Below are 142,067 nucleotides of genomic sequence, written 5' to 3'. Positions count from 1 at the left end.
TCACCCCACTGGCCTTTCCCTTGGGGTGCCTTTTTCCCAGAGTGGGTGAGGCAGCTTCTCCTGCATGGGGCACAGTGGCCAAGGTCGCCACCACCTACCATCTGCCAGCACTGCTGAGCAGCGCCACAGCCCATGCTCTAAGCACATTTCACGCTGAGCAAAGACACGAAATCATCTCTGAACAGAGCATGATGAGCCATACAGTGCAACTATGTGCCAAGCAGAGCACTCACAAGCATGCAGGGACCTTTATGTGATTTCAGCTCTTTGAATACAACTTGCTCAAGGACCACTGAAAAACTGTACAACACACCAACCTCCATCTTCAGGCAACTATGCATCTTTGAATCATCAGTCCTGAACAGCAAAAAAGCTGTTAATTTATCAAGTGCATTTATTACTACTTTTGCTTAATAAATCAGGTTTAAATACACATCAACCCTGACAAAGTTTTAAGGCAGCCTAAACACTCATAAAATATTTGTTTTAACTAATAAAATCAGTTCTGCAATACTGTTGTTCGCAAAGCTAACTTCAACTTTCACACAAATGCAGGAAGAAATAAATCCACACACAAAACTCCACAATTATTAGTAAAGAAGATTAACCATTCTCTAAAAATAAAAAAACAACAATAACAAGAAAAATAAGCATTTGACTAAGGCAAGCACATTTGCTGTTGAAAATACACAGATTAGTAAAAAGAATAGTTGTATTTCATAGAAAAGCTAGACTGGATCAAAAGTCAAGTGATTTTAATACTCCATAAGAATTAAAGTACAAAAGCAAGATGAGATCAATCATTTGAAAGAACACTTCCAACTTACTGATGTAAGTTCTTTCTGCCTAACTAAAATGAACAAATAGAAAAGTGAGGAAGTGTAATTGGTTATCACAGTGAAGATATTATGAATGCTTCACAGATAACAATAACATTTTTAGATCATGATTTCTCTAAATAAACTGTTAACAGATACTCATAGAATTGTAATTTATGTCCCGCATATCAGTCCTCTGAAGTATAAAAGCGTATGTGCCCATCTAGTTTCAAATTTCTTCTCAGAGAAAGGTGGTTTATCCCATCACTAAATACATCATTCCTAGCAAATTCTATACTGCACGTTTTTATAATCTAGTTTTTCAAATTCTTACTTACATTTAAAAGACATCATCAAAGCTGATGATGGATTAACATTCTCTTTTTCCTCTCTTCTTTGGCCATGTGGAAAATTGTCATGCTTTCGTTTTCTGAACCCACCTGATCCTAGTAATAAAAGAAAATAAAGAAAGAAAGCACACACAAAAAAAGTATACGTAAAATCTAACCAATTTCGGCACAGCATGAGCAGCATTGCAAGGCTCTCTTCAGAGCATTTCCAATTCTATCCATATTTTACAGGGTACAATAAGATAACTGCATGAACTTAACTGTAAAGGTTACTGTATGAGACATCACTAACTGACATCATCTTGTCATTAGCAAGGCACCTGCTCCACCACTTTTCCAGTGAAAGTTAGAAAAACCGCTACTGATCTCAATAGATGAGTATGGTAGGACCCCATGCCCTTTTTTTTAAGGCCTTCATGACCCATTAAGTTTCCTGTCTGTAAGGGAATGGTTGCATCCCACTCGGATGGCAAAGCAAGGGGACTTGCAGTTAAGGCCTAATCATGGAACTTCTTGTGCGAGCAAGGGCCTACAGGATTAGTCCATGGCTTTTCTTAGAAATTATTTTAAATGTTCAGCATGACAGGAGTCATATTAATGTAAAAGTACTGAAAGCATTTCATTACTGTGATTATTTATGTTATGGGGCTTCAGTAATCAGAAAAGAACTGAAGGGATAATTTAAGTAGACTATCATTAAAAACTATTCAAGGTAATCTTCGGCGGTTTGGCATCTCTAGGTCCTTACACTCTGCCCATTCATCAGTTTCTTCTCTTCTCACTTTGACAAAGCTGTTCTCTACAACTGGGCTTATATGTTTCTTCCTTAGTCTCCATTTTCAAACCCTTATTAAAAAAAAAAAGAATCTCTTTTGGATTGTGTTTTACTACTGACTTATACTTTGTGCAGTTTCTTCCTTTTGTCCTTCCTTCATCTAAGACTGACTCATTCAGTCATTCATATCTCAACTGTTCCTCCCTCTCACTACCTCCCTTTTGTGACAGCTTTAAGTTCTGTGCTCCTGGCAGTGGCCAAAATTTACCAAAACCTTACCTACAAGCATACCTTTTTGGTATGCATGGAGTTCTATTAATTTCCTTAGAAGAAAAAGGAAAGGAAGCCACTTAGAAATTACAGAAGAACACTAGATTTTAAGATGTTTCCATTTAATTGTTTATTATTATCAAACCAAAACCAGAAGTGGGTGTAGTTACATTCTAAAAGAGGAAAGTGAAAATCATTTTTTCCTTCTCTTCTGTAAAGACACAAGTTCAAGGTTTTGTTTTTCCTGTAGCAGTTGAAAACATTACAAACACAACCTTCAAAATGCTACAGAGAATTAAACTCTCTGCAGTTTTCCAAATATTGGATACATCATAATGAGCTACAGGAAAAAAAAAAAAAACAGGCCTGCTGGGGGTGGAAGAAGGGAGAAAAAGGGAGAAAGATGGAGGAACAGAGAGAGAGAAAAAAGAGGTTCTACTACACAACCAACAACCTGACTATCAGAAAACCACAGACTGCATTAATAGCAACTTAATTTTTAAAAAAAAGTTTCCTAGCCAAAGAGCCTGTTTCCTGGCTAAAAGGGAGGTCTGTGAGATTTCCTGGACCAATACATCACACAGGCAGCAAAGCGAGTATGGTTAGCTACTGCTACAAGCCCTTTAAAGGCCTAATAATTCATTTTTTTGCTATAACAACTGTTTTTTATCTGCAAAGATGAAGATTTCTACACTATATCCATAGATACACCTGTAACACCCAAACACAGAGACAACAATACCTGCAAAAAAAGTACAAGACTACAATTTGACAACACAGTTGAAGGGGCCAAGTAGTTCACTGCGGAGGGTCCCACCTCCGCCCCGCTTCGGGCGGCTCCAGCCCCTCACTCCTTTCCTCATGGAACTCGTTTCCTGCCGGCTCAGGGAGCTGCACCGGCCCCGCGCAACGCCAGCGCTGGCCAAGGGGCGGCGGCGGCGGCGAGACCCTGCCGCGCCGCGCCGCACCGCACCGGCCAGCCCCGGCGCCAGGCGCCGCCCGCACCCGTGCGCGCCACAGCGGCTCCCCGCTCCGCCGCCACGGCCGGGCCCAGGAGCACAGCGAGGGAGGCGCGGGCCGCCGCCGCCGGTACCTTCTTTGCTGCTCATGTCGGTGCCGCCGCCGAGCCAGGCCGCGTGTCCCCGGCAACCCGCTTCCGCTCCGCGCGCCGCCAGGCCCCCGCCGTGCCGCCCGCCCCCCTGCTGCTGCCCCGCCCCTACAGCGCCACGGACGGGCGCCCCGCACGGGTGCCTGACAGAAAGGCGCCACCTCGGCGACGCCCGCCGGCACTGCGACCACGGCGAGGGCGGCGCGGTGCAGAGCTGTGGCGGCGCGGAGGGTGATATCTGCCCTTGCTCCCCGCGAAATCGGAGTAGCGCCCGGAGCTGGGCCGCGCTTTCGAGCAGGCGCCTCTTGGGGCAGCTACGCTGAGGCTCCGCCGTGGGGCCTCGCGCGCCTGTGGCATGCTGGGAAATGTAGTCCTTCGGGCTGGGCTGCCACGTGAGAGCGGGGGGGAGCGGCCCTGCCCTCCTTTCCCGGGTCCCGCGCGGCAGCGTTAGGGGGCGGCAGGCGGGGCTGACGGGATTCCGCCGCCCAGTAAACCAGCAAAGACGGCAAACCCCAAATCTAGGAGGTTTTGCGTCACACTGTCAGCGACTTCAACCCGCCGTGGCCACGGCGCCTTGCCCCGAGCGGCGTTGCTGCTTTGCCTGGGGGGCTTCCAGGAGACAAGGGTGTTACACGGCACCTCCCTTTCACTGCCCGAATATCGCACTGCTGCTGCGCTTGGGAGCACGCGGTTGAAGAAAGCGCTGAGAGTGCCTGCCCCGCAGCAGGTCGGGGCCCCTCCGGGCCCACCGCCCCGCAGACCAGTCTCCAGGCCCCCGCGCCTGAGCAGCTCCCTCCCAGACCCCCGCCCGGAGGAGGAAGGGTCGTGTTGGGCTGGGCACTTCCCGTGGCAAAAGTCCCAGGAAACACAGGAGCGTGGCGCAAAACGAGACTCGAGCTAGCTGATGACCCCCGAGGAAACCAGGGAGGTAGCACCCACCCCTGGGACGCTGGGAACCAAGGCAGGGCTGTGGGGAGACCCAAGAGCTGAGCCCCTTCTCCCAGGAGGAAGTACCCTCGCTGGATGTGGGCGTTGGTCTTCCACACCCCGCGTCTGAGCTGCTCCCTTCCTTCTCAGGCCCTCTCCCCGCCTCTCTCTCGCCTCCCCTCTCCTTGCTGCCTTGGCATCCCGCAGCCATGCTAAGGAGCTGCCTCCCCGCCAGGTGAGCTGGACTGAAGCATGGAGCACTGCATTGCTCCTCTTAACGCCCAGCTGGGAGAGGCTACGCAGCTTCCAGCAAGAGGGGTAGATCAGGTAAAGGAGGCCAGAGAGGAGGGCGACTGACAGTGAGACAGGAGCTGGAAACTGGAGACCTTCACTGTACAGCAAAAGATCTGATAGCACAGCCACCTGAGATGTGGGAAAGAAATCTGATATGCAGCACATGTAGCTGTTGACACAGGGGAAAGCAATGGCCACAGCAGAATAGAGATCCAGGACTTGAAGGCCAGGAGAAGACGGTGTGGGGGGACTGTGAAACTGTTGCCTGTATCTCATGATCACTGAACTGTCCCTAAGGGGTGACACTGAAATTGTTGTTCTGATCTTACTTGGTACAAGTCCCTGTGCCTGGGTTATTTGCAGCCTATATTTTGCCAGACTCAGTAAAAACAGTGTTTTCTCTGCTAGGGAACTAGTGTTCATGGGAGACATATGGGATTGAGCCTATGGCACGGGATGCGCATGGTAAATGCCCCCCTGCACAGAGGGTACTAGATGACACTTCAGTTCCTACAGTGATAGGCTACAGAGAGTCTGCTTGCACCACTGAATTATTCCTGTCTGGGTTTCCTACACATGCATCCTGATGCATCCCATACCAAGTTTAAAGAAGGGATGCGTGTTGCAAATCCCCAAACTAAAAGGTTAAATTAGTGTGCTGCTTGCAAGTCATCAGCCTTGTTGCTTTTTCAGTTAGATTTCGTTTCTTGCTCACAGCGGTTGCCTGTTTTAGTATCTGGATTCCCAAGGAAACGAAGCCCATATGAGCACAAAGGTGGAGTGCTCACTGCCTTTGTGTGTGGGTGTGCGGGTGTGTGTCTGTCCTTCCTCCCCACCCTTAATAATTTTTTAATCTGTTGGTCAATTGGTCAATCTGATTTGACAGAGGGAAAGAGCCTCTAGGAGTGATTATAAACATCCTGACTATGGGAAAAGTTTTGGGTGGAACTTGCACCTTATTAGAAACCAGAGAATCCCAGCCACGAGATGCAAATGCTGCAGAGTCCAACCTTCAGCAGAGCTCAACTTTCAGGATCTCTCACAAAGTAGGGAAACCAACCCTGGCTCAGGCCTTTATGTTTAACAAATAAAAAATGTAGCTATTAGCAAACTTGAATACCAGGAGAATCTGTCAACAGATTCAGCAGGACGACACATTACAAAATTAGAAGGACAGTAAATTACCTAATTCAGATAGTACAAGAGAAAGCTTTGACATCACACTTTAAACAGTCTTTAGGCAGCAAAGCAGGACCTGCCAAAACCTAATGTTTCCAAGTATCTAGAACAAATGATTCTGTCATGCAGTGTTCAAAAGTATTCAGAAACATAGTATAAAACTCTCTCCAATTTCCTAATCTAAGAAAACAGATGTTAATCACATTTAAAAAACAGAGTACAAAGAGGATCCCAGCAGAACTTCCTCAGGCCTGATCTGCATATTGAGTTATGCAACAGTTTTGATTGCTGCGCTACCAGCTGCAGAGGAGCTCTCTGCATTCTACATAGCAACAATGAGAATGTGAAATAATTTGTGTCCGTGTTATCGCTGCACTCATTTAAGCACAACCTTTTGTTTTGGAAGATATACAAAGTTGCTTCTGGAAACAAATACTTTCTCTCCCTTTTTTTTTGTTTTTTACTGTGATATTTCCCTGTTCTCTGCAGCTATTCAGACAGAAAACAGAATAGTTTTGGTTATGTTGACGTTGCAGGAGAGTGAAAGAAAGCCAGCGTTCAAATGTTGCTCAACAGTGGAGAATTTTCAGCCGGACATGAGCAGTGGAGGTTTGATCTTCCACTGATCTCTGTTAGACTCAGTGACACTCTATATGTGCCCAGAGATACCTGACAGCTTGCTTGACATCACTGAGATGTTTTCATGAATAAGAAATGCTTTTCTGAGACAATACCTTTAAATGTTGTAGTGTTACACCACTTTGGCAACAGGTTTATTTTTGCAATATCTTCTCCTTTCTTCTATCTGATATTTTTACCTTTCCCCCTCCCTTTCTAGTTCTGTTTCCTTTATGCCTGAAGAGAATGACATCTACACATACCACTATATGTGAAGGAAGAATAGCAACATTTGGGGGGAATAAATGGTAACAGAAAGGAGGTGTTTAGGGTCGGGCAAAAAAAACAAACAAACAAACCAACAACAAACAAACAGGGTTTTCTCAGAGACTTAAGGTCACCTTGAGATACTGCATATGGGTTGCATATGGCTGTGCTCCAGAACCTAGGACAAGGTCAGTAACTCAGCTTTCATACGGAAAAGAATGTTTTTTAAGGCTCATGGTTGTGAGAAAGGAGCATGAGTAGGTGGACCAAATATCATCTGTGCCTTTCTGAGTGGGCAAACCAACTGAAAACAACAGCTGTAGGAGGCAGGAACTTCTTCATTCATTTTATTTCCGAGTTCTGCTGCTCTGGCCAAGGACCTCCATTAATAACACTCCCATATGATGTCCATAAGTGAGGCCTTTGCTCTGATGCGGTAGTGTCAGCAGAGACCACCTTGAAATGATGCTCAGGGAAGTGGAGAATGAATCTTTCCTTCTCTGGAAAAGCCTGAATCTGATAGCAACTCAGCTAGATACTGTGTAAGAGCAGACACAGCCAAATAGGAGTGGTGACAGGTCCAACGCAAGGACCACACTCATGAAGCTATTTCAACACCTACAGCTTCAAGTAAGGGAGCTGTACAGAGGTAGGGCCTAAGTGCTTTGGCAGAGCTATGAAACCACCCTGTCTTTATGTACTCAGTCTTTTTAATGTAGCTCTTTGGAAGGTGTTTAAAATCCAGCGTTCCAAGTTTACCTGCAGAGGTCACGATCCTCTCTTTATGGACACTGAATGGCTCTATAGCTTTAGTAAGAAATGCTATCTTTGTGATGCCCTCCTGTGTTTAAACAACCAGCCTGGGAATGTCTGTTAAAGTCACTGTGAAAGCAGTAACCCTACAGATAATTAGAGATGGAAGTATCTCTGCGTATCCCTTTGTTTTCTTTTTATCTTATGGCACTGCGTACTCTTAGAGCAAGGTTGTGAGGTTGCCTTGGAGATGGAGGGCTTAAGCATAAGGCTATCTCTCATACTGAAATGTTCACATTAAGCAGTATAACTGTGAATGCTTTCAACAAACGACTGAGTGAAGTGACAAAAAGCTTACGAAACTGTCACAGGGGAGTTGCATAAACTGGGGTCAGATGTTCAATTTGAGACTGTTACATGACCGAGGAGTTTTGCAGCTGGTTGACGAAAGGAAATGGGAGATCAGCTGGTCTCTACTTGTTATAACAACAACCTGTTATGTTTCTCAGGCAACAAGATGCCCATAGTCTTTTGGCAGTCATGAATCAAGAGGATAATTTCCTCTTTTCCTGGAATAAGGTTTGAAAACTACAAATGTTTTTCAGTCCATTGAATCTGGGACTTCTCTTAGAAGTGGCAAGATCCTGTCAAGTGTTATTACACTATGGTGCAGCCTTTGAGTGGGTTGGCACAGAGATTTTGGGAATGCACCGTAGATTTAGCTGACCTGTAAATGAGTAAGTGTGAAAGAGAAGGACAGAAGGAACCTACCAGTTTGCTGCAACATCCAGCTGAAGGAAAAACAAAACCCCACAACTGTGCATTGCCTTTTTTCCTAATGTTTAGTTTATATCTTCCAAGGGAAAACTGGCAAGTGACAGGCTATGAATAATGTACCCATGGGGAAAGTTTGTTTCTGAACATGAACAGTTAGTGCCTGGCTTACGTCTGGGTGGGTGTGCTGGCTATTTCATAAAGATTTCATTTTACTGAGGCAACCACATGAAAGAATTGCTGTGGAGGAATTCAAGGTGAGAATATCTTTATTCTGCATCCACATCAACACCAACACCCTTCATGTAGTAAAACTGAAGTGCAGAGACTAACCTTTCTCCTCCATCTCTACCATGCCCCTCTCTGTGCCTGGATCCCCATGCAAATTATATCTAATATGATACCATCCTTTACATTTCTTGCTGCCTCAGTTAGGCAGGGGAACTGTCAACTTGATGAAACTCTGGGCTTTTCTATCATCGTGGCAGAACACAGAGAAGGTACAGGCTTGAGCTAAGGTTTGGTGTAATTTAGGAAAAGGTGCTGATGGCATAAGAGCTGCAAACACAAACAAAAAAGAAAAATACTTGCCTTTAGCTATGGGAGTCACAAAACTGAGGTGACTTAAGCCAGGGAGCCTGAAGGTGCAGTCCTCTTCAGAAACAGGTCAATCAAATCGCATAACAGCATAATTTGCATAATTTTTAAACATATTGAGGTCTCTGATCTGAACCTTAGCAATCTTGATGAGTTTCAGACACTCTTCAGTACCTATGGTCTTCAGTACCCCCTGGTTAAGCAGTGCCAGATACATATTCTCCTTCATCCTCTTAGTCCTTCTTAATGCCACAGGTTTGGGGGAATGACTGTTAGCAAAAGAGTTAATCTGAAGCATCTGCAGTTAACCGTCTGTATAAAGGAGTCTCAGAATGATGTTGGTATCTACATCTGAGAGAGGCAGAATACTACATTATATATGGAAAATACTCATTCGTGCCAATGTAAATCAGGAATAATTCTGTTTAAATTGGATACGATTGAGATGACTATCAAGTCTTGAGAATTCCTGGTGTACAGAATATTTTATGCTGCGGTATAGGTAGGGCCAAAAAAACACAGCAAGACTCAGATAGTTATAACACAGAAACGCTTTCCTAACAATTCCCACCAAAAAGTTCTGTTAAAAAGCAGTTAAGGTTGCTTCAGGGCAAAACACACCCACACAAGAAATGACAGGTTAGGGGAACCTTCTTCCCATAAGTTATCATGCACACCTCATATTAACCACTCCCAATGACAGACTCCAAACCCCAACAAGGAGCTTCCCTTGTTCTGCAGGATAAAGAAACAAACTAAATACCCATCCCTCCTACACACTTCAGTGCAAAACCCTCTGGCTTCTGCAACACTAACATTAGCGGCTGATGTATGCATAGTGGCTATGTTTGTGATTATGGGGAAAAAAATGGAGATTAACAAGTGTCCCCTGAGCTTGCACTCTGCTGGTACTGCAGGTTTCAAGAGCGCTCTTTGACTTGTCAGACTGTGTTTCTCTCTGTAGGTGATTCACCACTCCACTTGGTAGACCCCTTCCCCAGCGCAGAGCTGAAGAGCCACCTATTGCTTTTTATTAGATTGGGGGATCAGCTATGTGAGCTATTTACACTACAGTAAATCTGGTTGCCTTGGTATAAAGATAGTTACATTTGCACCAGCTATTTGTACTGGACTTCTTCTACATGATTTATTCCCATTGAGGCCAGGAGAAATTTTACAGGAAAGGAGTTTGTGTTGAAGAAGTCTTTGTGTGCATGCTTCTCCGCTCCCAAGTGTATTGGTGGTCTTCCAGCTACCATCCCATACAGCTTTACACCTTCCCACATCTACGTGCTACTTTCACCCAGGTTTCTTCTGCTCCACCTCCTTGTTTAAATGCCAATGCAGAGTTAGTTCTGCCTTTTTGTACCCAAATGCTCTAGGAAGCCTAGGAACAGAGAGTGAACTCTGTTCACTCTAAGAACAATGTCTTGGTATCGCACCAACATATTTTACCCACTACCCCTGTGCCATAGTGGGCTCATGAGCCTTCTCATTCTCTGGAGAAAGGCAAAGATGTGTTGGATCCAGGCACAAAACCCAGGACATTTATGTTCGGCCTCATGGAAGGATGAATTCTCTTCCCATACAGAGCTGCATCAAGACAAAGAATTTGAAGAAAAGTAGATGATGGACACTAGCTTTCCAGACCCTGTCCATTGACAATGAGCTGGAGAGGACTCTGTCAAGAGATACTAGTCTAAGAATGTCATTTCATGTCACGTGTTATGACCTTGAAGATGCTGAGGACAGTAAGATGGAAAACCTCTGTGCTGAAGCTACATGCCAATGCTGTGACCTGGTCATAGTCTGTTACTTCACCATGTGTCTCCAGAATTTTGGCCCTGCTCTCCCTGTCTGCTGCACTGTGTGGCCAGCTCCAGCCTGAAAAACTGAAATCATTATGAAACTATGTTCATTACTGATTGAACATTTTATAGTTCTGTCATAGTGCCCAGGAGAGCAAACTAATAAAGGTTTGATATGTGCATTTGCAACCCCATCTTTAAATGTCAGCATGAAGTTTTTATTTCTCTGTCCTCCAGTAAAATCTATTTATATCAACAAATCCTAGAGAATCAATATTTGTTTAGAAAACTGTAATAACCAGACATTAATCTTAATGCCTTTTTAATGTTAAAGCCTTTATTAATGGTTTCTAATTTTCCTGTGGGCTATGTAATGGTAATAACACAACACAGAATGAGCTTGAAGCAGGGGGCTTTTCATAATACCTATATATGACATACACATCTCTATTCACTGATCTAATGATATGAGATCAAAATGGGTGGAATCTTTCCTCTGTTTCCATGACAGGAATATATCCCATATGGAAGTCATCAGCATCAATACTAAGCTTCTCTGTAAGCTCTTTTGAGCCATCCTTATTAAAAATACATTACACTTACACCTGTACAAGTTGAAGTCTTGGAAGAACATGCCTATCCCCCTGAAGCCAAAGTGCTTTCAGTGTGGATGCCTGCAGGGGACAGTGGTCATAAAGCAGTCAGAGAACATAAGGAATGCTTAGATTTCAGCGCCCGCGTGACTACCCACAGCTGTACAAACAGTACAGTGAAGAAGACGAATTGACCTTGGCCATGTTTTGAGAGTGCCAGATAACTAGGTCCTTAAACAAGCCCTGTTTCAGCATGAAGAAGAAAGAAGAGACACTGACCCCGAGGTATGCTAGGAAACACAATAATGAGTTAAGAAGCAACATCACAAGTCAGCAACTGGAATACCTGAAAGGGACTGGCCTGGGATAGAAGTGGTTGGTGATGACAGATATCTGCCTTATGTACCTGGCAGCAGGAGAAGTGGATTAGACTGGGTATATGACAGTAGTATGCCAAGTACAAGTAGGCAGCACTCTTCAAAACATGAATTATTGTGCCTTAGTAGTCCCATAAACAGCCGCTGTAGTGAAATTTTAGCCTGTTTGCAGGAATTTGAAATGGAGTTTAAGAGGCACAAAGTGTTTTAGTATATTTCTGAATCCATAGGGCCGTGGCTATCTTTTCCTAGCTTCCCAAATTAGTGTCTATATTTGTCTGTAGAGAACACTGGGAGACTCCATTCTAGCAAATAATTGCAATCCTCATCTTGCTGACCTCCCTTTCACCTTTGCAAATAGGTATTTTCTTTGCTGTCTCCTCACATGACTGGGGAACACACCCTCCAACACTAGGATGGGTTGCAAAAGTGCAAACACAATCACTAGGCTGGGCTTATCAGCATCCCCTCTAACTCTTATCTTGGGCCATGCCTCACAATGGTTGTTAAGTATTTAACCTGAAGGAATCTCTCCCTCCATGGTGGATGAAATACAGTGGATCAACTAACCTGTAGAGATACCACCAGATGTTAGATCCATGAACCAGGGAGACTTAATGCAGTATGAAAGCTAGAAATGAACTTATCTCCCCAGTCTCCTAAAGAGAGCAGGCAGTGGAAACAATCCTCAAAATGGCTGTGGCAAACAGCTTGAGGATTGAAAGAAACTTTTTCTTTGCTATGCTGGAAAACGGAGCATTACACAATTACTTGTTGTTTTTCTCACCTTATGGATTCTGCCCTTACAATGTGCAAATCCTCAGGGATACGTGTTCACTGCCATCCAGCATCTCACTAACTAGAGAATAAAGAAGAGATGTTTGGAGAGCTCGTGGAGATCACTGTGAAGAGCATTACTGTAGTTCGAAATGACAAGAGTTCCTGAAATAAGAAAATAAATGGCAGAAAGGAGATGGAAAAGAACCAGGAGGTCACTAGTCTGTCACTCATTTGCTGGTGAAAAAGGGGGTCATTTTGATGTAAGAACTGGGGGAATAAGGCAATGAGCAGAATCTGGGTCAGCTGAAAAGGGCAATAAAGATACATGCAGAGATTCAGTGGCAGCCTGTGGATATTATGAACAAGTCAAAAAACGCTGTTATTGCTATTAGAGAATATGCTCCAAAGTGGCTGCTTATCTTCTTCTTTCTCTCCAGGCTCCTCCACAGCCTGCCCAGCATCCTCAGCCTTCCCCATCTAGCGCAGGGGCTGCTGAAAATCCACCATAGGCAGAGCTTCACTGTTGAGGCTTCACCCACAGCTACGGCCAGCTTGGCAGGGAGAGTATCTCTCTGAGGAAAAAAAATTCCTGTTTTCCCCTGGTACTGAGTTGCTACTGCAGCACTGCAGCTGTCAAAGAACCTGAGCGACTCCAAGCAGAAATATTCTATTTACTCTGTCTGTTTTGCTCTTCCCTTTCAAACACTACTTTTATATTCTACAGTCAGCCAAGCAACTCTTTGTAAATTTTACAGCCCATTCCCCCCAGAGCCTGAAGGCATAAAGCATTCACACAGAGCACACTGTGAGAGTTAAACTTATAAAAGATATGAAAACACATAAAAGTTGTACGGTAGGTCCTGAATAAGGTCAGGGAATCTGCCTACACCTTCAGGGGCAAGCACTCACCTAACTGATAAATTAAGAGTTAAAAACAGACCACGTTAAAAACTGATGAAAGCACAAGTAGGCATTGTGTATTATTTAGATCTGTCACACAAAAATCTCAGATCTGATTTACCTAAAGAAAGCATGAAAGTGCATGGAACATGTCCTCACCAGATAGCAACCAACTGCATATTGAAACCTTTGGAACAAATTTAGGGGAATGAATAATTCCAAATTACATATAATAAGTAGGTAGAAAATAGGAGAGATGCAAAATGGGTCTTTCAAAACCGGGTCGTGCTAAACTAAGCAATTACCTTTCTTAGATGTGATAACCCAATCTCTTTGGCAAAGGAAACATGGTAGATCTCACCTATTGGACTTCAGTAGAGCATTTGATTTAGTGCCACTTAGGTAATTAAAAGGCAAACTGGAGAGGATGGAAATTAGTAGGCAAATTGTAAAGGGGTAAAGAACTGCCTGAATGGAGAAGACAAATAATGTTAGAAAGGTATCGTGCTGAAATGAGGGGGGTCCACAAAGACCAGTCTTAGCACTTTTAATATTTTTGACTGAGAGCTTAAACACAAAAAACAGGAGTGTTGTGAAATCTGACTGATTTGTGATGAAATCCATCATTAGCAGAAAGCTGGAGGGTGTGGCCAGTACTCAAGAAGTTATGGATATCATAAGGAGAGATCCCTGAGTGCTGAAGTTATACAAATAGAGTGAAATGCAGTAGTACAAAAGCATACATTTGGGAACTAATAACAAGAATTTCTGCAGCAAGCAGGGTTTGAAATGACTGAGAAGATGAATCTGAATCTGGAAGATAACCACAGGATGATTGTGAGACCCCAGTGTAATGCAACTACAGAAAAGACAATCCAGTCTTGGGACATACAGTTAAGATATTTCCAAAAAGAGACAGAAATGCTGCTAATGACTTTGTAAAAAAGGCGCTGGAGAAACTTTGTCTGGAGTATTGTATACAATTCAAGTTAGTTATCTTAAAAAAAGAAAAACTCAGACTGAAACAGGTGCTGAGAAGAGATGCTGGGATAATTATAGGGAATGGACAGCCTATCCTATAAAATACTGGCAGTATTTCAACAAAGCAAAGGGTGAGATGGCCTATAATTTCTTTCCATAAATACCTGGGGGAAACATGAGGGAAAAAGATTAACTGTTCAACTTGAAGGACAGTTTGACACAAAAATATGTGAGTGCAAACTGGCCATCAACAGACCGTGACCTGACAGTAGAAAGAAGTTCCTAGCCACCAGAGGTGTGAAGAACAGTCTTCCCACTGATGGAGACAGAGGCAAACAAATGTTAATGACCTTCAGTATGAATCATAATTAGTTTCTAAAGAGCCTGTATGATGCGGCTGCCTACAGCGACCAAGGACCAGACTCAGTGATCCAAGGAATCCTTCCCATCTCTCTCATCTTCCTGTTCCCAGAGCAGCTGCTGGTGGTGTCCCAGAAATGTGCTCCTGGAGTTTGATCTTTCACAAGCAGGTGTCTCACTGGTTGCACAGACTATGAGGCAAGTCTTTGAACCTCTGTCTCCCAGCCCTCGAGGAAGGTTGCTCCCTTTTCTCACAGTGCTGTGCAAAACAAAATACTCTTCTGCTTCTCCAACTGCCCCAGGCATTACTTAATACTTTCCAGTATTCCAAAGGCACTCTCCATTTTGATCTTAGGTGGTAGTTAAATGGTTCATTTCTCCAGTCCTGTTGCTTCCTCTGCCAAGGTAACAGGGAATAACCAAGCTCTGCAAGAGGGAGGTTTGTGCTGAGCCTCCATGTGGTATTTCTGCCCCTGCCACCTCACTGCTGTTTGTGCCTGCCCCCAGGGCTGCAGCATGTGGTGCTTTCAACTGTGGTGGCACAAGCATTTGTGGGGACTTACCAGACCAAGCACCAGGCCTGGCCGAACTACACAAGTCAGTGCAGTTACCAGGAGAGTGCACATGGACTCACATAGTGAGGGAGAAGCGGAGGAGGCATGCAGCTACTGCTAACTATCCATGTTACGGCTACACGTCCATGGTGGGCCAGCCACCTTTTTCACAGTGGGAAAGAAATGTATATTGTGAAAAATTTAACATCATCATTTTTTCCAGACCTGACTGTTTTAAAAACAATGCATTGACTATGGTGGCTGGCCAGAGGGTAAAGCAGATTACAGAAGCATGACTTCCTATTTATGAACTCCAAAGCCTGGTGCTTGGAAGAAGAAGCAGGGGCGAGCGCAGGTCATATAATAGGACTGTGAGTGCTGCCAGTCAAGTCAACACAGCTGGAGAACCTCAGACCTCCAAAGCCACTGAAAATCTCCCGAGGACTGGCTTTGTGTATGTGTTTGTAGCGATGCACATTTCTACCTCTGCTGCTTTGACATGCTGCTGGCCCACACCACAAGCTCGAGGCTGATGGCCAGGAAAATGCCCTTTGTCACTCTGGCACGGCTGGCCGTTCCAGGTTTACTGCACCAGCCACCTCTTTTCTTGAACATGGAACTGGCCTTGCAATAACTGGAGCTTTTCCAGGTCCTCTCTGAAGCCGGTCCCCCTTCCCTCTCCCTCCGTGTTGGCTGCTGCTTTCTGTGGTCAGCGAATGAGTATGCACCTCCAGGGTATTCCCCCAGTGCCAGTGAAAGCAGGGATTGCTGGGAAGTAAAAGCTGGCTTTTCCTTTGGGCATGTCTGCATCAAGAAGCTGCACTGAACTTTACATCTGTGCAGCTCACCTGGATTAAGCTCAACTAGTGTAGAGGAGTCCTTGTGCTGGCGTCACTCTACGGCCTTTGAGAAGGGAACCTGGCCAGTCTTCACAGAAAGCTTTAATAGGGGACAGATTCAGAACAAACTCTTTAGAGGCAAGGAACATGGGACAGGACCATATTTTAAATTCTCTGTTAGCACAGTGGAGTGCTGGCCTTAGCCTGGGGCTCCTGAAAACTATCTGATACCAATACTAATGGCAACAGCATTCAGACATAAACCTGTTCCTGGGCAGTGGGGACAGTTGTCCCAAGAAATAGTTCAAAAGTCCATTTTTAGAGCAGAAGTCCAGCACGCAGGGAGAAAAGTTGCTATGCCTCCTATTCCTTTAGAGGTTCCCAATCTCCTAATCTGGCTGACCTTTCACTAGCGTAAAACCTCCAAGAGCTATTTTGATCCTAGCGTAAATCACAGTAGCTTCAGGGCTGACGTCACAGGAGGTTCTTATCTCATGGGGACTGTCCCAGTACGACCTGGCACCTTCCTCCCAGAGCACACCTCTGGGCTGGAGCTAACAGGATCTCCTGTGTATGCCGCTTTCTGCTGGCTCTGCAAGTCCCCCCTCACCAGGAGAATCCTGAGCTAAAAATTTAGGGTTTCTCCTTCCCCTCCTTAAGAGTGGCCCCAAACAACTAGCAATATCTCCCCTGTCCTCCCATCTCCCCGACTGCAGCTGGACTCGTGCCAGGTGAAGAGCGACCTAGTCTTCCTCTGTTGAGAGACAGGGAGGTGCCCACAGAAAATGATCTATCCTTCCTAAAATCGAAACTGTGTGTCTGTCTGAGAGAGCACCCAGGACAATTGTGCTCCTGCTACAGATACTTCATTTAGACACCTAAAATGAGGTGGGGGTAAATCCAGGCCCTTCTGCTTCTCAGGCAGTATGTTTCCCATACAGAAGCAGTGTAAATTCTCCGCCTGCGTGCTGTTCTCAGTCGTTACGTGTTAGGTAGGATGTTAGATATTGTACATCCTCCCACGTTCTGGCAGAGCTCTTTCCCCCAAGTGGCATAAATGATCACTTTCGTCTTGCTACACTAGATATTCAAGATCATGTACTGTAAAGGATGCATATTTACATATCTGGCTGTGATCAGTAAACAGTTCCTAATAATTATAACAAATGTCTGCAACATCTAGGGCTTAAATTTTGTTATGTAATGATTGTTTAAATGCGTATGTTTTGTAATCAATAGCCTAAATGTCTTTCTCAGGAAGATTTGCATTACACGATCAATAGCAACATTAGTCCAAGCCAACTTAATGGAAAGGACAGTTAATCCCAAAGAGCCAAGTAACTGGAATGTGTCCTGCTCTGTGGAGGGATCACTCAGCTACACGCGTACAGCTGGGTATAGCTGGTGTAGCTGAAGCTGGTAGTTAGCCAGAGGTTTGTTTGTTTTTTGTTTTTGTTTTTACTAAGAAAACATCCACAGTTGTTCCACAGAAAAAGAACAAGTAATCTACCCACATGGAATAAATGCAGTTGTCCTTATTTCCTCCTCGCTTGCTTTCACCTTCTGCTAATGTTACTTGGGTGACAAGATTTTTCCAAATGCCAGATTAGGAGGAACCACAGCTCTGTGCAACAGATAAAGAAGGGGACTACCCAGCAGGTTTATAACAGATAGGTAATATGTCCATATGGCAGATCCTGCCATGGATAAACCATGCAGTATTTTACAAAAGCAGGCAAGGAAAGTTAACCCATCCACACAGGTAGAGTCCCATAGGTGTAGGGTCTCTGTGCTTCACTTCCCGCTTTCCCCTTCCCCTGGAGGCTGCTCCGCTGAGATGGGACAGCTGAACTGCACGTGAAGCAGCTCCTGTACCACCGAAGTCTACACCCTGACACGTTAAAACAAAGCTGCAGTAGTTCAGGACCTGCTTCACGCAGAGCTCAGCTGTGGGGGTTGATGATTTCCAGAGGAGAGGCGGCAGGCTGGGTGGTTGTTCAGTTCTCCCACTTATGTCTGCCTGTGCCTGCGAGTCTGCACCCTCAGCGGGCAAGGGTAACCCTGGTCCAGGCAGGGGAGTGCAAAGAAGTCCAAGGCATGTTTCTCCACTGAGGTAAACCACCTCAGGCGACACAGTCACTCATATCAGAGCAGGGTCACTTGTAAATATGAATGGCGGTGGTTTGCACCCAGTTTGCACAGATGCACATAGCTACCGGGCACCCAGTGTGGTGAGGGACACAGAGAGTCTGGGCCATGTGCAGTGCAGAGTCAGGTCCCAGCTGCCAGAAGGCAACCTGTGAGGGGGCTCACCTTGCCCTTGATCCTGTGGAGCTGCACACATCCTGGCAACAGAACAACATCTCTCCAAAGTGCCCCAAACCTAAGAGGAAACAATCAAAGCTAGCGCCATGTGGAACAGCCTAGGTAGGAAGTACTGCCTGTGCTGCCTGAGCATCCCTCAGCTGCGTGCAGAGCATCTGATAGACAAGTGCAAAGGCCAGAATTGAATGTATTTGTATATGTTACCATCCTTTCAGTTGAGATCTAGTCACTGATTGCATGCGCTCTCCCCGGCTGCTGCAATATGAAATAAAACGAGTTAGCATTAGCTGCAAGTGAAGAAAGCTTACCAAAACATGCTAACTCTGGGCCTTGTGCTTGTCAGAGCACACCCAGGAAATGCTGCACTTCAGGATGCATGGTTGGGTCTGTCAGGGCAAAGCTGTTTTGCTGGGATTCTCAGCTGAGCCAGCAAAGCTGACTTTGCCACTTCAAGCATAAAAGGTCAAGATTAGGACTGGCTCACATCAGTCGTGCGAAGATGGAAATGGTTGAGCTGGAACAGGGAGCTGGAAGAAGATCTGCCCCTAATGCTGTCAGAGGAGGGGGGACAGAGTAGAGATGGGAGCACGGGCAGTAGTTTTTAACCCTCACATCCCAGCCTCTCTCTCTTGCAGCAGAGATAGCCAGTCTGGCTTCCCAAGCTCTGGTGTAGATAAAGTAGCAGGGCCATCACCATTTTTCAGCTGCATACATTGCCTATGGTGAGAGCCAGATTTGAGTCATGTCAGCCTTCCCTGTGTCAGGGTATTTCAGTGCCCAGAAGAAGCTCCATTTTTCTGACTGAAATGAAGATGGTGTTTTTATTTCTTCATCAGGCTACACTACATAGCAGAGCAGATACAATGATTACTGAGATAAGACCCACAAAGGTGGAGTAGCCCAGGCCGAGAATCAAGTGCCGTGCCAGTTGTCCAGCATGTCATCAACCCGTCCATTTGCAGGTTGTCTAGCACGCCCCTCGCCACGCTACCTGAGCGCTTGTGCAAACCAGAGCTCGGTGCTGGGAACTTGTGTGGCTGCGAGGGATTACAGCTGCCTCACCTCGCTGTGCTGTATGTGCTGTAAGTTTCCACTGCTTACGTGCTGGAGGGAGTGAGTTCCTCCTGCTGAGCACGTGACTGCTTAAGTCCCGAGCTGCTCGCTGCCTAGCCCACACCTCAGCCCCATCAGGATTCACACACGCTGTGCAATACCTTCACAGCAGATATATTTATCAAGCTAAAAAAAGTTCTGTTGAGCTGGGTTTTTTGACTCTGAGGCCAAGCTGTGCTATCTAGGAGGAAAAAAAGAGGCCACCTACAACTGCAAAATCTCAAGAGCCTGCAAAATAGTGAGGGTGGCATACTCGCAGGAGGCTGGATATTTACTAGAGTGGCAAAATTCCTACAGCAATACCTAAATGACTCCTTTTCACCCACCAGTCCCTCCCCCAATCATTAAAAAAAATTACTTTTTACATATTTCCTGGCATATGTGATTTTACTAGAAGTGTGCTTACCCCGTTGTTACGAAAGGGAATCCAGTCTAGTGGGACAAAGTCATTCTTGGAATAACTTTCAATGAAATCAAGACTAACAACTGGACTGACTTTGGTGTAACAAGTCCTCAGGATATTGGTGGCTGCTAGAGTCATGTTTTTGTAGGCAGTCTGGATCTACTAGTTTTCCTAGTATAATAATTGCAGTAAGGGCTGTGATGTTTTGTAACCAAACTAGTTTATGCTGGCAAAAGCCCTGCTTTGGATGATAGAGAGGTGACTTGTACTGTTAAATTTCCTTCAGTTACTATAGGGGAATTGCTATTCTAGTATAAAATCACTTTGTTCTGTCTGCACAACAGGTGGGGGTGATTACTTCTGCATCATTATAACAATATCATTTTATATCACAGACAAGCTAAAATGACTAAATATTTGTTATATTTTGTTAAATACTAACATTAGAACATGGTTTTGGAAAGGAAAAACTACTATCTTATAAAAAATAAAGTAGATTGATGCCCCAGGAAATTAATCTGCAATGCAAATTCTATCTGATGTAAAACAATAGAAGTCACAAAGAAATCTAGAATGCTTCCATTTTTTTATCAGCCTTGGGATCTTTACATCCCAAGCTCCATGCACAACCAGCTGCATGAACCCAGAACCTATGTATTTCTATTTTAATTTTTGAATTCTCAGTTAATCTGTTTGTGGCATGCAAAGAAATTGAGTGATATTCTATATGTGATACTACTTAGTAGCATATCCATTTAGAAATACACTACCGCTGTGGTATCACTATTGCACTTGTCAGCGCCTGGCCAGCCAAAGAGGCGGGGGGTACCAGCAGCCTTGGCATTATCAGTTTCGCTGCAGACAGCTCTAAGAAGGTTTTAGAAAGAGGATGTTCACTGCCAGCATCTCCTGAAAGACAGCGTGACAGAGAGCACAAAGTTGCAGGCATAAAATCTAAGAAGTACGAGGTAGGGGGTGAGATCATTGCCTCCTTGGAGGTGGGATTTCACCATGTATTTGTCAGTGAAGGAACAGGGATAGGCTTGGCTCGAAGGGCTTTGAAAGCGAAGACAAGCAGCTGTGTTTGATAGTATAAAACCAGGGGATACTCCATCTATGCTTGTTGAGAGCAGCTTTACAGTATTTCCATATGTATAGCAGATGAGTTAGAACAGCTCCGTGCTGTACTGCTCCTTAAAATAAGTCCCCAGATAATGTGTACAATGTCAGAGCAGAGACAGGAGAGCTGGTGAAGGAGGAGGAGTCTGTGTAGGATCCTAGCAGGGAAGCTACTAGGGAGGAAGGGGCTCTGGGCCACCTGAACATGCAATTTGCTTCTGAGTGGCCAATTCATGTATTATACAAGTGAGAATCAGGTCGTTTGGCCTAGAGCCTTCTGTTGGTGACCTGTTTCCCGAGGCAGCTGGAAGCTTACAGCAATTAGGCTTCAGGCTGGAGGAATTTGTTCCAGTGGTGGCAGCCTGTTCTGGCACCCCGCAGCCACCTTTCCCCAGGGCTCCCTGCGCTCCCAGCCATCCTGGGAGTGGTGCATATCCTTGATGTGACAGTGATGGGGCCCGTGGGACACCAGGAAAGGCGGTGTTGGAAACGAACAGCCACTGTCAGCAATTCAACGGCCTGCAGCTCCCTCCCATTGAGCCCCTAGGGGTGTGCTGCACTCAACAGCGCACTAGCAGCAGGGCACCTCCAGCCATGCTCTTTCCTACAGTAACCTGGAGTGTAGCAAAATCACCTGACCTACTCTGCATGTGCAAACAGTCATACCTGCACGTATAGAGTAGGACATTCAGCCAGAAGACATACAGATTTGTGCAGCCAGGCAGGCTGAGTGCTTCTCTTACGGAGATAAGGATGTCAGTGGAATGATACACAGCAAGGGGTGACAAAGTGGCAAGCAAAGAAAACAATCTTTGCAGCAGCACTGTGAATAAATATCAGCAAGGCAAAGGTGTATGTGTCTCACAGCCAGAGAAAAGGATGTTGCAGCAAGCAAAACAAGAAGAGTCTGGCACAGCTTTGGCTGTAAAGCGGGATAACAAAGACCATATCTTGGAGATATTATCAAAAAATAATCTGCAAGGCTAAAAATAGGATGGATGTCAAGATTTAAAAAGAGGTCAGAATTGAAGCTGAAGATTTAGAAAGTCATATGAGATACAGAAAATCAACATGAACTTCACAGCTCATAAAAGACAGAGAAACTAAAAGTAGATCATATTAAATGATACTACCTAGTCACAATCTCTAGTCACCTGAGCCAAAATGAGCAGACAGTTTTCTTTACTGTTTTTTTTTTCATTTTTCCTGGTATGTACACACTGAAGGAGCTGTATGCCAGACCTCCTGTGCTTCTCATGTAAGGAACATGTTTCCTGCTTGCACAGGCCTCTTTCCTGCTGGCACCTCAAGCATGTGCTTTCACAGATACCTTAAAAACTGCCTGGTGGGCTGAAAAGGGGAGAAGCAAATGATTAGCTCTGTCTGGAGGAGAAAGCTGTGTGTGAAATCCCACTGCTTTTGGCAAGTCAGACACCTGCCTCAGGTTTGCAGTGTTTTGCACTCCGTAAACTAGGAATCTGCACTGCTGAATCTTCCCTAGAAGCTAGCTAGCTTTCAAAAAACTGAGAGCAGCTCACTTGCTTCTTCTAAAAGATGTCTGGTGTTTCTCTCATTCTACAGACTCACTCCAAAAAAAAAACAAAACAACACCAACTCCTTTACAAGCCTGAGAAGGTTTAAACTCGCATGTCCCTCGTGAATACTCTGATAACAAGACTTGATGCTACCACTAGGCCCCTGTAGAATACACCACCACTATATTAGAAGAAAATAGCTGCAAATTATTTTGTGTGGCACTTGCTCCTGTCGAGGTATTAGGATGCCTACCAAATGAGGCTTGAAATGAGAGAATAGCTAGTGCCCTGATGTTGAAGACGTAGACACCAGGCTGCCCCTCCAAAAGCAGCTCCGGCTGGGAACTGATGACTCGCATGGGGAGAAGTTAGTGAGTATGAGCACCACCAGCAGTGCAGCCAGCTGACAGGGGCATTGGGGACTTCAGTTTTAGACTCAGACATCTTAGTTCAGCATAAATCTTGCTCTGGTACTCTAATCTTTCATCTGATTTAACCCTCCATCCCTGCTCAGGAGTGTTAAGGGTTTAATTCAGCATTTGTAAAGGGCCCAGATAGAGCTTAAGGTGAAAGGACAAGGTGAATAGAGGGGCTGCAATGGGGGCTGACCCTCACCCCTTTGAGGGGAAGGCAGAGAGCCATGTCATTTGTGCTGTGCATCGTTGCCAGCACCGGGCACAAGCTGGCTCAGAAGGGTTTGGCTCAGCCCTATGTAAGGACACAGTGCTTGCCCTGGGCGATGCCACGAGGACACGGGGCAGCAGCAGGGGAGCAGGCAAGCTGCCAGGGCAGCTGTAGCACCTCCTGGGCTGCATGGGGAAAGGAGGAGAGGGAACAGCCCTTCTCAAAGCCCTGTTTGGGCAGTTGTATCCTGTGCCCAGCCACATGGCCACAACCAGGCTGGAGACCCAAGTCTTCTTCCCGCTCTAGCTGAAGGAGTTAATGCCGCCCATTTACCCCATGCTGCTCATTGCCGTTCTCCTGCTCACTGGAACTGCTCTCCTAAGTCTGTTAGCCAAACTGCCTGTGTGTGCTTCCCTCAGATTTCTGGAGTTAAAATGAGCCAAGTTAGCTTGAACAGTCGAAATACAAGGTCTGCCTGAATCTAGTTCGTTGTTAGTAAATGGGTCAAGGAGAGCTGGTGGCAGTGGGGGGAGGGATGTGACTGCTTGGCAGGATGGTAATCTGTTCAGGTGACAAAGCTGGAGCTGAAAGATTGGCCCATGCACCTCTTTGGTGGCTTGCCCCATGCATAAAGTAGCTACAGCAAATGACTCTTGTTTTTGATTGCTCATCATTTTTGGTGTATGCTACACTGAGAGGGAGAGTATGGTCAGGTGGATTCCAGATGTGCACAACTCGCTCTCATCCCTATGCACTCTTGGACTGTCTCTTCCCTGCCTTGGCAGGGAATGCCTTGGCTAAATGGTGCAGTTAGCATGTAGATTCCCTGCGGGGGCCAGCAAAGCCACACCACCCTGTGGAAGTTTCCAAGGGCAGAGCCCTTCTCTGCTGGAGCAAGGTGTGAAAGCACTGGAGTGTGGATGGTCCTGGCAACACACAGCATGCACCCCTCTGCCTCTGCAAGGGCAAGGAGAGTAGGGCCACAGATCCGCCTTCTTGCACCGAAAAATTTCATACACCTAGTTTCTTGCACCTATGAAGGAGTTGTTTCCATGCTGCTTTAAACTCTGGGATTTTGACTGCTGGGCCCTGGCAATAAAAGGGAGTGAAAAATGCTCTCCTCACATGTGTAATAAATGTCCTGGCATATAGGCACGTTTGGGTTTGAGCTTATGAGAACATATACCCGCATTTGCACGTTCTCATCTCTTTCTTCCTTCTCAAGCACTCTCATGCTGATACACTGCACCGTCAAAACAAAGAGTTTCCTTGTGAGTGCTCATATTCAGAGTTTTATGTGATTCAGAACCACAAAATCACTTTCTCTGGGTACCTTCATGAGCATCAGTGTGAGATGCTCTGACAAGGGGTCTGAGGAGATCTGGTGTGCACTTCTTTGGACAAGCAAGATCCTTATTCTCTCCAAATAAGATGATTATCAAGGGGATGTTTGTGCCCATTCTTGTTTTTGGGGACTCTCTGTTCCCGTTGCTGCCATGACTCATGAAACTCATTAAACCAGAGCATGCCTGGCAGGAGATTTAATTATATAGGAGTAGCAGGATAGTGATGGAATTTATGCTTGACAGGCTGACAGCAAGATGGCTTTATCTACAAAGCTGTTCAGATGTCAGTAGAGCCAGTTCCCTCTGTAAGGCTGGGCAAGCTGTACCAGGCACTGAACCAGCAAGCAAGAAGGTAGGAATCTGTGCCAGGAGCAGGCTCGAGACGCCAGTGGTTCACATAAGCAACCTGCAAGTGTGCCTGGCATCACCGTCTCTGGGTCAACGTGAGGAAACATCTGGTAAACCAACAGCCTCACACTGCACCATGACCTACATAGGAAATACGATGCAAGGAGGGAGAACATGAGACTGTGCATTGTTGTAATGCATGTATCAGGTTATTTGCTTTTATCTGGATATAAGAGTCTAATGCTCACTAAACCATTTGGAAACAAGCTCTGGCCTCTCCCTTCCTTCTCAGGCACACTCACACCAACACAGTGTGCAGCCAGACCAACTTATGAACAACATATTTCAGTACTTAGCAAAATAGTAACAAAATATTCTGAAAAGCACTGTACACATCTCAGCTACGTGTGCACCACTTAAAAAGTACAGCCTTAAGGTTTCTGTGAAGCTGCTCGGAGGGATTACACTAACATTAGAGTGACTGCTCTTCATGTGCGTGTAAACAAGGTTGTTTACACAATAAAAACTCTTTCCACTCTTGCATTTGAGATTGCAGTAGACAAGGAGTCCACACATTTAAGAAACTGAGAAAACTAGGACTTGAAAGTTGTATTCTAGAACTCCTCCTTATACAGGACTTTCTTGACACACGCAAATGTGGGCTCTCCTGAATCCCTCAGTACACATCATCATGCAAACAAACCATAATCCAGACTTTTGGTAAGATGTAGCCCTTCAGAAGGGCTAAGTGTTTCCGGAAAGGTCCATTTTTTTTCAGGTAAAACAGGCAAGGGTAATTTTGTTCACTGGAAACAACATGCAAAAGGAAATGTTTGGGAGTTAATGCCTACTACTGCAGGAAATACCTCTCCATTTTTTTTCATGTTTTATTATGATGTACTTTTACTTAAGAATCATACATATGACCAAGTAATTTGTCATCATTTTTTTTAAATGTACCTTTTAATTAGCACATTGTATCATACACTCTAGTACATGTAAGATCAGATTGTTCTAATTTTAAGATTAACATAAAATTGTAGCACACTGAAAGAAATGAGTAATGTTCTGACACTGAAATTTAGTCTCCCTTACCTTTAAAGAAGTTGTATCTGGCCAACACTTTGAGGAAGGCAGGGATATGACTATCCTATGGGGCAATGGCTTAATGTTCCTATATTATCATTTCCATATTATTTTTATATCAACAAAATAAAATTTTCTTTTAATTCTGAAACTCTACTGTCAGGAAGGAAAATGTTGAAGATTGCATATCAAAGGTTTTTGAGATCAAATGATAACTTATCTATAGTTCAATTTGTTCAATATGCAGTCTGTGGGCAGGAAAATTATTTGTTTTCATTTTTCATTCTTCTGCAGACAGACTGTTGTCTCCAAAAATTACCATCACTGTCTCCAAATTATGGCGATTTGTCAAAATCCAGCGTCCTCTCATATTTTCAGATTTCCCTATTGAAGTTACCAGAAAATAATCAAGCAAATAATGGACTATTCTTCTTTCAAATGTGTAGCAACAGAAATTTTGATATTTCTACGATTCTGAAGTATCAGAAGTCGCAGAGTGAGATTTTCCTTTTTCAATCAAATTTTTAGTTATTTCTTTTGAAAGTAATAGGCAAAGTTTGACCCCATCATAATTTTTGTCCCACATTTAAACTAAATTTTGGAAGACAACACTTTTTAATCTGCTGTCACAATCAAGGGATCCATCTTAATGAAAATGGGTAGTATTAGGACATACTTTTCTAGCTTCTGTAGCAGCCAGCTGTTTCTCTCCTATATTTACCTACTTCTTAGAAACAAAGGTTCAAGTATTTTACTCTTGGAACTTACTCTGGAGTTATATTTGTGACTGGTATATTATCTCACACATGACAGTGCATGTGAGCAATTAAAAAAATTCTTCTCTGTAAAGTGCAGTAATTCATATGGCATTTATTGCTGTTTTCATTGATAAAAGTGAAATAATGACTCCATTCATTCCGGAAAGTGAAAGATCTCTTTTCCTCTTCAGCAATGTTTCTTGACTGATTGAGGGAATATTAATACTGTAATCAGGGCTGTGATCCATCCAGGAGAATAGCAACAGCTAGCTCCGAGCTGGGTATATTGGGTAATTAGACAACTCATACTGTGCCCCATGCAGCCAGAATCTGCCCATGGTATAAATTATCTTTGATACTGAGAAGATACACGTATGGGGAAACCATTGGTGCAGCTATTTTAAGTTGCTGTTCTGGGAATGTATTCCAAACTCACCTTTTTGTATTTCCATGACAGTCACTCCTTCTGTTTTAAGTGTTCAGCCTAAACATGAACTGTTATTTTGTGAGAAATGAAACAGCTTTCAGGAAGATTGTCTTACAAGCAATCATCTTTCTCAGATATTTTTCTCAGTCATTTGCAACTGAAGCTCACTGTGGCTGGATTTTTCAGTCTACAGCAGCAGTTTCAGTGCAGGATCTAAGGGAATTTCTCCCTTCACACACATGCACATTTTTGGGAAAAGCCTTCCACATTAATTCTCCTCTGAATCTGTCAGCAGATCTTGCCTTAAATTCAAAGAGAGCCTGTTTTCCTTCCCGCCTCCACCACATGGGTCTGTGACTCGCCTTCCATGGCCTCCCAAGGAGCTCAGAGCTCGTCTGCACAACGGCATTGCAAAACATCCTAGGAGATGAAGACCTCCTCTATTTATAGACTGCTGAGGCTGGATGAAAATTTCCAGGGAGCGTTCTGGAAGAGCTCCCATCTAGCTGCACTGAAGGCTTACAAAGGCAAACCAGTTTGCTATCACGCTTCAAAGCTTTCCCTTGCACCTAGCATTCACTAAATCTTTGCAGTAAAATATATAGTGCACACATGAAGCAAGCAGTTGATGTTTACCTTGCCATTAATGAACCTTTGAAAAAAATTTCTTCCTTATGTGCCTCTTCCTTATCTGGATTACAAATGCAAAATCAGAGGTTTGGGGCAAATCCTCAAATGTGAACCCAGATTCTCAATTTTTATTCTAGGTGTGCAACTCTGTGCGATCTTAAGATAATACAGAGGGAGAACTGTTTTTAGCTTTGTGCTGTAGTTTTTTCTTAAAAGACTCAGTCTCTTGCGGCTGATATTTTTAAACCAAAAACAAGGTTCAATTAACAGCTGCATTGCTGAGTGTTGCTCTACAAAGATATGATTCAGCATTTTTTTTACTCATGTGACAAATGAAATAAGGAATATTTCTTAAAATAGGGGAGAAATGGTCACCCTAGCTAAAATAAGGTGATGGCAGGCTGGGTGTGCAGAGTAGGCATATCCACAGACACTCAAGCTGTTGTGTGCTTATGAGCTAGCCATGCTTGGCCTCTCACATTGATAAGTTGTTGTTTATTTTTTTTTTTAAATGAAAGCCCTTACCTACTTTTGCTCACACCACATGACTTTTATTGGAAGATATGTTTGCACAAGGGAGGAGCTTTGCCTCCCACCCAAATTTCAGCAACGCTTACAATTTGGTAAACAGGCAAGGACAGAGTCTCTATCTATTCTCTGCCTATTCCCTCCAGTTCAACTCTAATCTACATCACACAGTGAGGAAACTGTATTCTGAGGAACCCTTCTAGGAATCTATTTTAATGAAAAATCTTGAACATAGTCCTAGCATTAAACACAGTCTGAAGTTATTAAAAAAAAAAAATAGTGCCAGGGAGAAAATGTAAGTCTGTTGGAACAGTAAGGAAAAAAGTGAAATCTGCCTCTTGAAAAGATAAGCATTATCATCTTCTATTGCACTGTGGGTGGATGAAGAATGTGTAAATTGCTTGCTGACCTGTTTTTTTGCTTCTGTGTAAAAATGAAAGGCCATTTCTTCTACTACCAGTAAATGCCATCTTATCTCTAGGTCACTAATTAGCTAGCTGGGTGAGGAAGGAACAGGTTCAGGGGTAATAATTCTAACAGTGACAAACTGATGTGGCGTGATAGGAAGACTCAGACACAACCCAGCCCTAATTACAGTTCTGTAACATGTACTATTGCTCCAAGAACAAACCAAAGTTGTTAATAATTTATATTCAGCTATGGGTTTGCAAGAGCTCCTGCTAAGTCTAATTTTTCCAAGATCTACTATTTAAGCACCGTTCTGTAAAAACTCTCCAGTGTACAATTCCAGAATTCTGTTTTACCTGAAGCATTAACAGCATTGTGCCATCTGAATGTCCATTGAAAGAGCTGAAATGAACAGTGTGAATTTAGATTTTTCATAGTAATATATTAATTTAAATTACTATAAACCTCATACTGATATTCCTGCTTTAGTATATATCTGTCCTTGGTATAAGTTATGTTGCTTAAGAAGTGCTTTAAAATATGCTGAAATATCCTATTTTGGTAAGTGTAGAGTAAGTGTATTTGCACAGAGGGTTGTGCTTGTTAGCATAGGGAGCAAGGAGACATAGAAGCGCCATCGTAATGAGTGTTTATCGATATCACAGTTTTTAATACCAAATTTGTTCAGTTCCAAAATCTCAAGAACTATTTTAATCAACAGACAGAGCCTTACCAACTGCTAAAAACTGCAAAAACTGTAAAATTTTAGTCTCTGGCCTGCTGTTCTCAGAGCCAATAACCTAAAACACCTCTCCCCACATCCTTAGAAAGAAGAATCAGCTGACGCCAGCCATTATCACATCCTGGTACATAACAATATCCTGCACTTTGGATCTGCTGATTCTCTCAACATGGTTTTAAAAGGTCACTTGGACAGACTTCTCTCTCAGTTAAGGAAAAAGTAGAAATGGGTCAAATTACATAATATGAAGTAAATAAGGGTGAAGTTACATGACATGACTGAGTCAGCTTACTGTTCTGACTTGGGTGGTCCTGCTTTTCCATCCCTGACTCCTGGCCCTGCTGGTCCACACCCTCTCTTGCACCACATCAAACCACACGGTAAGCCGATTCAACTTGTTAATCCAACAGAAAACTATTCTCTTAAACTGACTCACCAAAGGGCTAGACGAGGGTGGCATGGCTGGCGCTATGGTAAGGAAGGATGAATGAGCGTGCTGCTGGAGGGAGCAGGACCACCTTTTTTGGTGGGCAGCCACTCAACAGAGTGACGCAGATGTGTCATCAAACCACAACCTACAAAATGGTACAGAAGGACACGAGAAGTATACTGAGGGCAAACAGAGTGGTGCAGAATAAAAACCTGCATCCTCGGGAAGGATGGAAATGGGAACACCTAGCCCCCGCCCTGGTAGAGGAGGAAATAGGGAGTGCAGGGGAACAAAGTGCCGAGCGGTGCTGAATACATCTAGCCTGGGATGGCTGTCCAGGGGTCAGACCCACAGTGCTTACATACGTGTGCGTGAACGTAGCCAGCCCTGGCAAAGGGGAGCTCTTCAGGACAGATGTGCTATCTTGATAGTTTACGAAAACATGAACTACAATATTGTATTCTCATTGTTCAAGACAAGGGCGGGGGGAGCCATTGTTCACCTAGGAAACAAATAAAAATGAAGTTTACCTGCCGCATTCTTTTCTAGAAATCGCCTCATCAAAAAAAAAAAAAATCAAACTCCTAAGTCTATTGAGGAATAACACCTGGTTGGTGTTATCAGTTCAAAAACTCCCTCACTATTGTCTCTTCCTTCCTCTTTTAAATTACTGAGACATGTTTCTCCTTCTGTAGCAGCAAATGGTTTAAGCTTTCTCTTTTCTCGAGTCTCTCTTCCTAGTAGAAGACAACTGCCTTCATCAGAAAAAGAATTTAGAGATATTAAAAATACTGCTAGCCAACTGGAGAATGAGAAAAGAAGCTGCATCTTCATCCCAAGATAAAATGTCCAGTCCTTTAACAAATACAATTTCATGACTTCCGTAACAGTTCTTGATTCTCTTGTGAGCTCTGGCTAATAGTTTCTAGGGAGTTGGAACAAAAAACTGAGACCATAACCCGTTAAATAATAAGATATGTTGTAATACATGAGCTGAGGCTCCATCAAGCTTTCCAAACCAAGGGTCACAAAGCAAACTGTTCTTCTCGCCGACATCCCAGGGATGCCTGTTCTCTTTTCCCTTCCTAACACGAAGGAAGGCACTGGCAACAGAGTGAGCTACGTGCCTGGCAGCTGGAAGAAGAGGAAAGAGAAAGTATGATGTGCTATAAATCAGGTACACGCAAAATAATCATGGCAGGTCACATCATCCTAACACTGCTCTGCATTGTTTCCACCTTGATGATCTTTCAGCATGTCACGATGCTGAATCATGATGACACAGGGCAGGAAGCACATATCAGATGCAAAGTAAAAAGGTCATGTTATGACTGTGGCCCTCTGCAACCCTGTGAAGTGCTCAAGAGAGTTTCCTTAAATTTGAGTCCCTTGTTCTAATGCTAGAAGACTTGTCTGCATCAAAATTGAGAAAAACTTCTGGAGCAGTTCAGATAGATTTGACCTACACACAGATAAAAGAGAAATTCTTTTTCAGAACTGCTTATCGCTGTATCAGTGCATGGATTTCAAACAGTGTTTAAAAAATGTTCTTTAAAAGTATCTTTCTGTCCATAACTGGACTTTAAGCACCCTGAGGGCCTGCTGGTCTGCTTAAGTTACAGGCCAAAAATGTACATAATTGTCAATCTTTAGCAAGACGGGGAGTTCTTTTCTAACCAAAGCCAGAAATACTCCCTCTGGAGAAACCTCACAAACAATGTGGAAAAAGCTTTTGAACTTTTCATGGTACAAAGTTGAAAATGAGGACAAAACTAGAATGAGTCAGTCTTGAGCTTTTTCTAAGCTCTGCTGCATTTTCATCGTTTTACAGATACAGATGTCCGGTAGCAGTATTTTCTGAAAAAAAAAGAACACTGTCCTGTAGTATTCAATAGTGTAATTCATTTTTCATTAGAAATGAACAGAATTATTAAAGCAGCCGAATATTTAAATCTGCATAAATCTCTCTGGCTCAACTCTAACCATATTTTTGGTATAACAGGCTATATTACCAGAGAAGCAAATGCATATCATTTCAGACAGACTCAGGGACAGCAAAAACAATTTAAGCTGAAAAACCTGGAGGAGTCCTGCAATATTAAGCACTAACCTACACAAGTTTATACAAAATAATTGAGAATACTTCTCCTTATAATTTAGCCCAACCCTTATGAGATTATAATGAAAGGTTTTTCCTTTAAACATTACAACATTATGATATTCAGTGATAAATAACCAAATTATTCTGTTACTTTAATTTCAGCAAAAACTTTCAGGGAAACTCTACATTGGTATAAACAAAAGAATAAGCAGGGTGGAATGTGGTCCAGAGTATTGTGGATTATTTTCAAGGCCCTGAGCCCAATTCTCTGTTGACCCCATGGCTGAGTTGCAGTCTGGACCCATGCAAGATGGTGTGATACAGAGCTGCTTCGTACTCCACTCGCATGGGTCTGTAACCAACGATAGCAGGGTATCAAGCTCTTTGTGTATCAGAGAGCTGTAGTCTGGATCTTACAAATTGCTGAGATCCCTCAATTTGTGTTGGCCACAAAGACTTGAAGTATCTCAGCAGTCACAGAATGAGATCCAGTGTGCTTTTCTGTGCCAGTCACCGCCAGCACAGCTAAGCAATAACCCTACATGTTCCTCACCCACTCCAGTGGATGAACCTTTCCTAGTTTTGCAGAAATATGCGGGGGGAAGGTAGTTGGGAGATGAATAAACTATGTTAACCCTTTGACTATCTCAGGAAAAGAGTGTGCATTCAACAAAGGAGCACTTGCATAGCCTTGTGGATGTACTTGGTACAGTTTGTCCTGATTAGAAAGGAAGCGAGCTTAACAGAATCCAACTCAAACAGTTCTCTAGCTTTATTTGGAAAAGCTGCAAACCTGTTACAGTTCACTTGCTAGTATGAAAAGCTTGAAAAATGCCCCTGTTGAGATCAATGAATAATGGCTTAAGTGGAGTAAGACCAGTCAGGCTGAAGAACACGACAGAGTGGTCTGAGGGAAAACAGCAAATGCTATGAACCCAAATGTCCTGAATTTTAATCATGACTTTGTCATGGACACACACCTGTCTGCCTGAGTCCTTACGCTATCATCAATCACAGCAGTATCTGTGTAGCTTCCAAGTGGTTTTCTGACAGTAGTAAAAAGCTTAGGCTTCCTTGAGTCCCACAGACTTCTTCCTGTTCACAGTAAAACTATCTGAAGATGTGATAAAAAAAAAAAAAATTATTTCCAAGTTTATTTTGTTCTGAGAATTAAGCTTTTCTAGTCTTACTATTCTGCACTTCTCCCCTCTCCTTGGGCTTCAAAGATTCTTTTTGGTTGCTTATATAACCTTACCACTGCAGTACCCTGGAGTATGTTATATATATAAAGTATGGTGTAAATGCACCTATTATTACTGCTTAATGAAAGCAGAAAAGTTACCCATTGACCAACCTACCTGTTTTTAGTCATTTCTAATAAACATATCAGATCCATATCTAGTTGATGATAAAAAATTATGACCTTGCATTAAGTCTACCCCATAAGATCCTCCTCATGACTGGTATTACTTTATGAATTTTTATTTGCATTCTCTGCAAACCAATATATCTCATTGTTACCTAGTCATCACTCAAGTTCTTTTACAATATCCACTGACATATACAGGAAATAAGCTATCTTGGAAATGTCAGGTCAGGGAGCAGTGAAGAGTAACCTGCAGAAAAGAAAGAGGAGGGAGTCCCTCCCCCCTCACTTTTGGCAACCATCACGTTGGTCATTTTGCTTTGTATACTGTATGTTCCTTTTCTTCATGTTTTGCCCTTATGCTGTCTTTTAAGGAACAAGCTCTTTGGCAATGAATAGAGCCTTTATATGCTTGGAAAACATTTCTAGCATGTTGTAGCCACTATTGCAACATAAATACACATTGTTTTACAGAATTCCCCCCCCGCACACACATTCTTTTCTTCAGTTTTGTTACTGGACAAGAACCTTTACTAATTTGCTTTGTGCCTCTGCTGAAGTGCCATGATCATAAAATACGGCAAATGCTTTATGTATCTGAAGATGGATTTTGTTAACTTTAGTATTTCTGTTGACCACACTGGGGAACAATTTGTTGAGGCAACTTCAAGTATTTCAGCACATTAGCAAATGTAAAAACTAAGACCAAGACCAATTGCACCCCCCCCAAACCTGTGGAAAAGACAGGCAAAGAACAAAAGACTCTTGAAGCCAAATTAGCCCATAAATTAATGACTAGAAGTAGGTTTTAGCCAGACACCATGTTTGTATCTTGGCCCTTTTTTTATTTGTTTCATACTTGGACTACCAAGTTTTGAGTCTGTGACTGCCATTTCCAGTACGTTTGCTTGAAGCAGTAAGTAACAAATGCAAAAGGTCTTTAACTCTTCAGTTTCTCTCTGGCAGAATGTCATTGTTCTACTGCATTTCTCAAGGATTTGAAAAGAACAAGCTTGACTCTCTTCTCATTTAGCCTGGTTTAACAATGCTCCAAGTCCAAGGAATTCAGCTGAACTACTCTCATTTTTAAAGCAAGCAAGAGGAATGCCTAGCCTAGTATTTCTGACATAGCTCATATTCCTGTAGTTAATGAACAGCTCTTATTAAACCTAGATTAAAAATCTGTCCACTTTATGCTGTGGTCTTAAACTTGTTTTTAACCCACTTCCTTCTGCCTCTACCAATATATCTTCCTTCATTTAAGGGCAATGAACAAAGAAATCACCAATCTGCAACTCTTTCTGCTTCTTTTCCCAGCTTTTCAAGTTAATTCAGCTCTTTTTATCAGCTTTGGAACGCGCTGATCACATTCACCTTGAAATCTGGTCCTTTGGGCTTTCACAACCTTGTCCTCTCAGTTTTCCTTTTGCCTTTCTAATAATTCACACTGTTTTTCCTTCTCATTTTCTGTGCATGTACCACAGGCATCTGTAGCCTTGGCACACTTTGTTTCTCCTTTTACATCCTTCACATAGTACATGCAGTGCCTAACATTCCTCTAAGTCCTATTGCAATGTTAGTTAATTTTAAATCTAGTTCTGTAGAGAGATGATAGGAACCAGGCCATTTTAATTACATACATAAAGCCAGCTTACTGGCTGTACGTGTAAGTGTATTACAATCTTAAGCATTGCAGGAGCTTGTGAGGTGTGAAAATATCACTATTCCTATTCTATCATGGCAAAGAACAACTGATTTATCCCAAGTCACATGAAAACCTGTGGTAGAGTAGGGGTAGAAAGCCTGTATCACTCATCTCTGGTTTCCTACTGGAGAATTCTTTTTACTTTTCTATCTCCAAATCCGTATATTGGCTCATTTCTTTGACACTTCTTGGATTTCCTAACTTAAAGCTGATACATACCAACTGAGGGCTGCTGCCTCTCCCAAGCCAGCCAGCCCATGGAGCAAATGCTTTTGGTCTGCTCACCAATTGTTTCCTAGAGGGGGTGGGCACGGCCACCAGGGACAGTTATTCCAGCTGACCACGAGGCCCTGAAGCCTGGAGCGAGACGCCGTGTCACCCACCGCTGGACTTCCCTGCAGGGAGTTAGGGAATGCGCTACCTTAACACCCACTGCAAGGAAGCAAAGCTATGCTTAAGCTGCACCGGTCGGCGCTTACATGTCGCCTCAGAGGAACCCAGGTCCTCGGGTTACTTCTGAGAGCCGGCGCTGCCGCGTCCGCGCCGTCTTTCCTCGGCTGGCCCCTGTGCTCCCCTCCCCTCCGGCCCTCTCCCCGCCAGAGCGGCTTCCTTCTTCCTGTCAGGGCCTTTGTCGCGCTCGCCGCGGAGCTGGCCCTGCCTCCTGGTTTTAGTGGTCCCATCACCTGCTCCTTCCTCCTTCGCGCATTTTTTTTTACTGCCTGGCTCTTTTTTGACCGCCTGCCCCGCCGGGTTACGGTGGGGCCCGCAGAGGCAACAAAACCTGACCCGCGGCGCGCCCGAGCGCCGCCGCCGCTCCCGCCCCGGCCGCGCTGCCCCGAGCGCGCCGGCGCGGCCGGAGGGGCACCGCGCGGCCCGGCCCGGCCCGGCCGCCGGCAGGGCGAGGGCGGCGGGTCGGGCCGCGGCGGGGGGCTGCGCCGCGGCCCAAGGCCCGCGCGGGCCCGGCGCTGCGCGGCGCGTCCCGCCTCCCGGCGCGGCCCCGCCCGCCTGACGCGCCGGCGGCGCTGGCGGGCTGGAAGTGGCGTACGTGCAAAGCGGGCCGCGAGAGTGGCGCCTCCTCCTCGCGCCGGCACAGGCGGCGGCCGCGCGGCGCGGCACAGCGCAGCGCAGCGGGAGGAGAGCCGAGGCGAGGCGAGGCTGGCGGCGGGGCCCCCGCACGGCACCACCGGGCTCCCCGCGGCCGCCGCTCTGCCCCCGGGCCGCGCCGCCGCGCGCGGGGCGGCGATGAGGCGGCGCTAGCGGCGGCGGCGCAGGGAGGGCGGCGCGGCCGCCGCGGCAGCCCCGCGCCCGGCCGCCCCCGAGGAGGCCGCGGCGGGCGGCCATGATGCAGTGAGCGCTCCCCTCCCAGCGCGGCCGGGCGGGGGCCGCCTCAGCGCCGCTCCCGCCCGCCTCCTTACATAACCCCTCGGCGGCGGCGGCGGCGGCGGGGCCGCGGCGGCACCAGCAGCGCCATGGCGAATGACAGCGGCGGCGGCGGCCAGGGCGGCGGCGGCGGCAGCAGCGGGAGCGGCGGCGGCGGCAGCAGCAGCAGCAACAGCAGCAGCGAGCGGGACCGGCAGTATTGCGAGCTCTGCGGGAAGATGGAGAACCTTCTGCGGTGCGGGCGCTGCCGCAGCTCCTTCTACTGCAGCAAGGAGCACCAGCGCCAGGACTGGAAGAAGCACAAGCTCATCTGCCGCGGCGGCGGCACCGGCGGCGCGGCGGCGGCACCGGCGGCGGCGGCAGGGGGCGCTGCCGAGCCCCGCGGCGCCGGGGCCGCGGCGGGGGGCGGCGGCCGCGCGGGGGGAGCCGCGGCCGGGGCCGCGGCGGGGGCCGGGGCCGGGGCGGGCGAGGCGGCGCCGGCGGAGGCCCCCGCCGCGGCGGCCGCGCTGACTAACAACCACGTCGCGGCGGCCGCCAGCGGGCCGGCCGAGGCGGAGGCGGCGGCGGCCGGGGAGGCGGCGCTGCTGTACCGGGACAAGTCCGACCTGTACCCGGGCGGCGGGCAGGCGGGGCCCGGCGGCGCCGCGCTGCGCCCCAACGGGCAGACCAAGTCGCTGGTGCCGCAGCGGCTGGCGCTGGAGTACATCGTGCCCTGCATGAACAAGCACGGCATCTGCGTGGTGGACGACTTCCTCGGCAAGGAGCTGGGCGGGCTCGTCGCGCAGGAGGTGCGCGCCCTGCACCACACCGGCCGCTTCACCGACGGGCAGCTCGTCAGCCAGAAGAGCGACTCCTCCAAGGACATCCGTGGCGACAAGATCACCTGGGTGGAGGGCAAGGAGCCCGGCTGCCAGACCATCCGGCTCCTCATGAACAGCATGGACGATCTCATCCGTCACTGCAACGGCAAGCTGGGCAACTACAAGATCAACGGCAGGACGAAAGTGAGTGCCAGACCCCCCCCATGCCCGTTTCCCCCCGTCCCCTGCCCCGGGGGGCAGCGGCGTGCGCGCTTGTGTGTGTCCGTCCGTCCGTCTGTCCGGCCGGCCCGCTGGCGGCCGCAGCCCGGGTTGAGGGCAGGGTGCCCCGCCGCCTGGCTGCGGTGGCCCTCGTCAGGGTGTCGTGCTTGGCGAAGGGGCCCCGGCGTGGCTCCTCTCCTCCCCTCTGGGAAACCCCCTCTCATTTGGATCCTTTAGGTAGCTAAAAGCATGGTCTAGAAGCCTCTGCCCTAGCTGGCGCGTATTGAAATGCGAGCTCTCCCTTAGTCTCCCCAAAAGGCTGGAAATAATATACTTATCGGCCTCTGAAAACGTGGGATAGCGTGCGCTAGTCGCTGAATGTGAAGCGCTCTCAGCGCATACATTGCCCTGAGCACTGCGTTGCTGAGTAATGCAAGAAGCGCTGGGTAGGTGCGTGATGTCCACGTGCGCGAATTTGCTGGGGTCTGGTGCAAACGTGGCTCAGAAAGCAGGCTGTGAAGTGCTGGGCTTAAAATGCACCACACACACGCGACTTATATAAAAGACCTGCATCGCTGGGTGAGTAGCACCGTGATGACACCTTGAATAAGTTACTTGTTGGTCTGCAGTGGAATCCTTTGGCAGTTCTGTTTTACCGTGTGCAGCAAAATGAGATCACTGAGGAGCAGTGAAGCTGTTGGGAAAGACTTTTTTTTTTTTGATTATCATTGTCTTGTTTGTTTATTTGTTTGTTTGTTTCTGTAAAAGTCTTATTTTTCTCCTTAGCTGCATTTTGGGATCAAAGGACGGAGTCAAAATTTCCCATTGTATTAGCCTAATTTGCAATTCTCTTCAAGTCCTTAAAATAAAGCTCACACCCTTAGTAGAGGACTCGTAATGAATATTCATTAGTATCTTTTCAGATTTAAAAAGGCGGGGGGGGAAAGCCCCTTCACAATTTGCTACCTCTATTAAAATATAAGGAAGCTAGTGAATTACTGAGAGCCATCCCATCATATAGTTGTACTGTCTGTCACAGATAGACTGTTGTTGCTGCAGCTGCAGAATCTCAGCTGGTAGGAAGCTGTGAGAAGGAGGAGGGGAGAAACTGGAAGGCAAAAAACAGCCCTGGATTTGTTTCGGGCACAGTAAATTTAAACTCCTGTGATGAAGAAAAGTGAGTGAGAATTTTTATTTTTTTTGAACTGTGGTCTCTGTGTACCTTTAGCTGGACAAATACCGTGTCAAAAGTTTAGCTGGAACATAGTCTGGATTTCTCCTGTATCCCTGTTAGCTTGGATTTTTCTAAGCCAATTTATCTTTCAAACAGATTTAAATCTCTTTAAGGTCCTAGTTCTTTAAACTTGCACTCTAAAAACATCTGTGGCTTTGCTGGATTTCAATTTTTTGCAGTAAAGGGGAATACTGCTTCTGACTTGATGTGTGATGATGGACTTCCGTCAGTAATAAGCACCCAGGCTTTAGAAAAGAACTTCTGGAATTGTAACTGTGATTCCTGGACTATTGTACCTTATAAGTAGTAACTCTTACTTTGCTAATTTTGAAAGAATGTGTGCGGATAGAGGAGAATCCCTTTGTACAGCTAGCTGTGCCTTTCTGTGGAGTGATAGTGAAGCGATGAAGGTTTTCGAGCCCTACTGGGTTTCAGTCACTGCGGAAATACCTGTGTATTTCAGGTATGGGAATAGGTGCACTCCTTTATTCCTCAGTGGTACAGAAATGCATGGCTTTCTGTCTTCTCATTTTCTCCTGCTCATCTCCCAGCAGAAGTCCATGCTGGAAGCATTGCAGTAAAGCTCAGTTTTCTAAACAGCTTCAGCAAGAGCAGAATGAAAGCTGTCAGTAACTTTCACTGGCTCACCCATGAGTTGAGTAAAGGAAAACAACTGGTGAGAAGAGCACAGCAAGTCCGTAGAAGAGACTGAGCTGTTGAAGTGTCTGGCTCAGTGCTTTTTTGAGGATGCTTATTATTAAAGTCAGCAGGGATAGGAGTGATGTAATGACTTTCACCTTCTCTCTTCTTTTGCATCCATGGAGAATTGTACGTTTTCTTCTGCTGTTAATATCACGGTAAACAGCATACAAAGGCTGTGGCTGGGGAAGCGGTCCAGCAGCAGATGCTTTTTACACAGGTCCCTTCTGAGCTCCTGGCAATTTGGCAGGAGGACTGGGGGGAAGAGAAGATTTAAAATGTACGTAGAAGATGTAAAATGTACATGGAGGCATCTCTTGGTTATCTGAAGTCATTTCTTCTTCACTTCTTGCGCCTGCTTTTTCTGGATCTAGATATGTTTGCATTTTGGTAGGAGTCCCAGCATCTCTTTCATTCTTGGCTGTATAGAGGGGTAGGCAGTGGAGATACCGCAATATCCACAGTAGGTGTTACTCTGCAGCTTTTCTGTTAGTGCAGTTTACATGGTGACAGCTGCTTGATTCACTTAATTGGTCAAATACAATCCATTTTCAGATCTTTGAGTACGTTGGTTCTGCAATTCACAGCAAAAACTTGTTATTTTTAAAAAGGAACAGTCTGTGCGTAATACCTGTTCGTTCTTACTGGCTTCATTTCAAGTAACAGAACAAAAATACATGACAATGCAGCTCATATTTTCACCTGACAAACTAACCTCTTACCAAATAATTTTACTACTCCTGTATGTTTATGTTGCAGTATTGTGGTCTGCAGAGTTTGTGTGTGGAGGGCTTAGTGTATTATTTTACTGAAGGTGCTAAATAAACCAATTTGCAGTGTCACAGATGGGATTTGTAATTCCCAACCATCTGAACCAACAAAACAATTCCAGCCCTTGGGGATCCCCCTACCCTGTCTAGAAGACTACCAGTATTAGTCGCACAGGGTAATGGGTTATCGTCTGTATCAAACTGTACCAAACCTCTGCAGCTTGGTGCGCTACCTCATGTAGAAGGTAACCTGTTAAAATTGGGCTGCCTATTTAAATGAGGGATACATAACTGTGTCGGTGAGATATGGGGCAGTGCAGTGTAGGAGTACATGCATCCTCACAAAGACATTTACTGAGAATTCAAACGTTTGTATTTTAAGGTGCAGTGCTGTAGCTTTTAGGAGGAGAAGGTGATTTTACATTAATGGTTCTAAAGGATTTTTGGGGGTCTAATTTTTGTTTTTCACTAGATTTGCGAAGACTTAGTATAGAAAGAGGGTAGGAATTAGAGCACACAGTGGAGTGGATTTATTTATGATTCATTCCCTCTAATAGGATATGCTTGTTTACAGAGCTTGAACTAGATCTCATAAAGGTTAAAGATTCAATAAAAGCTCCTGTAACTTCTATGACAAAATGCCAACCCTTGCACAACATTCAAAAACAAAGCCAGTTTTCTAAGAACACACTACAGCGAACCCAACAAAAATATTTTAAAAACCTCTACTGTAATCAGACTGTGTAAGTGGTTTGGGTTTCTTGTTTGTTTTACATGTCTTACATCTTAAAAATCTCTGCGAGGGTGTCTAGACTGACTGGGCTACCTAAAATTGATCTACCTAACCTGATGTGACTTTGTTTAGGCCTCATCATCAGTAGATTACTCTCCAGCCTGAAAAGTATCTATATAGCAATGGGTATAAACTAGCCGACTGCCTTTTATGTGAGCTTACAGCAGCACTGTAGGCAGTACAACGCAATGGCTGGCTATTTACTCACCTTAAAAGTCTTGACTTACTACATTCCTTGCTTTTGTTCTGTTAGTCTCTCTCTTTCCAGGCTGTGCTTCCTTTTTTGCTAGCAGATCGTGGCACATACTTGTATACGTGAGCTCCAGTGTCTTTCTCCTACTTCCTGTTATTTTCTAGATTTTTCTTCTTCCATCTCCTCCCAAACTATTAATTCTCTCTTTCCTTTCTCTTATCTGTTCTCACATTTGTACGTGTGCATATCTCTGTTTCCTGCCTGCCCTGTCTTAGAGGGCTAGCAGAGGTATAAATCTGCTCATCAAAGCTGGGGAATGAAATATGCCAGAATCTCATCCAGGTGAAAAGGTTTTTCTCCCTCCTTCCCCACTCAGAGACTGGGAGTGGAGGGGGGCAGTACAGTGCTGCTGTTTTTTTTTTTTTTTTTTTTCCTTTGGCTAGGTTTCTCTTTCCTCTGTTGTGGACTGCTGTTCATCTGAAACTTCAAGTGTTTCATAAATATGAAGCTTGCATTCTTTACTGGTATTGTGATAACACTGGGAAACCCCAGTCATGAACGGCGTTTCCCTACTAATCACCATATAAACCAGGGTCTGATCTATTGGCTGTTCCTGCTTCCACCCCCCCCATCTCCTAACACTACCCCAGCCCCTTCATTGATTGCAGATTGAATGGGCAGTTCCTATCACATTTCTTTAGTTTTTGTTTCATTCCCACTCCTTTGTACATCCGACATAAGGGCTACAACTCAAATTGTTCAATTTTAATGCTTTTCTGCCTCTACCAGTATGCCAGTGGCAGCCGCTGCTGCTCAGCCACCAGTGGCTTAAATTGCTTTATAGGCTGTGTGTTGTGCAAGCCTGGTCTTGCGCTTTTTCTTGAAATTGTTGAATTACTTAATTGTGCATCTCTTACTCCTTGTCCCACCCTCCCACCTCCAAATAGAGATATTGACCTGGTTCTAAATACTTTCACTGCTGCTTATGATTTCCTGGGTACCAGTCAATTTTCAGTATCATGCTGCTGCATAGCAGAGTGTCTGGGAGTCTTCTTGAAGACCTAGTGTGCTCTGGATCCAGACTAGCCCGACTGTATCGTCTTAAACTAGGTTCTTTCACAGTTAGTAATATTCCTTTAGAAAATACTCTTCTTACAGTGAGTGAATTTCTCATACCCTGCTGTCAGCTTTTCTAGAAACTGGAAAGAAGAAATTCTCTGCTCTAGCCATTTATTTGTATAGCAGTTGTCATATAAACATGTTGGATTAATGTTACCAAGGAAAGACAAACATAACTAACAAGCAGCAATCAGCTGATACAAGTGAAGCTGTCAACAGCTAGTGTGGCACCAAAATGGCTCCACAGAGAACATGAGAATACACAAGTCTGAGTTTTGCAGATATTGTTTAAAATAGTGTGCAGGAAGTCTGAGCGAGATTTCTAAATGTCCTTTCCACTAGATCTTATTCTGCAAAATATAATTATGTGTGCAATAATAAAACAACAGATGAAAATAAAGGTGGCAACTGACTGACTTGAGTGAATGACAACAACCAAACAGGTATTGAAAGGTGATGACACGGTGCTGGTAGAGGGAAAGTGAGCACAGAAGTTCATAATGGTTCATAATAGCTGACTGTGGGTTTGAATTTGCCATTGATTTGTGGGAAAGAGTGGCCAGGTCTTTCTCAATCTGTATTTACTTGAATTGCTTGAATTTGATTGAATGTTACAGATGCCTGTGCTTATTGATTCCTTTCCTAATGGTGGTGGTTCTGGTGGAGATGGCGTTTTGGTCTAGATGAGTATGTGGTTCAGTGATTCATGGGTATTCAGAATGGTCCACAGTTTGGGTCGTTTTTGTTTTGTTTTGTTTTTAAATCTTTTTCCTGTTGAGGTAGAGCTCTGAAATTTGATGAGTATAGTTTCATTCATTGTTCCTTGTGTACAAGTGTCTTGGGTCCCAAACAGAACAAATGATCAGAAGCCTGTCTGTTGTTCCTGAATGTAAGTGATCTTTTGATCGAGAAGCACAAAGTCTGGAAAGGAAACTTATTTAGGGCCACTGAAAATTAAAACTTGGATCTTTCTCGGAGGTCCTGGTGAGATCTCACACTAAAAGAATTGCAAAAATTTATTATCAGCTTCTGAGAGGCAACTGTGTTAGTGGGATCATTCAGAAGACCTCAGTTTTAGTCCCTGTTAATTGATAATAACACAGACACTGATATCAAGATCAGGTATATCACTAGTATCAGTTTTGCTGAGGTTTGGATTGGTCTCCAGGAATAGCTGTGTATGTGAGCACACTTGCCGTACATGTATACTATGAGGGTTTGTAATCCTGAAGTTAATTTCGTACTTTGACTTAAAAAAAGCCAAAAACAACAAAAAGTCCTCTGCACATTGTAGTGTGTTGATTGTAACTTTGAGGTGTGGTATGAGTATAATGTGCTGAGGTTGGGGAGGACTGTCTGTGACTGCTGTTAACTTCTCCGTATCCCTGTGTCTTAGGCTGTAGTTCAATGATCGCTTTAGGCTGACACTGCCGAAGAAGTAGTCGCTCTTCTTTGCCAGCACAAGTATTTACATGGCCATCCTGTGAACTGGATTGGGGAACTGATCCATCTGAAAAATAAACTGGCAAAAGTAGTGCTCCTGCTTCTCTGTTGGATGTTTGTGCTGGCACAAGGGGCTGGCAGATGATGAGACTTTCTTTCAGCAGCAGCGCAAATTTATGCCAGCTTAAAGTGTTTGCCAAAATACAGCCTTAACTTAACACTTAGGGACAGGTTATCCCAAAACTTGCCCATGAAAATTTGAGTACAGTTTAAGAAATCTTTGCTTGCTATTTAATTTTTTTTCTTCTTAAGCTTTCTTTTCTCTGCTCATCCGTGTTTAGCATGAGACTTGATTTTTGCCATCAAAAATGTATTGTTCTGTCCTCCGAAGCTCTTCCTTGTGACTGTTTTCTATGAAAGTTGTCCTGGTCTACACACATGTAGCATACACAAGGCAAAAAGTATTTTTTTCCATATGAAAAATTTTTTTTTTTTTCTCGCATCTCTGCCCTACCAAAAAAATACCCTCAAACCCTCAAAACAAATGAGCCTGTTAGCTAGATTTCTTATGCTTAATGCAGAGCCCTATCAGTTAGTTTAGAGTTTCCATTAGTGCCAAAAAAATCTGTTGTTTCTCTATTTCAAGATAGAGCTGGCCTGGCGTCCTTCCACAAGCAGCGTTTTGCTGCAGTTTGTTTCAGTTCGTTGCTGACTGCCGTCGGTAAGGACGGTCCCGGCTCAGCCGCGGCCCCTTGCGCCAGGTCCAGCTCCTGCTTCCGCTTCCAAGGCTTGCTCTGAAGTGGACAATTTCTGTACTATTTCATTTTCTTGTCCTGTTTCCTCTCTGTTCCCTGGTGCATTAGGATAGCTGTATGAAGTGCTGGTTTTCTCTTGCTTGCTTTTCTTCCAGTCATTTTTTGACTGTGCAACTGCAGTTAATTTTTGAGTTGTTGCCGTTCCAGAGAAACTTTTTGTCTTGTGGTTCATGCACATCAGTGATTTCAGTACGCTGTGGGTCGTTAATCTCATTATTTCCTGTTGGTGGTATCAGTGCTTTCTGACAGCGTTGTTGACGTGCTGTGCTGTCTGTCCTGGGCACAACAGGCTCTATTAAACATTGCCCACAAACCAAGCGGGACACTGCTCATCATAGTTTTACAGCTTGAGAGGAAGAGCCGCCTTCCCTTGTCTGTGGCCTCCTAGACAGAAAGTCTTTGAAAATGGTGTCCCGCCAAGTCACAGGACTGTCTGAACAGCACTTCTCCTCTCATTCCTAAGTTAGTTGTATCAGGAGTCTTGGTGGGGCTTGGAGATATTTTCCCTTTTCCTAGATCACATGTAACTTCTGAATAGTTTGCCAACTGTTTCCAGCAAAGAAATCCATAGCATATTATTCTCTTTATGAATACAGGTAAATATCATGAATGTTTGTAATAAGTCCTGGTGTTTAGACTATGTCCTGGTTAATCTGGACAGTTTTTGGCTTCATACAGGTGAGATTGCTATTGGGATTTTGCAAAACATTGTCTTTCTAGCTGCTACCATGTTGCCCTTTACTGAGCGCTAGTATGTCCGACCTTGTAGCTTAACTGAATGCTTTCTGCTGTAACAGAAAGGAAAGATGTTTTATAAAGGAAAACAAATACTCTCTATAGAACAAATAGTTTCTTTTTGCTCATCCAAAAACTAGCCCAATGGATTTTCCTTAGACTACTTGAAGAGCTCTTGTACTAAGTCAGAATTTTGGTTTCAATTCAAAATAGTTCATTTTTGGACTGTTGTGAGTGGATTGGTTAGTTAATCCTTTAGTGTGATGCTCCTTGGGCTTCCTGTCTCTTGCGCTTATTATTTTGTTATCATACCTTAAGCGAGTGACTCGCCACTTCCAAGGACTGTGCAAATGTTTTTCGGAGACAACTTTACTCCAAAGATGTCAATCTAAGTTTCTTGATCATTGGTATGATTTTTCATAACTACGCTAATGAAATAACATAGTAAAAGTAGTATTTTCAGTGAACAGGGCAGTAAAGTTATTTGTTTTTTCAGCTACCACTAAATGGAGTAATCATTATTTATGATATCCTTAGTGTCTTTCACATTTGTGACTTACTACTTACACCATTCAAAAGGAGAACTAATACTGATCTTTGTGGCCATTTGAAGAAGTCCTCTGGTGCTCATTAAGTCCTGCTAAACTACCTTCCAGTTTGAGGGTTACTGGTTAATGATAGTTGATGGAGCATATTTTCAGTGCTAGCTTGTGCCAGAATTAGTTGGTACGTTGCAGTCACAAGCTTTGGGTTGAAAGCTAATTCACTCGCTGTTCCAGGACAGTGTCTGTCAAAAATAGAGCAATGCTTTTATGCACATAACAGCTGCTTACAGTTGAAGACTTACTTGCTCTTTGGTATTTAACTTAAAATTACCCAGGAGTATTAGCGTGTAATGCTATAAATAGGAATCGTGTAGAAAAGTGTGTGTCTGTATGTCTGTATGGGCATTGTGTGTGAATGTAGGCAGTTATGAAGATCATACCTGTAGGCTAGTTAATGGAGCCTAACAAAAAAGACTGTTTTACACCTGACGATTAATTTCATGCATTGATTTAGGGTCTGGTCAACTTGGAGCACACAGTTTGACCCTAAAGACTTCCTGGTCTCTACAAATTGCTTGAATTTTGAGGAAATTTTGTGTGGCCCTAGTAGGCTGTCTGTGAGGGCAGGGTCTGCAACTGCCTTGCCTCGTTTCAGCAAAGACGGGCGTTATACTGAAAAAGGATATGAAGGTGAACGCAGTGAGTGATTCCAGGAAGCTGTTCTGTTTCCCTCATAACAAGGTAGAGGAATCGGTGAGTTGAACATCAAATCACTGTGTAAGAAGTTTATTAAAATGCAGTAAACTAGCTGAAAGCTTGAGGGTTTTTTTGTGCATTTGTTTGATTTTTATAAAGGTATTTTAAATTTATTTAGAGGAGGAGCTTGCACTGTCAATTCGCACCACTTAGTTCTGTTTGTAGCTCAAAATTCTTGGTGAAGCAGCAGAGGATGGAGGCTTCTCTCCTGGGCACACACTTCCTGGGACTTGTTGACTTTTTAGTGAATCAGCATCTGTTATCTTCATGCTTACATAGTTCAGAAAGCTGCAGAAAACATAGCTAGATCAGCCTTGAAGTTACTGGTTAAATTAAACTGTAAATTTTCAGGAATAGAATAACCTGACTGATGTGACAATGTGGAATTTAAATTGCTATAGATCAAAACCTTGGTGCAAACTCATTTTGGGTCAGAAATCCTCACATACTAAAGTTCTCATGTAACAATGTGCTCTGAAAAAGCCCAGGGATGTAGCACATGAAAGAAAGATATATAGATATATAGAGATATATATATATTTTTTTTTTCAAAGCAGTTTACAGTTGGTTAATAAGGTATTTTTCTCCTTGCTGCTCAGTGTCCTGTTCAAACATCTGTTCAGCTAACGTTCACCGTGGAAGTCGGGCTCTGCAAACAGCCTCTGCTGTATATGAACAGCACTAGGCGCTTCTCGTTTCAGTTCGTTGTTCCATTGTTGTTACAGCAGCTGGCATGCAGCCTTGCCGCTGTGAGAAAGGAAACTGCGGGCAGTTGATAAGGGCATCTTGAACTCGCTCAGTTTCAACTGGCGTATTATATGATGCCCAGTGAAATCGATGCTGGGTAATCATACTTCTGTGTGGCTTAACATTATTTTTTCTCCTTTAGCCTGCATATGATAAAGTGTCAGCCAGTCAGAAGCACTCTTCTTCGTAAAAGCAGATTCACTTTTTCAAGTCATACAAGGAAACGCTGCGTGGGCTTGGGATTTTTTAGCCTCGAGAAGAGAAGCCCGGAGGGGGGATCTGATTGATATGTAGAAATACCTGATAGAGGGAGTAAAAAAAAGACGGTGAGGGAGAGAGCGCTCTTCTCAGTGGTACCCAGTGGCAGGACAAGAGGCAATGGGCCCAAACTGAAACACAGGAAATTCCACTTGAATGTAAGCAAAAACTTTTTTACTGTGAGGGTGGCAGACACTGGAACAAGTTGCCTGGAGAGGTTGTGGAGTCTCCATGAACTCGATGGGACACGGTTGTGGGCAACCTGCTGTAGCTGACCCCGCCTGAGCAGGGGGGTTGGACCAGAGGATCTCCAGAGGTGCCTTCCCACCTCAACCATTCTGCGCTTTTGTGAAAAACAAATACTGCCATTTGGAGTGGCAGAGATTTAAAATGAGTCAGTTTTTGAAGTCAGTGGGAATAGTTTTTTTCCAGCAGTGGCACAGTCAGTAACTCCTGCTTACTCCATCTCTGCTAGAGTGAAGTGACCAGAAGTCTGTCTTCCTACTAGCAGTCATTTGCTTCTTAAAGGAATGCTGTTGTTAGATAAATAATTAACACATCAGTCTAAAATATTGCTGTCTTGGATCCCTATTTAGTTACGTAGGTTGTCACTTGTACTATAGTCTGTGCTGCTACCTCTTCACTGTTTTCTCCCACGTTACCTATTTTACAGTTAATCTGTGTATATGTGCCCATTGTGCAGTCCTAGGATAGCTTCAGATTTAAAGTATTTGTACACTCTGCAAGACTGATTTAACCAAATGTTTAAGGAAGTTAAAATCGATCCTTTATCTATAGGAGGGGCTCATACTGTCAGTGTAAAAGTACCCTGATGCTTAGATATGCTTTTGGGACCTTTTCTATAGTGAGAGGACATGCTGCACCAGGGATAGCCATACTTTTTCAGCCAGGGAGCCAGAAAAATGAAATGTGCTGTTTCAAAACCACAAGCTATCAAAAAGTGCTTTACTGTAATGTTTCCCATATTTTTGCTTCATGCTATGCAGTAATCTTGTAACAAACATCTAGACAAATTTATTTTCAGTATATTTTAGTTCTAAGAAAAATGCCACGAACTTAACATTGAGAGTAGTTACCCTTTCACAGAAATGTAATGAAGGCTCCAGTAAGAGTCAGGCTCGTGTAGTCTGTCAGGCAGTTCTATAAATCAAAGAATTGCTGCTCTCAGGTTACAGTCCTTGCCCACCTTTTAACTTCTAGCCGTTTCTTTTCTTTCCTCTGTATTCCCCATATAAACTTGTCAGCTCCTCTTGCTTGCTTTCCTCCTGCCTGGGATCCCCTGCTGATCTTGGTGCGCAGTGGTGGAGCCTTTATCTATTGACTACACGGAGAAGGAGCAGAAGCTGTGAGAGGCAGGCAGCCCTGCCAGTCAGCGCTCACTGGCCCTGCAATGGTTACAAACAGCTAGTTTTTCCTCTGTTATTTCTTGCCATCAGGTATTCAGCAGCAGCAGGCACCCTATCAATAGGCTATCCTCTGCAAGGACTGCCTTTGAAAGATAAGAGCTGCATGTGCCTCGTGAGATGCCAGTTGACCATCCATGCCCTGTATCTAGTCATAAATTGAAGCCAGATGGAGTTGTGCTCATCTGAGGTGACCTTCTGTATAAACTAGATGGTAGAATGTGAATTGTAGGTCAAAGCTATGTCTTTTAGAAGAATATTCAATCCTACTGTTTAAAAAAAAAAAAAATCCAGTGAAACAAAGTATAAAACAGCCCATCATTAAATTGTTCAAATGATAATGATCCTTTCTGCTCAAAATTTGTATGGTTTTTGCAGTCTGAATAATCTAGTTTCAGATTCTTGTGATTTGATTTCCCCCCCCCCCCCATGTGTTTGCTGGATTAGAATACTCACTTATCAGTCATCTCACCCTCATATAGGTATTTATCATCTGTGATTATACCACTTTGTTGTAAATAATAATCGGTGTGTATATGAGGTTTTGAAATGTATGTAAAATGATGCTCCTGTATGCCTTCCAGCTTCTAGCAATTCAGAAACTTTCTGAGCCAGAGGTTGTATCCTGGCCACAGTTCTTAATAGCCATGGATGGACATATTTGCCATTAATTTATGTAATCTTGTTTTAAAAGCCATTTGTACTTTTGGCCTCCGCAGCATCCTGTTACAATGGGTCCCGCAGTTTGATTAGGTAGAAAAAGAACTTCCTTTTGTTTAAAACCTACGGCCTGATGATTTTAATACTGTCTAGATTTTGGGTTGTGAAAACTCTTTTCCAATAGTTTCACCTTTTATGTTTTTAAAAATCTGCCATTTTCTTCCTTACATTTTTCAACTGGTGCCTTTTCTCTCCTAAACTGAGGAGTCCTAGTCTTTCTGGTCTTTGTTCAGATGGGTACTGCTCCACGCTTCTTGTCATTCCTGTTGCTCTTTTATGCATTTCTTTTCTGGTTTTGCCCCTTCAAGGTAAGGCAACCAGAACTGTGGTATTAATATACAGGTACATCATGGATTTGTATACTGGCATAATGGTGTATTTTGTCCATGTTTCCTCTCCTTGTCTAACGATTTCTGACGCTCTTTGCCTCTGCTGCTGTGCTGAGGTGCTGTTCTAAGAGAACTGCCTGCATTTAATACAGAGTTTGTTCTAAAGTGATGGTAGCCAGTTTAGAGCCCATCACTGTATATTTATAAGGAGAATGATATATATACACTTTTTTTTTCCAGGGCATTCGTTTGCACTTACTGAATTTTGCCTACCTTTTTCTTGTCCAGGTACTTTGGTATCGTTTTACCCTCTGTGCACTTTTCTGCAGTCAGTGGTAGAACGGATTATGCAAAATATTTTTGTATTGTATGTAAGCACTGTCACTTTACTGCTCACTCCCTTTTCCCTGATTGTATATATGGTTATTTTGAAAATTACCAGTCCTGTGGGGCAGTAGCTGTCATTTTTCACTGAAAGGAGGTTAGTTCCCTGTAACGAAATTGCTGTTTAATTTACCATTCTATTGCTATTTCCTTTGTCTGCTCCAGTGCTTGGGAATGCCTTGAGAGTAAGATCTTATAGAAACACCATGCTTAAAGTGCTCTGTGCGTCAACATTTCTAATTTTTGTATTAGAATTAATGTGTAGAATAAGTTTGTATTAAATCCCCATTATAGCTGGGAGAAAATGACATGTCGTAGCTCCCTTAGACCTCCTAACACCTGGCACAGGCTCAAGAACAACACTGGAGTTCCTAGACTGGAGTCCTGACTTTGTCATTTTCCTTAGAGAAAATAGAAAACAGGAGTGGTAACTTACAGTATAATTTTGGTGCAGCCTTTGGCTTGTGATAAGTTATATAGGAATTAGTAAGATAAATGTATACTTATTTTTATCCATAGAGCCCTATAACTCTTTATACAGAGCAAACATGAAAAATAAGTCTCCTGCAGGAGAAGAAATGTAAATGAAAATGCTATCAACAAGCCTTATTTTCAGTTTAATCTTCTCATATGGCAACATGAATATTGCAGAGGTGGTGTTTTTGGAGTTTACTTTTTACTGTCCCTATTGCTTTTTCTGTACATATATCCTGCTACTTCAAAGCTGTACTCATTAAAAGGCAAAGCCGGTAACAAATGACCCTTCTTCACTACTGAGGCTTCAGGTTCTACAGTTCAACTAATAATAGCTCCATAGTAAAACTCCTGAGAAAAATTCCCTCTGAATGAGAGTGAATATTCCAAAAACACTCCCCCCCCCCCCCCCCCCCCCCAGTTTGGGTACAGCTTTCAAGAGGAAGTAATGGAATTCTCCAGGGACTCAGTGGGGAACAGACTTTCCCTGTGATAGGAAGATACAGTCCTTTTGAGATTTTTTCCTTTGACAAATCTCTCTCTCTCTCTCTCTCTCTCTCTCTCTTTTTTTTTTTTTTTAAATCCTTATTTTGTAAGGATGGGTTATCTTGGCTTTGAAGCCCTCGACTGAAGCTGCCTTTACAGATGGAAGAAAATTCTTGTTTTCTGGAACAACCTTCAGCAGTCTTGCCAATAATTGCATAGAATTGTTTGTATTAATTCTGGGAATAAAATACAATATGTTCTTTTTACTGGCAGTTTAGGGCTCTTGCGTGTGCCAGCCTGGGAGGACCAGTCGCTGTGCTTGAGCTTGAGTGCAGGGCTGCAGTTCAGAGGGACCTAGACAGGACTAAGAGAAATGTTGTGAAGGTCAGCAAGAATGAAAGCAAGGTCCTGCACCTAGGAAGGAGGAACCGCATGCAACAGTGCTGCCTGGGCACCCCCTGGTTGGGGGTCAGCAAGTGCTGGGGGTGGGGATCATCACGTCCCCCAGTCTACAGGCTGTGCTCCTGGGACGCTGCTGGCTGCCTCTGCTGCCAGGGCACACTGCTGGATCGTGTCCCCCTGGCCTGGGCTGTTTTCGTATTCAGGAATTTAGCTGTAAAATGTTTTCAAGTAACCAGTTAATATTATCATGTGTTCCTGCCTACCAGCTTGATGCCCATTTTTCTCATTTGAATAAATGATATAAAAACAGTGCCTACTCTGAGGAATTATTAATGAAGTATAAGCTAAATCCTCAGCTCTAATAATTCTGTGTTTTTCTCTGCTAGCAAAAACCAACTAATTATTTAAAATGATAAATGAATCCATTCCAGCTATAACTAATGGAAGAATTTTGTGTGGAATGCTGCAGTTATCTACTGTTACAGTACCTGTTGTTTGAATTGATTGTTTTTTTGTTTTGTTTTTTTTTTCTTTCTAGTTAGCTTTTTGCCACTCTGTGTGAACTTTTTATCTGGGAGACAAATCATGTGAGTAGCCTTCTGAATGCAGTGGGTGGATATGAGTACAGTAGTACCTGTGCTATACATCTAGTAGTAGCTTTTTACTTATTTTTAGTTGCAATTCAGTGTGCTGGTAGTAACCTCCTATATTTGAGAGGTTTTGCAGTGCAGTTGATAAAGGGACTGAAGGACACAGAAAAGAAAGCAATTACAGTTGAGGCCTTGCGGGGTATCTCAGTTGTTAGTGCTGGCAACTTGATTTCATGGGGTTAGTAGCAGGGCAGTTGCAATTAAAAACTGTGCTTTGGAACTTGCTCCCTTTCATTATCAAAGCGCATGTTTGGCAAGCGTTGAAGCATTCCACAAGTTTTTACCCGCTCCTACTTTTCCACCCTCCTTTTCCTTTCGGTCTTTCACTTGTTTCAGGTTTTTTTTTTTTTCCCCCTCTTCTTTGGTTTTGCATATCTCATATCAAGTGCGGACTTGCAGTGGATGCAAAGTGAGCCCTGGGAGCTGTATTATCTTTACAATAAAGATAAAGGGCCATCTACTGCGAGTAATATAAGTTAGTAAATCAGTTACCTGTCTGCAGGTAACTTTCTGAAATGTTATCTCCTATTAAGAAATTATTATTCACTGGTAGTGTAAAATAATAAATCTATATTTTAGAAGATCTGTTGTTTATTTTCAGTAATTATATAGAAATTGCATTTTAAATTATGGTCCATGGCTGAAAAATACACTGCATTCAACCCTGAAATCTATCATGATTGCCTGTTGGTTTGAATTGGTAGTTTGTTTCTTGTCTAGAAATGTGTAATGTAGTATTTTGTGTATTTGATTATTGTTTCACTTGTTTATTAGTTTTCATGGTACTCAGCATTACTTTCCCCCTTTTGGTAATACTTTCTTCTGGCAGTGCTGCTGCTACTTCTGGTATCTGTTTCTTCTCAGTCTTCCTTTTGCTTCATTGTACATCCTTTTTGCTTTTTGTTCTTTCAGTAATTTCCACTGCTGTTGCTTAAGACAGTGATGACGGGGAGTTCATATCCTTGAGTTGTTTCCGGATGTTTGCAGACGAAGGCAAATAATGTTTCATCAGTTATGTTTTTAGGTATACTCTGGATTTTTATTTTTATTTTTTTGTCACAAGTGTAAAGCTAGAAACTGTCTTTGAAAAATGTAAACTTTTATTCTGCAAATCTTCCATGTAGGTTGTATAAATCTGTCTTATGGCTTGGATCTCATGAGCTGGCAAGACACCTCTGATCTGGCCTATTACTGCTAGTCCCTGTAGTCTTTCTCCAGTGAGTACAGTATACCGTAAAGCCTAATTGTCCTTCAGTTTACTAAAAAAGGTATTGCTGTTTGGATTTTTGGTGACGTGTTAAAAGCTCTCCGCAAAACGAGGTTGGTTGAGAGGATGGGCTGTGTCTGTCCTGCCTCCAAATCCGTCGTTCCGGGATGGAATCTGGAACAAAGTGTTTCCCTTCTTACCAAACGCAGTGCTTTTAAAAAGGTTTAAGAGTAACTGTTGGTTACACGCTACCTCAGCCAGGGGTTAGCATTTCCAATTTTCTGCCCGAGAGCTTTAGGAGGGGCGTCCTGGTTCTTGTGGATGTCTCGGGAGAGGACAGAAACTTCAGCAGTAAGTTGTGTTTCAGAGAGGTTTTTGCTCTTGTTCCTGTCGAGGCCGATTTCTGTTTGCTGTAGCTTTTCTTTTGTGTCATCGCTTCATGTACAGTTTCAGTTCCGCTCCCTTCTGATTTTTAGAGGGGGAAATATGTAGTTTGAGATTAGCACCCTGCTTGTAACTGTGATATTTGTCCAGTCATGGCCATGGCAATGCCGACTGATGGGAATCTTGACAGGTAGAATCAGCAGGTTTTTTTAGTGGTTGTTTGCAGAAAAGGACTAATCTGTCTGGAAAAGCCTACTTGCCTTCTAGGAAGGGTGAATAATTCATTTTCATGAATGTATAAAGTATTCCTTTTGTTATCAAAATAATGGTAAGGAGGAGAGTAACTGATTTCTGTGACTGGATTGCCTATTTCCATAGCGCTTCCATAATGCTCCGTATAAATGGACTTGGAGCAAACCAGATGGGTTCCTCGTAATCTACTGGTATTTAGTAACACAATAGATTTTATTTTCCCTGAGCTTAAGTTTGCTATAGATTCAGCTGAATTTTAGAAAAAGGTGGGGGGGTTTGTATCGTCTAGGCCAGGATGGGCAGTTTCCTCAAGTTTTTCTCGCTGCCTGCAGTCAGTGTTCAGTACATTCGGATCTTTCTCGTGTTCACATGCCCACATACTCCTAAAGCAAATAAATAACATTCCTGAGGCGGTCTTGCCCTGGAATTGCATTGTGCCTCTGTTACTTTCCCGTCACAGCACACGTTAGCGTGAACTTGCTGATAGGCAGGCAAGCGCAGGCAGTAGATGAGGCTGGGGACTGACAGGCTTGGCGCTGCCGGCTCAAATGGGGCAAACGGGCTCAGTGCCGTTTTGCTCTGCATTTGCAGCTGGCAAAGAAAAGCAAGTTGTCTGTCCCAGCGGCCGTGGCCGTGTGGTTCTACAAGTGTTTTCATTTCTCGAGAGGAAATATCTTCGATTTAGTGCAGGCTGAGTTTAGTACTGCAGAATGCTGCTTTAAGCTGAAGTAGTGTATCTCAGTCCGTTTGAGCATTATGTGAGAGGGATATTTTCAGAGACACTTTGTTGACTTGGTTGTCAACATTAAAACATGCCCACCGCATTTGTGATCAGCCTTTAATTAGTTTGGCCTTACCTGCTGTTTCTCGTGACTCTGCTCGAGCACCGGTGGGAATTTAATACCGAAGGAATGCCAGCAGTGCTTGTATAATGCTACCTGCGCTTGATCCGGGTACGTGTGGGTGATCCGGCTAAACTATACCATGTGTGAGAGAGGCCCTATTACAGTGTCATGGTGGGATAGTAAAGAAAAGCTTGGGTAAAGTCAGCTCGTGTGTGAAAAAGCAGTATGGACGGAGTCAGCATTGCTTGGATTTAAATTGTAGGTGGTTTTAAAACATATTACCAGCTGTTTGTAGCTATTTGACTATAAATCTCAGTAAGACTTTTGTGCAAGGTTAGTATTATTTACAGCACTACTTTGTCTGTTATCATTCCGCTGCATAGTTATTTTTTTAATTTATAAATATTTTAAAGGAATTATCTGAACCCAAATAGTAGGAGTAAATGATACATAGTGTATCGTGTCGAGTTTGGAATACTATGGGCACTGCTGAATACTGTATGTCCCCTTGCAAATATCCTTAAAAATTATTTTTAAAATAACTTTTCATCAACACACCGTTTATGGTAGTAAATCTTTCTATAGATTAAGACCTACATGTGGTAGCTGAGACCTTGACTTAAACATTTTAAAGTGTGTTCATATGGATAGTGTAAATCTAAGATACTTACTGTACAAATACCTTCCTATGTGGCTAGCTTTACTACTAAAAGTACAATCCTATTATCGTGCCCTTGCACAACATTCATATTTTATCAAGGAATCTTTCCTGTAAGCTAAATTTCAGTTTTATAGTTATTTTGCTCCTTAAGGTGGGAATAGAATGATAGTTTTAAATAAGAAATGGAATTATTAAAATCAGTCATTACTTTTTTAATTTATGATATATCTCCTAGTACTTAGCAAAATTATCATGTAAAGTTTCTTATCTTTGATAGGGAAAAAGTTCTAAGCTTCTCAGTATTTACGGTTTGGTGGGGGGAGGAGAATATTGGTGATGATGGTGATATTCTTTAAATGGCAAATCTCTCAGTCATACACTCTACCAAATGTTACAATGTGTGTGGGGTGGGGGGGTTGGTTTTTTGGGTGTTTTTAAGCCCCACCAAACCCTCCCACCCCAGCTGTAATCCTTAGGGCTTCCTTCCCCTTCCTAAACCTCTCCTGGAATTAAGTATAAAAAGCCTTCAGTTTTAAAGTTTGGGCTAATGTACGTGCTTGTGCAAACTTTATTTTTACGGTAATCTAAGTTCAATTTATCCAGTAGGTCTCACACAATTAAACAAATGCAGTGATTGTGTGTAATAATCTTAAAATAGGTAATCCCTCTTTGTCATGTGTGATCATTAGTGTGTCTGCTGATGCCGTGTGGTTGAGAATACATGTTAGCTCTGACGTTCTGCTGTAAAATTATATTTTAACTGATGTAGTTGAGTAGCAGTTAATGTTTTACTAATTTACTGCAGTATCATAACTTTTTAAAATGTATTATTTCTAGTTTTTAAAGATGCTGCTTTTCTATCTTCTAGAACCGATAATGATGAAACTAGTAAGTTGACTAGGGTCATGCAAGAGCAAAATGTTCTGCCCTTTCTTGGAAAGAAGTAGTTCCAAAGTTGTTGTTTTTTAAATATAATATTATTCATTTCAAAGCATTTACAATGTTAAATTAAAAACAGGCTTTTAAAGTTTCTTTTGATTGACTTACTTCTCTTTCAAATTTCCATACAGTGCCAAGATACTGAGTCACTAGTCTGCTTCTCTTGGAGGGGATGTGGAGTTATCCAAAAGGCCAGCCAATTGTACAAACATGTTTTACGTTATTCAACAGTTGTTTGAATCTGAAGTATATTATTCAAGCCATTTTATAATGTAGACAGATTTAGGTTGCCACAAATCAAAGTATACTTTAAACCCTTTCTCAGCTGCAAAGTGGAGTTTTGTGTTTGCTCCTAGGCCTTTAGAAGAGGACTTTTTGCCTTTGGTGACGGTACCTTTTCAGCTAATTTCTTTGAGAGACCTCAATTAGCTATATCTGGCTTTTTGTTTCTTCTAGGTCGTTGACATCCGCACCTTTTTTTTTCTCCTTTCTTTAAGTTTGTAGTAGGCTTTCATATCAAAAATATCAGAATGTGTGATGTTGAACCTCAGGGAGGCTGTTAGTGCTTTGAAGCACTAACACTGGCAAGTAACATAGCTCAGATGTGCGCTTTTTTTTTCTTCTTTTTTTTTTTTTTAAGGGAATGAAGGTGTTTTAAGCTTGAGAACAGTGTATATTCAGCGTTGCAATAGATAAAATTTACATTGATTTTTGAAAACTTTTGAGGCAGTGCACAACTCTGTAGACTTTCTTAATTAAATCTGAAGACAGTTTTATTTTCCTAATAAGGAATTAGATTAAGTAAATGGCAGCCAGTTCTAATCGGATCGAATGACTGCAAGGGTGTTTACATTTATTTCACTGAATCGGTGTTAAAACAACACCTTTTGGTTAAAGTGGCATAATTTTGAGAATAAGGCATGTCCTATCTTGGCTAGCAGCCTAGAAAATGCCAGTGTTTTAACTATTAAGGAAGATACAATCTTTATATTTTCCTGAAGTTTGTAAGCTCACTCAGCAGTCTTTTCTCTTGGCACTTGGAGATTTGTGACTTGGAACCTTGAAAGTTGAGATATATGAGAGGAGTGGGAACCCTGTTAGTGTTTAAATGGTGGTATCTCTCTTTAGTAGCAGACTAGTTAGGGGCTGTAAGACTTTAAAATCCTTGTCTAGCAGTTAGGAAGTGTATTCTGGGTCTTCCTGTTGTTTCTGTCTATAATACTGGTTTCAGTTGCTTATCAGTTTACGTTTTGAGATGTGTTTCTGATCGCCCTGCTTTCCTCCGGGCTCAGTCAAAGCTTCCAGGGGTTTTGCCCTAGCTTCCAAGAACCTGCACCATCTCTCCTAGGTTAATGACTCTTATCCAAGAGTTTTATGGGAGCTTCTCTTTCCTGTATACGTTTTATTTATTAATCTATTCATTAAAGTGTGAGCACATCCCATGTTCACAGTCATTTCCTGAATATTAGGCTTAAGATGTTTGGTTTAAATTCAAACTAGATGTGGGATTGCCAGCTCCAGATTGCTGGGTTGAATGCAGCAGTGAAGCAACATGAAAATTTCTGCCTTCAGATTTCTCAATTTGTTAGTATGTATAAACTGAATGTTGTAAGTAGATAAATGTTGCTTAAAACAGAAGATAGTTTTAATGAGTAAAGCAGTGACTTCATTTGTAAAGAAGCTGAACAGTCTGCTGCTGAACAGTGACGCTGCTCACTCGACAAAGCTTTCTCTGAACTTCAGTCAGAGAAATCAACGTGTGATTAAAAAAGCTGGAAATAAACTATGTAGTAAAAGTACTTATCTGTTGTGCCAAACTTTTGGTGGTAAATTGAGTTGCTTCATTTTGTATGCCTGTAAAATCAGGTTCTCTCAAAGCAACTAGAAATCTTGTATTGACTGTTGCATTGAAAGGCCTGGGAAGGAGTGAGATCGGTCAAATTAAGCATTAGTTTCTGGACTGCCTAGAAGTTCATAGAGAAAATAAACCACATACATAGCTGTCGCTTGGTTCTCTTTATAATGCAAGAAGCTGCTTCAACTCTCTTTTTTTTTTTTTCCTCCTTTCTCCCTACCTATCTGAGTATATTCTTCATCTTTGTTCTCCTTCCAGTTTGTCTTTGAGCTGGCAGCTTTGCCAGCCTACTTCCCCGTTACAGCCTAGCAGAACCCGCTCGGGTAGTCCTCGCCTCCCTTTGCTTTGCTCTAGAGAGCAGCTTGCTCTGTGCTTGCTGGAAGATGATCCACATAGCTGGTTTCTGAAATAAGATGTTTCTTTCTGATGTTCTTTGCAGCTACATATATTGCCATATGCACAGAGAAATGTGACGGAAAATAATAGCTTTTACTCCTTTGCTGACGGACAAATTGGATACCCATACTAACTAATAAGTTAGTATCAGGAGGGAGAGCTTAGAGATACACGATTCAAAGTTGCTGCAATGGTCAGTCTGCTCCTTTGTTAGCTTGGAACCCCTTTGCTTTACAGAGGCCCAGTTTCTCTTGTGGTTGCATTATTTAGTTTTTAAGCTGCAAGTAGTAAGCTTGCTTTCCTCTTGCAGATTCCCCAGTTGATTGCAATTGAAAGGTACAGATTTTTAGTGAGGAAATCTTTGCAGATACTCATATTTCTGTTCAGCTTTTCTAGATTAATATTTCCCCCCCCGCCTGGGTTTTCTAGATGTGTAGGCTTTTTCCAGCCCCAGCTTTTCTACGTTTGCAGGCTCTCTCCCCCTGCCCCTAGCTTTTTTAGATTTGCAGTTTTAATTTCTGTGACCACTGATTCTCTGGCCTTACTAATGAGATCATAGAGGATATCAGCATGAAGTTTTACTCAGATGAAAGCTAATATTGAAATACTCGGATTAGCTGGGCCCAAAGAGTTTATTTTGCCTGTTTCAGCTTTCTCTGTTTTGGGTAGAACTAATAGGAGTTTCTCCCCAGTTGATACCTTTTTCTGTTGAAAGTTTCCATCTCTGATTGTGGAAGATCTGCAGTAGAAGACTTGCAAATTGGAGCCAAGTTGTACCACATTAGCATGTTTAAGTCAGTAATCTTGGCTTTGCTCATGCAAGGTAGTACCAATACAGTCTTTCTTTCTTCAGTTCAGCCATTATTTTGTGTACCTTGTGAAAATAGCTCTTGGTCTGAAGTATGCTAAGTGTGCTTAAACTGAAATGTATTTCCTCAGGATTGTTGTTTGTCAGGGATGAACACATTCTTGAACTAGAAATGCATTACAGATGCACCAAACAGCAACAAGTCAGATGCATTATTCTTTTTTTTGGTTCTTCATTCCAGTGTGTGGTGGGTTGTTTTGTTTTGTTTTTTTGAATAATCTGTCAGATGACCCATGCCAAGGATTTCCAGTGAAGTCTTGTAGGAGCATGAGAGCATCTGATAAATTTTGCTAGGAAGTCATTGGTCTTGGATTTGGACATCTTGTTTTGCTCGCTGAGACTTGCAGTTCCTTCAGCAAATAGCAAAAGTGACGTCTCCTTGACTGATGCAGCTTTCTTTAATCTGAGCTAAACAATAGTTATTTTATACTAATAAATTAATATGACAGAGCACATGTCCTCTCTCCATTTTGTTGTATGTTTCTTTTTTGTTTTCCTTGGGATTTGATGTTGTCATGTAACTGGTATTTTCTCCCCCCCTCCCCTTTCCAAGAGTTTTCTATTACTGCTTTCTTCTTATGAACAATACCCAAACTTACAGGTATCCAGCTGTGAGAGGAATGGGAAAGGATAGAGGAAGAAGCTTCAGTCTGTTTACCTGCAGCTCTTCCTCCTTTATATGTGGGTTAGATGATCATATTTCTTCTCTTTGGTCATGGTTGAGATTGCTTCCCCTTGAACTCACATTCTCTGCTACACTGATGTGCTCTGCTTAGTCGATGGCCCTTTAAGCAGTGAACCAAACTGTATGATTATACCCTCTGATGTTGTTATTTTTGTGCATTTAATTGCTGATTGGAATAATAGTTGACACACAAATGATAAGGATGTTTAGCAAAAAATCTGTGGTTTCAATTAGCTTGATGTAACTTTGTGCTAACAGCTTAATATTTCTTGTTTGTGGTGAAAACTTAAAATAAATTTTCCAGAGCTGAACATGTGAAGGTAGAACGTGTGTGAATGAGTGAGCAACAACTTCTTAAATGTATGATTGCTTTCGTTGGATGTACCAAGTTGTAGCGAGTGCAGAGCAGCTTGGGCTCGTTCAGACTTTGTTGCTTACTCATGAATTCCAGAGAGTATCTTCAGACAGCGCTCATGTGCTAGGCGTGAGTGCGTAGGCTAAATTCAAATACTGTTGTATTGAAGAAGATTAATATTAGTGTTTTGCAAAGGAATCCAGTGTGTGAACAAATTCGATGTGTGACTTAAATCTATTTCTTTGCAGAAATGAAGATTACTGAATGCTTAGAAATTGTCATGCCAGAGAAGTGCAGAAAGGGGAGACTTCTGTGTCTGTGATTTGAATGCCAGTAACTTCTTGTGCTGAATTCACCAGTTACTTTTATAGGGGAACTGATGAGGCAGGTAGCTCTTCATTTTGGACAGCTAACACCTTTATTTCCTAATCCAAAATGTTAGGGAATTTTGAACACTCTAGTCTCAAATGTCTCTTCTTTTTTTTTTTTTTTTTTTTGACTATTGATGGCAGTGTTTAAAAAAAACAACAACAAAAAAACCTAAGCTTTGTGCCAGTTTGAGATGTTTATATATACTGTCAAATGGTAAAGCAAGAAAAAAGTATGTGACTTAATTACATATGTGGGTAACCTTTCAGTCCTTTCCCACAGAATAAAAATGTGAGTAATCGTGCAGTACATGACAGTTTGACACAAACTCACTTTGTTTTGTTTCACAAAACAATATATTTCACATATCCTGTAAATTGTTAAGTTTTGTAACTTTCCTTATCATGTTCAATTGGGGAAAGGAGACTTGTCACACTAACTGGAGAAAGCAATGTATATTATGCTACAGTGGCAGATTCGTGTATTTGTTTGCTTTCCAGTTTGTCGCTAAAGGCTGAGTCATTGTTACTGTTATAACAAATATATATTAGATAAGTTATCGCAGCAAAATTGTTTCTCGTCTCTTGCAGTTAATGATAGCAGAAGTTTCAGACTATAAAGACAAAAACAAGTGCTTTTTTCAAACAGTGACAGCATTTTAGACACAAATGAATTGTTTGAAACATTTTTAACACTGAATATCGCTGATCTTTATGTCAAGCTGATGACAGTTGACGCTCCCCCAGGCTTTCCAGCAAGTGCTATTAGTTCTCTTTTTCTACAGCAACTTGGAGGTTAGAAAGTCCTCTTTCAGTTTAGTGGACAGACCTCAAACTTGTGGATACAGGTGTGGATTTCCCTTAAGTGAAGAGAACAAGTGAGATTGTTCTGGTAGCTTGTAAAGGAAACTATGTCAACAGGATGCAAATTTAGGCTTGTCTAACTATGTCCCCCCCCCAAAAAAAAAAAAAAAATCCTTGAAGAAAAGGCACCTGAGCACGCCCTTGAAAAAAAAAATATATATTGGATGGAGAGGCCTGGGAACAGCGCTTTCTAAACTTTTAACTCAAACTTGTGTTCAACTCACTGAAAGATATTTAGGTCACTTAAACCTAAATACCTTTGCATACCTGAGTCTAATTCCTAGTGATTTCAGTGAGAATTGGAATTGCTATAGCTACTTGGTCTCAACCTTTTCTTCATCTGAACAGTAGCTGTTTCACGTAGATGTTGAGGAATAGTTAATGTCAGTGTTAAATTTACATGATACTTCTCAATAAAACCTCTTAAATAACAATTTTCATATTGCTGGAAATGTCTGCTATGGGATTGGATCCAGCAAAACTGTGGATCCGCTTTCAGCACTGTTTATGCTCCAGGAGAGCCTGACACCAGCTCTACAGCACATGGGCCTTTTTCAAGGGGGCTGGCTTGCAGTGGAAACCAAATACCTTCCTCTTCCAGCCCAGCTTTGCTCTTGTTTTGTTCCTTTTTTTCTGTTTAGAAAGGAAATTACAGAACCCTTATTACATTATTTGGTATCTTTAACTCACTGTTTTGATTTTTTGTGGGTTTATCTTCCTGCAACAAAGCTGATAAGTAATGGCTTTGCCAAATATTAGGTAACATTACTTAATATATGTTTACATAATGGGAGACCTGTAGTGATGACTATAGTATGGATACACTAAAAGGGGGTGAGAAACTGGAAGGCCTAATCTCAAAACTGCAAGTATAATTGGATTTGATAGTTTTGAGAACTTTTCATGCAATGCTCTGTCAGGGTAATTGATTCCATTTCATGTGAGGAGACTGTAGTCTACATTTTAATTTTTTTGCAACCACTGTGCTACTTTTTAGCAAAGGTTATGTTCTTATTCCTACCTAGAAGAATCCACCAAAAGACTGGGTCTTCTGTTAGTACTGTATATATGCAAATAAATACTTTAAATGTTTGCTGCTCTATCAAAACCCGTTCTGATTACCTGTAATGTACAAATATTTTACCAAGTGAACCATAAATACTTTATTTCTCTGCCTGCTCAAAGCAGTTTCTTGCATGTAATGCAGACTGTGGAAAGCTTTATTTATTAACATAAAAAAAGACAAAAGTTAATTGTCAGTATAAATTAGCAAAAAACATGCACTGAAACAGTTGCTTTTAAAGGCTTTTAAACTCTTGGTGTATATTTTCACAGTTTAACTGTAAAACTGTTTTTGATGTATCACATAAGAGTCGTGTGGCTGAAGCTTGAAAATCTAGGGGACTGACTTAACCAGACTGAATCTGGACTGGAAGGCCTGTGTTTAAAAGTTGGGGTTTTCTTGTTTGTTTGTTTTAGACAGTAGTCATTCATTGAGGTTAGTGTATTGGATTGTTGGAAGAAACTCTTTTGCTTTTCTTTTAAATTCATGTTATGACTTTCTGCAAAAAGTGTGTCGTCACTGGAGACATTTGAGTACTCTGGTGGCAGTGAATAATATGAAACTACTGGACCTGGAAAACTTTGTTCAGATTGCTTCAAAATTATGAAATAATCACTTTTTTCAGAAAAGGTATAAAGGTATGTAGATGTGGCATACAACAAACTTACCATGCTTGCTAACTGATAGCAAATCAAATGGGATGCAGACCATCAGTTAGCAAGCATGGCCCATTTGTCGTATGGCACATCTGCATGTCTGAATTCTTCTAAAAAATGAAACCACCTTCTACAGCAGTCTTTCAAGTCAGCTTGGATAAGTGCAGCATAGGAAGTTAAATATACTACTGTACTGAAAATCGTTTGATGTCATAAGGTTATTGCGGATTACTGTTCAATGTCTATTTTTGATTTCTCACTTCTTGACTAAAGAGGATGTTTTTGTTATACATGTAGATTGGCTTCAACAAAGGTTCAAAGACCTCCTATGAACAGGACAAAACAGAAGCCGAAGAATGCACTTAGTGATGGAGTAAGATGGGCTAGCAGTGTTGTCTGAAAAGTCTCCTGAAAATAAAGGTTGATACCACTTTTTGAGGAAAACTTCTTTGCAATGGAAACAGGAGTGGGAAAAAAGAAAAACAACCAAATGACAATTGTCTGTGAACTTGAGTCTGGAAGACTAGTGTTCTCATCGCAAGGAGAAACATGTATTTCTTAATTATACACAAGACATGTTTCCTCTCTTGTATTTCATTCAGGGGAGGGAAGTCTAAATGATGAGCCACAACACTGGAACAGCCCTGTCATTAAAACCTTAACAGGGTTCCTCTCAGTGCGTTTCACGCCTTTGTTTTTGTTGTAGTTATCTGTGTTCCAAAACGATTTTCAGCTAGGAAGAAAACTTTTTCCCTCATTGCTATCTTAATTTTTGTGTTGCTTATGTATGAGTTACGTAGGTGCTGATACCGATAAAATATGGACTTCCCCCCCCCCTCCCCGCAGATAAGCTAAATTACTGTGTTTGTAATTCTTCGACTCTAGGCTATGGTGGCTTGTTATCCAGGCAATGGAACAGGATACGTTCGCCATGTTGATAATCCAAATGGAGATGGAAGATGTGTTACTTGTATATATTATCTTAATAAAGACTGGGATGCCAAGGTATGCAATTTCTTTTTATAGTTTTTTTTACATGTATTTGCTAATGCATCTTTGCTACAGGTGTTTGTTCATGTTCTTATTTCTGTGCCTTAGTTGTGTTCTTACATGACTTTAATAGCTGATATCCTCCATGATTCTCTCTGCTGTTAATGAGATGTTCTGCAGATGAGGCATTTATTTTCACAGTTTTGAAAGATGCTAGCAGAACCTCCTTGACAGCTAGACTGAAGGAAACTTGCATATTTTTCATGTATGTTTCCATTATACAGGTAAGTATCTACTGGTATCCAGGCTTCACAAATGTCTAATTACGCAATTTACTGTATAACTATTTGTATGGTGAACACCTTCCTGCCCCCCCAACACACACACACTAGGAGTAAATAAATAATATTTGAAAGAGAGCAGTTTTAATTTATTTGTCCTTATTTTCGTGTTGTACCTTGAGTTTACTGTTTATGCAACTAGATGGTTTAACTGAATATGCTTATAAAAGTAAAGACGGTGTAGCTTAGGAGCAGTTGCAAATGAACAAGTGTTACAGTTCTTGCAATGTCAGTACAGTTCAAGGCCATGCAAGTCTTTGTATTAGTGTAGATACAGAGTGTAGAATAGATAAGCCTTTTATTACCCAGGTCAAGTGGTCTAAGAAGTTACTACCAGTGATTTGAAACCCTCCTTAGAAGTTATGCCTATGATAATGGCACTTTTAATTAGAATTATTCCAGCAATTCAGTGGGATTAGGTAGATTTGAAGAATGGATGTAGTTAACTGGATGTATTGATGGCATAAGAGAATGTATGCAAAGATAGCTTTGTTTATTCCTTGATTGCTGTGCAGTTGGCTGTGCAGAAAGTTATTCTCATTGCAAATAAAAGACAAGATAGAACTCCCTACTGGTATTTCTGTAATAATTCTTAGGAAGCACAATGTGGATGACACTAGTTGCAACTAAGGGTGATTATTTTCATTTTTGAACACTGTCCATTTCTTATAACAGCTGGATGAGACAATGAAACTGATAAGATACTTGCATGAAACTTGTAGATCTGAAAGCTGAGTCAGAAATGGATGCGCTTGAGACTTTCTGCTTCTGTCTGCACTTCGTGAAATGTCAAATTTGATCCTTCACTTAGGAAATAAATTACTAGCCATCTGTGCATATAAGCATATTAGTTGGACTGAACATCTTAAAATGCAGCTTTGGAGCATTTTTAGTTGAATTCCAGTTTTTCTCCCAGAACAGCTAAATACATATCAGAGTTTAAAAGTCAAACAAATTGCACTTTCAAAATAACTATGAAAAATTTACTAGCTGAATATTTAAGTTATGAATAGAGGCACTTAATTTACTGTAAAATCTATTTTTAATTACAGTATATTATCAAGTATATTGATTAGCAAATAAGCTCAAACTTTCTTTTGGAGAACAAATTGATCTAAAATATGACTTCTTGCTCACTGATTTTGATTGCTGTTAAGAATCAGTCATTTAAATCAATGTACCTTTTTAGTATGTGCACTGTTATGACTTCACACTGAAATACTAGAGTGGCTATCTATAGTTAGAAAACCTAGATTTAACAACATCAATACCATTGGCAGGAAGAAGTTAGCATGCTTTAAAAATAGTTAATCTGATCTAATTTTGATACATTCTAGATATGCATACTGTACTTGTCTGCCTGTTTTTCAAAGCTTGAAAGAGATTTACATTGACTAGAAATAATACAAATTCAAAATTTAGACTGAAGTTCCCTAGTTTTTCTTCATCTTAATTACAGGAACGTGGCATAAAGCTTTTGCTGCTGTTAAATTAAAGAATCTGTTTAATGGGAAAGGGTGAAACTCAGGGCTGAACCCCCCTGGTCTTCTAATCTGTATAGATTTGTTTTTGTTTTTTAGCCACCTGCTTACATCAATCTGTTTGTCTGGGTTTTTTTGTAAGTTAGTAAGTTAGTTAAAAAAACCCAATTAATTAAAACCCACAGATTTCTACTAAAATGGGAATGGAGGTTTAATATTTGTAAAGCTTCCTGGAATTACTCAAAAACACGTAAGACTTTTTGTTAAATGAAATGCATTGTCAGGAAAACTGTAGGTTCATAGTTTCTTTATCAGATGCTAAAGGCTTTTATTTCAGTTACAAGTGTCTAAAATGTTTTTAACTATGATATTCAGTACTTTGAAAAGAATAAGTTTCATTATTTTTTAAGCACTGGTTTTAAATATTTAATTTGTAGGTAAGTGGAGGCATCCTTCGGATATTTCCAGAAGGTAAAGCCCAATTCGCTGATATTGAACCCAAATTTGATAGACTGCTATTCTTCTGGTCTGATCGCCGCAACCCTCATGAAGTGCAGCCAGCATTTGCTACAAGGTAGGACTAATGGATTCATGTGTACTGCATGAAGCTTCTTTGATCATGAGCTGAGGAAATCCTAATGAGAAATGAGTGAAACTAATGGGTTGTGACCTGATCCAACATACGTCCATATAAACTTCAGGTGCACTATGCCAAAACTTTTTTTCTAATGGTGATGTTTGGGTTCCGTTTGTGCTGCTGAATTTGTATGGATGTCTGATCTCTATCTATCTATCTTTTGGATAAAACATTCTCTTGAACCAGGGTGGGTAAGGAGGAAATACTTGAAACACAGAAATTTGTGAGTGTATATCAGACAGAACTGGGTACCAGCACACAAGGCCATATAGAGACCCCACTGGCCCCACTGTAGCCGAGGGGAATCGTCGTTTCTATGTAGTGGTGTTATATTGTAGTCCCTGTCCTTTGTCTGTGGCCTATTGTTGTGTTTTTAAATATTGACTAGCTACTGCAGTTGTGTGTTCCCTTTAATTGGAAGGGAGGGAGTTCTTATAAAAGTCATTTTCCCTTTTTGGTTTTATTCTACAGGTTACTTAATTTGGGAATTGCGAGAGGGCTGCTGGGTGAAATGACCATTGATGGTCAACTCTTTCTGTCTTGTACATGCAGTGTTACAAGAGTTGCTCCCAGTCTGACTCACAGATGGGACTTTATCTCTTTTGTGGTTTTGTTTAGAGCAGTGGATGATGCTGAACATACTTGCATTCCCTGCCCAAACATATTGAGTAATATTACCAGATAGTGTTAATTGCTAAATCATTGGAGTCATTAATCCAAACTTCCTGTTGCACATGTTGTAACACATTTTGATGGTCAGAGCGCTGAACATTAACTCGAGCAGTGAGATAACACAAGCACCAGTGCAAGAAGTAGTCTGAGCACTGCAGTCCCAGGGTCCTCTTGTTTGGAGCCTTTCGGACAGTTGTGCTGCTCTGCCCTCCCCTCCGTACTCTGAGCAGAATCAGAGGGCGAGATGCCATTTACCAGAGCTCCTTAAAGTATTTCCTCAATAGCTGGCCTTTCATATCACAACCCTCTATGGGCCATGAAAAACTGGAGGAGCTGTGCAAGAAAGGGAAGTTGATTTTTCCCTTATGCAGACTTTTTGCAGTGTGACTCAGTACTGGACTTGACTGAGTAAAGTCAAAGATGAGGTCACAGGGCAAGGTGATCTGCCTGGAGACTATGTACTATCTGGTACAGTTTCTGGGCAAGAATCATATAGCAAGTCATCAGAAAAGTGTAAACTTATAGCACCAGCATCACCCTTTCAGTAATTTATCCTTTAGTAAGTATAGTCTGAATAGGCTTTTGGTACCTGTTCAGACTATACTTACTAACAGGGAAACACTGTTTACTTCACCCTTGTGAAATCTTTCTTCTGTCAAACTGCAGAAGTATTGTCTCATTTAATTTGAGTTTTATTTTCAGTGCTTCATTATAGTATGTCTGTTTTTCTTAGTAGTTCAGGAATTCTTTTTTCATTCGTTTCCCTAGGTACGCAATAACAGTGTGGTATTTTGATGCAGATGAACGAGCACGAGCTAAAGTAAAATATCTAACAGGTAACCTCATGTAAATATCTTCTGTGTTCTTGTTTTATGGAAGAACAGCTAAATAGTCTAAACTCATCTCCTTGGCCCACCAGTGCCCAAAAGGCCGGGGGGGGGTGGGGGGGTTAAGCTGTTAGTCAGTGACTGGGAAATCCAGGTCAATTCAGTGTTCTGCACACACTTCCTTTGAGACCTAAGGCTGGTCAGGCTTTTTATACGAGGATACTGCTTCTCCTTGGTTTTGTGTCTCTAATAGGTGTGTTCTGAGGATAAACTCACCAGAGGTTGCGAGGCACTGCAAACTGAGAGCCATGTAAATATTTTTGATAGACTATAGTGATTTAACAGTCAAATTCAACTTGACGTGACTTGAATTATATTTGAAAAACAAAAGCCTAAAATTAAAATCTGGAATCAAAGAATGGAGTTACTTCCTCCATTTCCAAATCCACATATCTAGCATCTGTTTTCCTTTTCTGGCTTCTCCCTCAAGAGGAAGTTGATCTAATTTTCCTGTTCAAATTAGCATTATAAGGAGAAATGGTGCAGGACTTCTGTCATACTTGTAAATGCCATCACGACTGTGTTTGTTACAGCAATTTATAAGTAAACCAAAATAGGTGTATCACAGGTAGACGTGTATTCATAGGTCCAGATTCTCAACAGTTTCACTGAACGCTCTGATTTATATCATTTTGAAGACATGAGCCAGTCCAGATCAGATTTCTGCTGATTGCTGTTGGGTGCCTTAGAAGCTCTTAGAACTAGCTAACAGATGTGAAAACTACATTTAAGTTATCTTTGGTGCTGTCAGTGACTCGCATTCCTGAAGGAGTAGGAGAAATGCAGCTCATGTCTGGCTTGCAAAGAAATGCAGAGGGCTGAGTACTTAATCTCTGGCCAGGGCAGCGGAGGCTGTTGGCGCACGCTCGCGCTGCTTGGTGGCGCATGTACCGTGCAGCGCTTCTCAGACTGCTGGGAATGCCTGCTGCCCACCGGCACAGCTCACCTCTGGAGGCGGCGTATGTGCATGTGCAAGTTGGGCTTCACGGCACACAGATGTGACTGCGCAACTTTTAGCACTGGCCTTGCTGGATCAGAGCTGCTTCCACACAGCTTCTGCTGATGCCATTTCAGGGAGAGTACACAGAAATGACTTGGATCACCCTGCATTTGCAGGGTAGATGCTCCCTCTGCTGCCCCAGTGTCCCCCCTAAAAACTGCAGGGACTTGGAAAAAAAAAAAAAAAAACTGAGATAATCTATTGTGCACAGCTGTTTTCCCTCTTAAAAATACGTTCTTTGAAAGTAGGCAGGCACATAATTTGTAGCTTCAAATTCTCTGCATCTGTGCTCCTGTCTGGCTCTCCAGTCAGTTGCTCTGTTCAAGGAGTAGTAAATGGGTTCAATATTTCACTGCAAATGATCCTCTTGGGGGAGGAAAGAAAGGGTGGGGTGAAGGGGCTGTTTAAATTTTGGTATTGCTTTGGTCTGTGATTGATTCATATTATCCTACTGTTGTGATTTCAGTTTTATTTGCAATTAAAATTACGTTCTTTACTCTGTAGCAAGAGTTGTTCAAGACACTTTTTATTTTCAACCAATATTAAAACTTATAAAACTATTAATTTTGGCCTAGTGTCAGTCTAATTAAAGCCATGCATAATCTGTGTGAATTTTTGTTGAATATGGGGTATAGTGTCTGTTAATGTTTTGATAGTTGAACTTTTTAGGGGGGTGTCTTAAGTTTTTTAGGTCACTTACTAGAGAAAAGGACAGAAGAGGTGATTTTAGCAACAAGTCAGATGGGATTTGGTGTTTTAGAAATCTTTCACAGATAAAAATATCTTTTACAAAGATAAATACCCTGAAACTCTGGATATTCTGATCTAGAATGATAGACCAAATCCTAAGATTCTCATGTGGGTATTTTCAGAGCTTACCTTTATATATATGATATCAAGTAGCCCGTTTTAAATTTGGGCAGCTAAAGAAATGTCTGTTTTCAGGGATGATGAATAACTGTGGCTCATTAACTTTAGTCCAGGATACAGCAGCTGTGCTGAAGTATACACAAATCTGTTTTGATAGATCATATGTACTGGCCAACTTTGAAGATACTTTTTTTTAAACTAATTTTGAAAATGGTGTAGAAGTTCTGTAAACTATACTTTGATAAATGCTGAAAAATAATACTGATTTCCTTTTCATATTTCTACAGGTGAAAAAGGTGTGAGGGTTGAACTAAATAAACCTTCTGACACGATTGGGAAAGACGTTTTATAAGCCTTTGATTTAGCAACTCCCCTTGCTATTCTCCCTGATAAATCTTGATGCTATCTATTAACTTTTGAATGTGAATAACAAGATAAAGGAAAATCAACAACAAACCAACATTTTAATAAAGAAGCAAACAGTGTTTCAATGTTGCATCAAATAGAAGATTTTTTGACTGCTGAAGCATTGTACTATGTGATTGTGACTCCAGGCCTATGACTGCTTATGTGAAGAAGATAAGCAATCAGTAAGAAACAGCATATGCATCTGGATATGAAATAAGTGCCCTACATAGAATTTGTCCATCCTTATATTTTGCCAGACCTGTCATCCAGCTGAATCCAGTTCATCTCTCCCTTTTTTTATATGGTAAAAGTTTGAATTTTGGGTAATTTTTGTATGACCAGGTACAGTTTATCAAAATTGAGTGTTAAAAAAAAGAAAAAGGAAAAAAAAAAAAAGAAAAATTGCAGTATTCTCCAAAATAACATTGATCTATTTTTGTAAAACTGTTCATACTGTTCTCCTCTGCCATGAAAGACCTAATTTAATATAAGGGTTGCCAGTAACTGATAATCACTTTAATTTTCTTTACACCTTAAGTCAGAAAAGGAGCACTTTAATTACCAGCTAAAAACCTGATTGTTTTATGTTCATATCTCACACTAATCTTAACTTTTAAAGATTGCTGCTGTATTGTTTTTTTTGACTATGTCCTCTTGAACCTTATTAACAGAAGCAAATCAGTATCTCGCTATTAGTAACATTCAGTTTGTGGTTTTGTATGTTGACTCCACGGAGGGAAAGTTTCTCTCTCTCCTTTGTTTTTGTTTTTTTGTTGTTTTTTTTAAGTGACTGGCACTAAGTGAACTTGACACTATCGGTTGCTGTTATTGGCTTTGGGGACCTGGTAAATACCATCGAGATAAAAGAATATACAAGGGCTTTCCTAGGCTATTAGAGGTACCCAGAACCTCCTTATGTACTTGACAGAAAATTTTGAGCTTTCTCCCTTTTCTAAAGAATACCTGCCATCCCCCTTTCCTTTGTATATAAGTTAACAAAATATCTAAAATACTTTCCTGCTTTCTTTCTTTGCTTGCTTTCTTTGCTTGCTTGCTTGCTTGCTTTCTTTGCTTGCTTGCTTGCTTGCTTTCTTTGCTTGCTTGCTTGCTTGCTTTCTTTGCTTGCTTGCTTTCTTTGCTTTCCAAAAGTTGGTGTCCCATCCAGGCTGTAAGTTGACACCTTGATCTATTATATAGTATCAAGGAAATGGTCAGCACACTGAAGCTGAAGTGCATCACTGCAGGCTCCATGTGCAATACATCTTTAGATTTTCACTGTGCTGAAGGATTTCCCCAGAAAGGCACTGCCCTTTAATCAATACTGAGATATATATTTAGTAAGCAAATCTTTCCTTTGTTTTACATTGTTTTCATTTTTTGAAGGAGAGGGGACATCACAGAATAAAAGTGAGATGTGCAGAAACTTTGTTATTCTTATTTTTAAGAAATGGATGTTTTGGACATATTCTTTTTCTTTTTTTTTCTGAGCTTTAAAAGCTTGAGAAAACAAAAACAAACCCTATAAAATACAGCATTCACATTTACAGGAGTTTGGGGGTTGATCAGCTTACCCATTGCAGTTTTCTATCTGTCCCTTATTTCCTTACTTAACCAAAACAATGTGAGTGTACAGAAATATTTCTGTATATATTACAACTTGTGACAATTTTAGCATCTGTATAGTTTGTATTCAATTAGAGACCTTTTCTATGGAAAGCTCAGTAATTTTTTATTAAAAAGATTACTATTGTTCATGTAAAACATGAAAAAGCTAATTGTTTAGTAGCAAACTGACAGAAGGGGGAAAAATTCAGTATTGGTATATCTTTTAGGAGAACCAACAGAAATTCCAGGTTTATTTTGATTTCACTTTTCCTTTTTTAATAAGTTCTTGCCCTTCACAATTCTCTTCCTCTTTCCTCTTTTCTTCCTGGAAAATCAGACAGGATACCTTTACTGTAAGTGCCTCTGTCAACCTGGCCAAGGAGTGCGAATCTTCATTGCTGTCTGGTCTGCAGTGCATTTAGGCTACCAATGAAACAAGCAAAAAACAAAACAAAACAAAAAAGCCACCACTTCTACTTCATCTTCTTTAATACTACTTTAATGGAGGTTTGGTTGGTTTTGTTTTAGAAATGGACAGCATAAGCCTTTAAACTTCATTTCAGTCCCTCTATCGTTCAAACTTCTGCAGTTACACAACGTATCAAATTCTAATCACGGTGTAGGTTTGTGCTTGCCAGACAGGTTTAAAAAGTGCTTAATTTTTCACTCCATTTAAGTCATTACAATAGGGTCAACAAATCAGGTCAGCCGTTTCTTCAATGTTATCCTTTAGAAACTGTTCATTTCATGTTGGTTGAATATTCAGTTTTAAGCATCACCAAGCAGGTCCTTGTTTTAAAACCATTTTTTAAACTGTCTTATGATCTGTATGTGTCTAGTCCTGGTTAAAGATACAGCTTCATAATGCTATTTTTATTCATGATGTTAGCCAGCTGTAAAATATGAGACCTTTATCTATAGCAGGCAAAGAAATTCAGGATTCATTTACAGGTTGCCTATAAAGTTGTGTAATTTGAAAAGCAGTGTTCATTATGAAAGAGCTCTCAAGTTGCTTGTAAAGCTAATCTAATTAAAAAGATGATGTATAAAGGTTCTTGAAAACAATGTGGTTATTTATAATCTATGTAACTTCTAAAAACCTCTCCTTAGTAACTAATTTCTAATCTGATAAAGGGGGTATGTGGATTTTTTTTTTTTTTTTTTTTTTTTTTTTTTTAAACCAGACCTGTTTCTGCTCTGGAGAAGCATCTGTTTTCTTTGTAAATTGTCTACAATTATTTGGGTGTGGTGATCATTTTTCTGATGCTTCTCTCCCTTAAAAACAGCACTAAGTTCAGACTGGCTGGAGAGTGGTGACCCACATAGAGGCAGCTTTTGTTTTCCACCACTTTTTTGATAGGTACGTGAAGTGCAAAACAAAGTTCTCACAGACGGGATTTAGTAAGGTTTAGTGGGAACTCTTCAGTTTTGCGTGGCTCCTAATGAACTATGAACCCTTTGAAGGCAGCAGAAGAACGGTAGGGTCTAGAGATGCCAGATGCCAGCCTGTACAAGTGCCACGTGACTTCCCCAAACTTTTGAATGTGCCTCTTAATGGCTGTGCAGGAAGCAAGGAGGCGTCTCGCTGCTGGGCTTCTGCCTTGGCTCTAGCTCTTGGGAAGCCCTCTGGGGGTGCTATGTTTCTCATGCTGGGTCAGCAGCAGTTACCTGCATCTCTGGAGGAGGCTGCCAGCCTTACGCACCTTTTGTAACACTGATACCTGCTGAGCTCAGGTCTGGTCTGAGGTGATCGCTGCTGTCAGCATGTTGGGCTTGAGCCTAAGCACGGCTGCACTGAGCTGGTCCCGAAGTGCTTTGAGGCTTTTCCATATTGCAGCGCTGCATAACTTCTTGCACGTTCTCTCAAAATATTCTCTGCCCTATCTTTCTTTCATGCTGAACAAGGAAGAAACCTTCTAGCACTTGCAACCATCCTGCGGAGACGTGATTTTTAATTCTCACAGAGTTGAGCGTGATGTGCAGGGGGATTAGTCTGTACAGTGAAGTCAAACACTGCACCAGAGAAAGGTGAAGTCCCTTTTGTGTATTGGTCGAAAGAGAAACACTTGCAAATGTGGCAGGAAGCTAGCTGACAGCCTAAGTACTGGAGACAAATACCTTGTGTAAAACATCAGTTTAAGGTCAGAAGTGAAAGATGACATCTGTATGTCACACTGTAAGCATAATCAGATTGGAAGATATCACTTTTGTGCCTGCTAAGGGCTTTGCACAAGGCGAGGTTGCTAAATGACAGTAGCCAACTCAATTCCTCAAACCCAGAAGTCTAATGTGTACCTTGCCTATAGGCATGCAGATAGCTGCATGCACTTGCACGTACGTAGTGGGAACTCATGACTACTCTGCAGCAAATACTTTGAAGGAATTCACAGCACTTCATGCATTTAGCTTTTTTGTGGGTGTAAAGTAAACCTTGAATGTGGGTGATTGCTGCAAATGCACTGAAGCCTGTTTGTGCTATTACACCACTGCAGGAGCTGTGTTCACTCTGAAGCATCTACTGTGTCTGAGCTGTCTGTCCCTGTATGGTGGGGATGACGAGCAGCTGCTAGAAGCAGGTTCAAGGTCCTCTATCCACCAGCCAAAACAAATTCCAGACAATTCTTGTTCTGTTGACTTTTGCTACCACTTAGTTCCAGCAAGCCGTTCCCCGTAGCCTTGAAGATGAGTGAGTATACAGCACGTTTATCCCTTTCCTCAAATAAGCAAAAAAGCCCCTAGCTCTGACAGGGAAGAGCCAGGTACTAAGGGTTGGCTCTAAAAGTGGAGGGAGCAATGAGATGCATATCACCAACCAGTAGGGGATAAACGTGAGCCCTTAGCAGGACAGCGACGAAGGAGGGAGTTGAACAGAAATGGTAAAGGAGGACAGGAAGAGACTAATGCATGAGACTAAGGTAAAGCACATGTGTGGGGTGAGTATGAGGAGTATGGAACATACCAAGCAAAAACGTGTGTTATGGATATCTCCCTGTGGGGAGGAACATGAAATGTGAACGGAAAGAATATACTATACGTTTGCCTCAGGAGAGAGAATGTGCGTGGACAGACAATTGTTCATGTGTCCCATCAACCTTCCCTTCATGGATGTTTGTTGCAAAATAGTGTATTTCCTCTCTGAAGAGGAAAGGTTCATAATTTTTTGCATGAACTAGCAATTGTTTTTCTTGTCTATCTTCCAGCTCTAAGTTGGGCTTTGGGGATTTTTTTCCTCTTATTAAATGTGTGGTTCAGGATTAACTTTATTTTATTATTATTATTTTTTTTGCAATAGTACATGGGTTCTTCTATAACTGCCTTTTACACAGCATAGTTGTTAATGCTGGAAAAGGTGACCAGCTCATTTAGCCTATAAGCCTAGTACCAACATCTTCACATGGCTGAAAGTCTGCAGGGCATGTCTCACATCCGAGTGGTGAGGGATATAAAATTCACAGGGGAACTAAAGATTTGCCAGTACTGCATACAGCTGAGTCACTGCTTCAGAGCTGTGCCTAAACCAGAAACCCTTCCTTCCTGTCAAGAGCAGTTGGAAGTGATAGATCAAATTTCAGGTCTGAAACCTCAGCATGTGGGTCCGGTGTTCCTTTTGGCCTGTCTCTGTTTCACTGTGGTTTGTTAGGGCAAAACCAGTTCCTTCCTGGGTTCGTTTCGGGAGCTGGTGCAGTTCAGCCTCTCTTGGCTTTTACATAAAAGATGAATCCGAAATAGTTAAAATGCAGAGATTTGATTATTTACTCACAAGTGGAAAGGCAAATACCTGAATAGTGCATTGGGTTCTGAGCTGGTATTTCAGTGCCTAAAGAAAACCAGGGTCAAACAAGGGACTAAGCGAAAAAAGAACTGAATAAACATAAGGCAAGACACTTAGGCTGTGAATGTCTCTTGCTTACATTAGTGTATGTAAGCAAACTTTAAAAAGCTATTAATAAAGTTTGCATTATAGCAGAGGAGATAAGGAAACAAGAATTTTGGAGCCTGATCAATTTTTATTGCAGTCCTGAGAAGTTTTTTCATATAGCGAAGATGAGAGTGAACTGCCAAAAACACAACCCATGAGAAAGCAACCACCACCACCAAACCTGAAAAGTGAGTGCAGTACCTTAAGTTACCGAAACTGAAAGATATTTCAGAAGAATTGTCATTTTGCAGGACCATTACACACCAAGGAGAAAATATTTGCAGAAGGAAAATGTTATTGTGGAAGCCACAAATGTTAGGTAAAAGGAATCAGGGGCATGTGTAATACCTGAACCTGTTTTCTGAGATTAGAGTCAAGTTGACAGTGCTCCTGTTAGCAAAGACAGTGTTCCCATAGCAAAGAACAAAGTTTGAGCTGTCACATGGGTCTCTTTTTTTTTCTTCACTTCCCCTTCCCTGACCACAACATATAATAAGCAATATTCTACTGGGCACATGTTCTGCTGTTCTGCACAGTCACATTTTTAATGAACAAGCAAAAAGTCTAGAGTAAGTTAACTCTCTTTTGTCCTAATTTTTTGTTATATGTAGAACTCCTTAAAGGGAAGTAGGCAACAATTTCTAAACTTCTTAGATTACTTGTAAATGTTTTTTCAGCTGTACTATCAGAATTTTTTTTTTTTAAGGATTAGTTAAAACAGCACAAGTAGAAAACAACCTTGCGCAGTGAAGATTGCCACTACTTCAGGTATGACATTACTAGTGAAGGAATGTACTTTACAGTAAAAATCAGGCTTGTACAAATCCAGGAAAATACATAGTGCACAAGGTTTTTTTGTGTGATCATTTTTACTTATGACTCAGCAAACTTGCCCACATTAGCTGTTATCTATAGTGCACGTAGCAAGAATGCAGAAATACTTATGAAACCTGCTTGGAAAGGAAGAGACTGAAACAAGAGCAAGTAACGGAGTCCCCCTGCTGTTCTAATCTGGGAAAAATAAATCCTTGAGGTAAGAGAAGAAAACAGTGTATTTTTAATCTCCTAGATATGATAAAGGAATGAGTTATTCTATCCATTTTAGATGGAAAACTTTGCGCTACCCAAGAAAAGTTTTTTTAACTTCCAGCAATCAAGGGATGCGTAATTTTGGTTGGGAGACTTTTTGTTGCCTATTATTGTGACAGTGTAGCTCTTGTTTAGATACTTACAAGGCGGCTTTATTTTGCTGTATCAATGTCACCTATAACTATATATCCACCAGGGGCAGGGATGAAGGAGCAAGGAAAGGTGGGAGGCTGTTAGCACTTCTAGTGCTAATGGTAGATTTTAAAACCTGTTCTGGTTTCCTCAGGCAAAATTGCACAGAGAATAACAGCTTGATTTCATAGACCTTCAGCATGTTTGGTTGCCATTTCTAATGTTGCACATGCTTAGAAGACTTTTCTGCCCCCTTGGTAATTGAGCATTTGTGCATTCCTCAGTTCATGTAAGAAGAGCTGTGGTTTCCAGGCTGTGTTCACTCCTGAAGCATTGTCCCATCAGCCTGTGTTGTCCATCAGCCTGTCAGTAGGCTTTTGCACTACACCCGTCAGGTGGGTGTTGGATCAGAAGCTAAATTATGAAATACTTGGCTGAGGAAAACATTCAGCATTTTTATTCTGAGAGAAAATGAATATTCTTTACCCTCTTTAGGGGCTGGTAGGAGCCTGATGCTGCAGGTGGCTGCTCTTACAGGTTGTCCTGGCATCCCTGCTGCCAGCACAGCTCTTCTTGCGCTGTGCTGTCCTTGAGGGTGGAGGCAGCAAGCTGAGCTGAACATGCTGCCCTAGGCCCGTGGCCTCCTGAGCTGGGAAGGAAGGTCTTGGGCCGCTGCCGATCCCCTCCAGCAGTGCAACATGTCCATCCATACCGCTGGGGCAGGTGGTGGCTCTGGCCCTGTAGAGCTGCTGGGTGTCCTCTCTGCCCGAGCGTGGCTGTGCGCTCCCTGTTTTCACTGTCCTGGAGCTGCCACTCTAGTTATCTGAGTTTTGCAAATGCAGGTGAATAAAAAGTAAGTGGTTCCTGAGCCCTTGTATGAGGGTTGGGAAAAATGATGCATTGCTGCTGGAGTACCTAGAAGGGAGTTGACACCAGCAGTGCAGCCGCTCGACACTGCTGCTATACACACCCCACGTGGCTGCTGTTTGGCAAAGGCTCGATACTGATGCCTGTCTCATGAAAGCAAACATATTAATCTTGAATTGCTGAAGATGCTCCTGTTCTGGCAAGATGGCATGACACATCTGCTGAACCCCTGAAGTTTATGTAGCATGCTGTTCAGCTGGTACTCAGTTTCATAGATCTAACCATGCCAGGACCTCTGCAGGTGCAATCCAGGAGCAATTTCACATGAAGCTTAGGTAGCCTTTCCACTGAAGAAAGGAAGGGGACAGACACAAGGAGACTGGAACCTGGTGTAGGATTCACAAATGAGACACCTATTTGTAAAACTTCTGAAAACAGCATCACTTCAGGATAAAACCAGGTGTCCACAGCCACACATAGACTACACCTGGGGCTGGGATCCACGCGTTGTATAACCATCTGGTGTTGAGGATGTTTGACCAGCAGCGGAGAGGCCTGTGATCTCTCCCCTCTTCCTGAAGAAGTTCAAGTCAGCATTTCCCTGGGTATCTGCACTGGGGGATGGCACAGGCTGACAACACCCCTGTGAGAGGCTCAGTGCCTACACTGCTAATGGTGAGGAGCATCACATCTGGGGTGGGAGAGCTCTGCTGCAGAAGAGTCTGAGGCAAGTTAATGTTTGTAGGGCATGAAAAAGGGTTAAGAGAAAGGCTGGATTAAGGTAATTCCAACCTCAGGTCTCCAGGTTCCTGTGGGGGGATGCTGGTCTCCATAACGCCTTGCAAAGAGCTCCAAAGTCATGGCATTGCTTATCATTTAGGAAGGGTATCTGCTTTGACAAAACTGCATTTCAAGAGCCAAGTGCCAGCTCCAAATCCTGCCAATAAAACCTGTTGGGTGGCTGATCTCTTAATTCTGATAAATTGTCTAGAAATTGTTGCCAGTTAGTTAGCTTGACTAGTCTTTGGGGGCTTCATGGTGCCTTAAACACTTATTTCCTGTATCATCAGATGCTTTTCCTAACCTCTAAGTCTCTTACAGGTACGTTCAAAGTTAATTATGGCTGAGTTTTAACTCTGCAGTTCTGATAATCCTGGCTTTCCCCACATAGCTCAGCAAGGCACCAGCAGTTAAACAAATGGCTTTCCAGGCCAGGCGGGAAGAAGCAGTGACCTACCTACCTGCGAGCGTGACAGAGCAGAATTTCATTTATCTGTGTTTGTGTCAACTATTCCACTGGTGGCCTGTGCTGTGTTCCTACCTGAAGTCCCAGTTTGCAATGTCAGAGCTGGCCCTCCTGGATGTGATCTGGGTGGTGGGAGTGATGAGAGCTGCCTTTGCAAAACCTCACAGAAGGGAGAGAGAAACTTGCAGTTGGAAAAAAACTGGTGGTTAGAGATGGTGAGAGCGCTCCTGGGCTGTTTCAGTGCAAAGTCAAACAGGTTGACCATAACTGCCTTTAACTGTAGTTTCACTCTGTATCAAAGTGCTCGTGGGGTTGTTCAGCAGAACCACGGACTCGTGGAGGTGGAAAGGGACCACTGGAGATCACCTGGTCCAACCTCCCTGCTTAAGCAGGGTCAGCTAGAGCAGGCTGCTCAGGGCTGTCCCCAGTTGGGTTTTGAATATCTCCAAGGATGGAGACTCCACAACCTTACCGGGAAACCTGCTGCAGTGTTCAACCACCTTCCCTGCACTTTTTCTTATGTTTAAATGGAACTTCCTGTACAGGTGCTGTTAATCACAAATCTAAGGAGTAACCCAAATAATTCTTAGAGGTATATCCTGCAGGAGACAGGAAGTTCAAAAATAAAATTACCTGCTCACAACTGCCAATTGCTCTCCCATGCCAAAGGGCTGGATTGGTCCCTGCAGGCAGTGGGTGCGCGCACCTCCCACCCTCATTAGGACAGAAGAGGGGCAGGGCAGGAGGCTTGAGGACACAACCTATTTAAAGTTGCTCTCACCACTGAATCCCCTGGTGTTTATATCCTTAGGAGTACTCTTCCCTTCCAACTTGTTATGAACAGCCCAGATTTTGTATTATAGCCCTCCGTTGCGGTGTTATCTGGAGTAGCCTGTGCCAAACTGTGTGGTCCTTTCACACACCAGGGAATTTGTCGTGCTGTTAGTTAAAAAGCAGCTAGTGTAAGATTGCAATGCACTATAAATAGCACTGCCCCAAAGAGCCTTAAGAGTAATGACTGTAAAATATCAAGTGCGTGCTGAGTTACACATTAACCAGGCCAGAGCAGTGAAACTCAGCACACTGCACTCAGAATGGAGAGGCTATAAACTGCTCCAGTGGCAATATTTATCGCTTCTGAGAAGTACTGCACTTGAGTTGAACAAAATGGCTAATGCTTCCCTGCGCCATGTGTCGGTGCTGCAGGCAGGATATGTCACGCCGTGCACTGGCTGGGCTGAGGGAAGGAGGGGGGGGCAGGGTGGAAATGGCCCAGAACAGCTTTTTGAAGCCTCACTTGTTTGGGTCGAGAGGTGCTTGTAACCCTCATATTTGCACACAGTGTGCAGTAAAGCTAGTACTAGTCACTGCAGAAAAGCAGGACGGATGTTCACCGCAGGCTGCAGGCCTCTTCCAGAGCAGGGAGAGGATGTTGCTCCTGTATGAGAGGGATCTGCAAATACTGTGCCTGTGAGGCAAGGCCCCGGGCCTGAGTACAAGGTAGCCTCACCTCCTCGTGTGCTCAGCAGAGCTGGGCAGCTGCCACCCCATCAGTGCTGTGGTGGTCGTGCTGGGTTCTGCGGGGGAGTTGGTTTGTAATGCAGAAAACAGTTTCTTCCTGGGCTTTCAGTATGAGTCATGGGTCTTTGTATTTGAAAAGGGTTTTTTTTGTTTGTTTTTTGTTTTTTTAGACTGCTTTAAATTTGTTCCTGCTTTCATAGGAACGTAGTTGACCGGGTGAAATACTCAACAGGCAGCAGCTTCAGGAGCTACTGTAGGTACAGCTGGAGCTATTCAGGGGCCAGTATAAAGAGTCCCAACTTGGAATGCTGCTACTGTCAGGTGTCTTATTTCAAGCTGTTTAGCCCATACACTGCTCTCCTATGAGCAGGATTTGCGTGCCTGCAGTGTGCCACACAACGTGGGTATGTGCTAGCCAGCAGTGCTGGCTGCAGTGAAGACTCTTCCACTGTTCTGTACCAAGGAATGTATTTAGGGCACCTTATTAGCAAGTAATTTTCAGCACTTTTTTTTGCCTTGTGTCTCTCTCAGAGCACTACCCACATGCTCTTGGTGACTCAAAAACTGCTTACAGAACAGTAGGAGTGTGCCCACCAAATGGGTCCCTGTGGGATGCAGATAGATAGGTAATTACTGGGATGCTCCTGAGAACAGACCAGGGGTAATCAGCAGAAAAGCAGAGACAGGGGAGGAGAGCAATAGGGAGGTAGTGGGGTAAGAGCAGGGAAGCCATACAGCTGTTCTTCCTACTGGTACCCCAACAACACTATCTCCTCTTTCCCTATTCCCCCTGCACTTAGAATTTGAAAATTGCTGAATCAAGCTTCTAGATGAAGTTTAAACCCAAACTAAACCATATTCCTATAGTTAAGATACTGTACTGGGATTTCACTGACCTCTAGTCCTCGTTTTACCCCAGACTTTCTGTGTGACTACTGACAGATGTCCTAAAACATGGTACTTTTAGTGAATACACAAATTATAGTCCAGAAATTGATGCCATGAAAAAAACAGTATTTACTGCTTCTAAATTAATTAGGCAATGAGGGAGCCAAATATTTGGCTTGTTATTTTTTTGCTCCTTCTCTGAGTTTATGAAATGACAGGTCTAAGACTTACTAGAACAAAAAAAAAAGGGTGATGGATGGTAGGGGACAGTTGGGCCAGAGACAGGGTGAGATTTTCAGGCCAAGCTGCTGCACCTTCTTAGAAACTTAATCTAGTCTTAAAGCAGCCTGGCCTGGCAGAAGCTAAAAGGGAAACAGGGGATTAAGGCCATGGCCTTCTCCTTTTTTTAGCTTTCACACCTACAGTATGGTACCATTTCCTTGACCTATCACTCCTCTAGTTCCCGGGCCTAGACAAAGAACAAGGTGAAAATTTTTGTATAGACACCTCTGGCTCCTTTTAACTCTCTCCTTCTCCTGTGGAGCTGGGTTGATGCCAAGTTGACATAAATCGCCATATTTTTCAGTACACTGGAGGCAGGATTTATTGTTCATGTACACCACAAAAAGATGCCTTTTGGATTGTTCATTGAACTCCAAGCTAGAAGAAGGAGCTACTGTTTCAAGTTGCACGTGTGGTAGTGGAAAGAAACATTCACAGAAAACCCTGCTAACTGTAAATTTTACTTCTCAACCTGGTTGCAGCCCCCCCTCCTCCCCCACCATTCCTCTTTTAACTTGTTTGTGGTCTAGTCTGTTGTCCTGCTGGTAAGTCTTCGGCCTGGATGGCAGCTATAGGTGAACTAAGAACCCACTCATTCTGGCTGTTTCTTTCCTATACAGGTTGGAAGCAGATGAAATGTATTCAGAAGTGTAAGGAGTGCCATCTGCTGGCATACTGCAGCATCCCCACTCCCAGCACAGCATGACTAGCTCCTGACAACATTGCATCTTAGCATCGTCTTGTTTATATATATATATATATATATATATACACATGCATCTATCTATATATATACACACACACAAAGACTGTAAAGACTTGCATTTCTCTAAGTTCTTATATGGAAAATTGCTTATTTAAGCTTAGAGATGTCAAAGCAGCTATAATAACCCAGATACAACTGAGAACAGAAGTATTTTAGTGAAAAATTCATGAATGCTCACTAGCATGCAAAAACCAGGTGAGTTAGCAGCAACTATTTCACTTCTGGTATTAGTGTGTCAGGCAACAACAACCATATGATCATAGGGTGACTTCAGGAGGTCATCTAGTACAACCATTAGCCATTCAGATTAAGACTGTGCCCTGGTATAGCTGATGCGTGGATACCTGCTTCAACGATGACCATCTCCAGCCCAGTGGAGAGATGAAGCAAACAGCTGTGGTGATAAATTTGTTGAAATTCTGCAGCAAGAGTAGTCTGTGGTCTCCTGTCTTCACTGTGAATTGCTCCAGCCTACTTAGAAGAATGTCTGTCTCAGTTTCTCTCAGAAACTCATCACTTGCTCTTTCTTGCTGTTATCTTCTGGTGCAATGTAACTTATTTTACACTGAGGATGTATAGGGTTGCTCTGTATGTATGGAAAATGCAACAGACCCAAATGGCTTCAGAAGAATGCATAAAGAAGAAAATCTTTGCAAGAAATTGCATCTTTGCTGTTGCAGGAAGAGAAGCCTGAAGTTCAAATAGCTGCTTAGCATTTCTGGAATTATTCACTAGCTATTCAGCTATCACTAAAACCTCTCTAGCCTTCAGTTTTGTAAAACACATTGTTACCCAGTATGCCTTATTACTAACACTGGTAGAGCAGCAGGTAGCATGGCAGTGTAAGCACAGTTAGTTGTTCTCTTGAAAACTTACCTAGGCAGGGGGCCTGAGTAACTGATTTCTATGCTGTTCAATGAGCAGTACCAGCCCTGAACAAGAAGTGTACGTCCACCTAGACATAAATAGCCTGCTCATCAGCTTGCTCACAGGAATTAGGGTTGAACCTATTGTCAAAATACACTTTCCATATGATCTAGATACCCCAACTGGGTAAAATACGGGTTGAGAGAAGGTAAAGTTATAGGTGAACAACACATTCTCACTTTTAAACATGTTATTCCTGTTATGCATCTTCCTGCAAGAATATCCGAGTTTTATTAAGCTGGAGAAAAATTCTATTTCCAACTCCTTCATCAAAACTCATTAAGTATTACAAAAACTTCCTAGACAGTATTTCCATAAAAAGGAAAAATATTTGGTCTTTAGGATTTCTTGCCTGATGAACAATTTTAATGCAGCTTTAGAGCATTCTCTTTAATAATAATGAAATAGTTAAGTAATCCCTATTTAGATACATTTAACCTCTAGAAATAAGGTTATTTATTTGAATTGTTCTGAGTAATTCCAGTACTCCACTGCAGAATGAGATTGCTTTTGCTTTCAGTTTGTAGAACCATTTGCTGGCAGATAGCATGCATATGTTTGAGCTCTTTCATGCTTCATTGGTCTCAAATGTCAAGCACATGCATTTGTTTCTCAAATTTCCAGTCAGCCAACTTATTTTGCAGTACAGTGAAGCACGAGTTGTTCAAGATTTGTTACTCTACTAGCTTGCGTTACTAGGCAGCATCCAAGTTCACTCAGGACAAGGACAAATCTAATACAAAAAGCAACGTTTTTCATCTCTGACTCAAATCTATTAGCATATTTTAAAAGCATACTTGGTACTTATTGCTATAGTGGTGGGAAGGACATTACATTCAGAATCAGCATTTGCAGCAACATACCACAAAGAGGCCACGACCTGATAATAACACCCTGCAGTACGTAGGAATTACACAGCCTACCCACCAGCTCTTTCAGTTACCTGCATCTCTGTGCATGAGAGAACCTGGTATCACAGTATTTTATTTTAAAAGCTTACATGGGCAGGTGAGATGTTTTTCCACAGCTGGTCAAGAATTGCTCAATTTTTTTGAAAAAATATCTATTTTTAGGGCAGGTACTAAGACATTTGTACATTTGAGACAGGACTTTCCTATAGCTTAAGGGTTTTTTTTCCCCCTTGATAGGCTATACTGATCACTGAATTCTACAGATCAACTCCCACATTTGCTTTCTATTTGATGTGATATAAACACTGTTAAAAAAATTAGAAAAAATTCCATTTGAAAATGAAAATGCATTTGATATACCATAATCCTCCTTTCGCCTTTACTATCATTAATTTCCTTGTTAGGTCTTTCCCATTGCAGCTGATAAGAACAATAGCAAGGCAAACACTACTCAAAAAAGTTTCATGATACAAGAGACCATTACAGTCAAGTTCTTGTCTTAAAAAAAGATATAATAGTACAGGTATTTTTGAGCAGTATTGTCCTTCCAAATGTCATGTTTCACTAGGAACTGATAAATACTGCAGTTTTAAGAGGAAAGTATGGAAAATTAACATGTCAAATCAAGTTTTAAGATCAGGATTTGTGAAATCACTGTTTTCCACAGAAGTCCAACACAAGTGAAATGGTACTAGACATAAGATGGAGAAGTCAGAGGTCAATACAGTCTTACTTACCAATGAGTGTTTTTTAAAGGGGAAATTTAAGAGGGAAATATGTTGCTACAGAAGGGATCTATTAAAACAGAATTTCGTTGGATATACAAATAAGCCCACTGATGAGTAACACAAAATGGCCACAACTGGCACGTAAAAAACAGGCTTAATGAGAATTTAAAATTCATCATCCGTTTATTTAGAATATGCAAGAACATTCCAATTCACATTAAACATCTGTAGTGTCAGTATTTTTTAAATATGATGTATTTTTCTAAAGTAACATCTAAGGTATTCTTAGGGTTTTTTTAAGATTGAAGTTCAAAGTTAGGTATTATTTGTCAAATTCCATTGCACCCAATTTACTTTCAATCTCAAAAGTGCACTGCAGATAGATAACTTTATACAAAGGCAAAAATATGGGAACTCATGGCTAATACAGCCCTTTAACATTGCAACAACAATACTGTATGAAACAGCATAATTTTTTTTCCTTTTATCAAAAATATTTATAACCAGTTTTACAAGTAAGGAATCAATCAAGTTGTCTGCTTAGCCAGTTAAATACTTTCAGTGCAGCAAGAAAACTGTAAATATTTTAGAAGTTTATATAGAATACATGGCTGCTCAGCGTTCATAAATACTAAAATCATTGTGCTGTAAGATATTAACACCGATCTGGCTGGTGTATGGAAGCAGCAAAACAAAAATTGTCAGCTGAGGTCAATCTAATGCCATTTCAGGCTGTAAAGCACTGGAAATTTAAACTGGAAACTGAAAAATAATGAAGATTTTTATGACAGGGCCAGAAACAGTCTTTCCCAGTTTTGCTACCAATATTCTTCAGAACTTTTACTTATCAGTGTCTGCCCATGGAGATCAATTACTCATGTACATAATACTTTTATCCTAAAATCTACCGAACTTTCAATGCAGGCAGAATTTGTATGGAACATCAGAAAAAGAGGATGGAGAACCTAGCTAGATGCTGATTAGTTGACCAAAGGACACACAGAAGAGTGAAGTTCATTAGTTTCCATTTGACCATTCCAAACATTTAAATCCTTTTGAAAACAAGCTCTTAATGATTACTTCTTTTTCTTTTTCTTTCTAAATTGAGTATGTAAGCATAGAGCCTTCTCCTTGTCCACCCAAGTATCTTGGGCTTGATTTCTCAGAATCTTCATTTCCTTTCTGGATTTTCTTTTCATGCTCCTATCCATCTATTAAACCTAAATGGATATTTTGCTATGTTTTTGATGTCTACGCCTTTCCCATCTTTGAGTGAGAATCCCAAATATACGTTTTCCTCGTATCTATCTTTTCAAAAAGGTCACGGGTGAAAATGACCACCTGAGAGTGTAGTTGTGTAAATGTAGAATATTTGCTGTTCTAAAAATACCCACTATTTAATTACATTGAAGTAAACAGAAGAAAAAAATCTTCCATTATAGGTGGTTACATTTAAGAATGACAAAAATACGTTAAAAAACATACAGGGGTTTTAAGAAAGAACAAAGATAAATTAGTACAATTAAAAAATGTCTTAATTTTAAAAACTGCCTTGTGAATACGCAGTTTAGCAAGTATTCACCTTCTCTTGCAATACCTGGGTTCTGCAGGAAAATGTTAGCACAAACATCCACCTAGTGAAACATGAGCATTAGGCTCTTTGGAACACAAGGAGCAACTAGATTCTTAGTCAGTTCTAATGTACAACTTCACAAAATTCAAATTGGCATGTTGACAGTAATTTAAATTACAGTTTGGGACAGACACATGGGAAAAGAAGTGCAACTGAACAAACCCTGAACAAAGTAGTTCAAGCAACGGTTTCAGTCCTGGGTTATTTTTTTGAGACTGCTTTCCAGAAGTATCTATACAAGACAAGAGTCTAGGTGTTTATTTATTTTAGACTCCAAAACCTCTGTCTGGCACACAGGACAACTGACTTTTTCATCCTGCCTTACAGCAGGGCTGGAACTTGCAGCGGACACTGCAGATTTAGCTTCTGTTTTCATGGTTGTATTTATTCTTAAAGTGCCATCAGTGCTCTCTTTTTTTATAAAATAGTTTTCAAAGGCGGTTTTGTCTTCCTTTTTTGGCCATTGCTGCAGTGTACTAGTACATTCCAAGCTTCTTTTTCTATTGGATACAACCTGAGCTGTTGCAGTGTGCTCATAACAAGTTTGTTTAGGTGCCCTGTTATGGCACGGCAAAACCCTCTTCCCTTTTGTAGGGCCTTGGTTTGATTTTTCTTCTGTAACACGAGCAATTTTAACAGGCGATCCATTAACATTCTGGTAAGCTTTTGTGTTAGCAACGGAAAGCTTAGGAAACTCACGCTTGGAAGCAAAGTTAGTTTTCTCTCTGGCATCATCAGTATAAAGTGGAAAGAAGATGCCATTACGGGGTGATTTTTCAAATTTTATCTCATTTTTAGGGATTGGTATTGTGCTTCCTAATGAACGATGCTGTGAACTGGATGTTTCACCATTTTTAACACTGCTGCTGAAACTTACACTTTTCTCTGAGAGTCCACTGTCTTCTCCTCCAAGCAGATACCCCTTTCCACTGAAAGGAATCACATTTTGCGCATCACCCATGTGTATCTTGCCTGAAAAATATGAAAATTTAGTAACTTTTTCATACATAAACCATGGGCTCAGTATTTTGTGCTTTATCTGAAAAATCTGCTGTTTGAAAACAGTGTAGCAAAATAAACCGTTTGCAAACAATTAAGCTAAAAAAGAGCCTAGAAAAACACAAATAAAAGGGGTCCTGTTCTTTGTTATATTATAGTAATATCGAATACAAAGCTCATGCAGTGGTTGATCTGTATTTGTTCAAGGAAATGTTTGGACAAGAACAGTTTGGAAAGGAAAAAAGGTAAGAACTATGTCAAATACCTTTGTTATTTGATTTGGAATTTGAAAGTTTTGCTGGCTGGGTTTTCTCTTTGGCTTTCTTGGAAAAGTTTTCTGGTTCCTTCACTTTCGTGAATGTACCTCCACATGTCTCTTGATGCTCAACCCACCAAAAGTCTCGTGCAGAGGGTGCTCTATTCATTGAACGTTTCACATATCCAAAATAAGGTCTCCTGTTTTGACAGGGGCCATTGCATCGCCACCAATGCTGGCGATACAAATCCACCTCATCATGAAAATTATGATAAATCTAGGTTAAAAAAAAAAAAAGCCAGTAATTCAGAAAATTTCTGATTTTATAAGTCTTGAGATTAATCACTAGGTCTACATTTTTTTTAAAATGCAATAGCACTCCATTCCTTTGTAATACAGGTCATCAAACCTAAAGTCCTCCTGCATGCCAAGAAGGAAAAAAATTGTCTGCTAATGGATTGACACACTACAAAAAGCCCTTCTCAAAGTGTTGTCTTCCAAAATAAACAAAATTTATTATACTGGTAAACCTGAATATTGACAACTGGTCTGCGATTTGAGAAGTGCTTGCATTGTTCTGAAGTTTATCCCTCTCTGACAATTTTTTTTTCTACCACTGTTGTGAGAAACAACTTCTCCCTCTCTCCATGTCCTGGTTTTACATTTTAATCCCCAAGATACATAACCTTCATGACTTTTACATTATGTGCTGTTTAGAATGCACTGTATACAATATAAGAGTTTTAAAAAACAAACTGAAAGAGCAGTAAAACAGTGTAACAAAATAAATTCTCACTTCATCATCTTAACTGATCTTGTTGGAGACATGAATTTTAAATACCATGTTCATCCACCCATTAGCCCCTACTGAGACAAATCTGAAGTAAAACAGATTAATGAGTTCAGAGGACAGAAGTTCAGAATAAATTACTTCAAGTTTAAAACAAACTTAAAAGGAAAATACTTTCAGGGGGCATATTTGAGAATTATATGATTTTAAGAACCCTCCACATCTTCCCCAGCATGTTCCCTCCACCATTACCAACAAAATAACTACTGAACTGGCAAGCAGTTTGATGCAAATATGTATTGGTGCCAACTGTGGAGTGTCTACTAAGGAATACAAGTGTATTAATCATACTACATTTCAAATATTCAAACACATGGTACCAAAATAGGAAAAAAGTTGTATTATGTAACATGAAGTGGATTATGCTTACTGTGACATTGGCTCCAGTCAAGCGATTAATGCGATGCATATGTTTGCGGAACTCTGGCCCATGAGATTCATGATCTTTGTCATTATTAGTAACAAACAGGAGGGCATGGATCATTTCATGTAACAGTGTCTGAAACAAGGCTAATCATTAGCTATTTACTGAAAAGCACTGCATATAATTTCTAAATTAAGCTGGAAGCATTTTTTAATTTATGCTACTTTACATTCATCTTAGTACTAATCTTATTCTCATGCACTCACTTGTTAAATCTCGGTCATAGAAACATAATACTTATTTTACCTGCCAAATCAAATCAACTATTTCCATACAACCTTAACATGCTAAAGAATGTTATTTTAACATGTGACTCTCCAAGAAGTAGAAATAATCCCCTAACTCAAGTCAGATCTTCAAAAAGATCACCCCCTCCCCACCACTAAACAAAAGAGATACTTTTGAGAAGAATGCAGAAACTCTACAGCACTTCTGTTCATTAAGCAAATCCAAATGTTGAGCCAACTCATACAAGCAGACCTGGCAGAGGCATGAAAAGCAACGCAAAGTTATGTTCACAGTCATATCCTATGTCCTTATTTTCTGTTAATGGCCTTTAACCTAAAAGGTGAAACTAAAGCCATTTTCTGGTTGTGCTTTCAAGGCACATTTGTGATTTTGATATTGTAGGATAGCTTAGGAGCTAAAAAAAGTCTTTTCCCCCTTTATAAAGTCAGTAAAATAAACAAGTGACTGTAGACTCCCACTCAAGAGTTGCCCATTTAGAAACATACAACTGAGGATACTGTAATGTTGCCCACATAAGCAACAGAAACACAGTGATAAAGTCACCGCTATTTTACAATCTATAAGTCACTGCTCATAAGAATACCATCATGAAATGTAAAACGTGGGGGGGGGGGAGAGTGGCAGTGGGGAAAGGTTAATACATTTTATGCACATATTCATGAATCATCTTCAAATACCTCAACAAGATCCTTCCTTGGTCTTAACTTCAGGAGTGGCTCACTTAGACGAATGGAACACATTCCACCTTTTCCTTCATAACTACACACTCCTGCACAGCTGAAAGAGAGGCGGAAACAAAATATAAGAGTTACTTTTTTCTGTAGTATGTGAAGAAAATTGAGAATTGGAGTTAAAATGCCGGCCCCTTTCAACACATGCTAAATAACTTAGAATAAGAAAGACTGTTAGAAGCTACTTGAAGAACTCAACCTCGTTAACCAAGAAAAAAGCAGCAGCAAATTCTTCAGAATAAGCTGTTTGAGCTACCAGAAGCTCAACTGTAATTTATTAGATCTCTTACAATCACTTAATTTGAAGCTAACAATCCTGAAAATCACAATAGAATGTTCCAAGCTCATTTGTTCAGGAGGCAAATTAACATTTTCATTAAGACTCCAGATGGAGTGAAAAACATAAAACAGAGACCACTGTTTCACAGCAGCCAACTCTGACCTAGCTGCTGGTTGCTGCAGTTCACCCCTCAGCTGCACGCTCTCCCCCACATTTTGACTCTTACTGGACCTTTACATGGTCACTTCAGCACAGTAACACAGCAGAAAACATTTCTTTTTTGTTGTTGTGGGATTAGTTTTCTGTAAGTGCAGTATATCCAAATATTTCCAAATGTCCAAAAAGCACTACAATCAGTAAAGGACAAGAAGGGGAAGGACTCCGACATCCTGCAACCCTATCAGCTGATCTGCTGCAGAACTGCAACTTCTTTTTTTTTTTTTGGGGGGGGGGGCATCTCAGATTTAATATGTATTCCCCTAAACCTACTCTAAGCCTTATTAATATGCTATTACCACTTCACATTTGCTTTTCTACCATGTTGTAAAACTATCAAAGGAATTCAGAATAGCAACAAAAATAACAGCAATAGAAGTATGCTTATGTAAGTTTTAAAATACATAATTTAAGACCAATTTATTTATTCCACTATAAAAATTTTGTCTGCACACCGAGAAAGCCATTTATGGCTGCCAAAGCTAACAAATGAAAGTCAAAATAGATACAGTAACAGAACCACATCCTGAGCAGAGGTACAACCTATGTGAGAAAATTCGAATACCTGGAACTTAAGCTGTCTGTGGAATTGGTAAGTCTTTTCTACTAAGACACAGTTAGCAACAGCCTATAGTTACAAGCGACAGGTCGATTTTCCCCCTTTCCCCCAAAATCTAAGACCTTACTATTAGATAAGTCATTGCTTACTTGATGAGCCACAACCTTCACCAAAGGCTCTGACACAGCAATAACAAACTGCTTGGATCGCTCACGAAAAGCATCTCAGCTCATTCATGACAGCCCAAATCTCTGTCAGCGGGAAACGCGACGCCAGTGAAAGCAACTCGCCATCGCTGCTCTAGTGGCTCAGGAAGGACCGGCTTCTGGGTCCCGCCACTTCGCGCCCTTTTCTGGCCACCCCCCGCGTACTTCGGCTCCCCCTCAGGCGGCCGCTTTCCCTCCAGGCCGGCGAGGCGGAGGGGCAGGGGACACTCACACGGACGCGGCCGAGGGCCCTGGGCTCCCCTCAAAACCAACAGGCACACGAAGCAGACCCACCCCTACAACCACCTCCCCCAGCCGTTACCGTACAGGGTCATACGCGGGCTCCACGACACCTCCACCGCCGTCAGGCGCCCCCAGAAGAGCGCCTCGTTGAACTGCACGAAGAGGCCGTGCACGTCGGGGCTGGGGTCCAGCAGCTCCCAGGCCTCGTCCACCACCGAGAGCGGCCGAAGCAGCGAGGAGTCCAGCGAAGCCTCAGGGCACGCAGCAGCAGCGGCGGCCGCCTCCGTGTCCTCCGCCTCCCACAGCTCCTGGAGCTGCAGCGCCAGTACGAAGTCGTCATCCTCCTCCATCCTGAGCAGCAGCGCCGCCGCGCGCCACCCGCTCAACAGCCGCCGCCGCCGCGGCCCGGTACCCGCTCAGCCCCTGCGCGCGCGCACGCACGCAAGCACCAAGGCAACTCAAGCCGAACGCACGCGCAACGCGCCACAAACGACACGCCGCCGCCACCCCGCTCCGACTGCGCATGCGCTAGCCCCAGCGGCTCGCTCCCTCGCGCTGTTTTTCCCCGCCGGGCGCATGCGCGAGGCCGTCCCGGCGCGCGACTCCTCCCCTCGCGGCGGCGCGCACGCTCGCCAGGGCCGGGAGAGGGGTGGGGGGGCGCTTCTGCGGCGCCTGCGCCTCGCGTCGCTCTGAGCCGGGGCGCGTGCGCGGCGGCGCGGCCATGCTGGCGCAGGCGGCCTACGTGCCGCTGTGCGCAGGCGCGGCAGCGGTCTTCCTGGCGGCGGCGGCGGCTGGTGGCTGGTGGCGGCGCGGCGCGGCGCGGCGCGGCGGGCTCGCCGCCGTGACAGCGGCGATGGCGATGGCGCTGTCGCTGGGCGAAGGCGGCGGGAGCCGGCTGCGGCGGCAGCTGGAGTCGGGGGGCTTCGCGGCGGCCGAGTACGTGAAGCAGCTGTCGCAGCAGTCGGACGGCGACCGGGACCTGCAGGAGCACCGGCAGCGCATCCAGGCGCTGAGCGAGGAGACGGCGCAGAGCCTGAAGCGCAACGTCTACCAGAACTACCGGCAGTTCATCGAGACGGCGCGTGAGATCAGCTACCTGGAGAGCGAGATGTACCAGCTCAGCCACATCCTCACCGAGCAGAAGGGCATCATGGAGGCCATCACCCAGGCCCTGCTCCTCCAGGCTGACCGCGACGACCCCGCCCTGGGCGCCCGCCGTGCCGCCGCCGCCGACCCCTTCCTGCCCCTCTCGGCCAAGGAGGCGGCGGCCAGCGAGGAGGGTCGGCAGCGCACCCTCACCACCCTCCTGGAGAAGGTGGAGGGCTGCCGTGACCTGCTGCCCGAGAGCCCCGGCAAGTACCTGGTGTACAACGGCGACCTGCTGGAGTACGATGCCGACCACATGGCGCAGATCCAGCGGGTGCACGCCTTCCTCATGAACGACTGTCTGCTCGTGGCCACGGCCCTGCCCAACCGCCGCGGTGCCTACCGCTACGATGCCCTCTACCCCCTCGACGGGCTTGCTGTGGTCAACGTCAAGGACAACCCGCCTATGAAGGACATGTTCAAGCTGCTCATGTTCCCCGAGAGCCGCATCTTCCAGGCTGAGAACGCCAAAATCAAGAAGGAGTGGCTGGAGGTGCTGGAGGAGACCAAGCGCAACCGGGCCCTCAGCGAGAAGCGCCGGCTGGAGCAGGAGGCCCTGCCCCAGCCCGCCCCAACACCCCCTGAATCCACCAACCCCTTTGAGGAGGATGAGGAGGAGGATGAGGAGCCCCCTGCTGAGGAGGAGATGGTCGACCTCTCTCTTGAGTGGATCCAGGAGCTACCCGAGGACCTGGACGTCTGCATTGCTCAGCGGGACTTTGAGGGGGCGGTGGATCTCCTGGATAAACTCAACGAGTACTTGGGGGACAAGCCTGTGAGCCAGCCTGTGAAGGAGCTGCGGGCCAAGGTGGATGAGCGGGTCCGGCAGCTCACGGACGTGCTGGTGTTTGAGCTGTCTCCAGACCGCTCGCTGCGAGGAGGGCCACGGGCCACCCGCCGGGCTGTATCCCAGCTTATTCGCTTGGGCCAGTCCACCAAGGCATGCGAGCTCTTCCTGAAGAACCGGGCAGCTGCTGTGCGCACGGCCATCCGACAGCTGCGCATTGAAGGTGCCACACTACTCTACATCCACAAGCTCTGCCATGTCTTTTTCACCAGCCTCCTAGAGACGGCAAAAGAGTTTGAAACGGACTTCGCTGGCAACAACGGCTGCTACTCTGCCTTCGTTGTGTGGGCCCGTTCTTCCATGAGGATGTTTGTAGATGCCTTCAGTAAGCAGGTATTCGACAGTAAAGAGAGCTTGTCGACTGCAGCGGAGTGTGTGAAGGTAAGAGTGAAAGGAAGGTGGTGTGATATGATGGACTAAGCAAAGGGTGGAAAGCTTGTAACCCCCCATTTCTAACCCTAGCTCAGTTGTTGACTCTGAGCCCATTGCTTGAAAAAGTTTCCCACTTTGAAAAGTTAATGTCATTCATTTGGGGTTTGTTTGTTTGTTTCCAATTTAACAACAAAAAAAAAGCATTAAGATTGAAGTACAGAGCAAGAAAAAAATTGCCCTTGGAAGAAATGCAAAATGTGTTCATTCTTAATTTGCCTTTAACTGGTAGGAGATCCTTAAATTTACGTAAGGTTTATCTGAATGATGAGTATTGTGAACACTTTTGTTTGTTTTCCAAGCCTTTACTGGACTATATTTTCTTAATTTTTTTAAAGTACTTCAAGAAGTCCTTAATTTCTCAGGTTATGATATCTCTCAGCCACTAATAGGAAGAAAAAAAGGTTTCTAATGAAGTTGTCTGTAGTATTTTTGACAGGCAAGGTTTGTCTCTCAGTTACTGCTTTCTCATTAAAAAGGAGTTTCTTAAGGTAAGAGAAATCTGTAAAACATAACTAACACTTTTCAATTTTGGGGAGTGATGAATTTGATAAACTTTTAAAATGTAAAGGGGGAATGCAAACTGGTAACATGCTTCACTTTTCATTAATACCCAAGGTAGCTAAAGAGCACTGCAAGCAGCTCAGTGAGATTGGACTGGATCTTACCTTCATCATTCATGCCCTTCTGGTAAAGGATATTAAAGGTGCTTTACAGAGCTATAAGGATATCATCATTGAGGCCACCAAGCATCGCAACTCTGAAGAGATGTGGAGAAGGATGAACCTAATGACTCCAGAGGCTCTGGGAAAACTGAGAGAGGAGATGAGAAGCTGCGGGGTAGGCAATTTTGACCAATACACTGGCGATGACTGCTGGGTCAACCTTAGCTATACTGTGGTAGCTTTCACTAAGCAGACTATGGCCTTCTTGGAGGAAGCATTAAAGCTTTACTTTCCAGAGCTGCATATGGTTCTTTTGGAGAGTCTTGTGGAAATCATCCTTGTGGCTGTCCAACATGTTGATTACAGTTTACGGTGTGAACAGGACCCTGAGAAGAAAGCATTCATTAGGCAGAATGCATCCTTCCTTTATGAAACTGTCCTTCCTGTTGTGGAAAAAAGATTTGAGGAAGGAGTTGGAAAGCCAGCCAAACAGCTACAGGATCTGAGAAATGCTTCAAGACTGATGCGTATAAATCCAGAAAGTACCACCTCTGTGGTGTGAAGTGAACTAACTGTTCTCATGGACAGAGTGTGAAAGCACTTACTGAAAATGTTGTACATTAAAAATATGAACTAAGTGTTTTCTGAGTCCCCGAAAAACATGGAAGTCTAACTGCAGCCTTCCTGAAGCTGAAGACTTACAATCAAAGCCTGCAGTGATGAAAACTTCTTTTTTTTTCTTTTTTATTTAAATAAGATTGAAGTCACATGCCCTAGAACAGCATGCCCTTAAGAATGGCTTGTGTAGTGTTTGTGACTTGGGAAATAACATAATATACAATTTTTGGCCAAATAAAATGTTTGTGAAAGTCTTAAATATATGAACACCATACAGCAGGAAAAGATCACTTCTAATCATGTATGAATTCTTTTTTAAGGCAGTGTTCTTGCAGAAGGGGAAGTGCTGAAACACTCCCAGGGTGTGGTATTCGGTGAAGCCTGTCCAACATCCAGATGTGACTCAGCACTGCAGATAAACAACATGGATTTGCACAGTCTGATTTGTTTGGTAGTGATGCAGGCTCTTTAGTTTTTCTGACATACAAAAACTTTGTGTTCACTTCAGAGACAGATCTAAATAAAAAATCTTATTTGAGTAAGTATTTGTGTTTGGATGAAGGGGCTTCTTGTTCTCTTTAATAAGCTGACCTGTCAGCTTAAGTTGCACCTCTCTGAAGACAAAATTTCTACTGTCAGAAACGTTAGTTCCCTTCAGAGAAGTGAGAATAATTTTCTTCCCTTCCCTCTTGCGTTCCCCTTTCTTGTTTTCTCGTGGAATTCATTGTGCTCAAGTCCATTAGGTGTAATATGGTCTCTTGCTTGAGGCACTGTCATAAATGCATTATGGGCCATTACCTACTGGTAGAAACCATAGTTAAGAGGCGTATATGCTCCTGAGAAGTGCCAGGCAGGGTGAGGGTTTTAATCAAGGTACTCTTTTGTCTGGAAGAAGCACCACAGGAGAAAGAGTCTGGAAGTAATGCTTTTCATAAATGACAGTCTTGAAAATATACACTCTAACTCTCCTGAAAGTGTTTGTATTATTCCCTGTAATACAGCAATAACTAAGAAGAGCTATCCTTTTTACACAAAACATGAGGACTGTATTTGGTTGAGAACTCTAATGTAGATGCATCTAATGTAGATGCATTTCAAAGCTAAAATAGCAGTATTCTCCCACATTTAAGTGTGCTTTAGCCCTATGATTGGGAGATTTACAACTGGATTTACATCTGGATTATTCCCAATCTACTTTGTGGCTTGAGTGCCAGGTGAGGGACATTTATGTAAATGCCTGTTTGCTTGGATGAATGGTGATGGCTGTCTCATTCAGTATGTGTCTCTGAAAATAAAATAAGCCAAACCCTATGTGGAGACTGTCTTCAGAAGGCTGTGAGCATCATCTTCCAAGCTGCTTAAACTTCTACTTTAGCACAGACCTTCTTAGTTGTGAGAAAATGATGTTACAATTAATAGCCTTGTATTAGACTCTTAAGTGATCTTAACTGGAATAACTGAGTATCCTATTCCTCTTAACATAAAAGGTTTTGCAATTTGTATGGTGGTAATGAATGCCTCATGACTGCATGAACAAACAAAAGATAAAACCAGTAAAGCATTCTGGGTAGCTGCTTATATTGGAGCCTCTTCATTTTTTTGTATTTTCACACTGCTAGTTGAATGCAGTTTTATTTTCACCTTAATGGCTAGTTTTCATCCTCTTGTTCTTTGGATGCCTTTTGAGCTGTCAGATTTTACAAAGGATCCTACTGCATCTACTCACTTGCTCTCCAATTTTGGGGCATTTTGCTAGCAAATCACTGGAAAAAAAAATGGGCAAGATGTTTCTGGAGGGTAGCTCAGTGCTCTTAGCTAAATTTGATTGAAAACCACTGAAATAGCTATTGCTTTTATCTTAAATTACAGTGATGGTGAGAGTTAGTACTTGTGTGAACATTACCTCTAAGGGAGAGCCACCTGGGTGTTATTTCACTAGTGAATTATCTTTGATATCAGAACCTGGTGAAGTATATTGAAGTAATATATTTTATCTCATCTGTTTAAAGTAGGCAAAGGTAGCAACCAGGCCTTACTTAGCCTAAGAAATGTTTTCAAGTGGATTGTAAGTGAGAGTTCTGCATGATGATGGGTATTCTGGAGGAGAGAGAAAGGGGAGGCTTTTTTTCCCTGAAGAAAAATATACTTTATTGTTTGCTTTACAGCAGAAGAAAGCATCTTTACTTGTGAGCACAGAACAAATACAGATGAGCCTTACATCTTTTTTGTTTGTTTGTTTGCTGTGCAAGAGAAGGGTAACCTGTGGAACTACTCAAGGCTCTGATTGTTAGGTTTGAGGATTTTGTGTAAGAAGCTGAATTATAGATTCCTGATTTCCAGCACTGGCGTGTGATTGAATAGGACGAGAGCTCTGTTCAGGCTTTGGTTACAAGCTGGTAAAGCACATCTTATTCTCATCAGTGGATGAAATGTAGAATATAATTCTGCCATGCACTATGTTACACCTTTGTCACCACACCCTTCTTCAATCTGTTTAGGGCATGTCTGTCCTCCTGATTTGTCTCTGCCATCATCCATGGAGCAGTTGGCTTACATGGAGGTTGATTTTAATGGATCAGGAAATCTGGCCTTTCATTTGGGTGATGAAGTTGTGTTTACATGTCTGTTACAGATCCACAAGGGTGTCTGAATTTTATAAACTGCTGTAGGTAGCATTGATATTCTGTAACTTGTGAATCTATTTAAATCATAATTAAAGGAAAGCAATGATTTAAGGAGAATGGTGTGTAATTAAATTAAACACACATTGTATGTTAATTGTTATCAGATAAAGTCATCATATGCCGAAAGTTATTTTTTAATAAATTTCAGAGTCGCAGACAGCAATTCGGAATGGCGCTTTTCTTTTCCTGAGCTGTACACTTATGGAGATTGTTCAAGTTGGGGTTTGTGGGAACTACTGAATAATACGTTAGCAGTTTTGTTGATTTGGGGAAGTGCTAGTTGTATTTTTGCTAGCGTATTTTCTTCACTTTGAGAGAATTACATATAAAATCTGTTTTCCTTTAGCTGCTATGACAAAATTGTGATGTGTAAAATGAAGATTTTTTTTAATTTAGATGAATTTATGTATCAGAGTTTAATTAATTTAATTAACTTTTCTGAATGGCAAGGAACATATATTAAAAATTTTGGACATATAACACTAGCGGTGTATTTCTGTTTTTATTATATCATGATCAGAAAGAAGATATTGGGGGCCTGGTTCAAAGTTTAAGTCCATTAATAAATTTCCAGTGATGTCAGAGAGCTTCAAGTCAGTGAACATTTGTGAGGGAGATGAAGGAGGCAGGAAAGTGGGTTTTCAGGGGGGTTTAACCCAAATAATGTCACTTCAGTTGCATTCATACAAGGTGGGTGTATGGCTTAAGGTGAAGTTTAAAGAAACCATTCTTCAACACTGTAGATATAACTGTAGAGTTGAGGAGAGGCTCTACCTATATGACTTTGGGTAGATACTTGAGGCCATATCAATGCTAGAACATTGTAATGCCATAATGTTTGTTACCTTGCAGAGTTGATTTTGTCATCAGAGTATGTGCATACTTAAATCCTTAATATGCAGTGCGCTTGGCATCTCACCAGGTGGAGTTTTGTCAGTTTGAGATCTTAGTAAGCTGTGGACAGGCATTGCCATTAAAGCTGTCCCGCTTTGCAATGTGTTTTGGAACATTTTTGTAGTGCACTGTGGGATGAAGATGGTGCACTGAGTAATTTGGATGTTAGGGTTAACATCTTGCAACTCATTGTCTTTGCTTGGTAGCGCTTCTCTTCTGTGTTTTCTAATTTTTACGCTTTAATCTCTTCATGTTTTCTTTCACTCCTATGTCTCTCCACCATTAGCAGGCATCCTGTGGAGGATCTCAGCTTCCCAGCTTTGTGCCTTTTTTTTTTTTTTTTTTTAAAGGTACGTACCAACACCTGACTTGTTCTGCTGCTGAAACATTTTGCTGAACCGCAAATCCCTACAGAGACATGAAAAGCTGCTTGTCCAAGCTTCAGCTCTCACATGATAGCTACCTCTTTATAGCTAAATGGAAGTTGTTCAGTTTAATGACTGCTAATAGTCAACCTTGTGTCACCTATTGTTATCCCTTTACTTCAATATTGGACCGAAGCTCCAAATGAGAGGTCAACCAATCTTGCCCTCATAATGCAGCTTTGCACTCTAACACAATATGCAGAAGGTCCCCACCATCAATCTTCATAACTACATGCAAACTCCTTACATCCGTTTTACTGCACAGCTCCTATGTTTTAACTGGGTTGTTTTTTAATTAAAAATATTAGTAGTTCTGCAAACTCCCAGCATATTTTTCCTAATGAAAGTCAAATCCAGAATCTGGCCTATCCAAAACTGGAAGAGCTTTGTTAATGTAGCTGCAGACACATCCTTTTTGCCTCACCCTAGAGGTTCAAGTGTTCTGATATATATTGATACTTGCATTTTTTTTATATATATATATATATATATATATACAAAAATACACACCTGTAAACTCTGAAAAATGGCGAATAGTTAAACACTGTAAACTGGGCAAACAACACTTTCCAATTATATGTAGTATATTGTTTTTATGAAAATAGATTTATGCCATATGTAATTACAAAGGACCTTAACTAGAATAATAGGTCAGAATTTGCTTGGGCCATCTCAGACACAGAGAGGATTATTACCTATTTAGGGAACTTTGGTAGTGCAACTTTAACATGCCCATGCCCTATAGTACAGTTTTCAACTACAGGATTGCAGTCTGGACTAAATTCTCTGCTACAAATACGCTGAGTTTGACACAGCAGAGAGAAAGTAGCAGAAAGCGTGGCCTGTTGGGCCACTAAACAGCATTCCCCTTCCCAGTGGTTAATGTGACTGATAAGGACACCTTTAAGGCAATTTTAGATCACTTTCTGTGACTCCGTGTTATTTATCCCATCTCCCCCTGCTTCTCACCCAAGCAGAAGATAATACGGGAGGATGCAGAGAATCTTCTCCCAAAACTACTTGATGAGAGCTGTGATGGCACATCATTACCAGTGGAGGTCCCACAAGAGTTCTACATTGGTGAGTGTTACCTCAGTGCAGGCAAAACAGGCATCAACTGTACACGCAAGGAGATACAATTATGTCCAGTTTGTTCTCATAGACCAGTACAAGAGCTGGAAGCACACATGAAAGTCGAGATATTAATCTGTTCATTCAGTGGCAGGAACTGGACTCAGAGGCACGGTCCTAGATTACCCAAAATATAATTTGGCCCTGCAGCTGTTGGGCAGCTGGTTCAGATGTGCTAACATGTTGCACGTTATTATTGAATACACTGCATTAGGAAAGCAGGCCAAGGAGCAAAACAGGTAGAATTAACTTCACCACAGTTTGGGAGGTCCTTGGAGATGCTTGGATTAACGATGATTTCAAATTGTTAAAAAGAAAATCACGTAGCTGTTCGGGTCTTGGCTAGCTGCACCCAGAACAAACATAATTCTTTCTCTGTCCTTCCAGAAAGCTGAATCTGTTCCAAGTTGAGCCAAAGTCAAAATTCTCTTGAAGCTGAAAGAGAGTAAACTGGACCCTTCATGACATGAGGCATGCATACTTAAACACTTGCAAACCTGGGCAAAGCTGATATCTGAACTTCACAGACAGCTGCCAGCCTGACTGTGGGCCAAGGAAAAACCTTGCTTCTAACATTTGTGAACTTCAGTTCTCTGGGCTTTGAGTCATTCCTACTGTTTCTAAAATCACAATTGATAGACAACTGTATGTGCCAATCAGTTTTAACTGTTTGGACTGAGGTTTTTTTTATTACTGCCTTAGAGCACCCCTTCAGTCTGGGGGCTCCTCCTGTTACATTCATTTCCAGTTGTCTGGACTCAGTTTTAACAATAGGAAGGAGCCCAGCTCCCTGCCCAGCCCCTGCAGGATGAGGTTGTCAGAAGAGTACTTGAAACTCTCCAGAGAATCCTTCCTTCCTCAGGATTCAGTGACGTTTTCCTCTCAGAATGCGGGTCTCTGATAAGCAGCTCCTGTTCTGCTTTTTTGCCCTAACAGTCGGCAGGATTGTTTATTTTCCCACTCCACAATGTAAGTTCTCCAGCAGAGGCACCAAACTGGCATTGCAGAAGAGGCCAAATTACATGTTGAATTACAATGTTTGTGTCTGTCTTGCATAATTAAGGCCATATACCTCCCCATCTTCACTCACTAATGACAATGTATGTGGAGAGGAGTGGAGCTGGAGGGTTTTCAAAGAAAGATTTGTAATCGTTTTCCTTCAGACCTCCATGCAGCAAGGTGCTTAAGCTCATGCTTAATTTTAAGAGCATAACATGTCTCCCTGAATTTGACAGTACATGACATGTGCTCAGAGTTAATTAGATACTGAAATGCTTCTCTTGTTTGGAACATCAGTCAACTTCTGTTGACTTTAGCAAAACCAACTGGAAAGAAGTGATAGAGGGGCAATACTAGAGCAACAGTAGCACGTGAGCAAACCATGCATGCATGTCTGTCACACCTCTATTTTAGTGTGACAAACTGTAGTACCAAAAATGCCTTCCTTCTAGGCTTCCTCTTCGGAGGGGACAGTATGGTCCATAAATCACCAGCGTTGCAACTTCCCAGGAGGCAGCAACAGTAGAGTTTGGTGTGCTAAAATCAAGTTGTTTCACCTGACTGAGTGTAGCATGTGACACCACACATGGGGTGGAGGAGATGCCCTCCTGAAAATTAAGACAGCTTAAGGAAAGGTGCACAGTGATGGTGAATCAGCTGGCTGTTTTAGGATGTGGTTTCACTTGAATAGGACACCAATGAAGGCAGGCCCCCGGGGCAGCAGTCACAACCTTCCCCCCACACTTCCATCTCCCAAGGCTCGTCCCCAGTATTCACTCCTCCCACCTTGCCTGAGACAGGTTTCCCCCTCCTCATGGGGGTTAGGACCCATCTTGTTTGCTTGGACACAAGTGATTTCTGTGAGTAGGCAGAAGGCCTCTGTGTTGCCTGGCATCTTCATGCAGAGCAGCCCCTCTCCTGGTGAGTCTGTAATCAGTGACCATTTTTTGTTTTCCCGCTAAAGTTTATTACCATTTAAATAGTCTTCCAGCCTGTAGCATCCTGGGGGTTTTCTAGCTCTGCTGCTTCACAGTCTGTGAAATTAATTCCCGTAAAATCTTGTCCTCACAGGACAATGATATTGATTTAACCAAACTGGTTTAGAAACTTTTAATAAAACCCTCACAAGACCTTTTGTGGTCTGTTGTGGGCTGTTGGTTTTGAAAACTGGAGCACCTTCTACAGACTCAGCTTATGGTACAATATGCTTACACAGGAAAGTGTTGATTCATAACCAAAATTACAGCACCAAATTCTGCTGTCTGGGGCAATGCTTTTGACTAGCATGGGGTAATTCCAGATTTACCTCAGTGTGTGTTTTTAGGTCTTGAAGATTTAAGGGCCAGACGGCAAATGCCTTTAACCAGGAAGCAATTAATTGCACAAATTTCCTCCTTGCAGTCAGTGTAGCTCTCATCCAGGTAATACTCCCTGTGAGGCAATGGCTCATGCCTGTGCACTATTTTTATTACTGTGTATCTCTGCTAATTAGTTCCTGTTGGATGGTAGGCCAGATTGCTACAGGGATTTCAGATAAAAGTTACAATCAGTTAAGACAATCTAAAGGTAGCTTTAAGAAGAAAAACAAACACTTTGTTTTCCTGCTTTGCTCTTTTTTTTATTTCTGAAGAAAACTCCCAAGCACCATCCATGCTTCTGATGGAAGGCAGGCCTAGGTTTGTGAAGATTATTCCAGTGCTTCAGAGGTCAAGCATGCTGGACCGAGATTTTCCAGAGCACCCTGGTGCTTGTTCACAACATGCCTGATGTAAGAAATATCTCGTTTGTATCTTTTGCACACACCTCACTGCAAAGGATGCAAGTTCTGGTTCTCCCTCACGAATGATGCTCAGCTTCACTTCCAGAAACGTATATGTGTGCCCGGGCAGGGCCAGTCAAGGGAGATGCAGCCCCACATTGACAGTCCCTGGAGGAGCACATACACACAGTGTCTTATAAAACATGGAAGTAGCACTTTGGCTGCACAGCCCCTCCACTGCACATTCAGGTCAGGGACGTTTCCACCCTTACTAACAGTGACGTCAACCTTGTTCACTTTTTCAGACACAAGTCACACATCCTTCCTGTCCTACATGCTGGCCTATAAACTATGAACTCGCTCATTATGCTGCTAGTATTACAATTTATTAGCAGAAGCCTTCCTCTCTGCACACTGGACATACAACTCTTCATGTTTGACTATTATAATTCTATTTACAAAGTTATAAATAACACATTAGCCTGGCTTATGTGCTCATGCAAATCAAGCTATAAACTGGCACATGAATGAAATTAGCTGTCTCCAGATTCACATTCCTGTCACTTATTCAATTATTTGATCAGCATAATTGCTCAGAGCAAAAGCTAATTGGAAAATGACTTGCATTTATTCTCTCTGTAGAGGAGGAGAGGCTTATCGGGTGTTTTACTGCAGGCAGTTCCATTACTTCCTATATTCTGGAGGAAACAAGAAGGTTTTTAACAGAGCCAGGCCCAAACACACAAAGCTTGCTTGCTAACCAGATCCTTTCCTATCCTTAAAGCAGTTCCAGTGTTTTGCCATGAAGGGTTTGAACACATCTATACTGCAGTGTATACTAGTGCCTTGACACATGGATATGGGAATTGTAAACCAACCTTGCCTCCAGGAATCTACAGCACTAGATGTGTCCCTGCTTCTGTATATGTATATTCCTGCTGGTGCTGCAGTTGTCCGTGTTTGCTTCTGCCTATGACAAGATCCCATTTCTGGGAGTCGTTAGGGAGAATGGAAGGGATCAGGAGGCACAAATCCTAAACCAGGCCATATTTCTGTCAATAGCTCCATCATTGTTTGGGTTTGGAATATTTAAGCTGTTTAAGTAACAGAGAAGCAAACTTTTCCAGGCTGTGGGGAGGGGGGGAGGAAATTCATCTGTCAATGCCAACAGTTTGCAAGCTATTGTCTGCAGGCCCTGAGGGGATCTGTGGGTTATCTGTAGGGGAAAGGGAGCTAAGAAAATCAACCCTCTTGTCCATTAGCTTAAATTCATGCCAGAAGGTCTGCACCACTGCTGGAAAATGCTTCTTATTGGGGTCTGCAAATTAAAACAGGGTAAAAGCTAACGATCTATGCAACAAAATGTTTTTCCCTTAGTCTGATGCCTGAACAGTCTGTCAGGGAAGGGAGGACTGACGGGACAACTTCTGCATGTCCACCCTGCCCTGGGATGTGACCTGCTGTCTCTTGCTCCTGCTGTTCATGAGCAGCTCAAGCATCAGTTTTTGTCTGCTTGAAAAGACTCCAGAAATGGTCCATAGGTGATGTAAAGTCTGAGAAACATGCTGTACTTGATCTCACCCCCTGAGTCCTGGCTGTGCTGCTAACACTGCACCGCGTGGTACAGAACAGCTCCAGGAAACTCACTGTGCTGCATGCAGTGTACTAGAGGTTAGTACTGCCTAAATTTGATCAGAAGTAATTAACCATGTGAGTAATTTTTTAGTTCATCTGAAAGGAGATTAAGAGGTGAGTGCAGCACAGTCTATTGGTACATATACCATGACAGTATTTCTGATAGCGACAACAGGATAAAAAGTAGCCCCACCATGTGTAGTAGGAAGTATGCAGGACCTTGGTGGTCCCTAGGGGATGGCAAGTTAGATCCATCATACTGTATGGACGCATAAGTTTGTTGTGCTGCTTAATGCGGATGCTCTGCAGATTGGAAAAGAGGGATGCTGGGGATTTTGGGTGCTGTTCCTGCTAGCAGCTCAGATATACACACATGGCTGCAGTGAGCTGAAAACAAGGACGATGCCAAGGCTTGGTTCCCTGAGAGCGACAGGGGCAAATAGCCCCTGAACCTGATATTGTGATCTCCAAGCTGTGACTAATGGTATAAATTAGTAACCTGATGGCACAACAGGGCATCTTGCCTGGGAAGCGCAGGCTCCTTTGTTGCCAGAGCCTGGCCCAGCCTGGCCCGGCTGCCTGGGACATGTTTCGGCTGGGGCCGGGGGGCTCTCTCCGTGCTTCGCTCTCAGCGCGGCCCCGCCGGCTTCGCTGCCGCCACCGCTGCAGCGGCAGCAGGGGGCGACCGCCACCACCACAACCCGCTGCCGCAACCCGCATCCCCCGTGCAGCACCTCCGGCCCTGCAGCACCGCATGCAGCCCCCCAGCCCTGCAGCCCCCAGCCCTGCCTGCAGCGCAGCATCCCGGCACCTCAGCAGCCCCATGCTCGGCAGCCCCACAGCCCAGGTCCCGCAGCCCAATGCCTCTGCGGCCTGGCCGCGCCAGCCTCTCGGCATCCCAGCCGAGGGCATGCAGCAAGCACAGCCAGCGCGGTGCTGCTGCTCGGGCGCCTGGGTTTCACTGGGGTTCCTGCCCTCAGGGGCACTGGCGGCTCTGTGACCGTGGAAGTGTCTTTAGTTTATACCAGGGCTTTTTGCCTGAGGCCCTGTTATAAGCTGTGCTGGTAGAAGCGCTATTTTGTTGCTGGGAGCTGGAAAACTTTCTAGTGTGGGCTTGCAGAGTCCAAGGAAATGGCTTTACACAGGTGCAAGGTGAAGCCAGAGCTACTGTTACAGTCCTGGTCCCACCAAGGCGCAGGGCTGGCGACAGGTACTCTTAATGCGAGTAAATGCAGCAGCAGCTACCTCTGCGTCTTCTTGGCTACAACCTGATAATTCACTGTGAACTTTGTCCCCACTGAGAGCAGTCTCTCCCCATGCACGTTAATAGGTTTTTCTGCAAGATTTTAGCACTAGAAACAAATACTGGGAACTTGGTGTTTTTGATATACTCGGACATTCTTCCTGCTGACTATGAAATGACCTGATTGCATTTCTGCAACTGGAAAATTCAGTAAATGTATGAACAAGAATGGTTCTTCCCCATTTCAGATGATTCCTGCCCAGTTTCTTGCGCTGCAGAGCCTCAGGCTGGCAGCTCTTTGCGGGATGCCCGGTGGCCTGCTTGCTCGACTGGAGCGCTCCCCTGCTGCCTGCCTGGCAGCACAGCCCTGCTGCATGCCTGAAGCCGTGGCAGGGCCTTGCTGCTCCTCCGTGGCCATATTTCAAGTGCACATGTGGGCTGTCCTTGTAGGAACTTCATCCTACTCCTTACTCAGGCACAGCATGTCCCGTTACTATTTTCTATGGTGGGAAGATACCAAGATGGAAAAAAATCCTTCAGAATGAGACAGAAAAATCAAACTGTGGGAAATATTTGCAGGCAAACAACAAAAATGCCATTTGAGTCAACTGAAACATTTCATTTCAATAATTTCAAGCTGATTTTTTGTCCACTTGAAAATTATATAACTTGTAGAAGTCACTTGAATAAAGAAAACACTATTCTAAATGTCAACAATGTAAAAAATGTAATGCCTTGACAATCTTAAGCTTTTTTCTCTTTTTTTTTTTTTGAGAGAAATTTATTTGGGATGTTTTCTCCTGTGGCTCCCACAAAGATACACACACACACCAATAGTTTAAGGAATTCATATTGTTCAGTGAAAATTATTTCACTGAAAACTGCTAAGCAGAACAAGGTGGAAATACTTAGCTTGAAAGGTGCAGTAAGAAGTTTTTAATTCCAAAGCCATACCATACTGGTCTGACAGAGGTAAGAACTTACAAATAAAGTTAAAAGATGCATCAGTTGTGGAAATAAATAAATATTTTCTTACATTTGTGCCTATCTGTGTAGGGGTGTTAAGACTGCTACTTACAAATATGAGCTTAATACCAATAGGAGCCATCAAACCCTCAGTGATTCCCAAAGAGAGATCAGGGGCAGTGTAGTAGAGGCTTTCTCTCATCTTCTGGCCATATTGTGTCAGGAAGAAAGGCTGTAGATACAGTCCAAGCCCAGCCCTCCTGTGGTGAGTCAGAGTCAGCTTCTTCAGTCTTATGTATCTTAAGTCAGAAGGGAAAGCTAGTCTTGGTCTTGTGGCTTAGTATAAGGACTGTGAGTCAGAAGAGTTTATTTATGAAAATTTTTTTTCCTCCTTTCATTTATTAGCAGATGTCTCTAACCAGGCTAAGCAAGTTGCCACTAGAAAATTCCAGCTGTCGGCATTTTAAAGCTGGGGGCTGTGGGGAAGAAGTCCATTCGGCATTTGATCATTTCTAAAGCAACATTACGTTTATCCATAATCAGTTATGCTGAAATAAAAAGGACAAGCACTCAGGTAAACATGAGCAAAATCCTGATTCAGGTTTCAGGGCAGCTAAGCTCCTGATGACTTAAGTGGGAACGTTGGTTAAAGACCTCACGCTGTGACCCACAACAATTCAGGAAGGTTACTCCTGCCACTTAGTAAGGCCTGAGTTAAATTGGAAAGCAGAATACAGCCTCAGTGGGTTTATCAGCTCTGAGCAATATGTTTATAGGCAGATAACCTGCAAATACCTCCCTGTTTAGCCTCGGATTCTCAAGGGGGATTCAATAGGTTGTGTGTGTGCTGCTGGGAGATATTAAAGTCATTCAGGAAAAAATGGAAAACCAACCCCGCTTTGGAACAATCCTTTGGAAATCAGTCATTCATTACCTATAGTTAATGATCAGTTGATGGGTTAATAGCCAAACATGAAGTTAAGGATGATTAAAGCTTAAAAAAAAAAAGAAAAAATTAACTGTTCAGTGACTGTAGTCAAGGAAATGTTCTAATATTGTTGATGGTTACTCTTCTGTATAAGCTTCCACGGAGACTGATGAGGGATATTTAACTTGTCAAGGCAATAGCACGATAGCAACAAATCTGTAAGAAGCCTGTCAATTCGGTGCACAGAATCTGTTTTGCATAAAAGGACTTTGATCTTTAGGTGTATTTAGCACTGCTATTGTTTTTACGAGTGTAGTGAAAAGGCGAAATAGGTCTCTTGTTTAAGTAGGACAATTTATTATTGTCGTTTAGCTTTTGAAGGACAAGCTGTGCAGAAGCAGTAGTTCTTTTAAAGCGGAGCTCCAGTCAGAGGAGGCAAGCCTTCAGCAGAAGAACATTTATGCTTGGGTTAACAGTGAAGCAAGAAAAACAGGGTTTGCAGAATCATGTCATTAGTCTATCAGCTCCCCCCTAACCCATATTTTTATTTGTTCATCTTCAATCCATGTTTGCTCAGTTTACTGACAAAAGAAATTTTAATTATTATTTGAACTACAAAAGCTAATACAGCAAAAGTAAAGACAGGGCTTCTCTGTTCTGCTTCATACCATGGTAACAAAATTGTTAGCTAAGTTTTGACTGGATAATCTATAACACTAGTAGCTGCTGAGAAAAGTAGAAGGAATTCAGACTGATTTTGAGGGCACAAGTTGAGTCTGTAAATGTAGCAGCTAAGGAAAAAGAGTCACTGCAAACCAAATAGAGATTCTTAAAGTGAGAACATGCAGGGAACTCCATGGCATAATTCAGGTAAAAACAACCACTACCTCCAAACACTAAATTGGGTTAGGCAAGTGTTATTCACTGTTCCTGTGATCTTTCTGATAAAGTGTAATCTGAAATCCAGAACAGACGGCATTTAAAAGGATCTAGCTGTCCATCTGAAGGCTCTCAATTATATCTTACAGCTGATCTCTTGGAAACAGGGTGGCAGTCTGAGGAGTGCAGAAGTCTGTTTGGAGGCAAATATCATGGTGCGCTGCACCGGACCACAGCAATACTGCCCGGGCTGCAGTCAGGGCCACGAACCGGTCAGCTGAGCTCGTGCTCACAGTGGAGAGAGCCAGGAGTGGGCTCGGGAGGATGTCTAGTCCTGCAGCTTTCAAGCTGTGCTTCACAAACACACTGGTGATCCACAGGGTGACAGAAGATGGCCAGTGAAGTGGGTGGAGAAAAAGCAAACCAAGCAGGTGCAGCTGTTTCCATACATGCAAACAAATACCATGGCGAGGGAGCAAGAGTACTGAAATGTATTCTAGACTTTGCCTAATTTCTCTTTTGTTCCATCAGGGAAAATCACCATGGTGCCCCTGTACTTGACAGTCCTTGGATTGCTTTCCAAAAGTAAAGTTGGAGGAGAAGCTGTCAGGAAACACTAACATATCCCTGCTGCCCTGCAAAAAGATCAGTTGTACCTAGCCGTTCCCGACAGCCCAGTGCATCTCATCCTCATGGTGACTCTGCAGGCCAGTAGGTGATTGCCATGTGTAACTGTCCCCGCCATTAGAAAGCTTTGCCTGATATCTATCCTGAACTTTGCTTGCTGCAAGATAAGCTCATTGTTTCTTGTCCTATTCCCCTCCACGTGCTGCGGAGAACAGATCCTTCCCTTTCTCTCTGATGTGGCTTTTACCCATGTAAAGGCTGTTGTGGTGATGCCCCTGGTTCTCTCTGCTCTGGACCAGATGGACCCCATCCCCACAATGGGGCGAGACACAAGTGTGGGCCCTTTCGTGGAGGCCATCCACCCTTTTGCTCCGCACTGGCGGCCCATGGGTCAGCCACAACCAGGCACCCGGAGCAGCCCCAGAACGGCATGCTCCATGGCTTTCCTTTCCTGTTTCATTGGTTTTATCTAGTGCTGTCTTCACATCTTTAACCATGGAGTGCCTCTAGTTCTGAGTCCTTTTCAAGATCTCATTCCTAGCTGTATTTCACAGGTACGTTCCCATTTCCTCTGCACTTGCTTTGTTATTTTGCTTCCCCTCCATCTTCCTGAGGCATGTGCTAAGCAAAAGCCATCTCCTAAAGCTGCGATGACTGCATCACACACATTTAAGCACGCAACCAGCTCTGCATTAACTGAGAACTAAGATAACCTAAAGCACAAAAAAAGAGCTCTCTGTATAGTCAGTACCTTGGGCTGAAAAGTGATATTTCATCCTTCAGGTTTTTTTCTTAATTGTTGCTCTGGACATTTTTGTTTTATCAGATGGGGAACGACACTTAAGACCTAACTAACTTTTGCCTCTCGTCAATGGTTCTTTGTTTTATTTTAGTTTTCTCTTCCTTTTTTTTCCCCTGAATCTATAATCATTTCTTTGTTCCCTTTGGTAAGTTGGCCACCAGGATCATTATATTCCTATGAGGCAGGAATAATATTCCTGTCTTAAGCCAGGTCATATTATTATTCTTATTAGCAGCCACATCTGCTCGGATGGCAGTGATGCACAACAGCCAGGACTCACTGTGCTAGGCACTGTACAAAAACTAGTTGTGCTCTGAAAAGTGGGTAACGTGGCAACCAGCAGGCAGATGCAGCAGGTGGGCCAGGCAGCCCGGGGGCAACAGCGAGACAATACTGGTCATGAGAAAAGCACAGCTGTGAGGGCACCCCAGCTGCCCACCCATCACGGAGTGCTGCGCGCAGCATGGCCGTGGCAGCACCATGGAGGGGGACCGGGGAGGACATTGCGGCTGGATGCAGGGGAGAAGCTATTTCATGGCCTCCCCTCGGGTTTCACAATACTCTGCTGTCTGCATCAACAAAACCCTGCTCCGGACTGACCAGAGACAAAAGACATTGAATCCCAGATGCCAGAGCACCTTATAAAAGCAGATGAAATGCTTTGGCCTTTTTCCTCACAGGTACTTTATGGACCTTAATCACAGGCTCCCTGTCTATACTAATATAGGCTAGTAGTAGTATATGAATAAACAAAACAGAGGCAGGGCACAAGCCCAGGCCCTTGCCCATACTAATGCTTAGTGTCATCCTTGCACGATTTTGTTCCAGACCAACTGATATTCTCGCAGCCAGTGCCCAGGCATGTTGGGATCTGGTGCGGGCCATTCCCAGCAGGCTGTCTGGGTGCAGCTCTCCTCTTCTGGGGGTTCAAGAGAAAGTAGCTGTGGGGATGCGGGCACAACGGTGGGTCCTGGGATCAGAAAATGGACCCTGGGGTGGGCAAGTCTGATCTTAGGGACAGGGTCAGGCTTGCACTTTGCTTGACCTTAGCGACTCGCACGGGCTTACACGGAAACCTGGGTCCTCCACGTTGTATGCTGTTGCCTTACCAGAGACTCTTGAATCTACATTTTAAATGCATACATATAATTCGTGCACAGAAAATTGCTGGAATCAGGAAGAGCAGAGGGTACTCAGCACTTTACAGCTGTATTGCTATAAGTTTCAGGGCTGCAAAAACAAAAAGCAGTTCAGCATCATGGTTTTTCTCTGTTCATTTTCTCTATGTATGCCTTAACTGGCTGATGATCAGGCTTTCAGCCACAGGTTCATCTGCCTCTGCTCTTGTATCATGCTCATCACCACAATGTCAGTGACAGCGAACGTGGAGAATCTGTGCTTTTAAACTGAGGCTTTATCCAAGAGTTTCAGGCAAAAATGCACTGTTTAATCTACAATTGCATTTTGTAATTTTGATAAGCAGTACTGGTATTTTGATATCTGAAAAGTCACGACTGGACCTTTCTTACAGAATTCCTGTAGGTTTTCCACGGCAAGCTGCCAGGCCCATTTTTAAAAGTCCTCCAGAGGCTTGCCCGCCCCCCCGTGTGGGTTTGCTGCGGACGATGGGGTTGCGGGGAGCTGCAGTGCCTCGCCAGCGCTGGCAGCCTCGATGGGTGGGATGGGGCTGAGCCCACGCCTGGGCACAGTGCAGTGATGAGCCTTGCCCAGGTCAGCAGCTGCCCCGAGGCCCTGCAGGACCGGGGTGGTGGTGGTGGGGGGGGTCAGCGGGCCGGATCCGGGCTGTGAGCCTTCGGCAGTATTTATCCCAGCCTTTTGTTCTTCCCCTCTCACCTCCTGCTGACATCTGCCCACCTCCTGCGTGCTGGGAATATTTGCACTTCTGCTCGCTCCAGGGCGCTCCTGGCTGAGGCACAGTGAGGGCCCATTACTCGCACAGGTTGGAGCTGCAAGACTGGACCCCACCAGGGAGGTGGAACCTGCTTATGGCCTTTCTCTAATTATTATTATCCTTGCTGAGTCTTCTCTGCACTGCCTCTGGTAGGAAAGATGTTTTTCTTCCATTATCAAAACAGAGTAGAGGTTAAAAAAAAAAACTCCCAGCACAATGAAAACTACCAACAACAAAAAAAAGTCCATCCTAGAAATCTGGGCCTCATCCACTGTTCTGTTAATTAGCCTTAATGAAGACAATAAAACCAGAGAGCAAAGCAAAAGCTGAGGGAGGTAACTGGGACAGACTGCTTTCCAAAGGAGCAGCAGTTCTGGGAAATCGAGAGACGACTATAGAGAACATCACTTTGCAGAAAGCCCCAGATTTCTGCCTTCTGCCTCTCCCCTGAGTCCTATTTTGTACCAAATCAGACTAGATGGGGTAATTATCACAGCTGTGTTTTGCGCTGTTTTAATAGGTTGTACTTTGCTGGCTGCCTCTGGAAGGTAATAGTATTGGCAGGCAGCACTCCTGCCAGCGCAGCAGCGTAAATTTGAGTGAAGCAAGCAAACAAACAACCTTTGCGAAGAACTTGTTGCGTGATTTTGCCCATTCATTTTCAGTGATAAGTTTCCAAGGACAACAGCAGCATTTTAAAATGCACACGTACAGACAAAAAATCTTTTGGACTTTTTCTTCCTCCTCTCAGGCAAATACTTTGCTGCCTCTTTTACAATGCCATTTCTGCTGACGCAAGCCAGTGATAGGGAGTGTTTGCCCAGGGTGCCTAGCGCAGTTTTCCCTGTGTGGCTTCTGCGCTGCTTGGCCAAGTGTCCCTGCCGGGGTCTCAATCCACTCTCTACTGAAAGCGTCTGAGGCCTTGCTTGGCTTATCACACTCGCACAGATGGCGACCTATTAATCTCCTGCTCCCAATGCCTTCACTTTAGTGGGAAAGCTCTAGTGCATTTTAATGATTTGCGTTTATACTTAACAGATTCTGGTGTTCAAAGCTCCTAGATTACTCCTCTGTGAAACCCCCTCTCCTTAACTGTTGGGGGGGGTCTGCATTTTGTTTACTCGTCTCTCCTGCTTTGATACTCTTTTTCAAAGGTGTGGAGAACCGTAAAGCAGTGAGAGAGGTGGGTTTGAAGTCAGTACTGCATTATCCACTAACAATGCTTTGCTCTTGTTACACATCTTCAGTCCAAGGACCTCAAGACATCCGGGAAATATCTTTTCATACATTGATGAATTGAAGCTAAGTTTATGCTACAGAAGTTTTCCTGTACAGCTATGTTTCTAGGCGTATGAACTCTGTTTGCTCCTTCCCTCCCCAACTAGCAGAGGACACTAGTCTGACAAGGTTATCCAGCAAGGGAGTGCTTTGAATTTCATTCTGTTCAGAAAACTGTTTTAAACTAGGCTGGCGAAAACACAGTTGTGTCAATATAAACCACCTTTTCCCTGGAAGGGTTTGCTTTGAGGAGCTCTGCTGGTACTACTGTCCTGGCAGCTCTCTCTAAATCCAGCTAAATCGTAAGGCAAAAAGAGGTTTGTGAGCAGGAAGGCTGGGACTAGAATGGTGATTTCCTGATCCTGGCCTTGTACTCTAGTCAGGCGACACACTGGCTGCTACCAAAATAGTTAGCAAAGGGCTCACAGGTAGAGACAGGACGCTTGAAAGGAAAAAGGTAACTTACATTGTGGCTGGCTTCTACATCTGATTATGTATATCTATTACGCCTGAAAAGTTCTGGTCTGGGAACCAGAATCAGTATTTCACTCCTGGAGTGCTACAAATGTCAGGAAGGCTCTGGCAGAAAAGTTACCCATTACTGTGTGCAGACAGGGAGGGAGTTACATAGTAGGAAGAGACTTAGGAACGTTTTACCCAGCTGCTGGAAAGAGCCCCTAGAGCTCAGGAATGGGGTGGACTAGGGGCTCAGTGGCTGTTTTGGGGATGCTGGGAAGAGGTCTTCCACCTGGAGCACTGCTAAGGTTGTGGCAGCTAGGAGAAACTAGTAAGGAGATTCATATTTGGGCGGACCAGCAGAGCGAGGCAAAGAAGATACATGTTGCAGATACTGTGCCTCTCTGCAGTGTTAGCCACTGAGCCCCAGGCTCCTCAGAGATGTGCGTCCAAACCAAGGTGTTGTTTGTCTGCTCAACTCTTGCCCCTGCTACTCTCACCTTCCCCACCCACACACAGCACATTGCCAAAGCATGTTTTCTTCTCCTCTCTCCTCCAAGCTTAGCTCTTGGATTTGCCTCCTGCTTACTGGTTGTCCCTGTAAACAGGCAGTCCTGGTGCAGAAACAGCACAGCATGCTATAAAGCTATGTGAGCAGGAGCACAAGGGAGTGCAATGCATCACAGGGTGCTCAGAGCAAAGGCAGGGTCAATACTTTCATTCAGATGTTCGGCAAAATCCATATCACCTACTGAAGCGCTTTGCCACCGCTGCCAAGATCTTACCCTGTCCGTCCCCAGCAGTGGCCGGGCGCCCTGCTGGTGCCACTGCTGCCGCCTGCTCCTTGCTGGCTCGACCAAGCAGGAAGAGCCCCGGGGTGAGCAGCCGGGAGGAGAGCTCCTGCTCTGGTGCACTCCGAGGAATGTGGCACAGCCCCAGGGCTGTGAGGGACTTCAGGACAAGCAGGCAAATTGGTGACTGTCACACAAACTTTATGACCTTCCAGCAGCTGTGATCCAAGATCGGATGAAGAGGATTTTGAAAGCAAGACAAAGAGTTCACCTCCCATGGTGATACCCCTGCAGAGCCACTGCAGATATGAGGTTAGGGTTACTTTGTTTTCTGAATTAAGCAGGAATTCATGAGGCTTGAAGCCATTATGTTTTGGTCTAGTTTGGTTTTTTTAGGTTTATCTCAACAATCTTTTTTGCCTTTGAATTTTTGATAGTGTCTTCTCAAACACAACTCCTCTTGAGGGGTGGGAAGATATGGTGTTAATAATGCGTCCGTTACTGACCCCTTTTCTCAAGTATTGAAAACTTCCCTGAGTTGGGTAACTTGGGTGATGGAAATGTTTCTAAAAGGAGTCCTGGCAATTTTTTTTTTAAGTTACAATTCAAATATATAATGAAAATAATAATATTTCTATATAGTACATCTGATAATACTTCTATATAGTGCTTCTCTAGCCCCTTTCACTCCTTGGCCTTGAAGAATAGTCTCAAAAACCCTTCTTTGGAATCACGGCAGGCCCAAGCTGTCCTTTATACAAGTTCCCTCTTCCTTCCCAGGCTGTTGCCCTTTCTTTGCTCCCTCTTACTTCCCCTTTCCTTTCTCCCCACCTCCCCCAGCCACCAGCCAGCTGAGTAGCGTCACCACGATCCCACCGCTCTTTGGAAAAGAAGGGGTGCCTCACAGATGTTTTTTTTCAGACCAGGGGGCTGCTCTCCTTACAAAGAGCAGGATCCTGGTGACAGCCCTGCAGCGCGGGCTGTGCTCTTCCCTTGAACAGGCAGCAGTGCATCACGTCATGCTCAGAGCGCACTGCCTCACTCCCTCGCCTCTCTCCGTGTCAGGCTTTTCAAGTTTCTGTGAGAAAAAAAGAAAGCTTTAATTCTCCAAGGCCTGCGTCCAGTTCGTATTTTTTTGTATCACGGGGAAAATGATAAGCCAGGATATAACAATGACCTACTTCACATCTTGATAAAATAATTTCCTCTTTCTGTCATTTTTCTCAAAGAATAATATTTGACTAACACGGGCATGAAAGATAGAGTAAGAGCTTTTCTGTGAACTAACTGATAATGGGTGAAATTCAGCCCTGAGACAGACAACTGCTACCCTATTGACCTACGTGCAGTTAAGCCTGCTTATCCCACAGCTCAGTGCTTGGAAAACAACGGGGTTAAAACCTGTAAGATGTGCCTGTGTGATATGACTGCTGTGGCCAAAAGCTTTGAGGACAGCAACTATCTGTAAATAAATGTGCCCTCAGCCCACCTCCAGCAGCACCGCCAGGGAGCTGCTCTGCCTTGCTACTGTGGTGCACGCGGGCACCCCCTCTGCAAAACAAGCAGTTAGCTCATCCCCAGGCACAAAAGCCTACTGTGTTTGACAGGGCACATTACAATATAGTGCAACCATGCAGCTCCGAATCCACTCCCCCCCCACCCCGACAAAGCGCAGAAACAATGCAGACACCTATAGTGGTCTAACTAGAGCCTATTTAGATCAATAGACTGTACTTGTCTGTGGAAGGTGTTTAAAAATTTACACGTGGCAGTTTTTGCTTGCAGCATTTGCATGAAGAACTTTCTTACGTCAATTTTCAGCACCCTTCAAATTGATCATTGCCCAGTGCGTATGACTCACTCTCCCCTTTCCCACCTGCAGGAGTTTTTCTTGTGTTTGTGCAACTTTGCTCTCCATGCTTTCTCATCACCGGATTGATACAGGACATGGATTTGCCATTTGTCATGGCAGATAAGAGGCGACACTGCTCAGACATCCTTGTGCTCTTGGCTGAGTCATATTGCAACTGGTACTGGAGAGTGCAGTACGTCTGCCCGCCTTCAGCTGGCGCGTTGTACAGAAAGGACGGAAATCCATCTTCTGTCATGACTTCAACGTGCCATGACACACTGCCTGAGATGACTAAAATGGTGGCATTTGCCCTAAACTGACTTCCAGCATCAGATCACATGCTGTTTCACAGCACTATCAAGGAGGACCATTTATGAGATGCTGTCAAGATTAAAATCCATTTGCTAATAAAACAATCCATACCCTAATTATTAAAGTTTAATTATGGTTCTTCTTTTCTATTTGTTTCCTTGCATAAATGTGGTGTCAACCTAGTCTGTTCGATTGAATTTTCACTACTTTCTTGTTCACAGAGGTGGAAAGTTCCTCTGCGTTTCCAGTGATGGAAAGCTATAGACTGCTGGGCTTTGGCAGGTGAAGGGGAAGGGTAGCAAGCATCTAGGCACGGGGATGGAGACTCCTCTTGACAACTCTGCTCCTCAGGCACAATGGGACTTTCTATCCAAGCTCGTGTGTGGGAGACAACTTTCTTGGGCACTGCTCAGAGACTGAAGAATAAACCCTCACAAGGAATTACCATAAGCCTTACCTCTTTTCCTTGTAAATGCCTTTTTTCAGCCTTGCCTTGTCTAGCACAGAGACACAGCTGTGTGTACATTCAGAACAATACAAAATTGAAATGACCAAACAGAGACACTGGATTGCAAATGCGACTCTGACCTCTGCACAGAGCAGCAGGGAGCAAACACATCGGGCATAAAACAGTCAAGTCACCATGCTCCATGGAGGTCTAGGAAGTGCTTAATTAAAAAAGAAAAGAAATGAGAAAAGATGTTATTCCTTGTCTTATGTAGGTTCTGGCTACATTCAAATTTTCACTGAAACAATTTGTTTTTAATTCAGAACAAAAGATGCAAGTGTCTACAGTTCACCCGTTTCCTCTTTGCTCAGGTGAAGAAAAAGAACGATCTATAACAATTTTTGGTGCTGGGGTAACCATTTTGATCAGGGCTACCCGTACAGAGCCACTCATGCCAAGCCACGCGGTTCACTGTCAAAACAGTTTGGGTGCTCAAGTTGTCACCACACCACAGGCCTCTCTGACCCACCACAACCATTACAGCAGAGCACCTATGCAAAGGCTTCTCATCCATTTCAGTGAAACATCTGCTGGGCTTAAACAGCCTAATGCTGAATTAAGCAAACCCTGTGACTTTGCAGCCAGGTGGCTGCAGATCACAGATCACCCAGGCAATCAGCTTTAGGACTCTGCTACGGAGGGAGCAGCCCCTGGAACAAGCACGGCAATAGGCTGTCATGGTGGTAACCTTTTAAACAGCTGCAGCTGTTTGCAAAGCGAGCCTGCACCTACACACACAACGTATTTCCCTTTCCTGACAAGAATAAGCCATATTAGCTTTAGACCAGCACAACTGCATCCATACTCTGGGGAGTTACTTGTAACAGTATTGTTAAAGCAATTCAGCGTTTGTAGGTAGACAGGCTATAATTAAACACAATTAAAATAGAATGCTTTTGTTCTAACCTAAGCATCCCCATGAGGACTTGCACCAAAATACCAAAAGGTATGAATTAAGCCATTTCTGTTATTCTGGTACATGCCTGAGCGTAGGCTGGCTCCTACTCCAGTCCTCCAGGCTGTGGATCCTGGCAAAGCTCAACCACCTGGGTGAGCTTCTCTTCTCAGGCTTCATCACCAGGGGATCAATATATGAAAGCACTCAACAGGGAATCACTTCTTGGTTGCAGCCTGCAGGGTTTATAGAGGCAGAAAGATGACGGCCCCCTCGTAAGCCTGACATTTCCAGCTCTTTCACAGCGACGGTGGGGCAGGTGGTCCGGCACAATGGGCAGCTGCAGCACACACTCCAGTACAAACCCTGCTGCATAACGTGGATTTCCAGCTAAGTAAGGGAAGTGGGGAACATCACACCAGATCGTGCTGGGAACTGAATGATGCTGAAAAGGGTAAACTGAAACCTTGACTCTGCCCATTTGATTTGGGTAAATCATTCAAGCTACTCATGCTTTCTGTCTGCAAAATGAGGATAGTAGCATCTATATCCCATGACTCTCTGGGAGGTATCATTCATGTTTGTACAGCGCTGTAAGAGCCCCGGAAGATACCATGCATACATGTTAATAATTGCCCTAATTTAGGGCAGAGCCAAATCTATTAGCAACATTTTATCTTCTACTCTCAACCACAAAACTTTCCGAGGCCAACTCATTTCAACGGTGCTAAAAACACATTCTCCTATTTCCCACCACACATAGCCCCATTTATCCCTCCCCAGCTCTGCAGGTGGAAATGCATCGAGCACGCGTTACTTGCACAGGAAATGCGCGTGCCGTAGATAAAAACTTAGGAGCGCTCTGGCTGCAGGAAGTCGTGTGGACTTCATTATCGTTGGCGGGGGCGAGGCCCGCAGCCGTGCCCAGGCTGAAGGACAGGGGGTGGCAGAGGACCGCGGCCCATGCCGATTTGACGGAGCCTCGAGGTGCGCTACGGTCACGCCGCTCCCCTCGCGGCCTGTCACGCCCGGGTGATGCTGATAAGCCCGGTCGGGAGCGCGGGCAGGACGGGGCGACTCCGGCGCGCGCCCCCGACGGGGCGGACGGGGCGGCCCCGCCCCCTTCCGCCGGCAGCCAATAGGAGCGGCGCGGCGCGGCCCCGCGGGCCAATGAGGAGCGAGCGCGCCCGCCCGCGCGGCGGCGGCGGCGCTGCTGTCCGGGCGGTGCGGGGCGCTGTGGCGCCGCCTGCCGGGCCGCGCCGCGCCGCCCCTCCCCGCGCACCATTATGTCACGCGGCGGCGCGGGGCCGGCGGCCGCGAGTCGGTAGCGCGGCGCGAGGCGAGCGCAGCGCTCCGGGCTCCCGCCGCCTCCCCGCGGGCAGCGGCCAGCGGCGCGCGGCGCCGGGGCTGGCTTCGCGGCGGCCGCGCCGCGCCTGCCGCCCCGCCGCGGCCCCGCACCGCCCGCCCGCCGCCGCCGCGCCCCGCCGCCCCCCGGCCGGCCGCCCCGCGGGGCTGCCCGGCGCCGGGCGGATGCCGCCGCAGCAGGAGGGCGAGGCGGGCTACATCAGCAAGCCGGTGCCGGGCGGCTGCGAGGTGCCGCCGGTGCCCCCGCGCCGGGTGCGCAGCGGCCGGGCGGCGGCGGCGCTGGGGACGGCGCTGGGCGGCCGCTGCCGGGCTGCGGGCGGCGGGGCCGGGGCGGCGGCGGCGGCGGCGGCCGGGGCCGGGGCCGGGGCCGAGCCGCGGCGCAGCATCAAGTGCGTGCTGGTGGGCGACGGCGCCGTGGGCAAGACCAGCCTGGTGGTGAGCTACACCACCAACGGGTACCCTACCGAGTACATCCCCACCGCCTTCGACAACTTCTCGGGTAAGAGCCGGCGGCGGGACCCCCGGCGCGGCGGGACCCCCGGGGCCGAGGCGAGGCGCTGCCGCCGCGGGGCTCCGCGGCTGCGTCCGTTTCTTCCCTTTTGAGGGCACCCTCCCAACCCCCCCCCCCCCGCGGTGTCAGTCCGTGGCTTGCACCGGGGATAGGAGCTGCCGGGGGCCGCGTAGCGGCGGGCGGCGCGGAGGGCCTCTCCGTGCAGCGGCGATCCGCCGGCAGCCGGTGTCCGCGCTCGCTCGCGCGCCCGGAGCCGGGTTTTAATTGCGAGCTCTGGTCAAAACTTCCAGCTCTCCGCAAGATAGGAAGCTCCCAGAAGGGGATCGTAACCACTTGCATTGTCTCACCAGCGAAATGCAATTGCAGTGGGTGAGGCTTTAGTTGTGGGTTTTTTCTTTGGATCAGTGGGGGACTTTTTTTTGTTTTTGTTCCAGACTTCTTGAAAATGTAAAGAGGGTAATAAACTAAATCCTCTGTAGCAGGAAGAGAAGCCAAAGCGTTTGGCTCACTCCCTCCCTCTGCCAGCTGAGGTTTAGTTCGGGGACTTGCTACCTCATCACTTGCAGTGAAATGAATTGGAAAGCCCTGAAGGGCTTGTGTGTGCCCACATGTTAGTGACAGACTCAGCTCCAGCTCTGTAAGTTGTTAAATGTAAACTAACTGAAGACTGTCAGTGCTGAGGGATAGCAAGTCTTCGTTCCTTTTTCCTTTTTTTTTTTTTCTTTTAATGGAAAATGTATAAAGTTGGACTCACCACGCTTTTCCCCCTCCCTCCTCCTTTCTCCCCAAAGCTGTCGTGTCTGTCGATGGCAAGCCAGTGAGACTGCAGCTCTGCGACACAGCTGGTCAGGTCAGTGAAGCCACTTATTTGATTTCAGAGACAGCAGGAGGGAAGAAGTTGTCACACAAAGTAGTCCTGCTAATGACTTCATGGATTTGAAAGGATTCCCAGTGTTTGATCATCTTATTAAACTGCTATCACTTTCACTGCTGCGTTTTCATGCTGCTGCTCTGTCCGGTGTCTGCTGAAGGGCAGGGGGCCGTACTGTGCCTCCCGTATGTGGGCTGGGCGCAGGCTGTTGCTCTGCTGGCTCAAACTGCTGCTCTGCTTAGAAAGGCTGAATTACTGGGGATTCAGGGCCACCTGGTTTTTCCGCTAGACTCGTTGTCACTGTCTTTGTTAAATAACTGCAAGTTTAAGAACTGTGATATTTGGGGCATACGCATATGCAAAGCATTCAGAGCTGTAGGTGTGCAGAGGAAGAGACTATGTTTTTGAAGGGGCAGAAGCTTATGGGAGAAAAAAATCCTGCTGGGTGTTGTCCATGGAGACTTCACGTTTGCCATTCCCACTCTGTTAAACGTGCTGCTGCCCCAAAGCCAGGGTTTGCTCTGATCTTAACTCCTGAAGATCTGAGGGTGGCTAATGTTTCTCAACTCCTAGTTTGTCCAGTACGTAAAGCAAACCCACTTTTTACCGCCTTATATTTTCTGTAAGTCCCTGGCTTGTACCACCATGAGCAGTGCACAGCACTGTTAGAAAGGGGTTGAGGCAGGATAGCTGAAAGTATTTCAGGACCTATCTCCCATTTGAGAGCAGTGGGAGTTAGGTTTTTAAATAGCTGTGTGGATCTGGGTCTACACCTTCACCAAAACTACACTGGAAAATCTCAGTGGCCTTAACATACAAACCTATTTAGGTGAGTTGTAACTGGGCGTCCTACTTAGGGGAGGAATTTGAAGGGCCTCGCAGTCCTAGACAATGCTGTAGGACTTTTTCTTGTGCCCTACAAACCTAAATTAATAGACTTTCAACAGCCTCCCGTAGAAGATAACATGAAGTGAAACAGCAGGACTGTCCCATGATTTAGCGTCTGGCCGAAGGGACGGATTGGTACAGTAACACACTGTCAACCTTGGTTGAGACGTGTTCATACGCGGAGTGTGGCAGGTGACAGCCCATGAAATGGCAGCCGCAGGCTGCAGGAGGAATCGGCAGGTCCAGTCACCTCTTGCCTTTGCTGCTGTTAATAGCTAAGATGTTTGTTTTATCTGACCAAGTGCAGCTGGAATGGGTATAGTCACTTCCTTAAAAATACAGGGTCTACCTAAAATGACAGAAGTCATCCTGAATAAAAGATACCTAGCTGAATACTTTGGTAAAATAGTGCTGCTGAAATCTGTAGCTAAAAAAACCCCACTTCAAGTAGAATGACACTGTAGGTATTTCAGTGTCATGAGCCCAAAGAGAGGTAGAGTCCCTGCAGTTCCTGTATTTATATTGAAACTGTAGGAGTGTACTTGGAATATAAAGGGTCCTATTTCACCTGAGTAGAAATCCTTAAGATCTGGATTTGGCTTTCAAAGCCATTGAATCTAGCTCTTTAAGGTTTCTCACACTGCAAGAAGAGGCAATTACATGGCGAGGTGCCTTTCTCTAAATGGTCTCATCATTCTGTATGGAGCTGCAGTTCTCAGTAAATATAGGGTTTCTCTCAAGCCAAATGGTGAGAGCCTGCTTTCCTGGGAGGCTTAATCTGAGAATCAAGAGAGTTAATGAAGCTTGCTTTCTTGACTCTTGTTTTATAAATCGTTGTCTCTCTTGGAGTTACTGCTGAAAGAAATTCATTCAAGTGCAACGAGACTTTTGAGGCTTCCAGTGGGCTTTAAACAGCATATCATAGGCCTTCAGAGGCTTTAAAACAAAATCTCAAGTCTTGAAAATTACACGTAGCTTGCAGCTGAGCAGTAAAATACCAGCACCAGAGAGATGTTTTCAACTGTGTTTGCTCTTTGCACTTCTTTAAATTAAGAGCTTTTGAGAACACGGTGCATTTTAATTAAAATGTCACCGCAGTTGAGGCAAATTCTACCTGCTCAGGCTGCTAGTGTTACTGTGCTTTTATCCTGCTGTCAGCATGAAAGCAGGCTGCGTGGAGTTAACCCTTGCTTGCTGCTGCATTCTTCGCTTGTTTTTCTGGGAGCTGCTGCAAGGATCAGCATGCTTCTGTGGCAAAGTCTTTTGTTACTATTAGGTGTTTGGCTTTCTTATGGCTAACTCCTGAACCTGAAAAAGGGGCCTTGCTTTGTTGGAGTTTCTTCTAAAAAAGGAAAAAAAGGGGGAAGAAAAAAGGGGGGGAAAAAAAGGAAAAAAAAAAAGGGGGGGGAAGGTAGCACTGGGAGAGCTGTTTGCACTTTGTTTGATGTGGCATGGATGGGAGGGAAAGATAAAGCTCTTAGTCCATGCCATTGGCATGTTAAGCCTGCACATTGTGATTCGTTATTGCTGCCATCAGATTTAAATCCCTGGGCACAATAGCAGGGAAATTATTCCCATATCCTGTAGGATGTTGTTAAGTAGTCACCAGCTTAAAACGATTCCAGCCAACCTACGCTTGCTGCTGCTTGTCTGCTCTGCTCTTGCCCATATCTTAAGGTAGGAATGTCGGCACGAGCCGCTTTGAGGTACATGTGTGCTTTGAATCAGAGCTGCTCCGTGACGTCACCCCTGTTAAAGGCAGATCTCTGTAAAGCGGCCGTTCCCTCCTCTACTTCTGCTTTTAGCTTTGTCACTAGTATGCCTTAACCTGCTTTCCTTGGCTTTGCCCTTTTGCTGACGTAGGGCAGAGGGCCTATGTACAAATACTGAAAGAAATATTTGAACGCTTGAAACAAGCTGGAGGATTAGTCAGAAAATCTCAGCTATGTCCGGAGGCTGCCACCTTCGTTCTGTGTGCCCCATAGTGGCAGAGTGCCTCTTAGCTAGTAGTGGTGCAGGATAAAACACCGAACTTTGTTATGGGTGACTTCTGCTAGTAATGCACCTTGTTCTGTGGTCTCAGGGTTAATGTCTAGGCATCTCTAAAGACAGCAGCAGAACGTGATCCTTAACTTCTCCAAAAGCCTGCAGTAGGCTAGAGAAGGGAATACACCAGGGAATCCTCCAGTGTTGTCGTACTGTTTTTATTGGGTGCTAACGCAATTTTGTTCTCTGCAGGATGAATTTGACAAGCTTCGGCCTCTGTGCTACACCAACACGGACATCTTCTTGCTGTGCTTCAGCGTCGTGAGCCCTTCCTCCTTCCAGAACGTGAGTGAAAAGTGGGTTCCCGAAATCCGATGCCACTGCCCCAAAGCGCCTATCGTCCTGGTTGGGACGCAGTCAGACCTCCGAGAGGATGTCAAAGTTCTCATCGAGCTGGACAAGTGCAAAGAAAAGCCAGTCTCAGAGGAGGCTGCGAAGCTCTGTGCCGAGGAAATAAAAGCCGCATCCTACATCGAGTGCTCTGCTTTGACTCAGAAAAACCTCAAGGAGGTCTTTGATGCAGCCATTGTGGCTGGTATTCAGTATTCGGATACCCAGCAGCAACCAAAGAAATCAAAGTGTAGGACTCCAGACAAGATGAAAAACCTCTCCAAATCCTGGTGGAAAAAATACTGCTGTTTTGTATAGGAGTTGCAAGGACCCAAGTGCTGCTCTGAGGAAATTAGAGGCTATATTAGCTGAAATCTCATTCTGTGTTGTCCTGAGTGTATAGTGTAGATCCGTATGTATATGTTGCTACTGGATATCTCAGTTGCCCTTTTGAGGGTGGCAGAAGGATTCTTAGTTAAATAATTACTATAAATCAGGTCTGGTATCAAGTTTCATGACTAAAATCTTTCATTAAGGAAGAAATGCAGCATGTGTCTGTGAGGTTAGAAGGATTTGTACAATGGATTTGACTTCTTGTGCCATAATGCAAATGCGATGGGGAGGAACAACTCGGAGGCCTTTGTTGCGAGGGCTATGCAGGAGAAACGTGTGAATGACTGGAAACGTGGAGCTCTGTACATGGACGGTTAAAGGGAAAAATAACACTGTGCCTCCTAACTGACATTTTTAGCTTTAAAAACCCACTCCTGCTCTCTTCTCCATGTCTTCCCAAAGCAACATTCTTAGGGATCACTTTAAAAAGGGTGTGCGAGAGGTGTAATCTATGCGCAAATGCCATAGTTGGAAAGGTCGTGCATATACCTCCAATATGCTGTTAGGGAACCTAATACATTAAGGAATTGACATCTCATTTGTCGCCTCCTGACTTGAAAATCATTTTTACCCTCTTTCCCCCATCCTTCCCAGGCAGTTGTATGGAAGCCCAAGGAACGTTACTAAGCTTTAACTCATTGCTTCGAATAGTGGTGAGTTTCTTTGTATTTATACAGACATGATGATAGTTTGTCTATTTCAGCTGAAAGGAATGTAAATGTTGTTGTGTTGAGCTTTTAAATTTTCTTTTCAGAGTTGTAACAAATATCTGTGCAGCACCATGTGAACTGCATCCGTTTTTTTAAGTCTGCAACCAAGAATTTCGGAATGCCCCTCTTCACCTTTTTAGGCTGCTAAACATAATAACCAATCTGGCAGATAAAGGTTATAACCAGCTGGACTCTAGAAGCTGAGACTGTTGCGTCCTCTTCATGATGCTGTTTTCAACCAAGTTAATGTTTCCCTTCTAAAGACAACAGTTGCTTGTCGTTGAATCTTGTCCAAGATCGTACTCTGGGAATTGGCTGAGGCCACTCTGGAAATTTAACTGATAATCCCTTCCCAGATCAGTCCAACAAATTAAAGTGAAATGTGACTAAAAGGATGCTGAGTGATTAACACAATGCAGAGTTGAATGTGACCTGCTCTCTGACTAAATCTGATTCCTGCTAAACTAAGCCTAATTCCAGCCCTCTTGGGCTCAGAAGACCTTTGGGGTAACGTGACTCTCTGCAAGTATCAGTATTTTAACTTATTCTGCAGAAAAGACTTAGTTTGTGTTGTCTGTCTGTCTTTTTATGGCCCTGACTACTTTTTTCCTAGATGTTTCAAGATCAAATTATATTCTGGCTTTCCGCTTTTTTTTTTTTCCCCCCTGTGGCTATAGCCTTCAAGTGACCTTTTTCATAGTCTTAAACTAAACTACAGTGACAGAAAAACTGAACCTTTTTTTCATCATAAATGAATCAATGCCTGATATAAAGAGGAACTGTGGAAGCCATTTGAATTGATAAAGCTAACCACAGTTTACCTCCTGGCCCATTAAGGAAAATGACACTATGTAAATAGATTCTGGGATATATTGGCAAGCTCCATAAGCAATATGTTTTCCTCCACTGCAGCAAAATGAGTGCAGAATGCATAACATTCCAGCGCTGAAAACTTTGAAATTGAATGGAAATCTTTACATAGGGCCTGATTCAATAAAAATGTGTTGGCTTCTGCACTGGAACAGCCTGGAAAAGCAGATTCCATAGCACAGAAGCTGGATGCCTTTAACTTGGTTGCATCTGGTTCATAATAGTTTAATGTTTACTAGTCATGAAGTTAACATCTGAGCCTTTATGTTTTGTACTCTAATGTTTGACAGGATTTCAGATATACAGTCATATTGTCATCTTGGGGAAAACCATTAAGCCAAATTTCTCTTAGGCACTTCGTTTCTCTGTAAAATGGTCTCAGTTGATCTAAAATGTGGATTTTGGAAGGGGAAAGGCTTGAATCTGAGCAACTCCCACTTGCAAAAATAACAGAATTTGTTCTGCAAGATCATAATGCTTTGTATCATGCCATACTGGAAGCAGTAGGTTATATTTTATAAGCAGCCTGTTTCATAGTCTGGAGTAGCGTTACTTTTAAATGTAGCCAGCTGTGACTGTTTCTGAAAATGTGATATACATACAACTTGTTATAGCCCTGTACTAGGTGTATGTAAACTGAGGTCTAATAACTTTATGAATACTGCTCTACATGGGGCTACACAAGGTCTAGGTTTTAGAATATTACTTTTAAAATCACCAGTATTTTATGAGCGCAAGTGAGGGGGAAATGTCTCTATGTAGTCTATAATCTGATGTGCCTTATAAAATTATCTTCTAAGTGTAGGCTATATTCTGAAAGAAATATTTCCTGTGAAAATGATATAAATGAGGTATTTGAAAATAAATTCTGATCTGTGTATGCGTCTGCCTCTTCTGCCCACTCCGATTAGGCTGGAGGGAAGCGCCTTGCTTTTCTTAGCGCTGTTACGTAACGGTCGGGACAAGGCTGCTTGGGTAGCCTGGGGCCCGCGCTCCCTCGATTAGAGGCGAAGGCTTCAGTGCTCGGAAAATAGCATCTTCCTCCCGTGCTCCCCACCCCCTGATGGGGAGGTGGATGGGTGGAGAAGGGGCGGACATGGGCTTTCTGCCTCCCACCGCCATGACAGCACCTGGTGTGGCTCTGAGCCTCTGCGGAGGGCCCTAAAAACAAATTTTAAATTCTGGGAGCTTGAAGTTTGACCCTGAGGCTGGAGCTGAGCCCTTTTCCCAGGAGCGCTGGTGATCCCGTGCTGGCATCACCCCTTTTTGCCTCTTTTCTGCTGGGGCTTATGGCCCTTTTTCCTCTTTTCCTTCAGCTTTTCGTGCATGCTAAATACCCCTGGGGTCGGGGCAGATGCCGATGTGCTCCCCTGTTCCTGCACTGGCATGAAGCGCGGATGGCACTGCCCGAGGACACAGCAGAGCTCGTGGCAGCCTTTCGCTTCCGCCCGTTTCTGAGAGTTGAGGTCGACGGGCTCGCAGCATGGTGCCCTGGCCACTCCGAAAGCAGGACGGGTACGGCCTCTGAGCATGTGGCAAGAGGAGCATAGCCCTGTCAGTAGAAAAGCTGGGGAAAATTCAGACAAGTGCAACATTTCCCACTTCTGTTGTTCGAAGTGTGGCCTGGAGAAGCCACGAGTGGGGATTTTGGGAAGAGCTGAGACTGTTCCCTCCTGCTCTCGGGGTCAGAGATCCCATTTCCCTTTGAGCTCAGTCCCCCAAGAGCAGCCTGTATGCAACCGTGGCTGTGCACAGGGTCTCAGACTAGGGCTGTGCTGGGCTGGAGGTGGATGTCTTGTTCGCTTGCGGTGACCATCACCCTAGCACAGGAGCCCTGCGAGCCTTCAAGCACTTGGCTGTTTGTTGTACAGCTCAAGAAAAGGTGTTTCACCCTGGGCTTGTGTTTGCAAACAGTTACCATCAGGAAGGAGATTTATATACCGTCTTTCCTATTGTTCCTCACTATTTGCAATAAAGTATTGACTTTTCTGTTTCATTAACTAATGCAATGCAGATTGCTAGAAGGCTTGTTTGCTTTGCGCTACCTGCAGCACAGCAATCCTCTGTTAGTGCCTGAACTGTTTGCAGGGCTCATTTCTGGTAAGTACCTGCTGCTTAATTGCAGCTGCTATTGCTGGTACCTCTGAAGAATCACTTCCCATTGGTTTGTGCATGTAATCAGAAACACACGTTGCTGAAATGAGATCAGGCCTCAGCTGGGCTGCTTAAATTTTGGGTGTGCTCACTGGAGGCAAACTCACTGCACCTCTGTGTGCTGACTTGCAGAAAAAGAGTGTGTTAGCTTAATACTCTGAATCCACTGTTTCTGAATTCCTGTGCAAAAACATCTTGGCTTCTCAAACTAGTGTTGCCTGTGGCATGTTGCTCTTCTACTATATGGGCTGCTGTCTTACATATCCCAATGTATGGACAAGGTGAAGTGTGGATTTATCAGTTCTGGTCATCTTTTATGGCATGGTAACTTTGTACGTGTGTGTGCTGCTGTGATCAAAAGGCTCCTTCGGCTGCCCTGCCTGAGATACTGAATGAGGTGGCAGCTGAAGCTGATAAGAGCATATTGAAGTAAACCTGCTGTAAATAAGGTTTACCAGGAATGCTGAAATCACTGCTACTTTGTGATGGACGGAAGCTGCCAAGAGGGGATTTGGGTTTTTTTTTAAAAGTGCTTTTAAAAAAAAGGTTTTATTTTTTCATGGCAAAAAATTTCACCCTTACCATTTTTCCCTGTGTATTTTGTGTGTTGGACACCTCTAGGGTGTGACTGAGAGTCAGCTAGAGGTGAGGCCTTGACAAATGTGGGTTTTGGATCCAGCTGGGAGAGGGTGTCTCCAAGGAAGCCTCGCCACCCTCTTTGCTTATTCTCTCCCTAGACATCAGTCAGTGACCACAGGGAGGGAAGAGCCTGCTGGAGGGGACAGCCTCTTGGTCCGGCTACATGCAGCTGACCTCATATTGTTGTATGTATTATGCTTAGATGAACCTTATTTATGCATGTGAGTGACCTTATAGATAAGCAACTCTTCTGAGCTCTAGTAGATAATCCACGTGCTCAAATGACTGTGCGGAAGAGACCTCTGTCAACTTCTGTTAGTGCTGGCCTGTCATGCAGCAAGGTAGGCAGTGGGGCGAAAAACAGCTACTCAGAAAAGAGTAAGATATTATAAAGCTCCAAAGAATGGGCAAAAGGACTCCTGGGCCAGTGCCATAGAAACTACTTTTACCTACTTTAAGCATAAGTAGTTAAAAGCTCAATTAGACAAATGCTTGGAGAAATGAACAACCCCAATGAAGACTGTTAAGTATAAAAATGCAACCTTCTTTTTAGGGGTTAGCTGGAAACTGAGAGGAAATATCATTGCAGACTGGAGGGAAAAATCACTCTGTGTTTGCTCAGTTCTCATATTCTTTCCCCAAGCATCTGCACCGGCTAGGGACAGGATATGGGATGAGGTGGACTTTTGGCATCGTCCAGCATGGCTGTCCTAATGTATTTAATGTTTTTGAAAGAGCGAGATAGGTTTCAAGCCAACAGCAGGGCCTCAAGAACCAATAGGACCTTCTGAAGATTAAGCTTCCCACATTGCTGGCAGCTAGTGGGAAGATGTAATACGATTAGGGTTGTTCATTACCCATTTAGTGCAGTCCTCCATGGTATAAACTGGGGAGCAAACAGTTGTGTAATTCAATGAATTTTGCCATCTGAGGGGAGAGCATTCTTCAGTGTTACTGATTTATTTCTCCACTCTCTTTTAACAGGATAAATAAATCAGTGGTGTGTATTAAAAAAGGCGTAAAGCCCCAGCTTGGATTTTATACCTCCTTAATTCAGCAAGGAAAATGTTTCTAAATGAGGGGAGGGACCATGCGGGGCAGTCCAGCTGATCAGCAGGAGACGACAGAGATCTCCGGGAGCCCGTGCTTGCTCTGCAGCACGGAGCAGGGATACATGGCCCGAACGCCAGTGTGGGCACTAGTGGTTGGGTGCCAGAGTGCAACCAGGCTTTTGTGGTCCTTCAGTGCATTTGGGCCCGATCCTGATCTTATTATCTGGGGGCTAAAGAGGAGTCATTTCACTGAGGTCAACAGAGTTGCAGACCTATAAAGCTTTATGTAGTATGGAAAGGATTCAGAAGCAGGGATCCCTGTAAGCTTCTGGTGTTGCAAGTGGGCTTGTAGTTGCCATGCCTGTGTATGGCTCTCTTCCCCCTAACTTCATTGCGAGAGATGAATATCGATCCTCTACTGTCCCTCAGAGTTTTGGTGCTCTAGGAGCTCCCCTGAGTCCAGCCCATCTACTTCATGCCTCCTGTAAATTTGAGCACGCTATTTCTATGCATAAGCATTAGTTTACCCAACGGAGCTAGTTCAAGTGCCTACCTCAGGCTTAACTCATGCAGTCTCAGCCCCAAACCTCTTGCAAATTATTTTGCTTACCCTTTCTAAAATGTGTGTTGTCAGATAGAATTACTGGGAGATTTGTGATGGCACCTTCAACTCCTGGTCTACTATTTTCTCCATTATCTCCAAATCTCTTTTTTTAAATCCTTCTCTCTGGGATGCTAATTTTAGGATCAGCGACCTAACAGGGTTGCTATGGATGCTGGTGCACGGGATGAAACAGGATCTTTGTCCGGACAGCTGCTTGTTCTCCCCTCACCAGGGACATCCCCAGGTGTTTGCATGCTGTGGGCCCTCTGTGGCCACCTTGCCTGTGTTCCAGGCACCCAGTGCCTGCGGCAGAGCTAGCTGTTTATGACAGCAGACAAAACAAGCTCCAGACGGAAATGTGATTTTTATGTTTTGCATTTCCATTTTCAAATTGCTGATGGAGTGAGAGCTGGATGCACAGAGGCCTGTCTGTGCTGCTTTTGTCCTGGCAGGCACTTACTCTCTGATGGTGCAGCAGAGGTAGCAACACCATGAAGCAGCTGCATTGCTTTCCTTTGTCTCTCTGCTTCATGTAGTCTTTCTGTGGAGGAACACCAGACAAGATTCATCTAATGGCAGTACGTGAACAACAGCTCTCCCCAGTCTCCCTCTCTTTCCAGTGCCTTGTGTCTCTCTTGCCCCCTGCATCCCCCTCTCTATAGGCTATTTTCTCATTTATTCTTAATTCAAGACAGCACTTTGCCTGAAGTCTGGTGTTCAGCATTTTTATGCTCCCTATATCACATTCTTGTATCTTTTGAGCTTTGTGCCTTTCCACATTTTAATTATAAGCTCAGCAGGCTTCAGTCTTCACTATTCCTCAGGGCTGTGAAAAGCTACTCCTTTTTCTTTCTCCTCATTTTCATAATCTGCAGCAATCAGTCTGGATGAATTTGGGGAAAAAATGGGCAGCGTATTGCAGAGCAAAGACTAAAGATTGGCTGGTGATAGCGAAGGGGTAAAGTCTCTCCCTGTGCTTGTTACAGCTGCACAAGCCCGTGATAAGGAGGCACTGGACGCCTGCACATGGGCCAGCTGTTGACATCTTGGGGCGAGGGCACGTTGTCCGCTCTGCGACAGGCAGAGCCCTGGTCATTTTCAAAGGGCTTTGAAGTACCCTCTGACAATCTCCATCGGAAGATAAGAGATTTCTAAAAGAGGAAGGAGTTCCTGAAAACATTTTCGGCAGCATGTATGTTTATCTTGTCAGTGTAACCCAGAAGGAGGCCAAAACCTGGCCCCATGACACCCAAGAAGATAAGTGGGGATTCAAGCAGAAAACACAAGGTAATGTGGAACTCTGTGTTTTGTTGTTGTTGTTGTTGTTTTAATTACTTTTCTAGCATCTGACTTGGGCCTCTACTTGTATTAGGGATGTCAGTGGGTACATCCCTGTCTGGTCCTTTCAGTGTCTGTTTATGGATCTGTTGCTCATGAATTTGTCTGATGCCTTGCTGATACTGTCTGCCTGTACAGCTGTCCAGGGCAGCCAGTTGCAGAAGTTCAGCACCAACTGCGTAAAGAAGTATTTCCTTTCATTTGCTTTAAACTGATCTCCTACTCATTTCATCAAGTGGCCCCTAGCTCTAGTATTGTAGGATTTGGTGAATAGCAGTTTACAGATGACCAGGTGAATGGTGGTGAGACCTTAGCCACCACTTTGTTCTGTAAAACATAGACATATTTGCCTTTTCCCTCCCTAGCTGAAGAGTCCCAGCCTTTTTGATCTCTCCTCCTCAGGCAGTTGCTCCATCCCCTTGATCATTTCTGTTGCTGTCCTCTGTGCTTCCTCTAATCCCATCATCCCCTTCCTGACAGGCGGGGAGCAGAACTGTGGGTAAAAGTCATACCTTATGTTTCATATTTCAGTACTCTTCTTGGGAAAGCTCAATGTTTTGTTGGTTTTGTTTCAAGGAGGTTTGGTGTTGGACCTTGTCAAAAACGTTTTGGAAATCCAATTGTATTATACCCTGTCCCTGGACCCTGGTTGTCCTCAGCTCACCATTGCCCCCGCAGAACTCCAGCAGGTTTTGAGCAGGGTTTCCCTTCAGAGAAGCTGTGCTGGCTCTTTCCTAACAGATCGTATTTATCCATGTGGTCCATGATCTTATTCTTTGTTGTAGCATCTACCCTTCATATGGTCATAAGGGAAATATTCTTTGTGAGAGTGGCTCAGCACTACAACAGGGGGGCAGGGAAGCTGCCCAGGGGCTCCTCTGATCAAAATTTTTCTGTGAATCTGAAATCTTATCACGGATGAAAGCAAGTGACAGCTATCTGCATCACCCCTTAACTGGGAGGACATGGATAGGGAAAATTTCCTATTGTGCCAGAGTACTATCAGGCTCTGGTATACTAGGTCAAGAGTTTCAGACATAGCTCAAGTTTTTGGCCGCTTCCTTTGGTGGTCAGTTAACCAGGCCTTCTTCGACAGGTTTGCTGATCACCTACCTAGTGGAAAGTAGGTTCCTTTAATATTTTGAGTCTGTTTGCACACATCCCCAGTCACATTTGAAACATTTGACCTTAGAACTGCAAAAATGCTCGAGTTGCCTCAGGTGGGAGGCGTAGCACAGGTGCAAAATAATATTCTATTATCAAAGTGTTTTGACAAAGGGGTCTCCATGTCCATGTTTAAAGTATAACTTAAAACTGGTTTTGACTGGCTAAACACATGTTTTGTGCAGAATGTATCATTTGCCCAGTTAGAATGGAAACTCAGTATCAAAATGGCATTGAAATGTTCTCATGGTAAGTTTGGTCATGAAAGGCACTTGTGCAAGTGTAATATTTGTAATGGGGTTGTAGAGAGCAGATCTGGCCTACTAATTTAAAAATATTCCTAATATTCTGGGAGGTTATGATTCCAGCTTTTCAACAATACACATTGGTTATTGTTTGACTTCAGGCAATGGGAATACTTGACTAGGTTAGCAAAAAATGGAGTACGATATTATCTGAACTGCTACCTTTAGCAGGAAACGTGCAAAAGAAGAAAGCAGGTTGGACTCTAGCCTTGTTTTTATACAGGCTAAACTCCCCCTTGTCACGATGGTAGCTTACTATCAGGATGTGAGAGGCAGCCTGTAGAAATGATAAGGCATTTTACAGTTGCAAATCAAAGCAGGCAACTTTTACATTCAATGTGTTTTGATAGCAGCAACATCAAAATAAGGATGAGAGATGGACAGGAGGCATTTGGCAAGTCTGACAGAAGGATGTCTTGATAAGCACAGTTACTGTTTGGGATCCCATCCAGATTTTTGGAGTTCTTCATCCAAAGGGTCAGTTAAAACAGTCACTGAAACCCCTTGAAAGTGCAGCAGAGCTGTCTTAGTTAGGACCAGGTTGCTCTGACTGGAGGCAGCTTTCGCTGGTGTGAACCAGACCTGGCTGACCAGGAAGCAGCCAGAGATCCTCACTGATCCACAACAGTTCAAAGCTAATGAAAGTGCCACAGCAACTTTCTTATGGGTCTTTAGCATCCCTTTACTGTACAGTTGAGAACTTTAACATTTACAAGGCTTGAAATCTGACCTACGCTTTGGGCCCTGAAGACTGAGTAGGAGAGGACATAAGAGAAATGGAAGTGGCCATGGTGGTGGCAGTGGGCAGGATCAGGGCTGCGTCTGAGTAGTGTCCGGGGGCTGGTGGAGGCTATCCACAGCCCTGACAGATGTCATTTCTGTAATAAACAGGACAAAAAGGTGCTTGGGGTTGGGGAGTGCTAGGGCTGACAGTCCTTGCTGAACCAAAGCGCCCATTTGCTTTGTAGTTGAAGCTATTGACTTCAGAGGGTTTTCCAAAGTGAGGACAGCAATTGTTACGCAGGTTTCTATTCATTTTCTCCTGACACTTTGTATTCCTCACCCAGGCACTTCTGTTTCTGATTAATTAGCAATCAGGGTGGCAGAAAGATAGCACAATCTGGTGTTTACAAATAGCTTTGTCTCAATGGGAGGACCAGAATGGAGGTTCTCAGAACACGTGGCCCTTAAAATCCCCATGATGGAGGGGTTGGGAGTTGCTTTTTCTTTCTTCACTTTTCCTTTTTTCATCCCATTTGGCGGTGTTATTCCCAAGAGTAGTGTCACTGATTTATAATTTCCCTGGGTGCTGCAATCAGACTAGAATTTCTGCTTCAAAGAATATTCCATTGACTCACCCAAGTCTTGCAGCCAACATGCATTGACTTTCAAAGTGAACACTTGAAGGGGCGAGCGGGGAAAATGTGTAATAAATAAAATAGCAGCATTGATAGTGCTCATTTGGAAAAGGAGATAATCTCCTTTGTTTGCACTACCACATGTTAACGGGTGAAGCATCTGTGACATTTGCTCAATAAAGCTGGCACTGGATTTCTCTCCATTGCCTAGAAAATCCCCTTTAATCTTGTGAAATGCTATCTCTGTAATAAGAAGTATATCATGGCTCAAAGCACTTTGCTCATTCACCTCTATTGTCTTGATCAGATGTGGTGCCAATTTGCAAATATTTAGCTAGATTAAGGCATTAGGCTTGTGTGAGGGGTAGAAGCATCATGTAATGGGAAGAGAAAGAGAAGAGACAGAATTTATTATATAAATGGGTTTCCAGACACCTGTTACTCAACACTTAGTCTTTTGGTTTTATTTCTCCTCCAATAACCTTTGAACCCAGGCAATTGAAGCCTTCCCCCCACCCGTCATAGCTGCTGGTAAAAATTGGTTGGTGTTTGGTCCTTTTGGGCTGCATGTTGCAGCATTAGTTACATAAAAAACTCATTTATTTGTGATCCAGGAACTGCGCTTGAAGCTGAAATTATTGTGGCTGGTTGGAATAGGAAGGCCGCAGTTTTGTGCACTCATCTACGCAGGCGGACGGGGCTGCGTATCTGAAGAGCCTGAGTGTTTAGAGGAAACGGAGTGGGAGAGAGGCAGGCTTCTCCCCCTGCAAACTGGTGCTTTGGCCTGTGGAGCTGGGTCCCAAATCTGCTCTCAGTTAGGCTGTGCAACTCTAAAGTAACTTGATTTACAACAGCCAACTCTGGATTTACTTCCATGTAATTGATGACAGAGGCTGGTCCTTATTATTCATTCTGTACCTAGCCAATTTAAAGGGCCAGGGAAAATATCTGAGGAACAGAACTGCCTTTGATCTTTGGGTTAGCATTTCTGCTACACTTTACATACACAAAGGGCTATCACGTCCTTTCGCTGTGAATTGCTCAGCAAAGACGGGCATAAGAAGTGGTCTCCATGATGTTGAGGAAGCTTCTGGGATGTGTGAAGTGCAAAGCAGAAATGGGGAGAGGGTGAAGATGGGTTTCCATCTCCATTAGTCCCACTAACAACAGTCTGTGCATGTTGGGGAAAGCAAAATAGTTAACAAACACAGGCCCTCTCTAGCAGGTCTTCTCTTCAGAAATTCTTGGTTTATGGTATCACAGAGAGCAACATTACAAATGCCAGCACTGTTACTGTAATACATAGTATAGTGTTTGCTCCCACAAATTCACATTTGCCAATGCGTGCCATACACCTATGCTAGCTGTCAATTATTCTAAGTATAGAGATTAAAAAATATATAAGGAATTTCAGTTCACTGTTTGCACATGCTGGTTTGTCTTACTTAATATTTAATATCACCACTGCTTCAGAATGTAACAGGAAGTGTCAGGAGGGTTTCAAAGAGGTGAGATATAAGTAACATCTGTTCTGAATACTCGCTGGAGCCCGGTTAATAGGAACAAGTTGTATTCGACGCTATCTGAGCATAACTCGGCTCTCGTCTCTGCTTTGCAACTAACCTGTAGCAGAACTGGACTGGGATTAAAGAGATGCTTTTCAACACCACTTGTTATGAGTGGCAATGCAGTGTGGCTTCCTCAGCATGTGAACAGCTCGGGTTTTCCTTTGGAGACCACCCTTCCCAAATCAAGCTGTTGGCCACGTTGAGCAACCTGTAGTCCCAGTTTTGGGATTAGCCCACAGGGACGTTTTAGATGGCTTTCAGAGATGCCAGCTGGTCTCCAGGACAGTCAAACTAGGGCAACTGCTATATGTTTTAGGGGGTGAAAGAGGAATGAAGACCTCTGCTAGAGCTACCAGAGTTTATTAAATCAGGTGCAGATGGTGCAAATCAATTTCTAATGGTCCAGTGGCCCAGCCCTTGAACAGCAAGGTGGGAATGAAGATGGCTTATAGGCACAGGAAAATTGCCTAAGGCTTCCCTTCTCTGAAGAGAAAACTTTAGGTAGTGTAAGGGATGGGTGTGGATTTCAGGAATTTCTTATTTTAAATCCCTACCCCTGGTTAAAAATAATCATTTGCATTCTACACTGAGATATGTGGGGGACCTATCTGTAAGATGCTAGTGTAGGAATTCACAGGAACATACATTCTCAACAGGTTCTTTGTATTAAGATGCCAATCAAAAAAAAGAGGCTGTAATTGTAGGCTGTTTCAGACTTTCAGTTGACTACATGAAGGGAATGAAGAGCACTTCAGATCTGTATTTACATTTTTATCCATTGGCATATGAAGCACTGTTGCCCCATAAAAATTCAGTATATTTGCTGTCTGTGTGCAAATTTCATCTGCTTTTTGCATATTACTTCTGTGACTTACTGATGTTCAAGCTGACGCTGTGGAAAATCTGTGGTTTTCATTTCACACAGGGAATTAATTATACTTTTGCCATTCTGACTTGCAGAACTCATGCCAGATAAATTTCACACAAGACTAGGGGGCTGAGCAAACCTAGGAAAAGCCAAATAGCCTCAGCCCTAAGCTCCCCGCCATTTTGAGGGACAGACAATAAAAAGCCAATTAATGTATCAGGAAAGTTTATACACTTTGGATTATATCCAAGTGCAAACATGATAATAACTAGAAAAACACATTTGTCTGCAGCTTGTGCCAGTTTTTTAGCTTGTAGCCCATTAATTGATTCATGTGTCGCAAGGAGATGGGGCTTCCCCATGGACAGGCTCTTGGCTCACCACACATGTGGGCAGTACACAGCGGTGGTCCCAGGTGTGTGAGATGTCTGCGGTGCTCCTGCCTGCCTCGCAGGCATTGGCAAGCTGTGTAAAAAGCTCGGCATGGCAGGAGTTGTGGATGTGCGGCTGTCAGCGGGATGCGCTCAGCCTAAATGGCCTGGGTCCCAGGGTTATGTCTACATGGGGTGATGCAGGAGTGCTCCCAGCTCCAGGTGTGGGCCCCAGCTACATCCCGGCCCTGCAGCAAGATAAGATCCAGATGCACATTAGCTGCTCGCTGCCTCCCTCCCCCTTCGTTCTTCTCTTCACGCCCTGGTTTTCATTGAAGAGAAACCTGAGCGCACGAGGCAGATAGGGGCTGTGCCAGGCTCCAGCCAGATCTCCGATGGGGCCAATAACAGGCTCGGGACTCCGGGGCCTGCTGCAGCGCACACCCACACTGCTGTGTGCACTCAGCTGAGAGGATGACTGCATTGCCTCACCTGGAAATACCTGAAATACTTGTTGGCCACAAATGCTTCCTTGCTATAGGCTCACTGAGCACCCCCATCCCTGGTAACCTTTCCACCTTGCGCTCCAGCTTTTCATTTCTCAGCCTTCTCACTTTTAGTCTTGCTAAACCTCCCCGGTTGCAGTGACTCATTTGGCAGGGCAAGGGCCCAGCCCCATCCTTGCTCTCCCAAGGAAAGGACACCCTCTCCTGATCCATGCAATGGTTTGGATTTGGATTCAAACTTTGTGTTTCAGGGCCATTCCTACACTTTTGAAGTGCATTTTCTCTTCCCAGAATTTACTCTTCAGTTCAAACACAACACAGCTATTTCCCCATGTAATTATTCCTTGAGCTTTAGAAAACTCAGCTTTGGAAAGAAAGGATTTTAAAACTCTCACTGAAGTGTCCAAGATGACCTGCTCTTTGGTTTTACTGTCTCAACATGGTCAAATCTGGCCTCCTGTGGACAGTTAACAAGAGATTTGGACTGTGCCTACATGACTAGAAAATGCAGCTCAAACCTTTCCCCTCACCAAATGAGAAAAGTCAAGTGCAAAAAATTCTCTTTCCTTCAGTGGATAAAGTGCTTTATCTCCATCCTTGGGCAGCAGGCCTGTTCTCAGAGATGCCTGATAGGGAGCTTAAATCAAAGCTTAATCTTCAATGTAACCTTGAAGTGAAGTTCAGCAGAAAGGCCAATCATGCGAGTAACATGTGAATTTTCCCTTTCAGTGACACATAGCGCTGCAGTGATAGCAATCCCTACCTTAACTCATCCTGCTGAAACCAAACGTACAGTTTGTGATAACATGGGCTCTTTCTCTCCTCTTGGGTTTCCACGGAGAAAAGGCATTTGGCAGGCAGGCAGGAGCTGGGGAGAGAGCTGTATATCTCAGCAGCGTCACAGAGGGAGCCCTACACTTTCCCCGTGGGCATTTCAGCAAAGTGTCTGAGGCAGTGTGTATGTCTTGTACCCGGCGCTGGGATTCCCCAAGTGAAAGCCGATTAGTGATCTTTTATTGAGTCCACTGAGCTTTCTGGATAGCGGTAGAAGTTTCCTCCGGGGTGGCCAAAGCATTGAAGGAGGTAATGGAGGGCTGAGGATCTTGTGCTGAGGTTGTGCTGCAGGATTTGAATCTGGGATAAAGTCTGTAGGGGCGAGTATCTCCTCCAGTTTTCTAAAGAAGTGTTCTTTGGAAAAGTCAGGCTTCATTCTGTAAGTTTTTCATTCTGCCTATACTACAGATGTAGATGTATAGACAGATATGGGCACAGGCTATTTTTACATAAAGAACAATGTGTGTCAGCCCTAGGAAATCTCCATTTATCCTTTAAAAAAATCTATCATTTACCTTTCAGAGATCTACCTTACAGCTGAATCTCAAGGGATGAGAAGGACTCCTCTTCCAGTATTGCCCAGAAAACACCCCTCCACATTTCTCACCAGGATTTTGGAACAGCCCTGCCCTAAAACCCTGAAGTTTCAGTTTTCCTTTGTTTAATCTCAATGTCTAGCTGTTTGGGGTACACTGATCTCCTGACTAGCAATGCCAGTCTTTGCTTGGCCAGGGCATGAGTGTGGAGACTTTACAGTGCTTTTCTCCCTGTAGCTGGTAACTGTGTGATGGTCCAGCCCCTGCACCACCTGAATCGTGTTTGTAACCCTGGAAGAGCCCAGTACTCAAACAACAAGCAGATATCCCCTATAAAATAAAGGCATTTTGGCCTTTATTTTACATAGCAAAGACAAAAGCAGAGCTGAAATCTCTGTGAGTGAGCATGAGCAAAGACACACTAGTGAGTGACCTGCATAAGAAAGTCTCTGCCAGACCTTGCATACAGAACTGGCTGGTGGTGATTTAAAGCTGCTGTCTGCAGAAAACAGGGGACGATGGCTCCATTGCTCAGCACACAGCAGGGAGCAAGGGAGCAGATATCAGACTCGAGCAGGCCTTGCTTTGTGTCAGCACTAACCACAGGGTCACAGGAGGATTCTGTTATTAAAGAAAATAAATTTGGGTAAGTTGGGCAGTTATTCTCCTGTGGGCTGTTTGTGACTGATTGATTGGACCACAACTGGTACCAAGAACGTGAGGGTTCTCTGACCGACCACTGGTTTTACAGCTGCATTTCTCCTTCTCTCTCCTTTCCACTTTGTTTTCTTTAATAGATGAGGAGACTAAAATGCAGGTGAGCTCTGTGAACTGCAAACAACGGGGGCTTGAAGCTTCCTGGAGCTCATGGGATGTTCAGGGGCAGCGCGGTATGTACTCTGTGCTGGGGGGGCTTCAGTTCCCCTGGAGGAAAGTTGCTTGTGTGGAAACAAAGGTTGTACAACATTAAAGGGCACAAATGACTTGAATTCAAAGGAAAGAAAGAAGGAAGGAAAGAGAGGAAGAGGAAAAAAGGAAGGAAGGCAGGCAGGAGGGAGGGAGGATGTTGTGGTCAGTGCAGGTAGAAGGAAAGCAGGATTTTGGCGCCCAAGAGGAGGTGAGCTCTGGGGGATACTTCAGCTGCTGCTGCTGAGGCGTTTCTGCGTCCTCCCTGCTCAGCGGGCACAGATAGGATCTCTCTTCCTCATGGAGCTTGTAGAAACTTGTATTTATGAGGTTTCTACCCATCTGTCAAGCCAAACTGTTGCTCAAAAATGCAAAGCCACGGACCTGGGAAACCATGTTAGCCTCATCTCTTGAGGGAGCTGGGCTAAAGGCCAGTGCAGCAAGCGCCTCGCAGTGGCTTTGGCCGGCGTGTGAACAAGGGCCAAGAACTAGCACCACATAAAGCTGAGCAGAGAAATCTGAATAGACTATAAAAGCTAGCAGTAAAATTCATTTCGTGCAAGAACTTCAGATATTAATGATTTTTGCCCTTGCAATGCAACATATCTCTGTGTGATGAGTAGGTGTGGTCATATTTTGTGTTTTACAGACTTCCAACTAAAGACTTGAGAGCTTGGCTCGTTAGAAGATTCCCCTA

General features: G+C 43.6%; 5 protein-coding genes and 2 long non-coding RNA genes across 12 annotated transcripts in view; 4 read left to right on the top strand and 3 right to left on the bottom strand.

Annotated features, from left to right (window-relative positions):
- Positions 1–3,381, bottom strand: part of TSNAX (translin associated factor X) — a 23,104-nt gene extending 19,723 nt beyond the window's left edge. The window contains exons 1-2 of the mRNA XM_067293453.1: positions 3,307–3,381; positions 1,157–1,264 (exon numbers count right to left, since the gene is read on the bottom strand). Coding sequence (XP_067149554.1) covers positions 1,157–1,264; positions 3,307–3,322 — 124 coding nt within the window. The 5' untranslated portion in view covers positions 3,323–3,381. The remainder of the gene's footprint in view (positions 1–1,156; positions 1,265–3,306) is intronic.
- Positions 3,382–24,604: 21,223 nt separating this feature from the next.
- Positions 24,605–35,712, bottom strand: LOC106487356 (uncharacterized). Of its 3 annotated transcripts, XR_001293052.2 has the most exons (3): positions 35,396–35,712; positions 29,751–30,878; positions 24,605–24,876 (listed from the first exon to the last, which is right to left on the bottom strand). It is a non-coding gene; the product is annotated as an uncharacterized lncRNA (long non-coding RNA). The 3 variants fall into 3 exon arrangements; XR_010883721.1 differs by lacking the exon at positions 24,605–24,876 and having other exon boundaries at positions 29,216–30,878; XR_010883722.1 differs by lacking the exons at positions 24,605–24,876; positions 35,396–35,712 and adding an exon at positions 35,202–35,298 and having other exon boundaries at positions 29,216–30,878.
- A 519-nt stretch (positions 35,713–36,231) lies between these two features.
- On the top strand, positions 36,232–73,630 carry EGLN1 (egl-9 family hypoxia inducible factor 1). Its single transcript, XM_013946048.2, has 5 exons — positions 36,232–37,300; positions 64,575–64,694; positions 66,939–67,075; positions 68,579–68,646; positions 70,855–73,630. Exons 1-5 carry the CDS (start codon positions 36,386–36,388, stop codon positions 70,917–70,919), a joined length of 1,305 nt encoding a protein of 434 aa, XP_013801502.2. The 5' UTR covers positions 36,232–36,385; the 3' UTR covers positions 70,920–73,630.
- Positions 73,631–83,325: 9,695 nt separating this feature from the next.
- On the bottom strand, positions 83,326–92,904 carry SPRTN (SprT-like N-terminal domain). Of its 4 annotated transcripts, none has more exons than XM_067293452.1 (6): positions 92,587–92,904; positions 90,945–91,044; positions 89,965–90,093; positions 88,754–89,021; positions 88,367–88,461; positions 83,326–83,761 (listed from the first exon to the last, which is right to left on the bottom strand). In XM_067293452.1, exons 1-6 carry the CDS (start codon positions 92,850–92,852, stop codon positions 83,585–83,587), a joined length of 1,035 nt encoding a protein of 344 aa, XP_067149553.1. In that variant the 5' UTR covers positions 92,853–92,904; the 3' UTR covers positions 83,326–83,584. The 4 variants fall into 4 exon arrangements, with proteins under 4 accessions (XP_067149553.1, XP_013801546.2, XP_067149551.1 ...); XM_013946092.2 differs by lacking the exon at positions 83,326–83,761 and adding an exon at positions 83,768–83,876; XM_067293450.1 differs by lacking the exon at positions 83,326–83,761 and having other exon boundaries at positions 86,015–88,461.
- A 419-nt stretch (positions 92,905–93,323) lies between these two features.
- On the top strand, positions 93,324–96,745 carry EXOC8 (exocyst complex component 8). Its single transcript, XM_067293449.1, has 2 exons — positions 93,324–94,876; positions 95,543–96,745. Exons 1-2 carry the CDS (start codon positions 93,356–93,358, stop codon positions 96,149–96,151), a joined length of 2,130 nt encoding a protein of 709 aa, XP_067149550.1. The 5' UTR covers positions 93,324–93,355; the 3' UTR covers positions 96,152–96,745.
- A 23,968-nt stretch (positions 96,746–120,713) lies between these two features.
- RHOU (ras homolog family member U) lies at positions 120,714–128,045 on the top strand. Its single transcript, XM_067293447.1, has 3 exons — positions 120,714–121,047; positions 121,851–121,909; positions 125,057–128,045. Exons 1-3 carry the CDS (start codon positions 120,714–120,716, stop codon positions 125,510–125,512), a joined length of 849 nt encoding a protein of 282 aa, XP_067149548.1. The 3' UTR covers positions 125,513–128,045.
- Positions 128,046–140,989: 12,944 nt separating this feature from the next.
- Positions 140,990–142,067, top strand: part of LOC106487347 (uncharacterized) — a 2,857-nt gene continuing 1,779 nt past the window's right edge. Inside the window, exons 1-2 of the long non-coding RNA XR_001293050.1 lie at positions 140,990–141,110; positions 141,262–141,354. This is a non-coding gene — a long non-coding RNA (uncharacterized lncRNA). The remainder of the gene's footprint in view (positions 141,111–141,261; positions 141,355–142,067) is intronic.

The sequence above is a fragment of the Apteryx mantelli genome, chromosome 3 (assembly GCF_036417845.1).
Source record: "Apteryx mantelli isolate bAptMan1 chromosome 3, bAptMan1.hap1, whole genome shotgun sequence".
Lineage (NCBI taxonomy): Eukaryota > Metazoa > Chordata > Aves > Apterygiformes > Apterygidae > Apteryx > Apteryx mantelli.
Note: the sequence above shows the minus strand (reverse complement) of the source record. Positions and strands in the feature narration are given on the sequence as shown.

Excerpts from the sequence above, each read along its gene's own strand:
- EGLN1 (XM_013946048.2), top strand. The coding sequence starts at position 36,386 with ATGGCGAATGACAGCGGCGGCGGCGGCCAGGGCGGCGGCGGCGGCAGC. Across the intron at positions 64,695-66,938 it reads ATAAAGACTGGGATGCCAAG|GTAAGTGGAGGCATCCTTCG; the intron begins GTATGCAATTTC and ends TTTAATTTGTAG. Across the intron at positions 68,647-70,854 it reads TAAAGTAAAATATCTAACAG|GTGAAAAAGGTGTGAGGGTT; the intron begins GTAACCTCATGT and ends ATATTTCTACAG.
- SPRTN (XM_067293450.1), bottom strand. The coding sequence starts at position 92,852 with ATGGAGGAGGATGACGACTTCGTACTGGCGCTGCAGCTCCAGGAGCTG. Across the intron at positions 91,045-92,586 it reads TGGAGCCCGCGTATGACCCT|CTGTGCAGGAGTGTGTAGTT; the intron begins GTACGGTAACGG and ends CCTCTCTTTCAG. Across the intron at positions 88,462-88,753 it reads TTCCAAATCAAATAACAAAG|GCAAGATACACATGGGTGAT; the intron begins GTATTTGACATA and ends CATATTTTTCAG.
- EXOC8 (XM_067293449.1), top strand. The coding sequence starts at position 93,356 with ATGGCGATGGCGCTGTCGCTGGGCGAAGGCGGCGGGAGCCGGCTGCGG. Across the intron at positions 94,877-95,542 it reads CTGCAGCGGAGTGTGTGAAG|GTAGCTAAAGAGCACTGCAA; the intron begins GTAAGAGTGAAA and ends TTAATACCCAAG.
- RHOU (XM_067293447.1), top strand. The coding sequence starts at position 120,714 with ATGCCGCCGCAGCAGGAGGGCGAGGCGGGCTACATCAGCAAGCCGGTG. Across the intron at positions 121,048-121,850 it reads CGCCTTCGACAACTTCTCGG|CTGTCGTGTCTGTCGATGGC; the intron begins GTAAGAGCCGGC and ends TTCTCCCCAAAG. Across the intron at positions 121,910-125,056 it reads TCTGCGACACAGCTGGTCAG|GATGAATTTGACAAGCTTCG; the intron begins GTCAGTGAAGCC and ends TGTTCTCTGCAG.